At 41.5% G+C, this 131469-nt stretch overlaps 1 protein-coding gene across 1 annotated transcript; it reads left to right on the top strand.

Annotated features, from left to right (window-relative positions):
* Window positions 1–64247: 64247 nt before the first annotated feature.
* Window positions 64248–111755, top strand: MINPP1 (multiple inositol-polyphosphate phosphatase 1). The gene is made up of 5 exons (XM_082720952.1): window positions 64248–68368; window positions 71096–71293; window positions 76606–76703; window positions 86849–86982; window positions 110356–111755. Exons 1-5 carry the CDS (start codon window positions 67732–67734, stop codon window positions 110750–110752), a joined length of 1464 nt encoding a protein of 487 aa, XP_082577078.1. The 5' UTR covers window positions 64248–67731; the 3' UTR covers window positions 110753–111755.
* The last annotated feature ends 19714 nt before the right edge of the window (window positions 111756–131469 follow it).

Below are 131469 nucleotides of genomic sequence, written 5' to 3'. Positions count from 1 at the left end.
GAGCGTTAAATCAGGCGATTTGTAGAGATGCATTGAGGAACCAAATACACAGTGATTGCTCAGTGTATGTCTTCTACTACGACTTTACATAACTGGCAGATCCTGAAAAGATTTTTTTTCCTCAAAAGGTACATAAGGCTGGTGGTAGGTATTAAGGAGGGCACGTAATGCATGGAGCACTGGGTATAGTGCATCAACAATGAATTCTGTTACACTGGAAAGAAATTAAATTTTTAAAAAAGGTACATAAGGAGAAGTGATGATTCTATGAAAGCATCTATCTCAGCAAATGAGTCAAGAAACACAACTGTGAAGATGTTACGAGACTTCATGACTCTTTAAATTCCTTGTTTGTTGTTTTTTACTATCCCAGGCCTATTCCTCTTGAGTAGCTGGTAGAAAAGTCTTCACAGGAAAAGGAGCTCCTCTTACAGCAGAACAAGGAATGGGCAGCCAGAGAAACTGCGGTGAGGGGGACGGGGACAGCCAGCCGTTCCAGGGAAGCGTGGCCCAGTGAAAGAGGGGAGGACACTTGCATGGATTCAGAAGGCAGGGAGCGGGCCTAGACTGAGAAGGGCTTTGAGACCTGAAGACTGTCAGACTTAGACGGGCTGCTCTGTTGTGTGGCCTGGCTGGGTCATGAGCAGCGGTGGTGGTGTGGGTGCTGAGTGAGCATTGAGCAGGTGCTGGGGTCAAGGCCAGGCACCGTCTGTCACACTGAGCACTGACTGCAGGAGCTGTGCTATGTTCGGTCATTTAACCTACAACCATTATCGCAAGCCTGCCATGTGCCAGGCACTGGTGTAGGCTCAGGGCAGTCAGCAGTGAACGAACAAATGAACGAACAAAAAACACTTTGTCTTTTGTGGAATTATATTTTAGTGGGAGGATGCAGGCAGCAAACAATAAATATAATTTATATGTACATGATATAATATGTAAGAAGTTGATAAAGCATTGAAAATAAGACAGCTGAAGAACAGGGATGCCGAGTGCAGGTGGTGGAGGGGAAGTCTGTGATAGTCCGTGGGGTTCATGCAGGTAGACGGTGTTTGAAAAGTGATGCTGGGGCCAAGACTTAAAGGATGTAAGGGAGGAGGGTGCACAGATACAGGGAAAGTGTGGTTTAGGCAGAGGACCAGCAAATGTGAAGGCCCCAAGGTCAAGTGTGTCTGTTTTTGAGTAAAATCAGGGAGGCCAGAGGGGCTGAACATAGTGAACCCGGGAAGAACAGGAGGAAGCAAAGGTAGAGAGATTAACGGGGGGCCCTTCAGCGTAGAGCCCAGGAGGCCATCAGAATGTGGGATAGTCCTTGATCAGAGCTTCTCAGTGATGGTCTCTAAATAAGAGGGGTTTCCTTGGGCCGTGCTCAGGCTGCTCAAAGGAATGTAGGTATGAAGAATATACTTCTAATTACCACCATGCAGGTGTTCTCCACAGTTCCTTCTCCCTGGGTGGAGGAACTTGTGGGCAGTCCTGGGGAAAGAAGCAGAAGAGGAACGTGGTCCCAGACAGGCACTCCCTAAGTACTAGCTTTGGGGATCTTCGGGTCTGTTGTAAGAGTCTGGTTGCTGGGTCCTGCCCTCCTGCTCCTGAACCTTCTACCCTTTCAAGTGCATAACTGGGGACTTCCCAGTTCTCGGGAGCATATGACTCTCGCTACAGACCCCAGCGTGGAAAGAGCTTGCCGACATGGGAAGCTCTAATTCCCCAAAAGGAAACCAACACTGTGGTAGGGCATTTCCCCTAAAGGATCCCTTTAGTGATTAACAAAAGTACTTGTGAGGTGCCTGGGTGGCTCAGTCTGTTAAGCATCTACCTTTGGCTCAGGTCATGGAGCCTCATGTTGTTAGTGGGCTCCCAGCTCAGTGAGAAGCCTGCTTCTCCCTCTGCCTTTCCCCCTGTTTGTGCACACGTGCTCTCTGTCTCTCTCTCTCTCTGTCAAGTAAATAAATCACTTCATTCAATAATGAAGAGGAGGAGAGTATGATTAAGGACTATGATTATGCAGGATCTCTATCAGTTAATGTATCAATTCAACATTGCTCAAAGTACTCAAAATTCTCCAGCTTTAGAGTCAAAAGCTAAAGCATTTATTTATATTTTAAGACATTGAGGAGTGAAAACATTATCCCTTTAAGTGCTGCTTATTTTTATTTTTTTATTTTTTTAAGATTTTATTTACTTATTTGAGAGACAGAGTGAGAAGGAGGGGATGGGGCTGACTTAGTCGGTGGAGAGTCTGACTCTTATTTTTTTATTAACATATATTATTTGTTTCAGGGGTACAGGTCTGTGAATTATCAGTCTTACACAATTCACAGCACTCACCATAGCACATACCTTCCCCAAAGTCCATCACCCAGCAACCCTATCTCTCCCCCCGTCCAGCAACCCTCAGTTTGTTTCCTGAGATTAAGAGTCTCTTATGATTTGTCTCCCTCCCCGGTCCCATCTTGTTTCATTTTCCCCTCCCTTCCCACCATGAACCCCCACCCTGCCTCTCAAGTTCCGCATATCAGAAAGATCACACAATAATTGTCTTTCTCCAACTGACTTATTTCACTTAGCATAATACCGTCTAGTTGTGTCCACATCATTGCAAATGGCAAGATTTTGTGGTTTTTTGATGGCTGCATAGTATTTTGTTTTATATATATATATATATATATATATATATATATATAATCTCACATCTTCTTTATCCATTCATCTGTTGATGGACATCTAGGTTCTTTCCATAGTTTGGCTATTGTGGACATTTGCTGCTATAAACGTTCAGGTGTATGTGCCCCTTCGGATCATTACATTTGTATCTTTGGGGTAAATACCCAGTATGCAATTGCTGGGTGATAGGGCAGCTCTATTTTCAACTTTTTGAGGAGCCTCCATACTGTTTTCCAGAGTGGCTGCACCAGCTTGCATTCCCACCAACAGTGGAGGAGGGTTCCCCTTTCTCTGCATCCTTGCTAGCATCTGTCATTTCCTGACTGGTTAATTTTAGCCATTCTGACTGGCGTGAGGTGCTATCTCACTGTGGTTTTGATTTGTATTTCCCTGATGCCGAGTGATGTGGAGCACTTTTTCATGTATCTGTTGGTCATCTGGATGTCTTCTTTGCAGAAATGTTTGTTCATGTCTTCTGCCCATTTCTTGATTAGATATTTGTTCTTTGGGTGTGGAGTTTGATAAGTTCTTTATAGATTTTAGATACTAGCCCTTTATCTGATATGTTGTATGCAAATATCTTCTCCCATTCTGTCAGTTGTCTTTTGGTTTTGTTGACTGTTTCCTTTACTGTGCAAGAGCTATTTATCTTGTTGAATTCCCAATAGTTCATTTTTGCCCTTGCTTCCCTTGCCTTTGGCAATTTTTCTAGAAGAATTTGCTGTGGCTGAGGTCCGAGAGGATGCTGCCTGTGTTCTCCTCAAGGATTTTGATGGATTCCTGTCTCACTTTTTTTTTTTAAGATATTTCACCCATTTTAAGTCTATTTTTGTGTGTGGTGTAAGGAAATGGTCCGTTTTCATTCTTCTGCATGTGGCTATCCAATTTTCCCAAAACCATCTGTCTTTTTTCCACTGGATCTTCTTTCCTGCTTTGTTGAAGATTATTTGAGGGTCCACTTCTGGGTTCTCTATTCTGTTCCATTGATCTATGTTTCTATTTTTGTGCCAGTAGATACTGTCTTGATGATTACAACTCTGTAATAGAGCTTGAAGTCAGGCATTGTGATGCTACCAACTTTGGCTTTCTTTTTCAACATTCCTCTGGCTATTCAGGGTCTTTTGTGATTCCATACAAATTTTAGGATTATTTGTACCATTTCTTGGAAAAAAGTTAATGGTGTTTTGATAGGGATTGCATAAATGTGTAGATTGCTTTAGGTAGCAGACATTTTCACAGTATTTGTTCTTCCAGTCCATAAGCATGGAACATTTTCCCATTTCTTTGTATCTTCCTCCATTTCTTTCATGAGTACTTTATAGTTTCCTGAGTACAGATTCTTTGCCTTTTTGGTTAAGTTTATTCCTAGGTATCTTATTGTTTTGGATGCAATTGTAAATGGGACCGACTCCGTCCTTTCTCTTTCTTTTGTCTTGCTGTTGGTGTATAGACATGCAACTGATTTCTGTGCATTGATTTTATATCCTGATACTTTACTGAATTCCTGTACAATTTCTAGCAGTTTTGGAGTGGAGTCTTTGGGTTTTCCACATAAAGTTTCATATCCTCTGAAAAGAGTGAGAGTTTGACTTCTTCTTTGCCGATTCAGATGCCTGTAATTTCTTTTTGTTGTCTGATTGCTGAGGCTAGGACTTCTAGTACTATGTTGAATAGCAGTGGTGAGAGTGGACATCCCTGCTGTGTTCCTGACCTTAGGGAAAAAGCTCTCAGTTTTCCCCCATTGAGAATGATATTTGCGGTGGGTTTTTCATAGATGGCTTTGATGATATTGAGGCATGTGCCCTCTATCCCTACACTGTGAAGAGTTTTGATCAAGAAAGGATGCTGTACTTTTTCAGCATCTATTGAGAGTATCATATGGTTCTTGTTCTTTCTTTTAGTAATGTATTATATCACATTGATTGATTTGCAGATGTTGAACCAACCTTGCAGCTCAGGAACAAATCCCTCTTAATTGTTGGAGCCCTGTAGAAGCAAACCACCTCAGTAAAGGACACACTATTCTGGGCTTTGAGTCACGAGACAAGTTAACAGAGAAGGCGATGGTCTAGCAAATAGACTAGAAATAGAGGCTATTTTTACATTTTAGGCAATGCCCTCTGTGAGGGAGTCTCGGTTTGCCCCTGCTCTCTTCAGCAGTATTGGCGAGTTCCTTGCTGGATTAGATGGGCAGCTTCTGGCTCTCTAACCCGCAGGCACACCGCGGAGTGAGGCCACACTGCCCCCTAGAGGTCTGCTGCGGGAGCGCCCAGCAGACCTTCTGCGAGCAGAGCGCATCTGGCGAGCTCCGCGCGGGTGGGACCCTGCGGGAGGGAACAGCGCCGCCCACAGCCGGCCTCCCTCCTCCGCGGACCTGCGGGGTGGTCTTGGACTCCTGCGGGAGGCTGAAGTCGGGGAGAGTCATCAGCCCGCGGGCACACACTGTGAGGGCGGCTGCTGTTGGCCGTGTCCCCCACACAGGGGCCAGAAGGAGCCCTGCGGGACTGTCCCCTCCCGCCCCTGCCTCCCCTCCCCCGGCCTGGGCGCAGCAGAGCACAGGGGCCCCAGAGAGGCAGGGGAGCTCTCCCCGGAGGAAGCTTCCAGGCGAGGTGGCGCGGCGGGGATGCCGGGAGGAAGCAGGACCCGGGCGGGCACAGCAGAGGGGCTGCCCCGAGCACGGGGAGCTCTTCTGACCCCCCGAGGGAGCCAGGAAGAGGCTCTCTGGACCGGACTAGCTGCCTCTAAGGGGAGTGGCGTTTACGGGTGACGAGGCCCTGTGGCCGCTGCTCCGTGAGGTCAGGAGCCATCCAGTTCCCACAGAAAAGCCCGCCCAGTCACAGCCACACCGCCACTTTCTACCGACTCGATCCGTGTCCTTCCAGTCTTCTTTCTGTGCCTCTGCTGTGTAGACAAGTTCATTTCCTACTTTCTCATTGACAACAAAATCTCTTTTCCTTAGTGCTTTTGAAAAAAACAGGGCCACCGCTGGGTATTTATCCCGGGGACATAAACACTGGCGCCCACACTAAGTCCTGCACACGCGGGTGTGGCAGCGTCACTCACCAACCCAGATGCCCCCAGCGCCCATACAGCGGAATACCACTCAGCAAAGAAAAAGGAAAGAGCTCCAACACACACAGCAGTGTGGATAAACCTCAAAGGCCTGTCAAGTAAAAGAAGCCAGTCCCAAAAGATCCAAGACCAGACCCCAAGTACAGAGAACAGTCCCGGTGGCCGGCGCAGGGGGAGGGGGCTGGGGGGTACAGCGCAGAAAGACCAAGGCGGTGCTTGGGCTGATGGAAGGGTTTCCTGTCTTGGTTTGATGGTGGCTACACAAATCGATAGAGATGCCAGTACTCACAGAACTGTGTGCATAAAAAGTCAGTTTTCTTGCATGCTAATTTTTAAATAGGCCAAAATGCCTCTAAAACATAATTTAAAATAATTTTTTAATAAACATTCCAGCAAAGGGCTTGCATTATTATTTATCTACCTCTTTCCCTGCTGCAGGACTATTGGATCGTTCCTGATTCTGCATAAACGAAGCTCTACTGCAAACTTTAGGGGCATACATCTTTGCTCAGATTTAGGATTTTTTTCATTAGAATAGAGTACCGGAAGTGGGATTACTGAGACTGAGGGGCATGAATATTTTTAGAGCTCTCCTATCTGCTGCCAAATCGCTTTCTGTTCAGGCTTATGTCAGTCAACCCTCCCACCTCCCGTGTCTGGGATTCACCGGGTTGGACATTGTGAAGTATGTGAAATTAGGAGATTTATTCACGGTTGTTTGGAGAATCCTTGTGGGGAAGAAAGAGGAATAAGGGAAGCAGAAGTGGATGAACTTCTAGGACCAGAAGGGAAGGCAGACCTGCAGATCTGAAGATTCTTTGTTTCCTATTTTTGTGCTTTTCTGGTAATGCCACCCTTTCTCCTTACCTTTCTTACCTTCCCCATAGCTATCAGGAGTGATTTCTGTTTTCTAATTTCTTCTTCTCCCTTTCTTGTAGCCCTAATGCAGGAGCAAAGTTAGGTCACCCAAGCAGGAAGGCAATTTTATATAATTGACTAAGCAAACTTTTTAAAACACCAGTCTTGGGGCACCTGGGTGGCTCAGTTGGTTAAGCAACCGCCTTTGGCTCAGGTCATGGTCCCGGGGTCCCGGGATCGAGTCCCGCATCAGGCTCCCAGCTCCATGTGGAGTCTGCTTCTCCCTCTGACCTTCTCGCCTCTCATGCTCTCTCTCACTGTCTCTCAAATAAATAAATAAAAATATTAAAAACACCAGTCTTGTGAAAGGCACTATTCTAGCCACTGTGAGTCTCTGTGCAAAGTGAGAAGAATGGAGTCTGCCGGCCCCAGACATACAGCAGGACAGGGAGAGAAGAAGATAGTATCACTTCCCAGCCCAGGACCACCTTTCCCTCTTCTGTATTGCTAAAGATGGCACCAAACACGTACTGTGTAACTCTTCGAGAAAGAGCTACGGATGGCTCCAAGTGGCTTTTATCAATTTCACAAGCCATGTAAAATTAAGCTGCGGCTTGTAAGGTGGGTGTGTCCATGTCAGTGCACTCCAGGTAGGGAAAGCAGAGGTGGGAGAGGAGTATGAAAGTGAGACTCTTTCCCTCTGATGTGCTTGTATGAAATCAAACAAACAGCAATCGAAAGCCTCCTCTCCCAAGGTAAAGGGAAGCTGACTCAACAGCCCATTTGCGTGTATCAGCTTGCTGGGGAAAAGGGGGAGGCCTATTCCCTGAAGCAGGCTTCCTTTCGTACAGATAGAGATATCACGTATAATAAATTGGGTAAACTTGTGAAATGAGACATCTGTTGTACATGTTCAAGCACAAAGGCACTCTCAAGTTATGAATTTCCACTCTGTATTCTAGGTGCTTGTGATGATGGGCTGAGAATGAGTCTGGAAGGTTCATCTCTCTCCAATAAAAAAGGTTCATCATCTCTCTCCAACTTGCATAATAATTATTTTACAACGCTTTAGGTAGGAAATTGAAAGAGATCGGAGGAAAGGAATGATGACAGAAAGGAAGAGGAATTCATGGAAGAGTCAATAAAGCTAAGAAATGTTGGGAAATGAATATTAATGATGAACTGAATAATGCCTTCAGCTAATTTAACCAATTCAACAAAGCCAGTATATTCTATATATGGTTTTTATTTTGCCACAAATCTACATAGACTGAAAGGTACATTATGAAATGCAGAAACCTCCTGTTCTCAGGATCCAAGCAAATGCCCAGATGTCTGAGAAGATAAAATGTGGATATTCTGTTATTTTATGTTTTTAGAACAGGATGTTTATTTCCCCCTGTAATAAACATTTTATTCTTTCTGGTTGCCATCAATTTCCCCTATAAGGCAGCAGCTGGGTATTGGTTTTCAAGTTCACTCCTGACCTTGTAATATACAATAATAACTCATAAGTCCTGCCAGATGGCCAAGGTTTCTGCATAACAAATAATTAACAGTATGAAAAGGCAACCTATGGAATGGGAGAAAATATTTACAAACTATACATCGAATAAGGGGTTAATGTCTAACATATATAAGCAATAGCAAAAAATCAAATAAATCAAATAAAAAAACAGGCAAAGGACTAAATAGGCTTTTTTTTTTTTTCAAAGAAGATATGCAAATGACCAATAGATATATGCAAAGGTGCTCAACAACACTCCACATCAGGGAAATGTAAATCAAAACCACAATGAGATGCCACCTTACACCAGTCAGAATGGCTATTATCAAAAAGGGTAAAGATATACGTTGGCAAGGATGTGGAGGAAAGGGAGCCCTCGTGCACTGTTAGTGGGAGTGCAAATTGATATGGCTATTATGGAGGGCAGGATGGAGTTTCCTCAGAAAATAGACCGAGCTACCACAGACCAGGCAATCTCCCTTTTGGGTATACATCTAAAGGAAATTAAATTTGTATCTCAAAGAGATGTCTGCATTCCTGTGTCCACTGCAGCATTATTCCTGATGGTCAAAAAATGGAAACAACTTGAATGTTCATCAACATGCATGGATTAAGAAACTGGGTGTGTATCAACACTGGAACATTATTCAGTCTTCAAAAAGGAGATCTTGCCATTTGTGACAACATGGATGAAACTGGATGACATCATGCTAAGTGAACTAAGCCAGGCACAGACAGACAAATACTGCATGATTCTCTTACACGTGGAATCCAAAGTATTCAAACTCTCAAAAGCAGAAACTGGAATGATGGTTGCCAGGGGTGGGGAGGAGGCAGAAATGGGAAGATGTTGGTCAAGGAGAGCAAAGTCTTATTTATCCAAGATGACTAAATCAAGGAGTCCTAGTGCATCGCATGTGAATACAGTTAACAACAGTACCCTTGAATTTTGCTAAGAGGGTAGATCTTAAGTATTCTTATCTCTCTCTCTCTCTCTCTCACACACACACACAGAAAATAAATAAAATAACTATATGATGCAATGTATATGTTCATTAACTTGATGGTGATTATTTCACAATGTGTACATATACATCAAGTTCTATATCTTAAGAAAAAAAAGTCTTAAAAGTATTAGACATTCTTTTAAAAAATATTTTTAAAGTAAACTCTTCATTCAACGTGAGGCTTGAACTCACCACCCCAAGAACAAGAGTCATGTGCTCCACTGACTGGAGCCAGTCAGGCACCCCATTAGACATTGTTTTTAACTGAATAAAAATGAAAACACAACACACTAAAATATGTAGAATACAGATAAATCACGACTTAAATGGAATTTCTTTAGCTTTAAATACTTATATGTTAAAAAATGGACAAAGAATTTGATTAGAAGTCAGAAAAGCAAAAATAAAGGGCCACTAAACCAACAAAATTATATTTATAATCACAGAAATGCAAATCAATATGCCACTTATTCCAGATCAGAGAAAAAAAAGGAGGACAATCTTAAGTGTTGGTCAGGATGTTGGGATTTGGTGGCTTTTTAAATTTGCACAATGGTTCTGGAGCAGACTTCAACAAAATTGCTAAAGTTTGAAACCTACTTGTAGACAACCGCCCTGTAGAGACACTTGCACAGGTCCACAAGGAAGCCAGGATAAAATGCTTATTTCAGAAAAAAAAATGTTTATTTCAACACAGTAACAATGAAAATGGAAAACTGTTTGAATCGGGGGATTATTAATTCAAAACACATGATAAATTATATAATGTGTGTTCTATTCACAGATGGAAGATGACACTACAGCTGAGTAAGTGCATTTGAACTACATCTGTCAGAATGGATACTCCCAACACAGAATGTGAAATGAACACACACAGTAGTGATTATAGACAAATGATGCAGATGTGATGATCAGAAGCGCAGAGCAGCCAGAAAAGAGACAATGAAGATGTGAAAACATGGGTGGGAGGTTTCAGAACAACCTCCCCCAGGGAAGGAAAGCAGATGAACAGACTCTAGGAAGACCACAAAGGTAGGGGGGTGATCTCAGTTGTTTCCTCATTTCTTTTCATTGTAGTCTTTACCTTAAAACATAGGGCAAAATGTCAGCCACATGGAGCTTTATTTATATGCTTTTCTATATGTGTGAAATATTTCATAATAAAATGAATAGATACAAAACAAAATAAAACCATTAGTGGGCCTGTGAATCACCAGGAACCTTGTTAAAAAGCAGATTCTAATTCAGAGATGGGACCTGAAATTCTGCATTTCTAACAAGCTCTCAGATGATAAGGATGCTGTTGGTACCTAGGGCATGCTTGAAGTAAAAAGATTCTTAGGTGATAGTTCTTAACGTTGGCTTCCCATTAAGGAACTTTTATTTAGCAAAAACTGTTGGCTCTTAGTTGTTGAAACTAGTTCAGTATTCTCTTCTAATTCCTGTGTTGAGTCCTGGAATGGAAAGGCATTTCCAAGTGATGCTAATGGATAGCCAAGGATGAGAAGCACTGGTCTACTGCAAAGTCAAGAATTCAAAGCATCTGAATGTGGGAATTGCCTGTAAATGACATTCACAAATGAAAAAAAAATGTGGTTTTTAAAACTGTTGAAAAATAAAATTGTTACTCAGAACATATTTGATTAATGACCCAATGAGTGCTACACATAAATACTGTTTAAAGCATTCAGAGGAGAGCTCTATTAGTCTGGGATACTTAAGGAATGGAGGACCCGGATGAAGACAGGAACAAGACAGTGCCCGCCCAGAGTCCCAGGTGTGGTCTGAGCACAGGTGACAAAGGGAGGGGACCGCTGAGCTCAGGTGAGCTCTTCTATTCCTCTGGAACTGTGCTTTTTCTGGAATTGAAAGCCCCTGAAGCCTCTTGTTTATACCGCGGGCTAGATGAGGTTGCTTTGCAACTCAAGGCAATCAACACCATATTGTTACAATTTTGCCATTCTTCCCTCCTACTATAATCTCATGGCTGAGTTTGAATTCTGATTGATTGAACTGTATTACTTGGAGCTAATTCCCATTTTAAAAAGGCTAAGGTTCTTAGCCATTTTCTTATTTGAAACTGTTAAAGGTTGCTTTAGGTACGCTGTGGGATATGTGCATGATGGCGTCCTCCTCCTTGGCCTGGAATACCTTCCCTCCCTACTTAGCATTTCTTAGGCTCGCCTTTGGCAAGGGATCATGGTATTTGCTTTAATTTATATTATTTTATTTTATTTATTATCAAGATTTTATTTGTTTGACAGAGATGGGGGAGCACACGCATGAGGAAGGGAGAGGGAGCCGAGGGAAAGGGAGCTGCTGGCTGAGCAGGGAGCCTGACACCTGGCTCAGGCCTAGGACCCCAGGATCATGACGTGAACCAAAGGCTGACACTTAACAGACCGAGCCACCCAGGGGCCCCAGATCATGGTATTTTAGGAAGAACTCAGATTCTCTGCGGAACTTAGTACCTCCGACTGTGTGGTGGTTTTAAAGATATGTCCACAAATCCTTTGATACTCCTCCCTAAAGAGAAGGGGCTTAATCGGCCCTCCTGAGTGCGGGATGGACTTAGTGACTCAGCTCTAAGTGATGGACGTGACAGAAGTCATGGACTTTTGCAATTCAGTTTCTAGGAGACCGTGGCTACTGACTCGGGGTGCGTGCTCATCCTTCGGCTGGAGAATTGCTCACACTGGGGGAACCAGCCGCCATGTTGCGAGGCAGCCTGTGGAGAGGCACAGAGTGAGGAACTGAGGACTGCCAACAGCCACGGGAACAAGCTCGGAAGGAAACTCTTCCCTGGAGGGAAGCCCGCAGATGACTACAGTCATGGCTGATACCCTGACTGCAGCCTTGTGAGAGAGTCTGGGGGAGAACCAACCAGCTGAGCGGCTCCTGGACTCCTGACCAAGGAAGCCCTGAGATGATGTTTGTTTTCTTAAAGTTGCCAAGTTTGGGGTAATGTCTATACTGACGACCAGAATGGAAAGGAATGCTCAGTGTTAGCGTGAATCCGTGGATCAATGGGCCCAAGAGAAATGAAACGAGGGTGTGTGTCTAAAATATATCCCACTTCTTTGGAAGTGAAAAATGAATTTTGGAAAAAAATAACCAACCAGGTTCTTTGTTGTTATGGAAACCATTTGATAACACTTAATCACCCACCCCCCACACACACAATTTTTCTCTCTCTCTCTTTCTTACACACACACACACACACACACACACAGTCACACTCCCAAGAGAGTAGAGGATAGTAGTTTAGAAGGTAAGAGGATGGCTGGTTGAACAATTTAGACCCATGAAAGCTGCCCTGCAAGCAAGAAGTACCATAAGTTAGAGCTGTCTGGCTTTATTTTTTTTTTAAAGACTTTATTTATTTATTTAAGAGAGAGAGCACGCACGCGCATGCATGCGTGCACAAGTGGGGGAGGGGCAGAGGGAGAGGGAGAAGCAGGCTCCCGGCTGAGCAGACAGCCTGACATGGGGCTCTATCCTAGGACCCCAGGATCATGACCTGAGCTGAAGGCAGAGACTTAACCGACTGAGCCACCCAGGTGCCCTCAGCTGTCTGATATCAAAGGACAGAAACCCATTCAAGCTAATAAGCAAAAAATGTAATTTATTTATTACTATCTGGGGATAGAATGGCATCAGGACTCTTGTTTATATGGGCTCAGCAGATGTCACCTGTTCTCTGTCCCTCTTATCACCTCCGGTTCTGTCTGTTTCATGCTTGATCTTCTCCTGGGGCAAATGCTTTCTTTGGCCACCAGCAGCCCAACTTCTCATCCCAAGTTTACCTCCTTTAGGGGGAAGAGCCCATCTCTCCTGAAATCTATTCATCCAACTTTGGGAACCCCCTGATCCATCAGCTTGGGTCACAGTCCTTAATGGGAAGTGGGGTTGGGGTTGGGGGTCAGGGAATATGTTGTGATTGACAGGTCTGTCTGGATCACAGACAGATAGGGTGAGTGCCTAAGGGACCCGAGAAAGGGAGGGAGAGAGGGCTGGGCACATAAATATATAACCTCCACACTGCCCTACCATCTGGAGGCTTGTCAGAAACAAGCCCTTCTAGAATGCAGTTGCCATTCTTAAGGTGCTTCTCAGAAAATGCGATTTTCTTCTAGAAACTTCCAGAAATAGAAGTCCCTGGAGGCCATGGCAGGACTTCAGGGCATTTCCACTTACAGCTTTTCTACTTGTAAGTGTGAGAGGTTAACTGTCCTCCATTCATCAGGAGAGAAGAATTAGGTCAATTTACCCCTATATTTTGGAGAAAGCTCATTTGGAGTTTCAAAACACAGAGAGACTAAGGATGTAGGAATGTGTGGAGGTGGTAGACATCTGCTGATTTTTTTTTTTCTTAAGCAAGTTTGAGTTGGGATTCCAGCTTATGCAACCAAAAGATGCTAATAAAGCTGGTTTTTGAAAGATGCAGATTTTTCTATCAGAGATATGGTAAATGAGATATAAGTGACTTTACTAAACCTTGTACTAGAGATTAAAATATTTTGCACTGGAAGGTGAATCCAAGAGCAAATATATGCAAAAATGTGCAAGCTAAAACCTTTATATTTAGAATCATAATGTGTTAGAACCGAATGAGGCTTTAGAGATCCTAATTGACTGGTTTTCTTTTAAATAAGAACAAGTATTTTTTCATATGTTTAATGGCTGTATTTCTTCTGCGGATTGCCTTTTTAAATTCTGCTGTCTTATGGGCCACCTGGGTGGCTCAGTTGCTTGAGCATCTGCCTTCAGGTCATGATCCTGGGGTCTTGGGATCAAGCCTCACATCGGGCTCCTTGCTCAGCAGGGAGCCTGCTTCTCTCTCTCCCTCTGCCTGCCTGCCTGAAATTTCCCCTGCTTGTGCTCTGTCTCTTACTACCTCTCTCTGTGTCAAATGGATAAATAAAATCTTTAAAAAAAATTTCTGCTGTCCTTTTTTTTTTTTTTTAAAGATTTTATTTACTTATTTGACAGACATAGATCACAAGTAGGCAGGGAGAGAAGAAGGGAAGCAGGCTCCCTGCTGAGCAGAGAGCCCGATATAGGGCTCGATGCAGGGCTCAATCCCAGGACCCCGAGATCATGACTTGAGCCGAAGGCAGAGGCTTTAACCCACTGAGCCTCCCAGACACCCCCAAAACTCTGCTGTCTTAAACCATGAGAGACTCTTAACTCTAGGGAACAGACTGAGGGCTGCTGGAGGGGAGGTGAGTGGGCAGATGATGTAACTAATTGGGTGAGGGCATTAAGGAGGGCACTCGTGATGGGCACTGGGCACTGTTATACGCAAGTGAGGAATCACTAGATTCTACCAGTGAAACTAATACTACACTATATATTAACCAACTTGAATTTAAATAAAATCATGAAATAAAATAAAATTCTGCTGCCTTTTTTCTATTAGAGATTGAATTTGTTAGCAATTTGTGTTTTTATATGAAAAATATAAACATATCTGTCATATACAGTACACACTTTTCCCCCCATGTTGTTCTGCTGTTTTTTATATATATGAATAAGTTTTAGATTTTTTGTATTTAAACCGATTCATATCTCTTTTTTATAGATCATATTTTTGCACTTGTAATTAGCAAAACTTCCCAATCCTGTAATACAGTTAATATTCACTTACATTTTCTCATAGTTATTTTATGATTTACTTTATCTAATGCAAAAAAATGATCTGTAATTTAATTATATGTAATTTAATTTGTGAAGTAGGCATCTAACTTTATTTTTTCCCAAATGCTTAGCCAAATGTCCCTGTACAATTTATTAAGTAATCCATCTTTTCTGTGTTCATTTGAAATGCCATCTTAAGTTAATATTGTCTTTCATTTATGAGGTGGCAAAATGGCTCAAAAACATTCCAACACCATGAACAGTGGTTTGTTGATAATTTTGCAATCACAGAACTTGAAAAAATTTTTGACGTTGCTTTATTTCAGAGTGGAAGCTAGGTGCACTTGAGAACTTTATCCTCTCTGCATTTTCCCTCTGCCATTTGCAGATTTTCTAGAGGACTTAACATCTGGTATTGAGAAAGCCTGAGGAAGGAACTTTGCTGTCCGGAAATTTTTCTAGCAATGTTAGGATTGAAAAAGTTGGGATTGTACATTGAAGATTTGAAAAGGGATACTTATTCTTAAGATTTTAAACTCTAGGGATGTCTGGGTGGCTCAGTCACCTAAGTGTCCACCTTCAGCTCAGGTCATGGTCCTGGGGTTCTGGGATAGAGTCCCCTGGCTTCCTGCTCTTGCTCAGCAGGGAGTCTGCTTCTCCCTCTGCCCATCCCTCTGCTTATGCTTCCTCTTCCCCTCTCTCCTTCTCACTTAAATAAAAAAAAGATTTTAAACTCTATCTACATAGCCCCTATCTGGGTTGGGTTATGTACCTTACACCAAAAAAAAAAAAAAAAAAAAAAAAAACAGAGAGAGAGAGAGAAAGAGAGAGTGAGTTGCTCAAGACCTAAACCCTGGTACTTCAGAATGTGAACTTACTTGGAAACAAGATCGTTGAGGATGTAATTAGTTAAATTAAGATGGTGTTATACCATACAAAAAAATGGGAAGACAGTCTATGCTCATGGATTAGAAGAATTAATAAGAATTAATTAATTAATTAAAAGAATTAATTAAGAATTAATATATTAAGAATAACATTAATAATAACAAGTCTTTACTACTCAAAACAATCTACACATTTAATGCCATCCCTACCAAAATTTCCACGACATTTTTCATAGACGTAGAACAAACAGTCCTGGGAAGGCTGGGTGGCTCAGTCAGTTAAGCATCTGCCTTTGGCCCAGATCATGATCCCAGTATCTTGGGATTTAGTCCCATATCAGGCTCCTTGCTCAGCAGGGAGTCTGCTGTTCCCTCTCCCTGCTGCTCCCTCTGCTTGTGCTCTCTCTCTCTCTAACAAATAAATAAAATCTTCAAAAAGCAAAACAGAAAAACAAAGAGTCCCAACACTAGTTTAGAACCAAAAAAGACCCCGAATAACCATGGCAATCTTGAGAAAGAAGGAAAGCTAGAGGCATCACACTTCCTCATTTCAAACTGTATTGAAAAGCTATAGTCATCAAAACAGCAGGGTTTTGGCATAAAATCAGACACACAGATCAGTGGAACAGAATAGAGAGCCCAGAAATAAACCCGCACATGTTGGATTAATTTACAACAAGGTAGCCAAGCACATACAATGGGGAAAGGATAGTCTTTTCAATAAATGCTATTGGGAAAACAGGACAGCCACACGCAGAAGAATGAAACTGGACCTCCACCTTACACCATACACAAAAATAAACTCAAGACAGGTTAAAGACTTGGACCTAAGACTTGAAACCATAAAACACCTGGAGGAAAACATAGGCAGTAAGCTCCTTGACATCTTAATCTTGGCGACAATTTTTTTGGTTAGGACACCAAAAGCAAAGGCAATGAAAGCAAAAATAAATAATTAGAACTATATCACAATAAAAAGTTTCTGCACAGCAAAGAAGAGAAGGCAACCTACCAAACTGGAGAAAATATTTGCAAATCATATATCTGATAAGGGGTTAATTTATAAAATATATAAAGAACTCACACAACTCAATGGCAAAAAAGAAAAACAATCAAATTTAAAAATGGACAGAGGATGTGAATAAACTTTTTTTTTCCAAACAAGACGTACAGAAGGCTAACATATACATGCAAAGGAACCCGACATCACTAATCATTAGGAAAACACAAATCAAAACCACAATGATTTATCACATCTATTAGAATGGCTATAACCAAAAGGACTAGAAGTAACAAATGTTGGTGAGGAAGTGGAGAAAAGGGGAACATTTGTGCTCTGCTGGTGGGTACGTAAATTGGTGCAGCCAGTGCGGAAACCAAGAGAGAGGTTTGTCGAGAAACTAAAAATAGAAATACCGTATGATCTAGCAATTCCACTTCTGGGCATTTATGTGAAGGAAGTAAGAACACTAAGTCAAACACAGGCGCATTCATGTTCCATGCAGCATTATTTAAAGCAGCCCAAACAGAGAAGTAAACTAAGTATCCACTGATGGATGAATGGATAAGGAAAATGTGAAATGTGGAAAGGAAATGGATAAGGGAAATATATACACAAGTTTAGTATGTGAATATATGATCTCACTTACATGTGTAATCTCAAAGGCAAACAAATGAACCTGAACTAATTGATACAGAGAGCAAATTGGCAGGTTGCCAGGGGCAGTGGAATGGGAGAAGGGTCAAGTGCGTGAAGGGAATCAAAAGGTATAACTTCTAGTTATAAAATTAGTAAGTCAAGGGGATGTAAGGTACAGCATGGTGACTCTAGTCAATGACATCTTATTGTATATTTGGAATATTTGCTTATTTGTATATTTGTTCCAAAAGAGAATCTTTTTTTTTTTTTAAAGATTTATTTATTTGATAGAGAGAGACCACAAGTAGGCAGAGAGGCAGGCAGAGAGAGAGGAAGGGAAGCAGGCTCCCTGCTGAGCAGAGAGCCCGACACGGGGCCCGATCCCAGGACCCCGGGATCATGACCTGAGCCGAAGGCAGAGGCTTAACCCACTGAGCCACCCAGGTGCCCCTCCAAAAGAGAATCTTTTTTTTTTTTTTAAAGATTTTATTTATTTATTTGACAGAGAGACATCACAAGTAGGCAGAGAGGCAGGCAGAGAGAGAGAGAGAGGAGGAAGCAGGCTCACCGCTGAGCAGAGAGCCCGATGCGGGACTCGATCCCAGGACGCTGAGATCATGACCTGAGCCGAAGGCAGAGGCTTAACCCACTGAACCACCCAGGCGCCCCAAAAGAGAATCTTAAAGGTTCTCATCACAAGGAGAAAAAATTATAAGCATGTGTGGTGATGGATGTTCGCTAGATGGATGTTGTGATGACCATTCTGCAGTCTGTTCAAATATTCAATCGTGTGGTATACCCGAAAATAATATAATGTTAGATGTCAATTATACCTGAATAAAAAATGTTTTATATCAGTTATAGCTCAAGAGAAAAGATGAGGTCATCCCGGAAGTGGGTGACCTCCTAATTCAGTAGGACTGATGTCCTCCTCTGAAGATGCCACGGGGAGACGGACACACAAGGAGAACGCCACGAGGCGACAGGGGCAGAGATTGGAGTCCTGGGTTGGCTAAGGGGCCTATGTGGATTTTTGGCAAGTTTCCGGAAGCTAGGCGGAAGACAGGAAGGATTCCCCGAGAGCCTGCAGAGGGAACAGGCCTCTGCTGACGCCTCGAGTTCTGACTTCCAGCCATCCCGTTGGGGGTCTCGGCTACCGCAGCCCTGGGACACTACTATAGCCCCCATGGAATTTCATGTCCTCATGGCTTCTGACCCCAAAACGCCCAGTGACATCTTTGATCTGAATTTTGCCAACTTCTGAGCTCTCCGAGGAGATGACATGACTAAAAGACCCTTGCTAATCACCCTTGCTCGTCCAAAGGACTCTATGGAATGGAAATGAGTATTAAGTAGGCCGCTTGAGGGCAGAGCTGAAACAGGGTTCAGTGCAGCCCGTTAAACAGACACGGTGACCTTGAGCGAGTTATCTAACTGCTGGGGGCCTGGGTTTCCTCTTCTGTAAATAAAATATCTGCCCCACAGGGTTGTCGCGAGGCTGGGCTGAGGACTTCCAGGCACTGGTGCTTACAACAGCACCTGACCCCGACAAGTTGAGTCATACTGTCACTAGACCATGCTTGTTGTCAGTACCCGCAGCTGTCGCAAGGGGAGCTGACCCTGCCTGCAGGATCTGGGGATGACGGGTGATGGCTGACACTCCCTGTAGTGCTGTCAGTTTGCAATGGCAGCTTGGCCACGTGGCAAGACTGCAGCCACGGTCTCCATCCTGATCATCCTCATGCCTACCTACAGGTTTCTGGGACTGAACTGTGTCCCTCCTGCTCTCATTCATTTATTGAGGCCCTAACGTCCAACATAACTGGATCTGCGGATAGGGCTCTTAGGAGACTATTAAGGTTAAATGAGCTCCTAAGAGTGGGGCCCTAATCTGAGAGGACATTGGCCTTATAAGAGCAAGAAATGTCTCTCTTATTCTTATTCTTTCTCTCTCTCTACGTGTCTATCTTTCTAACTCTCTGTCTCTGTCTTTCTCTTTACCACAGGAGGACGCGGCAAGAAGGCAGCCATCTGCATGCCAGGAAGAAAGATCTCACCTTAATCCCAGACTTCCAGCATTTCCTGAATGATGAGAACATACACGTCTGTTATGCCACGCAGACTATGGTATTATGTTGCGGCAGCCCAAGCTAATACACACATTCAGCACTCAGAGGGTTAAATACACATCCTTCTTAGGACTTGGCCATGCGGCTTTCCCTGCCTGGCTATTTCGCCCTTGCCCACCAAAACCCCAAATCTAGAGTATTTCAGGGCCTTCCTCTCTGCCTGACCTACATCCTTTCCCTGGACCTTTGATCTCAACCAGCTCCAAGGCTTTAAACACCATGAAAACTCTGAGAACACCGAAATCCAGTCCTCCTCCCTTCCCTCTGTGGTAGGCTCGTATGTCCGACTGCCTTCTTGATGCCTCCGCTTGGATAAATAATGGGCACTTCAAATATATGAAAGTCCCAAATAAACCCCTGATCTGCCTACCCTGCCTCACCCATGGCACTCCCCACTCCAACCCTCATCCTCAACTTCCACTTCCTGATTCCCTCCGCCCGCATCCAACCCAGCAGCAAGTCTGGTCGGTCTCTCCTCCGAATTAGGCTTTTTACATTCTCTCCATCTCCTGCTTTCATTGTCCCCACCCTAAGCCAAGCTACTGTGATCTCTTGTCAGAGTCCCCTAAATGGTCTTCCTGTCTCTATTCTTTTACTCTATTTTATAATCTTTTCCCCATTCAGTAGCCAGAGATATCTTTTTTAAATTTGATATTTTACTAAAAATCACACATGCACAGAGTTTAAGCAGGCAGAGTGATTAAGAAACAATGTCACCAAAGACAAACAAACCCAAGCCCTAACCTCCTCCCCTAAACATTTTCCAGAGAAATTAGTTTTAGTGCGTCAGCTCAGAGATGTCTTATTTTTCAGGGTAGGTTTACTGAGGTATAATTTACATAGAGTAAAGCTCACCAATTCACCATTAAAAAAAAAAAAGATATATAAGTCAATGGCTTTTGACAAACATACATCGTCATGTAACCACATAGTATATTTATTTCTTCCACCCACAAAACTGTATTTTAAAACATAGACTGAATCATCTTAACCCTTTTGGTAAAAGGGCTTCCAGTGACTTTCTCTGAATTTGGATGAAATCCATACTCCTTCTCCATGCCAAGGCTCTGCAGAGCTCACTTCTGTTTATTTTTCTGAACCCTTAAAAACAAGCCCCCTCACTCAGCACAGTGAGTGAAACCTCACCTGGGTTTTCATCCTACCTCAACCTCGCCCACCCCACTGTGCCCCTTCCCTAATCCGGTCTTCCACGGATGCCCCGCCTCACTCTCTCTCCTCTTCTGATCTTGTCCCAAGTGGCTTTCCCCTCATCCCAAGTAAGTGCCAACCATCTTATCCTGTTTATTTCCTATCACAGTTGGGAAGGATTTTGTTACTTTGTCTCTTTGTTTACTCATGTCTCGTGCCACCAGAATGTAAGCAAGAAGCAGCCTGGGATTTTGTCTGTCTTACCGAACACTCTATCCCCAGCTCCCACATCTGACCTCACACACGGAACACGCTTTCTATGAGGCTGAACTTTTCGGAATTGCTAAGAATGACCATGTTTGAGCTACAAAAACAGCAGTTTTAAATCATTCAACACAACGAATATTTGCTGAATGAAGTAATACAATGAAATTTTATGTTGTTGCCACCAGGAGACCATAGATAGTTACATATGTGTGCAGGTTCCTCTTTCTGAGTTCACTTGATCACTTTTTATCTAAACAGCCTCCAAAAGAACCACTGTAGTTTCCAAATAATAATCCTCCATTATTAAAACCTTCTTCTTTACTCAGATACCACTAATAACTTGAATGCAGAACTTCAAGGTAACACTTCTTTAGGGAAATTTACTAAAATAAATGGAAATTTCTGTGGTTAGTTTGATTGAAGGCAGATGCATAATTGAATGAATTTCAGATGCATAATTGAATGAATTTTGACAAAATTGAGTTATCGCTACCATACTCATGACATAGAATTTTGCACAATGCTAAAAATGTCTTTCTTTTTAAAAATTTGTTTCCCAGGGTGACTGGGTGGCTCAGTTGTTAAGCATCTGACTTCCACTCAGGTCATGATCCCAGAGTCCTGGGATTGAGTCCCACACTGGGTTTCCTGCTCAGTGGGAAGCCTGCTTCTCCCTCTCCCTCTGCTTATGTTCCCTCTCTTGCTGTCTCTCTCTCTCTCTCACATAAATAAAATCTTAAAAACAACAACAACAAAAAACGAAAGTTGGTTCCCTTGTCCCCTCCTATCCCCAGGCAACCAGTAATCTGCTTTCTGTCATTATAATTTTACTTTTTCTAGAATTTGCCTTCTAAGGATTTACATAAATGGGATCATATGTGTCATCTTTTGTGTCTGCCTTCTTTCACTTAGCATACTATTTTAAAATACATTTTATTTAAATGCAGTTAGTTAACATTCAGGTGTATAATATAATGATTCAACACTTCTATACAACACCCAGTGCTCATTACAGCAAATCATCCCCACACCCACCTCCACGCTGGTAACCACTGGTTTGTTCTCCCTAGTTGAGACTGTTTCTTAGTTTGCCTCTCTTTACCCCTGTCCCATGGTCATTTGTTTTGTTTCTTAAATTCCATATGTGAGTGAAATCATATGGTATTTGTCTTTCTCTGACTGACTTATTTCACTTGGCATAATATACTCTAGCTCCATCCATGTTGTGCAAATGGCAAGATTTCAATTTTTTGATGGCTGAGTAATATTCCATTGTATACATTTGCCACATCTTCTTTATCTATTAATTAACTGATGGACACTGAACTGTTTTCATTAATTTGGTTATTGTAGATAATCCTGCAATAAATAGGGGTGCATGTATTCCTTTGAATTAATATATTTTTATTTTTTGAGTAAGTACTAGTAGTGCAATTGCTGGATTATAGGGTAGTTCCATTTTTAACATTTGGAGGAAAATCCACACTGTCTTCCACAATAGCTGCACCTTTGCATTCCCACCAATAGTGTAAGAGCCGCACGGTAGGTAGCTCTGCACTTACCTCCCCTCAGACTGCTCTGCCTGGAGAGGCGATGACGCTGGAGGAAACCCTGTGTCTCTCCTGTCTCGCACCAGCTCCCTCTCTCCGACCCCTCTCTGCCTCCTGAGCCGGCTTCTCTCCCCTTCTCCCACCTAAACCACAGGCTACCTCCCAGGCACAAGGCAACCCAAACCAGTGCTTGCTTTTGTGTGGATCATTCCCAAATCCAACCCTGCTGGATTTCACTCCCGTTTACTACTATTTGATAAATGTTGCACTAAAATATTAATTCCACATGTCCCAGACTGGTCTCCTCTCTTCCCCCACACTCTAGCTACTGCTCTGGCTGGCTGCCCTCCTTCTGATTTCTGAGGTGAGAAGCACTGAAAGCTGGTGTGACCCTCCTACTCCATTCAAGGAAGCAGACTGTTACCAGGTTCGCTGTCCATCCTTTTGGATTCTATCCCGAGTCCCTCTCCTCTCTCTTCTCACTCTCACTGTCATCCCGACGGCTAATACTTCCTGCGTGTCTCTCTTCCAGACACGATGCCAGGTGGACCACCTCACTTAATCCACGTGGCCATCATATGAGCGAGCCAGGGTTACGCTGTCTCACGAACAGTTAGAACTGCTGTTGACAAGCTCCCTCTCTTTCTAGGATGTCCTCTGTCCACATCGTTATGGAATGTCCCCTTCCTCTGAAGTCCTTGGGGAGTCCTCCTCCAGCTTCCCCATCTCACACGAGTCTCCTTTTTCACTGAAGGTCCATCAACTGCATACATGACCCCAACGTCAGGACAAAATTGTTCTTTGGCTGTAAAAAATATTAAAATCAGGGTGCCTGGGTGGCTCAGTGGTTTAAGCCTCTGCCTTCAGCTCAGGTTATGATCTCAGGGTCCTGGGATCGAGCCCCACATCGGGCTCTCTGCTCAGCGGGGAGCCTGCTTCCTCCTCTCTCTCTGCCTGCCTCTCTGCCTACTTGTGATCTCTCTCTGTCTATCAAATAAATAAATAAAACTCTTTAAAAATATTAAAATCATTATTCATTATTTTTCCCATTATGAGAAGGACACATCCTCATAATAGTCAATTTAAAAGACAGGAAGAAATGATTACTATCTACACTGCTCTCCATGTCGTCTTTCTGCATGCCTTTATCTGCCCATGTTCATCTTGTGTTTGAGAGTCACAATTATGAAATCTGTATCCCTCTGTTCATCATCAACATCATTTGAAATTACTGAATAATATACCACCAAGTGAACTTACACATTTCCTGTACGACTGGATTCAAGGAGTAAAATGAATTATCTGACACATAACAGGTCATAAAAAGATTATCACACAGTGTATCAGCTGATTTATGTCTTACTGAAGGCTTCAAATGGGAAGAAGTCTGTTCTTTTTATTTTCCCGATTACTTAGTGCATTACTGCACTCATACGAAATGCTCATTTTGGGGGAAATGACCTTTTTTTTTTCCCTTCTCATTATGAAGTAAGGTATGCTGACTGCAAAAAGTCCAGAAAATAAAGAGTAACATATTGAAGATGATCTCAGTCCTCAGAAGTAAGCACTTCAGGGGCACCTCAGGGTGGTTTAATTGGTTAAATGTCTACCTTTGGCTCAGGTCATGATCCCAGAGTCCTGAGATTGAGCCCCAAGTAGGGCTCCCTGCTCAGTGGGGAGTCTACTTCTCTCTCTCCCTCTCTGAAATAAATAAATGAATAATCTTTAAAAAAGAAAGGAAGGAAGGAAGGAAGGAAGAGGCACTTTAAACATTGTCATTGCCTCTTCTTTGAATCTAGATTTTCTGTTTTCTGCATGTACACAGGCACACATGCAAAGCTTAAACACATACGAAACAAATATCAGACACTCAGAATTGTCCCCCCAAGACTTCACTAAATCTTGCACAGTAGCTCCCTCCACAGAGGAAAATGCCTCCTGCTCCATCTGAAAAAAGGGGCACCATGCAATAGGGTCAGGCTCTCCAACGTATTATTAACTTGGTAAATATTCTCAATGTGAGAAAATAAAAACAGAAGACCTTCAATCCTAGCCTAGCTAGATAAACAAATTTATCCTAGAACTAGAGATTCAGCAAGCTTAAGGTGAAGAAGCAGGTAGGGGACGTGTCTTACATTTTTAACGTGTTAGAGCACTGGGTTTCTGGGCTCTGAGTGAAGTGGAACGGACTCCCCAAGGGCATGGGCGGGCTGGTCCCTTGCACACGGCGTGCAGTGTCAAGTGCAGAGGGAAGTGGGAGCCCAGGGAAGAAGCAGGTCTATTCAGTCTCTCGCCTAACTAACGACCATGAGTGACATTCCCAGACAGTTGCTATGAATAGCTGACAGAGCTTTTTACTTCATATATTACTTTCTTTTCATATAGACTTTTTCAGAAAAAGTCTCAGATAAAAGCCATATTCATTTCTTAATACTTAACAATAACTAGTTAGAGAAGCCTCTAATATGTTCTCATATTTTTGTCTCGCTCCAGTCTTGCAATTTCCCAAAATAGATATATTATTGGAAGAAAGAGTTCACGGGCAAATGTCACACTTGGCTTGATTCAGCTAATTATATTTCTGCTTTTGCTTAGGATAAGATTAATTTTCCTATTCTGTTAATAAACCATGTGACAGCAAAACGCCTTTAATATTTTTATGCTAGGAAATGCCTGTGACATTTTAAAGAATCGGGAAGCTATTTCAGATAGGCCATCATGTGCATAAAGATTAATTTATTCATGTGAAATGTTCAATAACCAGAAAAGGTTGATTTAAATAATACCGTTTTGCAGTCATTTTTTGGTTAAGGACATTGATTTCTTGTAAGGTATAAAGTACCCAGGTACATGAAGAAAGGCTCAGACAATGGTAAACACATATTGATTGCATCTATCCAAGGAAGCACCGGCTTTGGTTTTACAGATGCTGTTAACCTCTCATTAACTGTATCTAAATGCTTATGATGAAACATTGAAGTTAGACAACAGTTTTGTTCCTGAGTCCCATGAATATTTTCCAACTCCTTTTTCCTAAATTCCCTGCCTGCTAATCACCATTTTCAGGGAAGAAGAGGCCATAATACGTGATCAACCTATATTGAAACATTTTTTTTAATGTGAAAAGTTCATACACATCTTACTTCTAGTAAACCTGCAAACTGTAGAGGAAACTAGAGGCATTAATTAAAACTTTTAATAAGGAGGGGCACCTGGGTAGCTCAGTTGGCTAAGTGGCAGACTATTTCAGCTCAGGTAAGGATCTCAGGGTCCTGAGGTTGGGCTCTGTGCTGGGCCTGGAGCCTGCTTAAGATTCTCTCTCTGTCCTGGAATCAGAAAAGACCCCAAATAGCCAGAGGAATGTTGAAAAAGAAAACCAAAGCTGGTGGAATCACAATTCCAGACTTTAAGCTGTATTACAAAGCTGTCATCCTCAAGACAGCATGGTACTGGCACAAAAGCAGACACACAGATCAATGGAACAGAATCAGAGTCCAGAAATAGTCCCTCAACTCTATGGTCAACTAATCTTTGACAAAGCAGGAAAGAAGATCCAATGGAAAAAAGTCTCTTCAACAAACAGTTGGGAAAATTGGACAGCCACATGCAGAAGAATGAAACTGGACCATTTCTTTATACCATCCACAAAAATAGGCTCAAAATGGAAGAAAGACCTAAATATGAGACAGGAATCCATCAAAATCCTAGAGGAGAACACAAGCAGCACCCTCTTAGATCTCAGCCACAGTAATTTCTTGCTAGACATGTCCCAAAAGGCAAGGGAAACATTGGCAAAAATGAACTACTGGAACTTCAAGATAAAAAGCTTTTGCACAGCAAAGGAAACAGTTGACAAAAACCAAAAGACAACTGACAGAATGGGAGAAGATATTTGCAAATGACATATCAGATAAAGCTCTAGTATCCAAAATCTACAAAGAACTTATTAAACTCAACACCCTAAGAACAAATAATCCAATCAAGAAATGGCATGAACAGAGGACATGAACAGATATTTCCCCAAAGAAGACATCCAGATGGCCAATAGACACATGAAAAGGTTTCAACATCACTTAGCATCAGGGAAATACAAATCAAAACCACAGTAAGATACCACCTCACACCAGTCAGAATGGCTAAAATTAACAAGTCAGGAAATTACTCCTGTTGGTGAGGGTGTGGAGAAGGGGGAACCCTCCTACACTGTTGGTGGGAATGCAAGCTGGTGCAACCACTCCGGAAAACAGCATGGAGCTTCCTCAAAAAGTTGAAAAAGAGCTACCCTGTGACCCAGCAATCACACTACTGGATATTTACTCTAAAGATACAAATGTAGTGATCTGAAGGGACGCGTGCCCCCAAAAGTTTATAGCAGCAATGTCCTTGATAGCCAAACTATGGAAAGAGCCCAGATGTCTGCCAACAGATGAATGGACAAAGAAGATGTGCTATGTATATACAGTGGAATACTAGGCAGCCATCAAAAATGAAATCTTGCCATTTGCAGTGGATGGAATTAGAGGGTATTATGCTAAGCGAAATAAGTCAATTAGAAAAAGACAATTATCATGTGATCTCACTGATGTGAGGAATTTGAGAAATAAGACAGAGGATCATGGAGGAAGAGAGGAACAAATAAAACAAGATAAAATCAGAGAGGGAGACAAACCGTAAGAGACTCTTAATTAGAGGAAACAAACTGAGGGCTGCTGGAGGGAAGGTGGGTGGAGGGATGGGGTAACTGGGTGATGGGCATTAAGATGGGCATGTGATGTAATGAGCACTGGGTATTATATAAGACTGATGAATCACTGACCTCTACCTCTGAAACCAATACTATATTTATGGTAATTAATTGGATTTAAATAAAAAATGTTTTAAAAAATGAAAAAACAAACAGAAAGGGTGCCTGGGTGGCTCAGTGGGTTAAGCCTCTGCCTTCGGCTCAGGTCATGATGTCAGGGTCCTGAGATTGAGCCACGCATCAGGCTCTCTGCTCAGTGGGGAGCCTGCTTCCCCCCACCCACCTGCCTCTCTGCCTACTTGTGATCTCTCTCTCTGTGTCAAATAAATAAATAAAATCTTTAAAAAAAAAACAGAAACAAAAAGATTCTCTTTGTGCCCCTCCTCTGTTCACATGCACACACATTCTCTCTCTCTAATTTAAAAAAAAAAATTAACTTTTTTTTTCTTTTCTTTTCATTTCTTTCTTTCTTTCTTTCTTTTTTTTTTCCTGAGAAAGAGTGAGTGATCCAGGGGAGGAACAGAGGAAGAGGGAGAGAGAATCCTAAGGAGACTGTGTGCTGAGTGTGGAACCCAACGTGGGGCTCTATCTCATGACCTGAGCCAAAGCCAAGAGTTGGATGCTTAACCCACTGAGCCACCAGGCGCCCCTGAAAAAAAGTACCTCCAATAAGGAAATCAGTGTTAATGTATTTTGGATGTTGTTACATTTTTAAAGGACTTTCTTTCACATTACCATATAGTTGTAGTTTTTTTTTTCTGATTTCCCACAACTAAGCTAATTACTTCTGGGATTATTTCACATTTATCTTCCCAATTAGATGATAAGCCTCATGAGAGGAGGAACTGACTTATTCTTAGCACTTATCACATAGTCTGCACTAAATAAATACATACTTTATAAACTTGCCACCTGCACTACTACTTGGAGGTAAGGAGTTTCCCAAATTTACTGCTTTTTTTTTCTTTACTCAAAAATTTATTTCAAACTCCTAGGGATGCTCCTTTGTCTCATTATTCTAGGGTTTGGTGAGCAGAATGTGTGTCTCCTTGTGTCCACACTTTCAGAACTATCTAAAGTGACATCACACCCTGAGATCTCCACTTTTCTCATCAGTGAGACCCAGCGTACAGGCTGCCCACAAAGCCAGTTCGTAACACCCTCATCAGTTCTCTCGGTTGAAGGACCAACCTTCAACCTTGGTGGAAGGCCAATCCTGGTTGGCCATGACGTCCTTCTCAGGATGCCCAGGGATATGAGGAAATAAAGACAATGAAAGTAACCCCTTCACTTGGTAGCCCGAGCCGCACCCACCCCTTAGGTAACTCTCTACGACCGGAACAGAGCATGGTGGCACTGAGATTGCATAGGGCTTGGTGGGATGTCGGCTGAAGTTCTTGCAATCATCCATAATCTTTTCTCTTTCCCCTCTCCTTCAGAATGTTCTTCCACAAAAGATCCCTTGAAGAGCAGAAGGAGAGCTATTTTGAGCATGCAAATAGTCCTGCAGTTGTGCCAGGGTGGAAACCCTCAGTGAGCTCCTGCTGTGGACACCCATCGGATGCTCAGTGCTGACTCCCTGAAGCTCCATGCTCTGAACGCTGGCCCTCATTACTTCCTGCAAATCCCAGCAAGTAACCAAGGATCAAACTTTAGAACTTCCCTGTGCCTTTCTCTCCAACCTTCCCTTCTTCCCAATGTTGCTGGCCTCATAGCCTCAAGGGTCCAGCCCAGAATCCACAACATACCTTATTCATTAAAGCCCAGATAATTACAAACATGATCTCAGTTTTCACTTTGGCTTGGTGAAAATTAATAGGTACTCGGGAATTTTATAGGTCATGACTCCAAGTTTCAGTTTGTCTAATTCATCCTGACTTCTACATTTACAGTCTAACTCTAGAGCACTTTCTTCCAGCTTCCTTGAGGTAAAAGGCATCAGACCGCAAGTGTTCCACTTGGTTCTATGATGAAATGATTCTCTCTAGAGCGAGCTTCCTTACTCCAGGTTGAGAAGCTCCCTTGTTCCTGATGGAGATATTTTCTCTTGGACTTTGGTCATCTTGAAAGCAAGGTACTTCATTCATGTCTGTCTCCATCTTCTGGTTGACACATTTCCCATACTTTCAAGCATGGTTTCTCCAAAACAATTCATATTTATTTTATTATTAAACTTCCTTTTCCAAAGTTCTCCTCTGTAGCCTATAATCCTCCTTCCTGATGTCTTCAAATCCTCAAGGAGGCCTTAGACCCTAAGTATACATTTCCCTTCATCATTTCTCATTACCAAATTTAGAATGACAGAATATTTTATTTTTCACATCATAGATTCTTTTTAATCTTTTTTTTTTTTTAAAGATTCTTATTTATGTAACACACACAGAGAGATCACAAGCAGGCAGAGAGGCAGACAGAGAGAGAAGGGGAAGCAGGATCTCTGTGAGCAGAGAGCCCGATCTGGGACTCCATCCCAGGTCCCTGAGATCATGACCTGAGCTGAAGTCAGAGGCTTCATCCCCTGAGCCACCTAGGTGTCCCCATCATATATCTTTTATTTTTTTAAGGGGAGGCATTCTCAAGTGGTCACAGGTACCCAGAACTGCTCATAATATTCCTGGGAAGGGCACATAATGAGCAGATTAAGACATTGTTTGGCATTGATTTTTATTTTTCTTGACAATGCTGGTCCAATTTTTAAAAAACATGCTTATCTAATTAAAAAATAATACAATAGTAACAGATATTAATTGTATATTACTTAGAAAACTTAGCTAATATCACCATCCAGAGAGACTTGATTCCAGGACCCTGGGACCATGACCTGAGCTAAAAGGCAGATGCTTAAACGACTGAGCCACCCAGGTGCCCCCTGATTGCATTTTAAAGTACAAGTTTAAATCCATGTGTATAGAAAGGAAGATTGAAAGGAAAAATATAAGTCTCTCTGAGTGGGGAGCCTGCTTCATGCTCTCTCTCAAATAAATTAGCCCTTTTAAAAAGGTCAGTGGCATTAAGCACATTCTGATGTTGTACAATTGTCATTACTGTCTCTTTCCAGAACCTTTTCATCATCCTACATTGAAACCATGTACCTGTTAAACAACAGCTCCCCATCCTGCCCTCCCGACAGCCCCTGGTAAACTTTATTCTTCTTTCCGTCTCCATGAATGTGCCTATTCTAGGTGCATCATATATGTGGAATCACACAATATTTGACCTTTGGCGTCTGGCTTATTTCTCCTACTATAATGTGTTCAAGGATCATCCAGGCTGTAGCATATCTGAATTTCACTCCCTTCTAAGGCTGAATAATAGTCCATTTTATGTGTACATGTTTATCCATTCATCTGTTGATAAACATTTAGTTTGTTTCTACCTTTCGGGTATTCTGAATATTGCTGCAAGAACGCTGATGTCTGAGTTTCTGTTTGAGTCCCTGCTTTCAGTTCTTGTGGGTTTACCCCTGGAAATGGAATCGCTGGGTCACATGGTACCTCTATGTCGAACTTTCCAACGAACCCCAAACTTCTCTCAGTGACTTCATCATCTTACATTCCCATCAGCAATGCACGAGGGTTCCAATTTCTCCACATCCTCGCCAGCACTATTTATTTCCTAGGCTTTTTGTTTTGTTTTGTCTTAATAATAGTCATCCTAATGGGTGTGAACTGGTTAGATTTTGTTTGTAGCAAACATACATTTATTTATTTATTTATTTTAAAATATTTTATTTTTTTGAGAGAGAGAGTGAGCGAGAGAGAGAGAGAGAGGGAACACAAGTGGGGAAAGGCAGAGGGAAAGGAAGAGGGAGAAGCAGACTTCCTGCTGAGCGGGGAGCCCCGTGTGGGGCTTGGTCCCAGACTCTGGGATCATGACCTGAGTCAGAGGCTGTATCAAACTCTTAAAAAGCATGCAGTTTAAAATGTCAAATATTTTCTTATGGTTCACTAAGGAAAATATCAGCCTTAAATCCCTTCTCCTTCCCCCTAGGGCAATCATTTTTATTTCGTTTACTGGACATGTAGGTATCTATTTCTGCATCTCCAAAGAACAAGCATTGACTGGTATTTCTGGATCTGCGGTTTAGGGAATCACCCACTGACTTCCTACAATGGGCGATGACGGCCCCTACCACACTTTTACTTTTTCACCCCCATGATATGGTTGCAGCAAATTTTCTTTTGATTATATCAACAGATTGACAGTAACATGACTAAGTGAAAACTACTCACACCTGAGACAGGTAAGAAACTATGGTTGATTTTCCTTTCCTGAACAGCTTTTTACTTGCTCTGCAGCAAACTGTCTTGTTTCATCATAAGGCTAGTTTTTCAGGCTTTTAGGTACTTGTTACTAATTTACATACCAACTTTTTTTAACCAGTTCTCTAAATCCCAAGACATATTGATTTTATTTTCCCAGTAAAATATCTTTTGGATTCTTCTGACATCTCCCGTGTTGGTCATCGTGCCCGATCTACAACCGCCATCCTGGCACTGTGCCTTCACCCTCCTCGTGGCCTGGCTTTCTTTGCTCCCTGGTCTTCCGTGTCCTGGGCCCCATTTCTTGTTCTGGTGAGGCTGTAACCATCACTGTGGAGAGATTGGGCTGGGAAGTTCCATTAGGGAACCTCTGAGGTCACTGCTTTTGGTATTTTCCTCCTGGGCTGGCCAGCTAAGATTCTTGCAGTCCTCTGTCTGGAGAGTAAAGTGGCAGCTCCCAGCTCCTGGAGCTGGGGAGAACCCGTGAGGGGAGGGTGAGCAGAGATGGCTCCACATGTATACACCCTCACTGTTTCCCAGGAGATCCCCCCAACTTGGACTCTGCTGGGGGATCCCACAACCAGAAACCTGTTTTACTCTCTCAACATACCCCAATGGAAGAGGAGCAGTAGGGCAGCTTCTCAGAGGTCAAAGGGATCTGGCATTCTGATTCTTCAATAAACTTTCAATGCACCTTCCTTTTCCAGTCTTTCTCCTTCACCTCATTTCCTGAAGAATCTGAGCCTGCTAATAATTCCCGAGACCTCGCGGATTTTCAGTATAAAACAAGTTGCCCCTTGGCTTTGCCGATTCCAGCAAAGTAATTTGGTTGTGGGAGGCCTGCTAAGTCATCCACAGCCCATCCACCATCTTCCAAGTTTCCCGTTTTGTTCTTGTCATTTCTTCCCCCCATTTCTCCTATCTTAGAGGATTTAAAAATTCAGTCATTAGTTTTGGCTCCGGTGATGATCTCAGGGTTGTGAGATGGAGTCCTGTGTTCGGCTTTGTGCTGGGCGTGGACCCTACTTAAGATTCTCTCTCTCTCTCGGGGCGCCTGGGTGGTTCAGTGGGTTAGAGCCTCTGCCTTCAGCTCAGGTCATGATCCCAGGGTCCTGGGAACAAGCCCCGAATCAGGCTCTCTGCTCGGCAGGGAGCCTGCTTCCTCCTCTCTCTCTGCCTGCCTCTCTGCCTACTTATGATCTCTGTCTGTCAAATAAATAAATAAAGATCTTAAAAAAAAAAAAAAAAAGATTCTCTCTCTCTCAGGGTGCCTGTTGAGTGTCTGCCTTTGGCTCGGGTTACCATCCCAGAGTCCTGGGATTGAGCTCCGCATTGGGCTCCCTCCAACGGGAAGGCTGCTTCTCCCTCTCCAACTCTCCCTGCTTCTGTTCCCTCTCTTGCTGTGTCTCTGTCAAATAAATAAATAAAATCTTTAAAAAGAGAGAGAGAGAGAGTCTATCTCTCTGCCCCTCTACACCTCTACCCCTTAAAAATAAATAAATAAATAAATAAATAAATAAAATTTTTAAAAATTCAGTCATTTTCACTGGATTTGGGGGGACCCAAATCTTTTTTAATGTATTTCTTTTTTTTTTTTTTAAGAATTTATTTATTTATTTGACAGATTACAGGTAGGCAGAGAGGCAGGCAGAGAGAGAGGAGGAAGCAGGCTCCCTGCCGAGCAGAGAGTCTGATGCGGGGCTCAATCCCAGGACCCTGGGATCATGACCCGAGCTGAAGGCAGAGGCTTAACCCACTGAGCCACCCAGGTGCCCCGGGGGCTACCCAAATTTGATGCATGTGTTTAATTTACCCTCTGTACCTGTGAACTCCGTGGAATTTCTACCAAGCCTAACTGAGCCAGCGGACAGCAGTGGTCCTGCCGATGTGAGTGTAAGGATGACGCCCTGCAACGTGCTCGTTCACCAGCGGCTTCTTCACTGCTTGGTCTCTGGCATGTGGCTGTGGGGCAGCTGCCAACACTTTCCGCTGTGCTGACCCAAGACAGGATATAGGTCGAAGGGAATGCACGGACTTGTGCACAGTGTCTAATATCGGAAAGTGCTGGGGAAAGAGTCAGTTGAAAGAATGTGAAACTGGGAGGCTGCTGCTAAGGACCACGGGTGCACTGAGCCGTGCAGAAGACAGGAGCAGAGCTAGGACGAGCCCCACGGGTGTGAGTCAAAGGGCCCCACTGGCAGCTCTTGTGTTTATTTTTTTCAAGGTTTTTATTTATTTGAGAGTGAGAGAGAGAGCAAGAGAGAAAGCATAAACAGAGGGAGCAGCGGGCATGGGGAGAGGAGAGGGAGAAGTAGCCTCCCCGATGAGCAGGGAGCTCAACCCTGGACTCGATCCCAGGACCTGAGGTCATAACCTAAGCCGAAGGCAGATGCTTACCCCACTGAGCCACCCAGGCGCCCCTCGTGGACAGCTTTTAAAGAAACCCTCATCACTGGTGACCGGAGGGATAACGGAGCTGAAGACCAGACATGAACCTTGATTAAGACCAGCAGAACTTCAGGGAAGGTGACTTCTCAGCCCGGGCAAATCCCTTCCACAGTGTTGGAGCCTCATAGCAAAGGAGTGGAACCATGAGTCGTGCAGCACAGACACCTGTTAGACACTCAAGGGCCCTTCACCAAGGTTCCCCTGAACTCTCTAGACCTACACAGGTAAACCTCTCCCTTGTCGGGATACAAAACACCTCCCTGTTTGGAAACTATATAGAAGCTTCAAATGAGCAGATTATCTTATAATAAAACAACGCTGGCCCTGCTCAGAATTTGTCTCCACATTTCTCCGGGCCACCAGGCTGTTCTAGGATCAAATCATCCTGTGATTACAGCAGAGGAGTGCAGGGTCTGCTAAGGGAAGAGAGGACTATACGGCAAAGGCGCTACGGGATGTGGCTGACTCAAGTGTCCGCAGGACTTCAGAGAAAATCAGGCTGCAGCGAGGCCCCCCGGGACTGGATCCAGCAGGGGGAGTAGGAGTTAACATGCTGGCGAGGGCGCTGGAAGGACTCTTAGAAGTTTGGCTTTCTTCCTATTTCTGTGACATTCAGAAATTCATTTCTGACCACGTTTACTAACGGATGGTTTCTACACGTGTTTATTGGTCATTGGGTAGGTAGGAGGCAGTGGGTCTTAAGGGCTCCCCAGGACAGATGTGCCCCTCGACCTCGTGGGGCTCAGTGGGAAGGACCGGCGCCGACTAGTAAACACACAGGTAAGCACATCAGGCTGCAGCCACGTCTCGGAAGAGAACAGGGCGCTGTCACAGGGACCGGTGGAAGGAGAAGCCTGGGTCGGCCAAGATGGTCAGGGAGCGCCTCTCTGCAGAGGTGACACGAAGCTGAGAACTACAAGATGAGAAGCCAGCCACCCGAACCGCTGCCGCAAGAGCTGCCAGGCTGAAGGGAAAGGAAACACGGCTCCCGAGGTGAGAAGGAGGCCGGGTGTCTTCTGGAAACTGTAAAAGGCCAGAGCTACAGCCACACGCTCCCTGGCTGTTGTTTTGCTGCTTGGGCTTTGAAACTCGACTTGATATTTGGAGCTTTGTGGTTCTGGGAAAAATGCCTTTGACGGACGGGATAGGTACATATGTTGTAAAGTGTTTGCTATGAACTCACACATTGTTATTTTTGGATAGAAACAGTGACATTAGTCTCCATTTATTTATCCCACTAAATGCCAAGTACTTTACCAATATTTCTTATGTCATTTAACCGTCCCACCAATCCTGAAGAGAGTGAACATTACCCTATTTTACAGATGAGGAAACAGACTCAGAGAGGCTACGTAGCAGCCACAGGATTTCTTCCACCATCTGCCTCCCAAAACCCACCCCAGCAGACTCGGTTGTGGGATTCCGAATAGAAAATTGTAAGGCTTTTATTTTATTTTAATTTCAAGGTTTGGCCTGAAATGTAGCATATTACTTTAGGATAGAAAAACAAATGGGGGGTGCTTGGGTGGCTCAGTGGGTTAAAGCCTCTGCCTTCGGCTCAGGTCATGATCCCAGGGTCCTGGATCGAGTCCCGCATCGGCTTCTCTGCTCACCAGGGAGCCTGCTTCCCTTCCTCTCTCTCTCTGCCTGCCTCTCTGCCTACTTGTGATCTCTGTCTGTCAAATGAATAAATAAAAATCTTAAAAAGGAAAAACAAATGGAAGAGGGCTTCTCCTTCATAGGTACAATGAACACCAGTGTTCTGTTTTACTGGCCGGCATCTAGCAATTCTCTTCTTAAGCCCAGAGGATGCTCCTTCAACCAATCAGCCCAGGTTTGATTTGGGTTTAAACCCAGCTCGGTTAAAGTTAAATTCAGCAAATGACAGGACCAGGACCTGATCTGCAATAACGACAAACACAAAGTAAGATGATATTTGAAGAAACTTGTCAGTTTTTTATATCCCAAAGGGATGCTGCCAGAGACTTACCAGGGACGTCTGGAGAGCACCAGAAAAGAATTTACAAATTACACTCTCATTTTAAGGGTCAATCCAAAGGCTATAAATATAGTCATTAAAATCCAGGCATGTATAAACATATAAACAAGCAAACCGTATTGTTGCTAGGCCTCCAGTTTCTTAATTACAGAGTAGAAAATCAAGGTTACCATCTCGACACCCCTGGGATAATTACAAAGGACTAAAGGAAGACAGATTTTTGGCCCCGAAATATGATTATCAAGTTAGCGCAGGATCAAATTCAAAGGCTGTTGCCTACGTGCAGTGAGCACAAGTAATGAAAGGGTGCATCTGGGCCAAAGGATTCAAGTGGTGGAGGAGACGCGCTGTTTCAGCGCAACGGTGAGGAGAAGAAAGGGCAAGGGGAGTCTGTCTAGTCCAAGTGAGAAATCCATCCCAAGTCCCCAGTGACTCCTGCTCCACAGAGATGAGCTGATAGTCGCGTACGCCTGGCAAGGCCAGCCAGAGAAAGAGGTGGACGCTGGCTAAGAGGAGCCGGAGAGACACTTGCTCTCAGCTGGACTATGTACCGCCCTGTGGTCATTTTAAGGAAAAGAAAATTTCAGCCCCAGGCCTCATCCCAGACCAAATGAATCAGACGCTCTGGGAGTGGGGCCTAGGTATTAGTCTATTTGGAGAACCCATGCCTGGCTTACGCTGAACATCACCAGCTTAAAGGGACTCGGGGCTATGATGCGGAGTGGAGAGATGACAGAATGTGCACGCTGGGAATGCGTGGCTTTGAGAGGCTAAAGGAGCTGTGTCCCTTGGTGGGGTACAGGACAGGGAGAAGAGAATGAGGCACCACTCTCCACCCCCTGGCTCCCCGTGGACTTTGTATGGTTTAGGAGATAGGATTCAATCACCAGTTCAAGGAGCGCCACTCCTTCCACACTGTTGGTTTGTGACTAGCTCAGATAACCAAGTGCGATACCAAACTGCCCCTCCTTCAAGTGCATGGTACTGATACATTATTCTCCAGGGTTGTTCTTACAACGGAAGGAGAAAAGTTTCTGATGGACTCACTCTCTCTGCTGCTTGTCACCTGTCAATTACTTCAGTTTGAGCTGATGTCTGTGGACCAGCGGGGCATGGTCGCTCAGTGTTGACGGTGACTGGGCCCCTCACAGCCAGATCTGGGAGAGTTTAACAGAGCTACCTAGATGTGGTTGTTGGAAAACCATTACGGCGACTCCGTCACTGCCACTAGTGCCTATGAATAGAAATTCTAAGAAAACAGAAAGATGTTTCATCTTCAGGACTTGAGTTAAGGCAAATTTCAAGCAAGTCCAGATTAAAGAGGAGACCAAGAAGCTGAGATTTTAAGGATCTCAGGACAGCCTTTCTCCCCCAACATAAATGTCTCTATGGGTCCTGATATGTCCCATGTTAACCATTTAATGGGCTCTGTACAAGTGCAAATGTTACCTGAGCTAAATAGCAGCATTCACTCGATTTATCACATTAGCCAGTCAGCTGGCAGAACCCCAGGGAAATTGAAAAGAATCAGTAAGTTCTAATAAATAAAAAGAGAGAGCTTCAGGGGCCCCTGGGTGGCTGTCAGCTGGGCGTCTGACTCTTGATCTTAGCTCAGGTCATGATCTCAGGGTCATCGGATCAAGCCCCACATTGGGCTCATAATGGGCATGAAGCTTCCTTTTGATTCTGTCTGTCCTTCTCTCTCTGCTACTCCAACCCTCTCTCTGAAAAAAAAGAAAGAGAGGGGCGCCTGGGTGGCTCATTGGGTTAAAGCCTCTGCTTTCGGCTCAGGTCATGATCCCAGGGTCTTGGGATTGAGCCCCGCATCAGGCTCTCTGCTCAGCAGGGAGCCTGCTTCCTCAACCCTCTCTCTGCCTGCCTCTCTGCCTACTTGTGATCTCTGTCTGTCAAATAAATAAATAAAATCTTAAAAAAAAAAACTCTTATTAAAAAAAAAAAGAAAGAGACAGAGAGAGAGAGAGAGAGAGAGGGAGCTCAAGCTTCAGTTTGGGATGCTACCTTGGGCTGGTAGACTTCAAATTGGGAAGCTCCAGACTTAAGCATATCTCTTGAACTCAGTGGGTACATATGGCTGCCAAACAAAGGGAGTGTGGACAAAGGAATAAAGAACATATATTAGCTGCTTTTTATGCTTTAATCTAGAGTCTTCTTGAACATGATAAATCCTGCTCAACTAAGAGGAAAACATTGACAGAGCTAGGATGAAGTCTTTTGAGTTGTGTTCCCTGAGTTTCGTGGGAAATCTTGGGAAAATGTGCTAGATACTCACTTTGTATCAGGCTTTGAACCCCTCTCTCTAAATCATGTATTTCGTTGGAGACCTAAATAACAGAAAGGGTGATTATACTTTCCCCTTTGACAACATTTCAGTCAAATATTCAAATACTCCAAAAGCCTCTTTATGCTGGGGATGGAAGTATAGGACTACAGAACATTAAACACCAATCTTTAAGGAGTTCTAACTTCATGGGGAATAGACTGATGTGGAAGCAACATATTATCTGCCTAATATTCCATTTGTCACACATCTATCCTGCTCTTTTTGGCATGCTATAAGTTTTAAGATTCTCAAGTACACTGTATTTGCTATCTCTAATCAAATAGCTTTAAGAATGTGTTTTGTGGGGACAACTGGGTGGCTCAGTGGGTTAAAGCCTCTGCCTTCGGCTCAGGTCATGATCCCAGGGTCCTGGGATCGAGTTCCATATCAGGCTCTCTGCTCAGCAGGGAGCCTGCTTCCTCCTCTCTCTCTGCCTGGCTCTCTGCCTACTTGTGATCTCTGTCTGTCAAATAAATAAATAAAAATCTTAAAAAAAAAAAAAAAAGAAAAGAAGAATCTCAGAAAGAAAGGAAATATTCCCTTAAGTTTGCAGAAGAGCACATATTATCCCATATTGTAAAGCCAGTTCTGATCAAGTGGAGAATTCAGTCCATTCACAAAATTATTGCTCTTATTCTCAAGACTTGTATAAAAACTATAATCTTTTTCTAATCTTCTTTGGTTTAACATGAAAGTATTTTAACCATTTTATTTTTAAGAGAGAGAGAGAAAGCGAGCAAGAGTTGGGGGAGAAGGGGACAGAGGAGAGGGGGAGAGAGAATCTTAAGCAGGCTCCACCCCTAGCACAGAGGCTGAAATGGGCCTTGATCAAGATCTGAGATCTGAGATCTTGATCAAGACCTGAACGGAATTCAAGAGTTGGGCAACCAACCAACTAAGCCACCAGGCACCCCAACAGCAAAGTCTTTCAAAGACACCTAGACTTTTGAGTCTATTGCTGCATCCTGTGAAAAGAACCTCATAATTGCAAGAATTCTGTAATTCTGAATGGTTGACTTATGCAATAATTTCTTGCTTGAGGAAAAATGTTGAAATTGATCTCTCTTTTCTGAGAAGGATAAATGCGTGCAAGATTACTTCACTAAGCATGAAGAGCTTCATAATGTCCTTTTTCTCCCTTCATATACAAAAAGGTAATAAATGATATGATTTTGTTGCATTCCTTATTCAAATCAAGGGCTTGAGAGTCTTTGGGTCATGTAAATTCACATTGCTAAATGCTCTGATGGAAGTTACACTGAGTCATCACAGTCAGGGCAGGGCGCCTGGTTAAGCATCTGTCTTCAGCTCAGGTACCGAGCCCCACATTGGGCTCCCTGCTCAGTGGAGAGCCTGCTTCTCCCTCTCGCTCTGCCTGCCTCTCTGCCTACTTGTACTCTCTATCAATGGGTCAAATAAAAAAATTAAAAATTAAAAAAAAAAGAGTCATCATGGTCAAGAAGAAATAACAGTCCCTTCTGAGGACAGGGACCTGAGAAAGCTTCACCCAGGAGATGACATCTAAGATACTGTAATAGAAGAGTCGTATTTTTGCAAGCGAACGAGAGAGGAGGGTGTTGGTGAGGTAGTGTTTCTGGTGGAGGGAGTGGTGAGGCCTTGAAAACGCAAGCGCTGAAGGAGCACTGCCTGTTTCTGCATGGGGAGCAGTGGGAACTACTTTCTCAATGAAGCTGGAAGAGCTGCTTGGGTCAGATCAAAAGCTGAATGACACATTCTGGGACTTTAAGAAACATAAGCAGGCACGTGCAGTAAAATAGTTGTGAGTAGGGGTCATGTGATTTGCTATTCACTGAGAAATGTAAATAGCAGGAGGATGAAAGATGTATGGAAGAGAAGACGACCCTGGTACAGGGTCAACATTTAGGAAACAACCAGAATAGTCTCTGTGAAAGATGACAAGGTCCGTGGCCATGGAAGGAGAAGGTGAGCAGAAATTCAAAAGGTGTTCTAGAAGCGTAATTCTCTGGAAATGAGAATGAAGATGGGAGCAAGGTTGGATATATCCTGTGTGTCTACAGGATGTCTCAGAGGTGAGAGATAGGGGAGTGAACTGCATGATTGCTGGAGGTTTTCCCCTAATCCTATTATCTGTGAACCTAGGATCATCAACGCAATCTATTTCAGAGGAAGCCATCAATAACAACTGAAATATACTCTATCTTTTGTCTGTGAAACCACCGCAGCATTTCTACTCTGGAGATGCAATAACCTTGCCCTGGAATGCTCCTCTTCCTCCAGAACGACTTCCAACTTTGCTCAGAGCTCTATTTCTAGGTGAATCATTCAACCACTCTTTACACATGCAGAATGAGTTTTTACCAAGACTCAATGCTTGGACAGTATAAGATACTTCTATAGATCCCTCATCTGTTCTTTCTGAATCAGTGGCTCCCATCCTCTGAGTACTTTCTCTTTAATTTTACTATTTTTCTTTGTCTTTAAGTTTCACTCATGTCTATGGTAAACACTTTTGGTAATTTTTTTCACAAAGGATGAATTATGAAAATAAATGATACAAAGTAAGTCATTGATGTGTCATGTCATTAGGATAAATGATGTTCAGGACTTTTACAGTTCCAATTGGATGAAAAGGGGCTCACCCAAGCGATAAGTCTCAGCATTAAGGTACTCCAAGTTTTTATGTATTCAGATTTAATTTTAGAAAAGTTACGATCATGAAATATGCATTAACCAAATGAATTGATAAATTACCTTCATCTCCAGTCAACCATATTGTATCATTTTCCAAGAGATGAATTTTGAAATAATGTAGAAAAGCTCTATTCTTTGAGTTATCTGTAATACTTATTACTAGAGCCAAAGACCTTATTGGTATTTTCATTATAAATTTCAAACTACCAATAAAAATTTAAAAGTCAACACCAATTTATAAAAGAAGGAAGCAGAGAGGAAACATATATTCCTATATATTTTGGAGTAATCCAAGAAAGAAAATAATTTTCTCTGGAAAGGTGAGACTGACCTGGGTATTTTGAGTGTGTATCTTTGAGATAAGCAAAATGTTTGGTTCTAGAAGCTGAGAGGACTATTACTGAATGCTTATTTAGCCTGAGAGGTTTAACTTCAAGGAAGTCTTGAAACAAGAACATATAATTATTATTTACCTCAATCTTAGCTGAATGGGTTTTACCAAATATCATTCATGTGGACATTCACTAACTTATCAAAAATTTACACAATATCAGGACGCCTGGGTGGCTCAGTTGGTTAAGCAGCTGCCTTCAGCTCAGGTCATGATCCCAGCATCCTGGGATCGAATCCCACATCGGGCTCCTTGCTCAGTAGGGAGCCTGCTTCTCCCTCTGCCTCTGCCTGTCATTCTGTCTGCCCCCCTCTCTCTGATAAATAAATAAAATCTTAAAAAAAAACTCTTTAAAAAAATTTACACAACATCATTTATGAAGCAGGTCCAGTGTTAGAGAGAGAAGTGACCCAGATAAAAGATCCCTCATTTTGTGGAGCGTATGCCCTAGAAAAAGAGAGAGGCGTTGGGTATGTAATCCCCAATTCATTCATTTATTTATTGACAAGTATTTATGGAAACTCTCTTGTGTGTCAGGCATTGTTCTAGGTACTGGGGACACAGCAATGCACAAAACCTAAAACTCCTTGCCTTCATGGAGCTTAACTTCTACTTATGGTAAGAGATAAATGCAGGCTGCTATGGAAACCCATTCAACCCAAGCCCCACGGCTGGTCTACTCACTCAAAGGCCTCCTGAAAGGGGCTGGGAACCTGAGCCTTGCTGTGTTTCCTGTGGAGTGGGAGTGGGCTGTATGAGGCCAGAGAGCAGGAGACTGATGGAGGATGGCTTTGTTTATGCCTGTACCTGCAATTACATTTCTTTGCAAAAAAGACCCTGTACTTGCAATTACATTTTCTACAACATGCTAACCACCCGATTGATGAGGTGGTGCCCTTGGGTCAGTTGAGGGGGTCTCTGATGCTCACCTAGACTGGGCTACATGCAGGAAAACTCCAGCCTTGTATGCATGCCTGTCTGGATGGATGGATGACTCTACTTGAGGAGATTTCTCCGCTTCCTAGTCATCTGAAAGGACCTCACTAAACAGGCATTATCATCAGCATGTATCCTCTGGGAGGCAGCTGGAACCAGGAAGCTGCTCATTTTGGTTTGTTTTGGAAAGTTGCCCATGTATTTTACTTGTGTTGACATCCTTTGGTGTCCTTTAGGGGAATTAACTCTTATGGTCCAGGTGGTGTCCATGTCTGATCTTTCCTCCCATCTAAATGTGTTACTGAAATCAGTCAATCTAGCAGATGTGCAGCTTCAGGGAGATTTAACAAATTTGATACATTATCTGGATGTACTTGCAATTTTATGTTTTGGGTTTTTTTTTTTTTTTAAGATTTTATTTATTTATTTATTTGATAGAGAGATCACAAGCAGGCAGAGAGGCAGGCAGAGAGAGGGGGAAGCAGGCTTCCCACTGCGCAGAGAGCCCGATGCAGGGCTTCTTAGGACCCTGAGATCATGACCTGAGTTGAAGGCAGATGATTAACCCACTGAGTCACCCAGGCGCCCATTACTTGCAATTTTAAAGCTGATGATAAAAATCACGAGAGAACTTCTAAAAGCTTCCTAGTTTAGGCATTATACGATATGACCATACACTACAGGGGCCATGGAACAGGGTCAGCTCCAGCCCAGCTCATTTCACTATGAAGGCCACCAGAGGGTAACTGTGGACTCATCTCTGCACGGACCCGACAGCTGCCTTGACAGGATGGTTTGAGGGAAGCTGGAGAGGACTGCTTTTAACCAAAAATGTTCCATTACTTCCTGCTCAGAATCCAACTTAGGAAGTGATAAGTATCTTAGTTTGAGTTCACCCCAAAGCAGACCACTCAACGAGGACCTGCGACCAGACATTTCATTTGACCGTGATCCTAGGAATTAGAAGTGAGGGAGCGGAAGGAGTGAGACATGGAAGAAAGCGAGCTCTGGAGAAACCTGAGAACAGAACGTCCGTCCTTATCTCACCTCATGTGAGAACTCGTAGTCTATAAACCACTTGCTGCTCGTCTAAGAGAGAAAAATACCCCTACGTTATTTTTCACCGAGTATTCTGATTTAAAGGAACTTAGGCCCATTTAAGAGAACATAACAGTTTAGAGAAAGAGTACTGAGTAAACGACTAGAGCAGATGACTCACACTCATACAGAAATAATGGAACAGGCAGAAGAGCTCTTCTGCAATGTAATGAGAAGTCTCAGGGAGATGGAATCAGCACCAAGTAATTCCTGAAACTTAATACATGATTTCCACTTAAAATTCGGTAGAAAATCTGCAGAAAAAAGCAGTACCAGAAAAAAAATGACGTGGAAGAATAATGAAGGATATGTAACAGAAAGCCGAGTATAAATAAGTAAAAGTAATGAATGACAAGTCAACAAAAAAATGAAGCATAGATTCAGAAGACCTTAGGTGAATGGAATTTCATAAGATTACTGAACCTCAGATAAATAAAATATATATATATATATATTTTTTTTTTCTTTTTCCCCAAACAAAAGGTCTCACAGATTTATTACTGTGACAACCTACTGGTGCAGAAGCACTCTGTAACAGAGAAAAATCGCTTTGCTGATAAAGCATGTCTATTGCTCAGGTAGCAGTGATGTAGTTTACAGAGCATATGATGCAAGCAGGGGAACTTTGTGCAGCATAAACACGTGTGCTATGTCATGTATGATCAATCCCTCGCAGACCCGGCTTGGGTCTCCTCCAATACCTCCTCTTTGAGTTGTACATTACCTGTTTTCGTCTGAACCCACTGGGGAATGGGACGATTCTGTATTTGTTTCTTGGCCAGGAATCACTCCATCTTGAAAGTCTTGTGAGGAGACTCGGCGAGGACAGTCATACACACCGTGATGGTGGAGGAAGGGAGCCAAAATGGTCAAACTTTGATCCTGGGAAGTTCATAAGAATGGGAATATGAGCAATAATCAGAAAAACATTAATTCTGTGATGTCATCATTCTTGAAAATAAGTTTTGTTATCAAATTTGTAATTTTTGCATATTCCTCTTTTTGTTTCTTAAAGTGGATATACATTGTGTTTGTGGAATTAAATGTTTGAAAATGTTTTTTGTAACACAAAATATTTCTTAAGTTTTTACATTTTAATTACTTATATAAGTAGTATAGATCTACTGAGAGAAATGTTGATGGTTTTGTGATTTTAAAATGCTAGTTTTTAAAAAAATATTTTATTTATTTATTTGACAGACAGAGATCACAAGTAGGCAGAGAAGCAGGCAGAGAGAGAGGGGGAAGCAGGCTCCCTGCAGACCAGAGAGCCCGATGCAGGGCTCAATCCCAGGACCCTGGGATCATGACCTGAGCTGAAGGCAGAGATTTTAACCCACTGAGCCACCCAGGTGTCCCTAAAAAATGCTAGTTTTTTTATAGATATTCATATTAGTTTGCCAGGATTGCCATACAAAAGCACCACTGACTAGGTACTTCAGGTACCAGGGACACTATTTTTTTTTTTTTTTATGCTGCTTAAACAACAGAAATTTATTTTCTCACAGATGTGGAGGCTGGAAGTTCAAGATCAAGGTGTCGGCAGTGTTGGTTTCTTCTGAGGACTCTCTGTTTTGTGCATGGCAGTCTTCTCCTCGTATCCTCACAAAGCCTTCCCTCTGCGCTTTTGTCCACAAACAATCCACCTCATTATTTCTTACTCAGCATGACCCAAGGGAAAAAGAATGCCATCTTGGGCAAGCTGAAGTGGCAAATCTTGGGTTGTTGACTGGGTTGAAAGTATTCTGGAGGAGGGATTGAAAGGGGATCAGAATAGGAGACTTGTGAGCAGGGTCACATATGTGCCACTCATGGATTTTTATTACAAAGTTTCACTTATCATATCACAAGATTTTTTCCAAACCTATCTGTTGGTTTCTTATTGAGGCTCTCACAAATGACCACAAACCTCGTGTTTTAAAACAATGAAAATTTGTTCTTTGACAGTTTTAGAGTTCAGAAGTCTGAAATCACTTTCAGTGAGTTAACATCAAGGTGTTGTCAGAGCGGGTTCTCTCCAGCGGTGCTGAGCAGAGAATCCATTTCCTTGACTCTTTTTCAGCTTCTAGTGGCCTCCTGTATTCCTCTGCTTATAGCCCCTACCTTTGTCTTCAAAGCACAGTGCTCCATCTTCTGTCCAACATCCCACCACCTCCCCCTCTGACATGGACTCTGTGCATCCTACAAGGAGTGTCGTGATGACACCAGCCTACCCACATAATCCAGAATCATCTCCTGTCTTAAGGTTCTTAATCCATCTGCAAAATCCCTTTTGCCATATAAGGTAAAATTCACAGATTCGGCAGGATTAGGACATGGACCTCTTCAGAAATCATTATTCGGTTTACCACACTCTTCCTAACACATTTCATACATGTCGATTTAAATTTTAGAAAACTGAGGGTTTTTACTAGAATTGAGGTGTTCTGTAGGCTGGCTGCACCTAATTTTTATCCTTTCATAATGATATATTGACATAGTCTGTCGGTATCATTGGAAACTTATGTATGTCTTATCAATACTTCACAATAATTACAGGGTCATCTAAATCTTTTATTTCTGGAAGATGAGAAAATGAGTGTGTGCAGTTAGCTTTCTTTAGGGGGGAACTTTGACCAATTTTTCATCTTGAAGCACATCTTCAGGTACTGGACTCTCATTGAAATGGTTACTGTGTGTGACTAGAGGTGCTGATCGGCTATTACCTTCTGTCCCCCAGGGAGATCCCACTTGCTGATTAACCCTTTCTTGATATAGGGGTTTTTTTTTTGTTTTGTTTTCAGAACTGTTGGAAAAAATTCATGAACATCAGTTCCTTCTTTCTGCCCATACAAATAGAAACAGGAATGTCACTTCTTTATGAATGGATACACTTACTAAAAATAGACATATTATAATTATTAATTATATATTCTATAATAAACATTATCCTACTTACTAAAATTAACAAAAGCTTAATATAATCTATTCACCTTTTTATGTATTGCAACTATCATTTTTATGCCTTGTGTAACTTTTCCTTTTTCACATCATTATAATCTCATGGTCTTTAAAAAATTCAATGAGTTCTAATTTAACATAATTTTTATAATTTTTTGCAAGTTGGCACAACTTGGTGATAGGGAACCCCCTAAAATTGGCCTCTTCATCTTTTTAGAATTGCCTCCAAAGATTTCGAGAACACCCTGACTTCCTAGAAAAATATAGGAATTTCTGGACGCCTCCTGATTGTTTCCTGCCCCAGGACATTAAGTTAACTATCCACAGGAGCCTTGATTTCCTCCAGTAGAGAATGATGTTAGCAATTGAAATGCGGGTTCCAGACGTGTATAACAGAAGTCATGGTAATGAGTGGAAGGGCTGCTTCTGGGGCTGCTCAGGATGGCCACAATCAAGATTTCTTTTCGGGGGTTCTCACAGGGTTCACACATTCCAACTGAGCACATACTGTACCCCGCTTATTGGTATATGGCTTCATCAGTCACCAAGAGTTTCCCATGTTGATACTTGTGAACAAAACAAAACCAAAGCCAGCAGTGGGATATCGTTTTTCATCTTTCAAAAAGGAAAAGATTAGGAAGATTGATGATGCTCAGTGTTGGCCAAAGGGAAGGGAAATAAGACATTCCCTGTAAACTGGTATAACACTTGGGTGCCTGGGTGGCATGTCAGTGAAGCATCTGCCTTCGGCTCAGGTCATGACCTCAGGGGCCTGGGATCAAGTCCCACATCAGGCTCCCTGTTCCGCAGGGGGCCTGCTCTTTCCTCTGCCTCTTTTTCTTGGTATCTCATGAATAAACAAACAAACAAACAAACAAACAAACAAAAACCTGGGTATAACACTTTCAGAGAACAACTTGGCAACATCTATTGACAGCACAATATTCTTTAGCCTAAAAATTTTTACTTTTAGGAATTAACCTTACATATAAGTTCCTACACAGGATGTATGACTACCGCGGCATGGCCTGAGCTGGTGCGTAACAGGAAAACATCTAAATGCCGTCATAAGCAGACAGGTTAAATAAATCATCACGGTACAACCATATATGGTGAAACACTACGGAACCATTAAAAAGAAAGAGGCTCTACATGTTCCCATGGAAAAATACCTACAATACATTTATGGGTTAAAAAAGTAAGGTAGAGAATAATTAGTTTAGACTGATCCCATGTGTGTATTTGTGTGTGTACATATATGTACACATACATATGGTTATATATCTAGATAGATAGACACATTTGCATTCTAAGCAAATGGCTGGATGTATAAGAAAAAACGGTTTTACCTCTGGACATCTAAATGGAGGAGGCTAGAGAGTGGGAGACTTTCACTTTACAGTATTTTATAATGATAAACTATAAATACTGTCAATATGATCTCGGGGAAAACAGTTTTATTGTTGGGCTCCTCAGTTTATGTTCTTAAAAAACAAAATTCAACTGAGTAACCTTCAAAGACCTTTCGGCTGCATTCAGTGATTCACGGATTGGGCACCATCCCATGGAGCGGAGAGGAAAGTGCTCCCGGAGGAGCTGTACAAAATCCAAAGCTTCTATAGGCAGAAGGGAGCGGTGACAAGACAGCGACACTAGCAGGAAGTAGACTGCTTTAGGGGATGGCAGGGATCCATCGCGCAGATTTCTTCACTAGGGCTGATCAGGTGATTCCTGATGAACTGGTGTGAGATTCCATTTCTGGGAGAGATCAAAACTTGGTTTAATCAAGTCTTGGTTTGGTGACCCAGGGCTTAGCGTAAGTGACTCCATTTCGGTTCTGTTGTCTTGTTTTTAACAATATGGACTAAGGGTTAAATTTAACTTTTATTTCAGGTTTTCCCTACTACTGACTGAGAATTCCTTCTTCCAGTAGTTCCTCTGTTTTCAATAGCATCATTCTCTACCCTGAGTCACTGCTGAGGGTTTTGTTTCCCCTAATTATAGCGTCAGTACCTGGTAAGAAGGTAAACGCCCTTCCCAAGGAATCTGATTGCATTAAAGGCTGCAGTGTTCTCATTTGACTGGAGTAAAACCGAGGCTGCATGGCCCACCAATGACAGGTTCTTAAGGGGGAAAGGTAAATTTTATTAAACAATGAAAACCTTTTACAGACTGCTTTCATTTTGCTGCTCTAATGACTATTTTCTCTAGCAAAAGTGGTTAAAATGAACTGATTAAAAGAATTCAAGGGTGAATCAAATTCTTAGAGATTTTCAAAGAATGATACTATTTCCCTCAAAATCACGCATATGTTGTGTATCAAATAAATTTTCTCCTCCTCTTCAGAGGAGACTATAGAAATATGAGATCAGAGAAATCAAGACTACTTTTAAGTTTTATTTCTTTAGATATTTCCTCTCTGCCATTTCTTGTTCACACACCTCATTTTTATCCAACCAAGTAATTCATCAAACACCATACTTATCAAAATAAATACCATGACCAGGACTGGACTAAGATTTGGAACCATATATGTTAAAAAAAAAAAAAAAAAGTAGTGTTTACATTTACAAATGTGTGAAACAAAAAGAAAAAAATAGAGGGACAATCTATAGCTTAAAAAAAAGGTTTGAAAGACTATAATAAACTAAGTTCAAGATGTGAACCTTGTTTCTATCCTGAGTCCAGAAAGCATATATTAAAAATGATGAAAAAATTAGAAACTTAAATTCTGCCTGGATATTTGATGATATTAAAGATGTTTAATTCATTTCTAGATGTGATAGAGGCATTGTGGTTGTTATAAAAAGGACTACTTTTAGAAACACATACTGAAATACTTGCAAATAAAATCATACAATGTCTGAGACTTCCTTCAAGACAATATAAAGCTGTGGGGAATGGGTAGGGGCGTGGTAGGGACAGGACTGTCCACGGTTCGTGGTGACTGGGACTAGGAGATGGTACATGAGGACTTATTATTTTATTCTGTGTCTTTCATATACTTTCAAAAAATTTAAAAATCTGCCCTTCTTCCCTTCCTTGGAAAAAAAAAGATACAAATTTAATCCCCACCTTCCTGGAGTTTTCAGTCTTAAGTCAAAAAGCAACATTCACTGAGTAAATAAAAATGAAGTGTGTAAAAAGGAGAGTGCGGGTGCCTGTGTGGCTCAGTTAAGTGTCTGACTTGATTTTGGCTCAAGCATGATCCCAGGATCCTGGAATCGAGCCCCAGGTCATCAGACTCCCTGCTCGGCGGGAGCCGAGCCCATGACCAACCCCCAACCCCAGCTCTTGCTCTCTCTCAAATAAATAAAATCTTAAAAAAGAGAGAGAGAGAGAGAGAGAGTGCAGGGTGACAGCAGACCTTGCAACTGAGCAAGATCCCTGAAGATTGAGGGATGAATTAGTTGAAAGTTTCTTTAGTGAAGTTTAGTTGAAACAAATATTGAAAGCTGGTGTGGAGTTGTGGGAGGGGAAAGATAGAGGTCTTCGCCAGGCAGGAAACAGCATGTTCAAAGGCCTGGAGAAGTGGATATATATGTATGTATCGTACAGTCTGTACAAGTTAAAATAGAACGTAAAGTTAAAAAGTCGGCTAAATATTTTGTTTGTATATGTCACAAGGTTTATCTGAAGTTGAAACAGGTATATACACATTAATCTTTTATACCGTGTCACCTCCAATCCCTGCGACTAAATTCAGCCAGCTGTGTTCTCACGATCATGGATGTAAAGTCACATGATGTATGGCTGTTTCCTATAAGAACCTCACAGTCTAATGACAGTGACAGACGTATCGATATCTGTGTATCTTCTCATAATGAAAAAAAATTTTTTTTACAGCAACAAACAGAGAACAGTTTATTTCACAACATTAGCAACCCCACATCCAGTACCAGAACAATCCAGGAGCTGGTGACGTCACACAGCTCCAGTCCACAGGTAATGTGTAACACTGCCAACGGTCTCGAATGACACAGACTCTGCTCCTAGTAACATGTCCCTAACGGTCCTCCACGACTGGTCTTCAGCCTCAGTGGTGTCCAGAAGGAAGTGATCCAGAAGCACAGACTAGGCGAGGTTTCAAATACCCTGTACATTGCTTTGTAGCTTGAGATAGGACACACAGTCTTAAATATTTCCTGACAAGATCTCTACTAACAGAATACAGGGAAGATTGTAGGGATACAGAGGAGGAGTGGTTCCTTCTGCCTTTGAGAACAGCGAAAGGCTCAGAGAAGCATGGTGCTAGAGCAAGGTTTTAAAAGCTAAGTAGAACTTGGTGACTCAAAAGCAGGGAAGATAGGGCATTTGGAAATGAGGAGACAGTGTGAGCACCCACTCAGAAGCATGAAAGTATATATGATGTCTGGGGATTCACAGGTAAATGATGTAGTTAGAACACAAAATTAAAATAAAATGTAAAATAACTCTTTAGTGCTTTGATGAGAAGTTGCATGGATGCCTGTGTTTTTCAAGATCTTCACAGATAAATGAACATTCGCTAGCTTCAGTCACAGGCATTTCAGGAAAGGAAATGCCTCAGTGGAGACACACACAGAGAAAGTACGGAGGAGCAGTGGATAAAGACAGAAGCTGAATCAGGATGTCTCCATTTTTTTTTTTTTTTCCATCTAAGAAACTGCTGACAGGTACAACTGAGGTAACGCCAAAGCATCAAACCAAGCTTTTGGTAAATGAATTTGGTGATTTTCATGATGCCAGAGCTTCCTTGCTGGTTCTTCTCCTTTGGTCTACCTCTGGGTTTGGTAGTTTTTCTGGGCTTTGTCCTGAATCTTCTTTAAAAAATCATGTTAGTTTCTTTTTCCATGGTCTCAAATAAACACTTCCGATTGTATTTATCAACAACTTAAACGTCTCTTCTGAATCCCCAGTTGGATATATGGCATATCCAAGTGCTTTCATGCCACCGTGACTTGAATGTCCCACAAATATAAGATCCACAAAGCTCTCCTCTTGTTCTTCCACTCAATCCTGCCTGACCTCTAGACTTCCACATCTTCATTAATCACACCACCCTGGTCTCTCCTCCCTCTTCTTTCCCTACACATCAAAACTCTCACTAAGACCTTTTAGTTCTCCCCCAAATCTTGAATCTCTTCATATCTGTCCTTTACTGCTGTCGTTTGCACAAAAACCACCATCCACCAGCTGACACGTTGCCCCAACCATGCACTCTCCAACTGAGAATGACAAGATTGGGTCATTCCTCTGATTAGATCCTGTTAACGGCTCCTCTTTGCTCTTTGACAAAAATGCAAAATCCTCAATAAAGATGAGAGCTTTCTGCAAGACCCCATCCCTGCCTATCTCTCCCATCTCATTTCTAATTATTTGCTAGGTTGCTGTTGCATCAGCTTTTAGGTTCTTGAATGTGGGTTAAGAACTTTCCCAGTTTATAACCTTCACACTTGCTCTTCTCTGCCTGGGAAGTTCTTCTCCACTCTCTTGGCTGGTTATTTCTTTTAGACTCAGCTTTAGCTGGGGTTTAGATGGTGAAAATCAGCTCCATCTCTGACCAGGCTGGAATACTAAATATGGGTTAAACAGCCACAAAGTTTACAGGAAACTACTTCTCCCAAGAACATGCTATTTCAACCTTTTCGTTGAGTGATTCCTGTTGAAAATCTTTGTTCCCTAAAACCACAGACTATCATAAACTTTGTTGTTTGAAACTATACATTAAGAATAAAATATCTCACTCTCACCTGGAGATTCTAAGACAATTTGACACAGAGACTCAGCCTTGATTTCCAACCCAAGTAAGATAAGGGGGTTCTGGATATAACACTCTGCATCTATCTTAACTTTATAGTTTCTAAGGAAACAGGACACCAGACCCTTCTTGGACCTGATGCTAACCTCTGATTTGATTTAAGTCTATCCAAACACTGCTTCATTTCTATTTCAACAAAACTGCACTCTAACCCCAAATCCTATAATAACTTTATCTTTTCTTGGTTTGGTCAGATGCCTTACAAATGTGTGTGATCTCCCTCACTGCAATGGGTCAGTAAAGCTGATGAGTACAGGGTGGTCCCTTGTAGGCTAATTGTGCTAGGACAAATGACACTTCTGATGTTTCATCCCAGGATAAAGTAGTCTTCCCAATACACTCCATGATAAGCACATTCTGCTTTTATTTCTTGGTTTATTATATCCTTCAACACCCCTAAAGCAATGCAATGATTTAGTTAAAATATCTAGTTAGAAATATTAACTAGTTATTTTGTTCTTCTCTACTGGTAACTGTAGAAAGTTAAGAGCAACCTACATGTTCACTCTTAATGTCTGAAGCAATTTAAAAACATTCATTGCCTCCTACCCCACCTCTGGGTGGTACATAAAAGTTGTAAAAATCTGTAGCACGTGGAAACATTGTTTTGACCAATTTGGGAGAAAAATTTTTCTAAACAAATTAAGTAACATCGCCAACTAAGCAAAGCAGGCCTGACAAACTGCAAATGAAATCAGAAAGAAAAACACTGAAATAAGGAAAAATTCTAATTTTTCTTGTTGTTTTTTTTTTTTTTTTACATAGATTTTGTTGGTTTTTTTCTTACTCTGAAAGCAAGGCATATAATTACAAAAAAATAAAAAAGGACAAAAAGAACATAAAGGACACCGACCGTAATTCTAGCCCACCCGCAGGTAACAGAATTTACCACTTGGGTGCTGTTTCCTTCCTGAACGCACATTCTCGCTCTTCCTTTGAACACAACTACCTTTCATCCTCAACAAGCAGCAACGCTGTCCCTGGAAACTTTTGGTAACTGGTTTCCAAACTCCAAAGCCCGAGCAGGGAGCGGGAAGGCTGAAGGCTTGAGGACAAGCAGGGCCGTGAGACTGAAATACACCCTCTGTGTTGCAGTTTTTGCCTTGAGATCATTCTGAGACCTAAAGCCAACCAAGCAGCCACTGAGGAACTGTCTCACAAGCCAATGACCAACAGATTTGTCAATAAACAAAATTGGTTTAACACATGTCTATGTGATGGTCGATTGTTTCTAAGCATGCCATTTCCACCCTCGGGATTAAAAAAAAAAACATCACAGTGTTTTCAACTCTTGACATGGGCTAGGGTGGGCACAAGTTATCTCCTGCCTGCCCCTCTACTATCCACATCCACCAGCCCCGGCTAACTAGCACCTATCATTCCACATTTTCTCACCACCCCTAGGCGGTGACATGAGATATTTTGTTTATTCCTACTTGGTAACTGCTCCGGTCAAAAACTGATACCTTATCACTGGGATTTGACCTGAGGGCAGAAACTCCACTGTATTCAGCAGTCCAAACATTAAGAGCCTTTTCTTTTAAGGAAAAAAATATATATATTTATATAGATAGATAGATATATACCAGCCATCTCTCATCTACATTCCAAATGAAATGTTTTTATTCACTCTTTACAAATTTTGAATTTCTTAAGAAATGGTTTATTGTGTTTATAGGTAAAAGAGAATAAATGTAAGTGGCCCAGTATTAAGCACCACTGCTACTTACTTCAAAGAATGCCTTCTAGATTTGCTATTGTTTGCCAAACAAATATATGACATATATTAAATATTCGTTATGAACAACAATTATGCAAATCTTCAACAAACGGTACTTGTGCCTAATGTATCATGTAACAATATTCTTTATGAAGTAGTTTTAATCTAGAGAATATTCCTTTTTCCAGAAATTGTAAGAAAATGGATCTCTTTCGGGAACATCGAAGATGTGTGAATATTTGCCCAAAGCAGAAATGGCCAGGTGCTTCCATGCTTCCTGCTTTCCTAAACTCGCCACGTGAATGAGAGCCACGCTATCCTGAACTAAACTTTCCTGAAGACACAGAAGTACGCGTCCCAAATCTCTATCTTCTTTCTTCTCTCTCAGACTTCCACTCTCTTACCGGTAACAACTGCCTTTAATCTGTCACAAGAAACCGAAAGAGCTCAGCTCCTGGCTATTCTCCTTCAGCACACGCCCAATCATGCCACTACTGCAGGACCTTAAAGAAATTAACCTCATAGAGCCTGTTTCCTCATCTATAAAAGGAGATTACAGTACCTACTCGAAAAAGTGGTAAGGATTTTTGAAATAAAGTATGCAAAGCTTTTAGCACAATGCTTTGCTGGAGAATGCCTTGTAAGTGGTGGTATTATCTGCATTACTCTCTTCAGCAAGGAGAACAATCCTTCTCAAACCTATAATCTTAAGTGAGTGATATAAAAATAGTGCTTGTGATAAAACTGTTTCTCAAAAAAGTTATAACGACTTTGGAAGTAAAATTTGTCATTGCATTAACTGGGTTGCTGCTGTAACAATTTATGATGCCAAACTTTGTGACTTAAGTAACACACGTTTCTTATCATAAAGTCTGGAGATGGGAACATTAACATGGGGTCCACAGGACAGCTTTCCTTGTGGAGGCTCTGTAGAGAGAACCCATTTCCTTGCCTGTTCTGGCCACCGGCTCCGAAAGACCATCCACACTCCTTGGTGAGTGGCCCAGCATCACTCTGACCTCTCTGCCTCTCATCTCTTCACCTCCTCTCCCAAAGCAGCATGCTCTCTCTCTTTACTCTGACCCTCTCACCTTCCCTTAGAGGGACCCTGGTGATGACTTGCTTACACCACGTACTCTACCCGTCTCAAGATTCTAAACCACATCTGCAAAGTCCTTTTTTATCATGTAAGGTCACATATGCACAGGCCCCAAGGATTTGGATGTGAACAACACTGGGGCCATTATTTAGCCTACCAGAGTCATTTAAACTGATCAGGCCATTTAACCTTCTGGAAACTGTCCTGAAATTTCACCAGAATCTACAGGAAAGTTTCTATCTTCTCATTTTTTCACTAATAAAATCTGCTTTTCTTTAGGTGTAACCAGTTGATAAAAATAATGCCATTTCGGATTCAATATGTTTTCCTAATTTGGTTAATTATCAATGTTTTGATAGAGTAGTATACTACAAGGTCATGGCAAATGTGTATTCTGTGTACAAACTGAGATGCAAACAACCATTATGATATTTATCCTCTGGGTGAATTATCTCATAGTCCCAAACAATGTGCTCACCAACTTGCAAGACAAACTATTTTTTTATTGTGATAAAATATACATAAAGTTTGCCATTTTAACCACTGTTAAGTGTACAATCTAGTGTTGTTAATTATACTCACCATGCTGTGCGACTATCACCGCCATTTCCAAAACTCTCATCACCCCAAACAGAAACCTGTACCCACTGAGCAATAACTCATTCCCTCCCCCTCCCAGCCCCTGCAAACCTCAAATCTACTTTCTATATAAATGAATTTGTGTATTTTAGATTATTTCATTTAAGTGGCATATTATATTTGTCCTTTTATCTCTGGTTTATTTTACCAGAGAATATTTTTTAAGGTTCAACCATGTTGTAGCATGTACTAGTACTTCTTTTTTTTTTTTTTTTTTTAAGATTTACTTATTTTTTATGAGTGGGAGAGAGCGTTTATGCAAGTGGTGGAGGAAGCAGAGAGAGAGGGAGAGAGAGAATCTCAAGTGGACTCCATGCTGAGCAGGGAGCCCAATGCAGGGCTCCATCTCGTGACCCTGAGATTAGGACCTGAGCCAAAATCAGGAGTCCGACTGAGCCCCAGTACTTTCTTTTTATTACAGAATAATAGTCCATTGCACATGAAATACCACATTTTGCTTACCCACTGATCTGTTGATGACACTTGGGTTGTTTCCACCTCCTAGCTGTTATGTCTCATGCTGCTGTGAATATTGCTGTGTGCATTTCAGTCTGAGCCCATGTTTGGGTTCTACACTGGGAGTGGAATTGCTGGATGATAAAGTATTCTACGTGTGACTTTTTGGGGAATTGACAAACTGTTTGCCATGGTGGCTGTTCCATTTTACATTCCCACAAGCAATATACTAGAGTTCTACTTTCGCCACATTTTAAGCATCCTAATAGGTGTGATGTGGTATTTCCTGTGGTTTTGATTTGCATCTTTTCATGTGCTCACTGACCATCTGTGTATCTTCTGGCGGGAAATGTCTGTTTCAAGTCCTTTGCCCATTTAAAAAATTGGGTTTGTGTTCTTGTGGTTGAGTTATAGGATTCTCTATATGTTTTGGATATCTGTCTCGTATCAGGTATATGATTTGCTAACATTTTCTCTCATTCCATGGGTTGCCTTTTTACTCTTTACTCTTATTGTTTCTTTTTGCCACTTGTGCTTTTGATGTCATATTTAAGAAAATATTACCACACCTAAGTTTATGAATATTTTTTCCTATTTTTTTAAAAGATTTTATTTATTTATTTGACAGAGAGAGATCACAAGTAGGCAGAGAGGCAGGCAGAGAGAGAGGAGGAAGCAGGCTCCCTGCTGAGCAGAGAGCCGGATACGGGACTCTATCCCAGGATCCTGAGATCATGACCTGAGCCGAAGGCAGCGGCTTAACCCACTGAGCCACCCAGACGCCCTACTTTTTCCTATTTTTTCCCAAGTTTTATAGTGTTTAACTTTTATAGCTTTTAAATTTAGGTCTTTGATCCATTTTGAGTTAATATTTGTATATGGTGTAAAATAAGAGTCCAACTTCATACTTTTAAATGTGCATATCCCAGCACCATTTGTTAAAAGACTGTCCTTTCCTCACTGAATGATTCTTGGCAACTTTGTTGAAAATCAAGTGATCATAGACAGATGTGAAGGTTATTTCTGAGTTCCCAATTCTCTGAAGTCTCTGGAGTAGTTTGTAGGTCTTCTTTAAGTCAGTCCCACACTGTTTGGAGTATTGTAGCTTTGTAGTAAGCTTTAATGTCAGGAAATGCAAGTCTTATAACTTTGTTCTTTTTCATAATGTTTTGGTTATTCTGGGTCCCTTGAAATTTCACATGAATTTTAAGATGAGCTTTTCCATTTTTGAAAAAATACTGTTGGGACTTTGATAGTGATTATACTGAATTTGCAAATCACTCTGGTAAAATTGTCATCTTAACAATATTAAGTCTTTCAACCCATTAACACAGGATGCTTTTCCATTTATTTAGATTTTCTCTAATTCTTTTAGCAGTATTTTGTAGTTTTCAGTGTAAAGGTTTTGTGCCTCATTGGTTAAATTTATTCCTAAGTGTTTTATTCTTTTGGAAGCTGTTGCAAATGGGTTCATCTTATTTCCTTTTCAGATTTTTCCCTGCTAGTGTATTAAAATTCAACCAATTTTTGATTTTGTATCCTGCAGCTTTGCTAAGTTCATTAATTCACTCTAAAAAGAGTGTAGGGGGTATGTACGCATATTTGCATGTATTCTTTATGTTTTTTACATTTATATAATCTATGATATAGACAGTTTTACTTCTTCCTTTCCAATTTGGCTGCACTTTGTTTCCTTTTTTCTTGTCTAATTGCTCTGGAACTGCAATACTATGTTGAATAGAAGTAGCAAAACAAGCCATCCTTGTCTTGTTCCTGGTAATAGGGGAAAAGCTTTCTCTCCTTCCCCACTGAGTATGATGTTAGCTGTGGGTTTTTTATATATAGCCTTTATTATGCTGAAAAGGTTCCTTCTGTTCTAAGTTTACTGAGTGTGAAGTAATATTTGTGTGGTATATTACATTGACTAACTTTGTATGCTGAACCACGATTACATTTCTGGGGTAAATCCCCCTTGGTCATGGTGTATTATCCTTCTACATGCTGCTGAATTCTATTTGTTAGCACCTGTTGAGGATCTTTTGGTCTACATTCAGAAAGGATATAGGTCTGTAGTTTTCTTCTGGGGTCTTCTTGGCTTTGCTATCAGGGTAATGCTGACTTCATAAAATGAGTTGAGTATTTTCTTCCCCGCTATTTATTTAATAAAAGGCTTTTCTTCATTGGGAGATTTTATTTTTCAGTGTTCCAAAATTCATCGTTTATGCACCACACCCCGTGCTCCATGCAATACGTGCCTCCATTATACCCACCACCAGGCCCACCCAATCTCCCCTGGCCCCCCAAAACCCTCAGTTTGTTTCTCAGAGTCCACAGTCTGTTGGGAGATTATTTTTAAATGCATGTGTTATTTTTTTCATAAATAGAAACCACATCACTTTATTTGTTGCAGTGAGTAAGGCAAGGCAATAATTCAAGAGGGCTGCAGAAAGCTTTTTCATCCACGTAATAGAAACAATAAGCACCTTCATCATCCATCCTTTTAGTTTTCCCGTTTGATCTCTGTTCCCCACCCACATTACTATGTTACTTCCAGAATGAAACTCTGCCCTCAGATCTTATACTAGCTGGGAGGCCAGTCTATCACTTTGCCTTAATAAGCATGGAATTTGTTGGGAGATTTTTCATTGCTGATCCAGTCTGCTTACTTGTTAAGGATCTATTCAGATTTTCATTTTCTTTTTGAGTCAGTTTGGGTAGCTGGAGTGTTTTTACGGATTGTCTGTTCCCTCCAGGATATCCAATTTGTTTGGCATACAAATATTCATACTATTCTCTTATAATTCTTTTTATTCCTTTTATCAGTAGTAACACCCTCTCTTTAGCTTCTGATTTTATGGTTTAAGTATTCTCTTTTTTTCTTTTTCTTTTTTTTAAAGATTTATTTATTTATTTGACAGACAGAGATCACAAGTCGGCAGAGAGGCAGGCAGAGAGAGGAGGAAGCTCCTCTCGATGCGGGGCTCGATCCCAGGACCCTGGGATCATGACCTGAGCTGAAGGCAGAGGCTTTAACCCACTGAGCCACCCAGGCGCCTCTCTTTTTTCTTAATCTAACTAAAGTTTTGTCATTTTGTCGATGTTTCCAAAGAAATAGTGTTTGGTTTCACCGATTCTATTATTTTTGTATTCTCTATATATTTTTGTTCTAATCCTTATTATCCTTATCACTTCCCTCTTCTTTATGGCTTCAAACTCAATTTAATTTATTCCTGAATTACTTTTTTTCCTCAAATACCCAAAATGTAGAAATAAATAAGTACCTCTGTGCCATCAGACAAAGAATAGCCTATTCATTAGATTTACTGTTTAAATCCAGATGAACAGCTCTCATGTATTTAACAGAATATTACTATGTCTTTATGAAGACCTTCAGAAGAGGCCTAAGGTCATGGGAGAGAGCTACCCCAGACTGCATGTTAAGGGCATCCTCTAGTCTTCAGGACTGTGTCAGCCTGAGAGAGAGCAATACCACGAGCCTCTTGGCACTTACATGAAAAACTGAAATCAAGTCTCTCATTTTAAGACTATGGTGTCATCAGGGAACACATCAAAACTTGGGCTGTTTCTGTGGAAAATAAGTATGACAAGAATCCTCTGATAGCCTATAGACAACGATTCCTCCTCTTGAGAGAAAACCATGGATCTAAGTGACACCATTTTACTATAATGCGATTCTGTAACTCTCCCCAGAGATGTGCTCCTATGTTCCTAAGACTAGCTTTCTAAGGGTGTGCTGGGAAGAGTTGCCTTCTCTCTCATTCCTATTTGCATTTCTTACTTAGTGTTCACACTTCACCTTGTCTGACCCAGATCACCATGACCAGGTATCTCATTCTACCCACCTCCCTCCTACTCTTCTCTGACTTGCATGCTTCATAAACCATGCTCGTACTGAGTGAGACACCCAAGGTCAGGTCTAAGGAGATGGGATCAGGTGGCTTCAGCAAAATCAAGAAAGGCATGACAGGTTTAACCGAAGGGGTTAACTGGGGTCAATAATTACTTACATCAATTAGGAGACATTCTATGGAAAACAGTGAAACACTAGTTCAGACAATAAAGATGGTCATTTCCTTTGATGACAGGAAGGCCACAGGTGATATACTCCAGGTTTACTTCATCAGCTCAACGGCATCAGGAAGGACTGAGGTTCTTTCCATAATTGGCTTTGTTTTCAAGCTGGGTCCTCAAATGGTTGTAAGAGGGCTGGAGCAAGTCTAATCTTTGCCTTTGGACATGCTAGTGCCCAGAGAAGTCGCCTCTTTCTCAAGTGTATCATTCTCTTGCATTGTAAGAATGAAGTTTTGTGGTTTTTTTTAAGATTATGTTTAAAATTATTGGCATCTCTGTGCTTTCAATCTGTCTCATCTTTCCAAACCAGGAATCGCATCAATTAAAAACAAAATGTTGGTATAAAATAAAATTTTAGAAATAAGCATTGTAGAACAGAGGCTGAGTGAGCTGGGTATTTTTTTTTTAAAGATTTTATTTATTTATTTGACAGAGAGAGATCACAGTAGGCAGAGAGGCAGGCAGAGAGAGGGGAAGGGAAGCAGGCTCCTGCTGAACAGAGAGCCTGATGCGGGACTCGATCTCAGGACCCTGAGATCGGCTTAACCCACTGAGCCACCCAGGCGCCCCAAGCTGGGTATTTTAAAGAGTTGGATAGAGGGAGAGGTGCATAGACTAGTAGAAGGTGGGGATCTAGTGGGGTTAAATCCTGCTGGAATAGAAGTTTAGAACCAGGAGCAAAAGTTTTGAGCCAGGACTTCTTGGCCTCTCCATTTTTTGTTTGTTTGTATCTTCTTAATTCTAAAAGATTTGTATTCTATAACTTGTCTTAGCTAAATTTTCTTAACCTTATGTTTTAAACTGTCTTGCTGAATCACTAACAAGTACTCTACCATCTCTGAAATACCCATTTTAGGCATTTCATTCATTGAATACCATCTCCTTCCCTTCCAGGACATTTAATGTGCCAACTGTAATACTCCTTTGAGTCATTAGGACCTCTGATCCACTCATCCTATAAAGTGTTATGTATTTATCACCCTATCATGTCTTTTTTAGAACCAAACAAACTTTCTCAAAAACTACTAAGTAGACTATCCCTTCTATCTCAGTGACTGGAATTGAGTTACATGCTCTTTCCTAAACCAAAACTGGCAAGAAAAACATAGTTACCAGGATTGGTTTAAAACAATCAGGACTTTTTCTTTAAGTGGGGACATGTGGACCTTTCTGAAAGGTGAATATGTACACATTGATTCCAAGAAAAAGGGGAGAATAAATGTTGAGTGGTTAGCTAATATAACTGCTACAGTTATATAACTATATATACATATTTATAACTATATATATTTATATATTATATAACTATATTATATACAAATATATATAATCTATATCTATATATATATGACTTGCAGTTATAACTGCAAGATTTATCCTTTTAGCCCCATCTACAAATGACGCTTTTTGAGATCACTATTCATTTGTCAGGAATAGGTAGGTATCATGAAAAGAAAAACAAAGATAGCTCTCTGTCCACTAATCATATTCTAGAACTGGTTCTACTATGTACTTGTTAGATGAGATGACTTTTGGCAAGACATCTAACCTCTCTTTATTTTGATTTCCACATCTACAACATGGTCTAAATGCTGTTCTTCAGAGGTCATGGGATAACTGGGAAGGTAAAATAATTATGTTGCATAAATAAAAAGCAATATTATTTTATTTATTTATTTATTTATTATTTTATCTTCCCACACTGTTTTCTATCTCATTTATTTATTCATACATACACCCTTTTAACAAATAACTGCTGACAGTCTACTTGATGTATGGGATGGATATTTGAGTATCAAAAACTTTCCCCCCGGGGGCGCCTGGGTGGCTCAGAGGGTTGGGCCGCTGCCTTCAGCTCAGGTCATGATCTCAGGGTCCTGGGATTGAGTCCCACATCGGGCTCTCTGCTCAGCAGGGGGCCTGCTTCCCTTCCTCTCTCTCTGTGATCTCTTCCCTTCCTCTCTCCTACTGTGATCTCTCTGTCAAATAAATAAATAAAATCTTAAAAAAAAAAAAAAAAACTTTCCCCCCGGCTCTTGCATCTAAGGTAATAACTAAGAATGAGTTAGCAGCAATTGCTTTATCTCTTGGAGTGCAGAATCAGATAACGTAGTGCTAGATATAAGACAGGAAAGGTGGGGTAATGAAGGGTGTCGTTTATGGAACCATAATGGTTGCTTCCATTGGAGTGTGGACTGTCCTGTTTACTAAAATTGCTGCAAAGAAGTGTGTAAGTCCACAGATGCCAACATTGTTTTTCTAGCTTAGGGTAATGTTGGATTTTAATACTTATAGGCAAAGCAACTCAACCCAAGAAAGATGGTTTTATGTTACAAGAAAATAGTGAACAGGGGCACCTGGGTGGCTTAGTTAAGTGTCTGCCTTTGGCCCAAGTCATGATTCAGGGCTCTGGGATCAAGCCCCATGTCGGGCTCTCTGCTCAGCAGGGAGACTGCTTCTCCCTCTCCCTCTGCCTGCAGCTCCCCAGGCTTGTGCTCTCTTTCTCCCTCTCTCTCTGTGTGAAAGAAAGAAAGAAAGAAAGAAAGAAAGAAAGAAAGAAAGAAAGAAAGAAAGAAAGAAAGAAAGAAAGAAAGAAAAAACAAAAACTGAAAGGTTCATGTATGGGCTAGGGAGACAATATGAAATTGACATTAATATACTAAGTAAAAAACATTTTTTTCTGATAAAGAGCTTAATGAATAACTTTTCTCTGAAAGTTTTCTCTGTACTCAGGAATAAGGAAACACCGATGGCTTTACAGTCAGCTCATCCATGGTCTTAAAGGTCACATTCTTCAAAGAGATTTTCCAATTTTGGAAAACTAACATTTCAGAAAAATGTAAGATGTTTCAACAATCACTATTGTCTATGCTTGTTCTTGAAAACTACAGGGAAGAAGAGATTTTTTTCCCCCCAAGATTTATAACACATCAGTCATCTTTGTGATGGGGTAACAAGATATTTTGGAGGGCACTTCTGGAGGAAATTATGCCTCTGAGCAACAGTACTGGCATGTACAGAAAAACCAGTACAGAACAAGACTAAAAAGTGAATAGCTACAGTTTCCTCCTATTAAAAGGAAGTAGCAAAGCACAGAAAGAATGCTGGCAATTTAAATATTGTATCTGATTTCTAAAATATAGCTCAATGGATTTCGAACCAACATTTAATGGGAGAAAAGAATTCACATCAAAGTCCTACAATGTGTCAAGACACTGGAAGAGAACCTCTGTCATTATAAAATAACTCCCTTAGCAAGGCATAATAGAGAGCGTAAAAAAGCAAGTCACCTCCATCATTGTTCACGGTTCAGTGAAGTTCTACTCATCAACTGAAATACAATGTTAAACAATTCAGCTTGGCTTTTGCATGCTGGGGAACCATGTGGTGCTAAGCTACCAGATTCTTTTGAACAGATACTGTTCTTTTGAACAAAGGTATCTTATCCATGGAGTCTGGTGATCTATGCAACCTCCACATTCAAGCACAGTTGAGGGACTGCTGTTGAAGCATGGATCACTCCAGCCCTGGCTATACAGGCGGACCCTTCTTCTGTTGGCTGTTTCTAAACTGCAATAAAAAACAAAGAAGCACTAAATTGATAACCAGGAAAGGAAAGAGGAAATATCAGGGTAGTAAGATACTAGAGTTAAAATGGTCTTGGAATAGGCACAAAGTTAGTTGCTTAATGTAGTTGTAAGATAACAAATATCTATAACAAACTGGCCATTGTCCATTTGCTTGATTAGAGCAAAAGCGGTAGCAAGAAACATTTTAATTATGTTCAGTAAAATTTACAAATTGATTTGCGGCCAGAACTATATAAAGTCTTTATGTAAATTGCCTCATTTAATCCTATCAACAACCACATAACATAGATATCATGCCCAATTTATAGAAGAAAACAAATTGAAGCAACAGTTTAACTTGCTCAAGACCTCATAGATATCAAGCGAAAGCTAGAATTTGAGAACCAGAGTCTGGTTTCAGAAACTATGTTTTTAATCAGTAGTTTCTATGCTTACATAGATAGCCTGCCCTATCCCCCAAAGCATTTAGCCTTTTCCCTTCTTTTTTGTTTCTTCACCAGAAAGCCTCTTCTTTAGTAACCTTTAAAAAAAAAGTCACAGATGTCTGTAATTTAAAATGTTGTATTTGACACCATACACTCTTTAGAATGGAAAAACTATTTCAGAAATCCTATGAATAAATAATCTGCAAAAACACCATATTCTGTAATATAGTAGATTAGAAAAGTTCTACTTAAGACCAATTAGAATAATATAGAACAATAGAATTCAACTTTTTTCTTTTCCACTAAGAAGGACACAGCAGATAATGTTCACTTCTGGATAAATTTGTACAACCACTGGCAATTCAAGTCTTTCATTCTCTGTTGGATATCCAGGGCTGACCAAACAACGTTTTTATTTTTTTAAAAGATTTTTATTTATTTATTTGACAGAGAGAGAGAGAGAGAGAGATCGATCACAAGTAGGCAGAGAGGCAGGCAGAGAGAGGGAAGCAGGCTCCCTGCTGAGTAGAGAGCTTGATGTGGGACTCGATCCCAGCACCCTGGGATCATGACCTGAGCTGAAGGCAGAGGCTTAACCTCTGAGCCACCCAGGGGCCCCACCAACCAACTTTTTACTTGCTTCCCATTCTTCTTAGTTGCAAGTTCTTTCCCATTTTTCTCAGTTCTAAATCCAATCCATCTCTACACTCCTAAGTCCTATTCTCCCATCTCTTCAGACTATCTTGCCTCCTACATCATTGAGGAACCTGAGGCCATCAAGCTTGAAATCCATCTCAGAAAAACAAGGTCTCCTCTTGTTCTGGTCCAAATCAAATTCTCTGTGCTCTTAGTTCTATGCTCTCATCTCTTCAAGGAATCTGAACCATTAGTTTTCCATTCTACCTCTTATTTTGTGGCAGATTTGTCAAATACATTGCTATCATGCTCGCAGCCTCCCATGAGAGTAAGTGATCCATCCAAGGTCTTTATCAAGGGGCAATCATGTTTTATACATGCAAACTCCTGGGTACTAGCTGCTTGGACAAGGTGGGCAACTATCTCAAAAGGCCCCCAATTTACAGACTGGCCAGAGAATGAAGACTTGGCCTGGAAACGAAAAGATAAGCAGGGCCTGCTGCCTACTTAAAACTTCTCAAAGGTAGTCACTACTTTAAGAGTGAGAAACCCATTTTAAGGAAGATGAGTAGATTTTTATTATTAGAAAAGTTATGAAATGACCTTTGATGCATATCTTGCTTGTGAAAGTTAATGTTCAATGGAAGTTTATACAGAGTTATACAGTATTTGCATTCAGTGGAATATAAATATTGGAATTGTAGTATATATTGGAAATAAAAAGTGTAATATATAAATATTTTAATGTTCAGTGGAAGTTTATACAGTGTTATACAGTATTTATACAGTAGTTGCTAGAGAGCTATGTATCTTAGCATAGAAATCACCTATAATGTTACTGGAAATTACTGACAATAATACGAATTTTAAAGCAGCCTATTATACGAATTTTAAATGTCATCTGATTCTTACAATAATTCCACAATGTAGGTTCTAATATTCATAATTTTCAAATAAGGAAACTAAGCCTCAGAGAACTTGTTACTTCTGAAGGTCACTCAGTTAATGACTGGCAGAGTTTGCGTCTGGATCCAAGGCTTATACTTTGATACTACCTCTGGCTTTTTCCTAGTGAAAAACATGAAGGCATTGCCTGCTTTATCATCTGTCATCTTGGCCATAACAACAAAATGATTGGAGCTGACTTAATAAACATCTAAAAAGCGTAACAGTAACAGATGAGGAATGAAAGGAAGGAAAAAAAATCAAGGTGAGGGCAAATTTAGTGTACAGCAATGCGTGCCATTGATATTGTAAGTAGGTAGACAGGGTGTCTAAAGATTACTTCATTAGGAAGGATAGTGCCTTTGGGAAGACTTGGTAGCTCCTGAGGATACAAAAGATCAAGCATGAGAGGTGATCATTATTAGGCACATATATTAAGCAAAATACAATGACACACGACTGGCACACATGCTTGCTTAATGCACTTAGAAAATTTATCAGGCATTTCAGCCGATAAAAAGTGGGGGGTAGGGGGGTGCCTGGGTGGCTCAGTGAGTTAAAGCCTCTGCCTTCAGCTCAGGTCATGGTATTAGGGTCCTGGGATCGAGCCCCACATCGGGCTCTCTGCTCAGCAGGGAGCCTGCTTCCTCCTCTCTCTCTGCCTGCCTCTCTACTTGTGATCTCTCTCTGTCAAATAAATAAATAAAATCTTTAAAAAAAAAAAAAAAGTAGGGGTTAGGAAGTCCATAAAGAAAAGGTACATGTTTACCAAATATTAATTTGAGCGAAGTTCTGTGAAAATATCACTGACCCGTGAATATTCAGACATTCTATAAAGTGGAATATCAAAAAAAGAACATGTCAATGGGAAAACGGCTTCCTGCTACAGACTTAAAATCTGCAGTGGCCAAGTTGGAATCTATTCCTGATTTTACACCATTTTGTTCATCGTTTAACATTTAGAAGTACACCTCTCTGAACCGGAGGCACCTCAACAAGGAGAAAAGTAGTTAAGCCAAAGATTGGCTTACCAAGAGCAATTTAGTGGTGTCTTTGAAGGAAAAAACCCCATTACAAAGACAGGATCCACACTGCCTTGAATTTGGATCACCACATGACTTCTTTAATCTTGATTCTTTTCCCAACAAGCATACAAAATTGTGCTCAAGCGGAGAAACCAAGGCATTGTTCAGATTTGTGATACTTTTTTCCTTGGATCAAAGAGTCTGAGCATCCATCTATGAAAACACGTAGCTGTTGATCTGAGTCTGTAATTACACGGGAGCAGTTTCAGCTTGGAGGGATGGTAAGCAGAGAGCAGGTTTGCTCCACAGAGCAGATTGGCTCACATTTAATAATGCACCGATCACGGGCTATGAGTCAACATGCCAAGGGATCAGGGCTGTGCTGTCCCTACTCTGAAAGCCCCTGATGCCAACACGCACAGTCCTCCTGCGGTGCTGTGTCGCTGCGCGCAGCTCCACTGGCCCAGGCCCAGACACTACCAAAGGCTCGGGAACCGGATTTCCTGGAGAACAGAGCCTTTCTCCGGTTGTGGCCGGCCCGGCTGGACGCTCTGTTCAAACTCCAACCAGAGAACAGGTTTGGACCTCGGGAGGCAGGCTGGGGCAGAGGCCGGGGATCTGCTCTGTGAACAACAGCCTCAGGCGCCCGCAGGGTGGTTCAGAGAGCACGTTTTCCGCCCCGCAGGTGGAAAGGGCGTTACAGAGTGTCCTGTGTGGCCCGCCTCGGACACGCGGGCTCAGTCCCGCCCCAGGGCATTTCAAAGATCGGGGCAGTGGCTGAGTCAGTCCCGGAGGCGCCCGCCGCAAGGAAGCTCGCCCATTCGAGAGACCCAGCCGACGCCAGCTCCGCTTCAGCCGCAGGTCTCCGAAGCTCCCCGGCGTTCTGCGCCGGTGCCACCGGAGCCGCAGGCAGGAGTCCCCGCGCGCCCCAGCGTTCCCGGTACGAACACCCGCATCTCGCCCGCATCTCGCCGCGCCGCGCAGCGAATCCTGGGGGCCCAGACCCAGCCGGAAGCACAGTCCGGGCCCGCCTCCTGCCCGCCGGAACCGGAAATCGCTGTCCCGGCGGGTACGTCGCCCTCCGCGGGCCGCGCCGCACCATGCTCCGCGGGCCGCAGCGCTTCATCAAGGTCTCGGTGGCGCCGGTCGCTGCCCTGGCTGTGGCGCTGCTCTCGTCGCTCTCGCGCTGCTCCCTCCTGGAGCCGGAGGACCCCGCGGTTTCGGCGCTCAGCCACTACTTCGGTACCAAGACCCGCTACGAGGATGCCAACCCCGGGCTGCTGCCGGACCCCGAGGCGCCGCGGAGGGACCCCGAACTGCTGGAGGACACCTGCACCCCCGTGCAGCTGGTGGCCCTCATCCGCCACGGCACCCGCTACCCTACGGCCAAGCAGATCCGCAAGCTGCGGCAGCTGCACGGGCTGCTGCAGGCCCGCGGGCCGGGCGACGGGCGCGCTGGCTCCGCGGGCGGCCGCGACCTGGGCGCCGCGCTGGCCGACTGGCCGCTGTGGTACGCGGACTGGATGGACGGGCAGCTGGTGGAGAAGGGGCGGCAGGACATGCGACAGCTGGCGCTGCGCCTAGCCTCCCTCTTCCCGGCTCTGTTTAGCCTCGAGAACTACGGCCGCCTGCAGCTGGTCACCAGCTCCAAGCACCGCTGCGTGGACAGCGGCGCCGCCTTCCTGCAGGGGCTGTGGCAGCACTACCACCCCGGCCTGCCGCCGCCCGACGTCGCAGGTGACAGCCTGGGGCCGCCGGGGGCAGGGTGCGCTGGCTCGGTGTCCCCTCGCTCCCTCCGTCCCCATGCCCCGGGTGCCCATCTCGTGTCGCGTGTTCAGGGCTGGGTTGTCTGTCTCCCTTGTCCCCACGCATATTCATCTGTCCGTTCATCAGGGATGCGTGCACAACTTTCTGGGGCTGGACGCGCTAGCGGGCGTCGGCGGACGGGACCGGAGAGGAGACGGCCGGGCGCGGTTCTTCGTGTCCCGTTCCCAGACAGAATTGCCCCTTCTCCGAGCACCAGCCCTGCCTTTCCTCCCTTCCTGGCAGCTAGTGCCAGCACTTTCCTTCCTCGAGCTTTGTTTCTGAAAACTATTTGGGTTTTTTTCGTTACCGATTCTTTTCTTTTCTTTCTTTCTTTTTTTAATTACATTGGTTCTGGACCCACATCCCATATTAGGAAGCGACTCTCAAGCTCTCTTGACTGCTGTGCTTTTTTCCCTCTGTTTTGATCTTGTATATACTGTAGACTTACCCTCCCTGTCGCTGTGGTTCAGGGTCATTGTCAGTACTTGTCTGATTTATCCCATTACTTTTGCGGAACTGGAGAGATCATCTCGTGGGGCCCTGGTATTCCCTGGTATTCCACAGGTGAAGAAGCTGAGCCCAAGAATGCCTTGTTCATTGTCCTTGGTTCATCTGAGGACCAGAGTCAGGCCTGGAATCCGTGCCAGCCCTCCCCAAAAAAGTTTAGTTGTCACAGATACTAATAATAACCGATACTTAAGGCCTGCTTTATGGCTTTGTGCCAGGCATGCCTGGCATTTATTTCACTAATCCTTACAAAAGCCCTCTATTTTCCCTCTACCTAACAGATGAGGGAATTGAGCCACAGAAACACTAGTCTGCCTGTTTTTGCATGCCTAGGTATGGACCCAGGAAATCTGATTTGGAGCTTGGTCTCTTAACCCGTATACACTATAGTCCATTCGTCCTGTAACTAGGAGTAAGGATGAAAGCATATAACATGTTTGTGCTGGAGGGATGAGCAAGGGTTAGTATTTTGTTGGCCAGTTTTTAGGTCAGAGATGACATGAGACTGTTTAGCTTTAAACCCAAGTGAAAAATAAATTAGACTAGTTTGTCATTTTTCCAGTAGCATTTTCTTTTAACACAGTTCAGCCATCTCCAAGAAGTCATTCTTCTGATGGTGTGTTATGTTGCTGCTATGTGGGTAGTTGTCTTGGCTGACTTGTTTACTCAGTTGTTGAATTGTGCTTTTTAGTGATTAATATAGTAGAAATTCCCCCCACAAATCTGTTAAATTCAGTAAACATGCAAAGCAGAATATATTTCGCTCTGGCACAGTGTATATAGTGTATACCGAAAAGGGGCTACTGGCCCTCCTGGAATGAAGTCTTAGAGATTGAACCCCTTGCCTAGCTACTTCATTATGATCTCTGTAGTGTGTGTGTGTGTGTGTGTGTGTGTGTGTATATATATATATATATATATATATATATATATGGAGAAGGAGAGAGAGTAAGTTGCCTGTTGTGTACATCTGGGTTTTCAGGGGAGTCCACTGAATTAGATTTTGTATTATAGCAATAGGACAATACCTTTGTTTCTGTTTAAAGAACAGCAGGAATGAGTTAATAGCAAGGACAAAGAATCCAGATCCACTTGGGAAGTTGTATTTTGAGGCCACAGAAAAATAGGACAAAGGTCACTTATTTTCCAAGTCAGGATGTTTTACCAACTATAATCCAGTTGGCAGTGACATCGGGTAGAATTATCCATTTCAGGAGATCCTGAATTAAACATGCAACGTACACATAAATATGTTTTTTCAGACTCACATCCAGAGCAAAACGGTATGACTGATTTGATTTTCTCATTTTGTGGAGAGTAGTGGTATTCTTTGTGTTCTTTTCATAGTAAATTATTGGAGAAATGATGATTGAAATCGATGTGCTTTGAATTATGACAAAAAACAGGCACCCCCCCCCAGTAGTTGAGGCATGATTGCAGATGCTTTTATAACACATATTTGCTGCCAAATTGGGAAAATAATGGAACTTAGGGATTCTAAACGGAAAACATCTGGGAGTTTTAGTTATAAAATAAACCAAAAGCACCAAGCACGATGAAATACAGAGGACCTGAAAGGATGTTTTGTGCTGTTGTCAGTAGTTTTTGTCCAAAGCACTCTTTTGTGAAGTAACACGGTGTTGGGAAAGTTCATACAGAAAATACACTATGTAGGCTTTGGCTTAGAGGAGAAAAACAGATTTGATCTGCTGAATTAGTCTCTCAACATTGTAGTTAGGAACATTGCTAGTTTTCAGTTTGCTTTCTCCAAGTTTTCTGTGCCTGACAGAAGTAGTACTTACAAACGCATTTCTGCACTTATTAGGCTTTTCCTGTCTGATTATTTTTGTTTTCTTTCAGAAAATATTTATTTCAGCCACCTTTTTTTTTTTCACCGTATAGTAATGCAGTAACATTTTATCTCTGATTCCCTGTTTCTTTAGTCTTTTCTAGGATATACTTTCTTGAATTACCGCCATTACAAATGGGGAATAATTTTGCCCTGTCTCTCTTGATCGTTGTGCGCTAAAGACATGCCAATAAATAAACAGGTTTTTAGTGTTTTTTCACACTTGAAACAAAATTTTTAGTAATTTGAGATTATCATTTATGTTGGTATATGTATAAACAAAATTTTTTTTTCTGTTTCAGACATGGAGTGTGGACCTCCAAGAATTAATGATAAATTAATGAGATTCTTTGATCATTGTGAGAAGTTTTTAACTGAAGTGGAAAAGAATACTACAGCTCTTTATCATGTAGAAGCCTTCAAAACTGGACCAGAAATGCAGAACATTTTAAAAAAGGTTGCAGCTACTTTGCAGGTGCCAGTTAGCAATTTAAATGCAGGTAATGTGCCCATTATCTTTCATTTGAACTCTGAAATAATTTTAAATGGTTCTCAAACTCCGAAAATGAAAAAATATGGAAGCATAACATAATTCCTTTTAAAGGCCCACGATTGATTTTACATTAAGAAAATAATACACTCTTGTCAAGAAAATGGTACATATCATGTTTACTGTTTTGAGATTCATATACTTCTTTGAGCTTTATGTAAATGAATGTACACAATTTTTGCTATATCCTGGAATTTTGGGGGGACAGAGGTATATAAAGCTTTGACTTAAGCATTATTTATATAAATTACATTTTAAAAAATTATTTCCTTGAAATGATAAAAGTGGAAAATTATATAAAATTCTTTAGCTGTTGAAGCTGTTCAGAAGTGTGTATGTGTTTATGTTTTGAGGAGGGATATTAGAAAGTAAAAAAGGCAAAGTAGTGTGGCATTTTCTTTGAGGCCTTTAAGCCTAAAGATGCTAAAAAGAATGCACATTTGTGTCTGTCAAAAGGTGTTGCAGTAGATAGTCTGCCTGTTGCAATTTGTCATGCAGCCTTGTACACCGAGGGGTGCAGGGGGGCACTGTTAATAATTATGCTGGAGAAAGCAATGTCTACAATAGCCAAACTATGGAAAGAACCTAGATGTCCATCAACAGATGAATGGATAAAGAAGACGTGGTGTATATATATAATGGAATACTATGCAGCCATCTAAAGAAATGAAATCTTGGGGTGCCTGGGTGGCTCAGTGGGTTAAGCCTCTGCCTTCGGCTCAGGTCATGATCTCAGAGTCCTGGGATCGAGCCCCGCATCAGTCTCTGCTCAGCGGGGAGCCTGCTCCCCCCCCCCCCCCCGCCTGCCTCTCTGTTTACTTGTGATCGCTGTCAAATAAAATAAATAAAATATTTTTAAAAAATGAAATCTTGCCATTTGCAAGGACGTGGATGGAACTAGAGAGTATTATGCTGGCGAAGTAAGTCAATCAGAGAAAGACAGTTATATGATCTCTCTGATATGAGGAATTTGAGAGGCGGCAGGGGATTGTGGGGGGCAGGGAAGGGAAAAATGAAACAAGGTGGGATCAGGAGGGAGACAAACTGTAAGAGACTCTTAATCTCACAAAACAAACTGAGGGTTGTTGAGGGGAGGGAGGGCAGGGAGAGGGTGGTTGGGTTATGGACATTGGGAGGTTATGTGCTATGGTGAGTGCTGTGAAATGTGTAAGACTGATGAGTCACAGACCTGTACCCTTGGGGCAAATAATACATTATATGTTAATAAAAATAAATTTAAAAAATTATGTTGGGGAAGTAGGTGGAAAGCCAGGGGACATGTGCACCTGCCAATAGGAAACAAAGAAAAAATAATGGGATTTTTCTCTGATTTCTAAGAATTCATAATTCATATAGCAAATGTCGACAGCATACAAAGATTGGGGATTTCTTATATTGTGAATAAACTTCCAAAAGGCTAGAAGTTGGGAAAATAATAGACTAGAATCACGGAGCCTGAATGCTTTATAAGCATCAAAAAAATGAAGATGCCTGTACTAGCATTTAAAATTGAATTTTTTTCTTTCCCCAAAGTGGCTAAATATTGTGGTCACCTCCAGAGCTTTAAAATTTATTTATTTTAGGGGCACCTGGCTAGCTCAATTGATAGGATATGTGACTCTTGATCTCAGTGCTATGAGTCCACGTTGGATGTGGAGATTATGTAAAAATAAAAATTTAAAAAATGATTTTAGAGGCAAGTAATTTAAGCCTATAGATGATAATAAAGGCTGATACAATGAATGAATGTCGATATACCCACAACTCAGTTTTATCAAATTTCAGCATGCTGCAGTTAGTTTCTTTAGGGAATTGAAGTCCATCAGTCCCTCTCTGGAAGTTTATTTCTCTTCTTTTCTTCCCAGCGGTAGTCATCATGAATTGAGCATTTAAATCACCCCATGCCAGTTTTTATGTTTCTGTACATAAATGGTACTTTTTTTGCAGGTTTTAAAACTTACATGAATGGTATTGAACTATGATTTCAGTCTGAAATTTGATTTTAATTCAACTTATTTTCTATTCTTAAAATTACTTTAAAAGATTTTATTTATTTATTTATTTGAGAGAGACCGAGACAAAGAGAGACAGCGCATGAGCAGGAGGAAGGGCAGAGGGAGCAGCGCAGTCCCTGTGGAGTGGGGAGCTCAGCATCGGGCTCGATCCTAGGACCCTGAGATCATGACCTGAGCCGAAGGCAGACGCTTAACCAGCTGAGCCACCCAGGCGTCCCTCAACTTTTTATTCTTTATTTAATGTGTGTGTGTGATTTTAGTCTTACATTTTAACTTTATGTACTGAATTCGTTTATGTAACTATACCAGTATCTAGCTATGCCTTCGGTTAGTAGGGGGTTAGACTGTTGGAGATTTTTTAAAAAATAGTTTTTAGTCTCAGATTATTTGTGTTTTACTGATGATGTGACTGAGAGCAACTTCTTTTTGGAGGCAACATTAGCATAGTGGTTAAAACCATGGGTTCTGGAATTGGACTGTTGTATTGGAATTTTGACTCTGTTTTACTGTCAACTCACTCTGTGGTCTTTACAAGTTCATTATTAGCTCTAGACCATAGTTTCTTTTTCTGTAAGGTGGGTATAGGAACTGTACCTTTCCTTTAGGATTATTCAAGGATTATGTGAAATTAATTAATGCGGAGCAATAGTACAGTGCCTAGCAGAGTAATGGCTCAAAACTACTGTAGCTATTTAAATCCTTTTGTTTTTAACATACAGGGGTGATAACATATGTATTTACTGTAACTCCTTTTTACTTAGCAGTGTATCTGTCTTATGTAGATCTCTCTCGTTTTTTCAAATTCTGTGTGATTTCATAGGATATATGATTCAGATTCTAGGTCAATGATAGTTAAAAACTTATTTAACCCATCAGATTTTACTGGTGAAGGGGACTGGACCTAATACAGTGCACTTTTTTTTGTAGGAAATCATTTTCCTATTGAGATTTTTCTTAGTTTTTCACCCTTTCAAATGATGCTGCAGTAAACATTTTTATAATCTGGTTTTTGCCCTAGAGAATTTATAAAGTGAATAACTGGAGGTGGAATTGTTGGGTTTAGGACAATGAATATTTTATTTTTATTTTATTTTTTTTTAAGATTTTTATTTATTTATTTGACAGACAGAGATCACAAGTAGGCAGAGAGGCAGGCAGAGAGAAAGAGAGGAGGAAGCAGGCTCCCTGCTGAGCAGAGAGCCCGATGCGGGGCTCGATCCCAGGACCCTGAGATCATGACCCGAGCCGAAGGCAGAGGCTTATCCCACTGAGCCACCCAGGCGCCCAGGACAATGAATATTTTACACCTTGACACATACTTCCAGATTGCTCTCTGAAAGTGTAGAAATTATGTCAACAATATATGAGATCTCCCCCTTATCCAACAGTAGCTGTTGTTAATCGTTTTGATTTTTGCCAGTTTGATTAATGAAAAATGGTATCTGGCTTTAATTTGTATTTCTTTGATCACTTGTGAAGATGAGCATGTCTTCCTGGGTCTGCTAGCTACTTGCATTCCTTCTGGGGTTTGCCTCTTCCTTATCTTGTCCATTTCTATCAGATTATTTTTGTTTTTCTTGTTCTTAGAGACCCTTTATGTGTTACAGATTTATTAATTATATATCCTTTAATTTTGCTTGACTAAAGGATAAATCCTTTGCCTATTATATGTTCTCTATGTATGTATGAACCTGTATGTAACAGGTTCTCTTCACTTATTGCTCACTTTTTAAGTTTATGGTGCCTTTGACTGAACCCTTTTTGTCTGTTACATAGCCATGTCTCTGTCTTTCCATCGTGGCTGTTCGATGTTGTATTTTGCCTAAGAATACTCTCTTACCCCAAGATTACTATATTTTCCTATGCCTTCCTTTATTTTACTTTAGTTTTTAATGTTTAAATCTCCGATCTATCTGAAATACCTTTGAGGTTCCAAAAGACCGGCCAGGAAGTCAGCATGGTCTTTGTAACACCTCGTGAAGAATTCACACCTATTTTGCAGGTGGGATGATTGAGACTGAGAGACTGGAACCCCTTGCTCAGGATGATTAGTGGCAGAGTTAGGTCTCATAGCCTGTTGTTTTCTCAAGTGTTTTTTTGGTGAAATTTTTCCGATAACTTTCTTCCAGTTAAAGAACAGACCATTAGGATCGACTTTCATAGTCTCAGAACTAGAACTTTGTAAGACAGGTTCTTTTCATCAAACATCGATGGCCCTTAGAAGTTACTACATTATATTAGGTATTAGGATTATTAACCCTTTTGTCTATTCAATCAAAGTTTGTAAATGCCTTTTGCGTGTGTTCTCAATTAGATATTCTTTTTGTACTATATACTGCCTTAGGGGAAGTTCTTTAAACTCAAACCTGGTTCCTTGGGAACGAGGAGAGACACTGAAGTTAAAAAGCAAAGCGCAGGGCAGCCCCACAGTGGCTCCCGTTCGCTATGTAGCATCGAGCAGCGGCCCCGTGCCTGTGACCAGACAGCACAGCCACCTCTTATAGCCAGGGACTTGGTGCCCCACCCTTCCCTTCAAAACCCAGGGCTATTTAACGGTCATATAATCTGTTCATTCTCAGTGTAAAAATCCAGGTAACTTAACCTGACATCTGCCACCTCACTGAGCAACGAAAACTGAAAGACGGGTGCCATTAGCATGCTCTCTCTCTCCCGTGTGCGACTTTCCCCTCTTCGACTCTTTCCTTCTTGACCCTTGGTTTTCCCTCCCTCCTGACCTCCCATTTACTCTGCCCTCTCTCCACCTTTTGCAGTCCTCGTCCATTTTTGCATCATCCTCTCTGTACTCCTGCCTCACAGAACGTTAAGCGTTGTGTCCTTAAGAGTGCGGTTCAGCAGAGGTAGTTTGTTATTCCTCATTTTCAAGATGGGTTAAACTCTGTTGGATTTGGTAGGCAAACATGCTCTTAACAAACACATTACTTTAAAACCAGAAAAAATGGTAACTTGTAGATACCAGGTAAATGTTTTAGTTTCATTGGACTGAAATTTCTACCTCCTCGTGGTTTCTTCCTGACAGTTCTAGTTCTGCCTGTTTGGGTGGTACAGAGTGGGTCTTCATTCTTCGATAATCTGATAATCAGGAAAAGGCCGAATCATCTTTTTCTCTATGCTGAACCTACCCAGGTCCTTGTACTGTGCCGCATGTGGCATTCTGTAGCTATTTAGCCTCTGGAAGATTATGGAGAAGAGTGACTCACAGATTCTACCTTTCTTTTTTTCCCCCCAGATTTAATTCAGGTAGCTTTTTTTACCTGTTCATTTGACCTGGCAATTAAAGGTGTTAAATCTCCTTGGTGTGATGTTTTTGACATAGATGATGCAAAGGTAAGTATTATTTTTGCGGTTTCTTTGCTATTTATTTATTTATTTATTTATTTATTTATTGCATTATTTTTGTTGTTGTTGTTACTTGAAACAGCTTTTCAAAAAATAAGTGGAACAGGGAGCATGAACTGTCTTTGACAGACTTACAATTTTCCTTACTTAGGGAATGAATTGTTCAAATGGGGTCTACATGCTTACAGTTTGGATTCAGAAAACTTTGGAAAACATTCTTCCGTGGTGATTTGATTTCCAGATCCACCCAATTAAAACCCTATTTTAGGGCGCCTGGGTGGCTCAGTGGGTTAAGCTTCTGCCTTCGACTCAGGTCATGATCTCAGGGTCCTGGGATCGAGTTCCGCATCGGGCTCTCTGCTCAGCAGGGAGCCTGCTTCCTCCTCTCTCTCTCTCTCTGCCTGCCTCTCTGCCTACTTGTGATCTCTCTCTGTCAAATAAATAAATAAAATCTTTAAAAAATAAGTAAATAAAATAAAACCCTATTTTACCCTTCATGAGATTTTATTGCTAGCAGGGATTGTAGAGCTGTTAAAATCCAAATTCTTTTTAAAGGAAGCCAGAGCTCAGAGAGGATGAATGGTTTTTCAAATACCTAACTTTTCTTTTTTAATAGTTTTTGTGATAAATTGAGCTCCATGTTCCACCCGGTAATGGCAATAAGCCCTCCACAGTTTCTCTCTGCCTGCTTTGTATGTTCTTTCTTCCCTCTTACTCATACTGCTTCTTTCAGACTCTAGATAGAGAAGGCCAGACAGGCCTCAGCTGACTCTAAGTGAGGCAAATTCTGGTCATTTCTGGGATGTTGGGAGCCAGGAGGTAGGGTAGGAGAGTGTTAATTGTTTTTGTGAGCATTGAGGATGTCAGCATTGGATAGGATTCTGGTGTCTGTGTGGATCGTTCAGGCATGTGGACTTGTGAAACTTCAGTCACCTCTCGCATACATATAAAATGTTCAGTATGCCCAGGGAAAATCAATTATTAAGTTTAAAACTTAACATCAGGTTTTGAAAAGAAGTGTACTGTTTGCCAGATACTAGCAGGTTTTTAAGCCAAGAAAGAGCTAATGTACATTTGAGGATAAACAAGTGCTTTATTTTGTTACTCAAAGACCAGAGTGACCACAACAGATTAAAGGTGGTTTTACGTGTTACCAGGCTCACATGGGACTGGGGCTTACCATGTGATTGGAAGCAGAGGAGAGGACCCTCAGTGAATGACTCCTCTCAGACACTGAGCACCAGTGGTAATGGGTGTGATCTGTTTTCCTCTCTGTCTGCTTTCCTCCTCTAACTGTCCAGAACTCATCTCTTAGAAATTTCCTGACCATAAAATTAATAATTATGCCAGTATTAGTATAAACTGAAATTTAGGGTCACCATTCACATGGGTCAAAATACTGCCCTCCCTTTTTTCCTTCCCTACCCAATTTGCTCGAGGGAAAAAAGTTGATAAACAGAAATAACTGAATACTGTATAAATGTTTGGTGGGCATTGGCCCAGGGAAATTTACCTTTTAACAGAAGAGCAATTTCATTTGCCCTGGTTACTGCCCATGGTGGGATGTTTGGCACGTGCTCACCAGGCCCTGCTCTCTGCGCGGTTCCTTTTGTGAGAGCAGTATCCCTGGGGTCTCTTCCATGTACTGGCCGCTTCGGGTTTAAGTGCCAGCTGCTTTTCCATGCCGCGGACGCACACCTCCCATCGCAGCCAGCCACTACCTGTCCTGTTTGTCCTTGCAACACCTGCCACTCTCCCTTCCTTTTCCTTATTTGGATCCTTCTCCTTGGAAACATTTTGCTCTTGCTTTTTGTGCATCTGTCTCTTCGGGAGGTAATTTAACGCATTCCAAAACCCTGGAAATCATGATCTACTTCCTTTGCCTTGATTCCCACATGTGTTAGAAGATGGAACTATAGGGTTATGCAGGTACACCCCCTGAAGTTCTAGGATTCTGGACTACTCGACTTTCTCTTTCTCTCTCTTTCCCCTCCCCTTTTTTAGTGTTATCCTTTTGTCTCTTTATTATTGCCTGTGAAGAGTTTTTTTTTTCCTGCAACTTATTTTGAAAATTTTCAACTGACAGAAATCTTAAGAATGATAACAGTAAACACTCACATTTGTGAGTTGTTTACTTTTCTTTGCCACGTTTGTTTTTCGTCACAGATAGGAGTTTCCTGTTGCTGCCATCATGAATTACCACAGACTTAGTGGCCTAAAACAATACAGATTTATTATCTTACAGTTCTGGAAGTCAGGCATTCAGAATGAATCTTACAGTGCTAAAATCAAGATGCAAGTAGTGTGTTCTTTGTGGAGCACACAAGAGGAAAATCTCCTTGCCTTTTCCAGTCTCTAGAAGCCCCCTGCATTTTTTTATTTAAAAAAAAAAACAAACCTCTGCTTCTATGGTTATATCTCCTACTCTGTCCTTCCTAACTACTCCTTATAGGGATCTTTGTGATTACATTGGCACATGTACGTAGCCCAGAATAATTTTCTCATTTTAAGATCCTTCATCACACCTGCAAATTCCCTTTTATCATGAAAAAGAATACAGTCTTAGGTTCTAGGGATTAGGATGTGGACATCTTTGGGGAGCATTTATTCTGTCTGCCACATATATATGATCTTTTTTCTTTGCAGACTTCAAAGCACTTCTTGAAATACTTGAGTATGTATCTAAAAAACAAGAACATTCTGCTACATAAACAAAGTATAATTGTTTTATGTATATATGTAATAGTGCAGTATTCTCTAGTACATACAATATTGAACTTTTCACATTTGTCTTAATAAAGGTCTATATTTAGACTTTTTCCCCCCCTTAAACTCAGGGTCTAATGAAGGGTCACTCATTGCATTGACTTGTCATGTCTTTTTAGTTTTCTTTAGAGAAGTACTGCAGCCTTTTGTCTTTTGGACATTGGCATTTTGCAGGCGTCTGGGCTTTTTTTTTTTTTTTTTTTTTTTTTTGACAGAATGTGTTTGTGTCCCATTTCCAACTTTTGATTAGGTAACGTAGACTAAGGTTTAAACGTTTTTGACAAGAATACTGTGTAAGTGATGTGTCTGCACTGAGGAATGCGTATCTTTTTGTCACATTATTGATTACGACATGTCTGATCATTTGGTTAAAGTGATTCCTGGCAGACTTCTCCATTGCAGAGGTGCTTTTTTAACCTTTGTAAATAACTTCTTTATTTAATTGGCCATGATCTGAAGATTTGAAATACATGTTTATTAAGTTAATTGAATAACAGTTTCCTTTTTATATATTAAAGAGCAAGTAAGTTTCTTCATTTAAAAATATCAAGTTCTCTTTTGATTTGTTTCCTGTGATTATTTTCTTTTTTAATGATTGGATAGAAAATAACTTCTGTCTCTGCTTAGAACTTTCCACTGTGAAATAGGTTTATATACTGAAGTATTTAGAGATGAAATAACTTTACTTTAGATTTAAATTTACTTTAGAATAATCCATTGGTGGGGTGCCTGGGTGGCTCAGTCGTTAAGCGTCTGACTTTGGCTCAGGTCATGATTCCAGCATCCTGGGATCAAGCCCCATATCTAGCTCCCTGCTCAGCAGGGAGACTTCTTCTCCCTCTCCAGCTCCCCTGGGCTTGTGTACCCTCTCTCACCTCTCTCGCTGTCATAAATAAATAAAATCTTTTAAAAAAAAAAAAGAATAATCCAGTAGATGATGGTGGGAGATAACTAAAACAGGATTAGCCAAATGATGATTGTTACTGAAATTGGATGATGGATACACAGGGGTTCATTATATTACAGTTCCCTATTTTTCACATTTGAAATTGTTTATTAAAATATTTTTGAAGGGGCGTCTGGGTGGCTCAGTGGGTTAAAGCCTCTGCCTTCAGCTCAGGTCACGATCCCAGGGTCCAGGGATCAAGCCCCACATTGGGCTTTCTGCTCAGCAGGGATCCTGCTTCCCTTCCTTTCTCTCTCTTCCTGCCTCTCTGCCTACTTGTGATCTGTATCTGTCAATTAAATAAATAAAATCTTAAAAAAAAAATTTTTTTAAATTAAAAGTGAGTAGACATTTATTAAATTCTGAGAATCACAGAGATTATTGGATATCCAGAACCTTGTGAAGTGCTGGACCATGGGTGCCTTCATAAAGCAGATCTTGTTTGGGTGCCTGCTCTCTGCTAGGCACATGGTTGGAATGGAAGATTCTAACATAACATAGGCATTGTCCCCTTTAAGGAGTGAAAGACACAAAGCATTGGAAGGCAATAGGATGGCTGTAATTAGGTATAGGGATACATAAAGGAGAAAGTTGGTGTAATGGCAGTCGATCTTTATAGAAGAAATGACGCATGAACTAGGTACTTTTTTTTAATCTTGTTTTTATTGTTTTTATGCTAAGATTTTATTCTAGTGGCGAGAGAGAGTGAGCTGTGGAGGAGGGGCAGAGAGAGAAGCAAACTCCCTGCTGAGCAGGTAGCCCTGGGCGGGAGGGGTGGGGGGTGCTTCCCAGGACCTTGAGATCGTGAACTGAGGTGAAGGCAGGTGCTTCACTGACTGAGCCACCCAGATGCCTCTATTCAGCATTATTAAAGATTTACCTATGATGATGCTATAGTTCACTTATTTTCATTGCTAGATGGTATTCCATTATATGAATTAATCACTTTTACCTACCCCCCCCCCAAGTCCATTGTCTTATTGGTAGACGTTGGGGCTATTAAGAACATTATCGTGTAGGTCCGTTGGGGTGTATGCAGACATATTTCTGAAGGTCTGGGTCTGTGGTAGAATTGCTGGATCACAGGTTATGTAGAACTTCAAATTTACTAGATAATAATGCCAAACTGTTTTTGATGTCCCAGCTTATGTTTCTGTCTTCTTTTCATATCTTTTTTTTTTAATGCTTTTGACTTTATTCTTTTAAATCTTTGGAATTCGTGTTAGTACGTTCATTTACTCAGCAGTTTTCATTCGGCTGACTGTTTCAGGTATATAGCAGTTTTCTTTTTCTTTTGTGTGTTTGTATAGATGCTGTGCTGGTTCCCCTTTTTAATTGTTACTCATCTTTGCAGCAAGTTCAGCTTTTCTTCCTCCCTAGCCGGCCAGTGTGGATGAACAGCTATTCAGAAAGGAGTAGTGTTCCTTCCGCTTCAGAGTTGCTTTCCTCTGAGATCCTCTGCAGGTGCTTCCTGCTGACCTTGACCACCAGTCTGTCTCCTGGGAGCAGTATTACAGACTGTGCAGGGAGGCTCCCCTCAGGCTTCATTCTGTGGCCTCCTGGTTTCATGCTAAGAGGTGTTGATTGTGCTCCTCCTAGTGTTCCCTGTGCTTTTGAGGATCTGTCTCTCTGGTTTTGTGAGATGTTTTGATTTTCAGTGCACTTGGGAGCCCTCCCTTGTTTATGACTGTGGTCAGGGGGATAAAGGTCTCCTGATATCTATGACGAAGGCATTTGCATTTCTGTTTTTCATGCATTTTCTTTAGGGTGATTTTGAGAGAACAGAGAAGTATATCCTTATTCCATCATATTAAAACCCAAGGTTTTTTTATTTTCCAGTGAAGAACACTTGCAATTCTTTGTCATAAAATGTGATGTGTGTTTGGAGTAGTCTCATAGTTACTGATATAGTTTTCGAATGTTGGTGTGTTGGTAGGGTGAGGTCTGGAACAGACGGCTAAGAAAGAATTCTTGAGACATCTTTGGTGCAAAAAGGTGGTTTTATTAAAGCACGGGTCCATGGGCAGAAAAAGCTGCTGCCCCGTGATTGTGAGAAGCAACTGATTGTATACTTTGGGCTTGGGGGAAGTAAAGATGAGGGAGGCTTTGGAAGGATTTTCACATGCTGAAGAGGACTCAGGAGAAACTGGAGGCCTTGCTGTTGTCAAACCGAGGTGATTGTTCCCTCTAGCAAGGAATTAACTTGCTAGAGGGGAGCTTCCTAGAGGAATGTTAATACTCTGCCCTATCCCGAGTATTTGTCAGTGGGCTGCAGGTTATAAGGACATTTAATTTTGTTTCCCACATCAGTTATCATTACCAATTAAGGAAATTCATTTCTTGCTTACTGAAGCCTTCTATTTATTGTTTTTAAAATCAGGGATGTGTTGAATTTTTGTCACCCAGGAAGATGATTGTGGTTTTTATTTATTTATTTTTTAATCTCCCAACATAGTAAACGGTTGGTACATTTTCTAGTATTGAATCATCCTTGCATTCCTTCTTTCTTAAGATAAATTCTCTTACAGACTGCTTTTTCTCCTAGTTAGAGCTCACATTTCTTGTTTCTTCATGTATTTCTAGCAATTTTTTATTTACTGGACATTGTGAATATTACATTGTTGAATGCCTACATTTTGTTGCCTTCCTTTATAGAGTTCTGAATTTTATTTTATTTTGCTGTTAGGTTACTTGTGGGTCACCTTGATCCCTTTGATGGTTTATTTCTGAGTTTCATGCTCTGGATCTGACCTACAAAACTCAGAAACAAATCTTTATTTGTAAACATACCTTTACTGTTAAGTGTGACCCTTCTGGGGTCTATGTTGGATGTCCAGGTGTCTAGTGAAATTCTCCTATTTAGGCTGCTTGGAACTTGAATATCTCCCAGCCTTGTGATAGCTCTGGAATTCAGCTTATAATTCTCACAACACTGAGCAACAGAGTCAAGAGGACCCCCAGATTTCTGGAGCGGTTTTTTGTGTAGCTTCTTCCTTTCTGATACTCTGTCCTGCTAATTCCAGCCCCTTAAGACTGCGTTCTGACTCCTCTCCTCAGCAGGACTGCATGATTCTGCCTGACATCCCTTCCCCTCACTACCCCTCCAATCTCCGCAGGCCACAGTTTCAAAGTGCCTCCAGGCAGAAACCTGGGCGTTTGTAGGGTTTGCTTTGTTTTTCTCCTCTCCGTGATCACAGTTCAGTGCTTAATACTCAATGACTGAAAACATTCGTTTTACATATTTTGTCCTGTTTTCTACTTGTGTATGTCCAGCGGGCATGCCTGGTGTTACTCCATCATGACAGATGATACCTTCTTTCAGTAGACTGCTGTATTTTTTTTGGCAATTTCATTAAATTGTTTAAATGAATTAAGCATTCATTAAATTGTGTTTGTAGTGAGGTTGTTTATGGCCATGGCTCTCATCTGTGAGTGGTACTGCTGGCCCGGCCCTATTCCTTTTCCTGGCTGGGGGGTTAGAACATAAGGCGGGGATTTCTTTGTACACCAGTGACTAAGAGCCATAGTTGAGAGCACAGGAATTGCAATGCAGCGGGCTGAAGTTTTCCTGGCCCTTTTCTCTGTGCTTTCTTTGTTCAGTTTTGGGTACAGGCTTCCATTGTGCTCCTAAAATGAGTTGAGAAGCTTTCTGACATAAGAAAAATGTTAAGGTTTGAAGTCGGCAGTCAAGAAAGTATTCTTGTGACGTCTTTGGTGCAAAAAGGTGATGTTATTAAAGCACGGGGACAGGACCTGTGGGCAAAAAGAGCTGTACTGGGGTCATGAGGAGTGGCCTATTACATACTTTCAAGTTGGAAGGGAGTTAGGGATGACGTGAATCTCTAAGAAATTTTGGAAGCAAGGTTTCCAAGACCTCGAGGGGGCTAGCTGTTGTTGCGAAAAGGTCATTTATTACCGTCTAATAAAACCTGAGTCACGAGACCCTTCAGATGTGTATCGGTCGGCACTATGCTTGGGGGTGGGTGATTGCCAACATGTATCTTGGGGGGTTTCGAGATAAAGAAAATTTCCGAAGGAATTTTTATGTTAAAGTAGACTTACAAGATCCTGGAGGTCAGGTTAATATTGCCTGTTGCTCTCAGCAAAGTGTCAACATCCAGGCAGCTGAGTCTCTAGAGGAAGGTCACTCTGCCTGTTTCAAGGACTTGTCTGTGGGCTCTAAGTAGTGAGGAAATTTAATCATTTTTTTCTGCCTGTGTTTCCCACATCACTTCCCATCCTTTCCTGTACCCTGGAATAACTTAATTATTAGGAACTAACTCTTCTTGAAGGTTTGGTAGAACTCCTACTTTAAACCAAATATGCCTGGTCTCTTTCAGATAGACTTTTATCTCTAGTTATTTTGTATAGTCAGATTTTTCTGTGTCAATTTGGCTAATATATATTTTCCTAGAAAAACTGCTTATTCCATTTACATTTTCTGATCTTTTTGAGATAACATTTCAATAGCATGCATATGTGATTTTTAAAAAATCTTCAGGCATATCTCCTTTTTCATTTCTGATACTGTTTTATTTCTTGGATTTGGCAGAACTTTAATTCTTTTAATTTTAATTCTTTCATTTAAAAATATTTTACTTTGTCCCTTTTGCTAACTTCTTGATTTAGTTGCTTCTTTAATGTATGGTTAGTTTTGTTTTTGGTATATGGCCCTTTGCTCTTAAATTTACTATGGCTTGCACTTAGTTTCTCTAGGGGCTTTTTTGGGGAAAAATAACAATTACTGCAGTCTTCTCTTGTACCCATTAAAAAAAAAAAAGATTTTATTTATTTATTTGACAGAGAGAGGGACAAGTAGGCAGAGAGAAGTGGGGGTGGGGAGCAGGCTCCCTGCTGAGCAGAGAGCCTGAGGTGGGGCATGATCCCAGGACCCTGAGATCCTGACCTGAGCCAAAGGCAGAGGTTTAACCCACTGAGCCACCCAGCCGCCCCGTACCTATTTTTATTTTTAGGTAAGCTCTACACCCAGTGTGGGGCTTGAACTCTCCCCTCCCCTCCCCCAAGATCAATAGTCACAGCCAGTAGCCCAACTTGTATCTTTTTCCAGGGTATGTTTTAGTCCCCTGGTTTTGGTGTTTATCTGATCATATGATACATGAATACAAAGTTTAACATTCAGAGAAAGTCTGCCTTAATCACCAGTTGTAATTCAAGAGATTCCACAGAGATCAGTCCCTGCTGTCTGTTCAGTGTGTACCTTTTAACCCTTTTCAGTGCTGCTATTTATAATCTGTATCACTCTTTTTTTTTCTTTAAGATTTTATTTATTTATTTGACAAAGAGATCACAAGTAAGCAAAGAGGCAGGCGGGCGGTAGGGGTAGCAGGCTCCCTGCTGAGCAGAGAGCCCAATGCGGGGCTCGATCCCAGGACCCTGAGATCATGACCTGAGCCAAAGGCAGAGTCTTAACCCACCGAGCCACCCAGGCACCCCAATCTATATCACTCTTAAAACAGTAAACAGTATAGTGTGTGTTTGTAGGTATGCATGTCTTGGTAATAAATGGTATTATACTGTAATTATTCTTAACCTGCCCTTCTCATTCAGTGTGTCTTGGAAAGATCTATCCATATCAGTACATAGAGGCCTACAACATACAAGTTTTAAATAACTGCCTAGTATTCCATAGTATGTGTATACCATTGTTTAGTCAACCAACTGCCTATTAATGAAATTTTGGGTATTTTCAGGAATCTTTCTCCTGCCTTATAAGCAGTGCTGCTGTAAGACGTTCTTAGATGTGCTGTCTTGTGTTCATCTGTGACTATGACTTCATAAGAAATGAAATTAAATGGGCCATAGAAATATATGCTTTCATGGATTTTGCCAATTTGCACTTTAGAATGTCTGTACCAGTATATATTCCTTTCCTATATCCTTCATCTACTTTTATTACCATTTTTGCAAAAGTGATACACGAACCAAAGTAACTTGTTTTCTATCTGGTTTCTAGCTTTATAAAATTCTTAAAAGTTCCTGCTCCATTGTTCACATCTTCCTGTGGTACAATGAAGATTCTTCTGTTTTTCTCTTTTTTCCTGTACATATTTTTGCTATCACTTGAAAGTAATTTTAGCAGCAAGGGGAATTGAGCGCCTGTCTTTAGCCCTCTGTCTAGAGCGTCCGTGGATGCTGGGTTATTGGCCATGAGTACTAACTCACTTTTGCATGCCGGCCCCCACGTCCCCACAATTCGAGTTCTTGTTTCATCGTAAATCTCTGCATGGCATGGACTTTTGGGGCAACTCTTAAAAGCTGAAAATGCAAATATAAACTCAGTGAATGCTAAGATTCTACTATACTTTGTGGAGAATGGTAATTAAACAATGTCACCTTTTCGGAGAGTCATTAAATCAGGGAATCTGTTAACATTAATGATTTTTGGAATTTTTATTTTTAGGTATTAGAATATTTAAATGATCTGAAGCAATATTGGAAAAGAGGATATGGGTATACTATTAATAGTCGATCCAGCTGCACCCTGTTTCAGGATATCTTCCAGCACCTGGACAAAGCAATTGAACAGAAACAAAGGTAAAAACTTAAAATAACTTTTCTTGATATGTATTCTCTTTAGTGCCCAATTAAGCTTCTTAAAAATGTTTTAGAATGGATGAATTTTTAAAAATAGGTTTTGCTTGTGTTTTTTTAAAAAAATATTTAACATAATAGCTAGGCTTATGAAAAAATTAGATGACATAATGTGAGTTATAAAACGTTTAAATCCTTCGTTCAACCCAACAGCTATAGAGCATTACTTATGATTAGCATGGGGGGTGGTTCCCTTTTCCTGCTGCCTCTTGCCCCCTCTACTCCTTATCCCCTGTGACTGCTCCTCTCAGGTTGGTGGATATCATTGCTTTGCCTGTTTAAAAATAGTCTTTATTATAAATGTGTGTGTGTAAACAGTATGTTGTTTTGTCCAGAGTTATATGCTCATTGTCTTCTGGGACTTGTTTTTTTTTCCCCCCTTCAGCATTACATTTACAAAGTCAAAAACTAAACATTTTTACTATAGTGTAATATTCAGTAATGTCTGATATTCAGTAATATCTGATACTCAGTAAAGAAGTACCACAGTTTATAGCATCTTTTCTTATCAGTGGACATTTGGATAGTTTCTGTTTTTGCTGTTATAAATCGTGTAATTGCACATGGCTTCTGGTAGAAATACGAAATGTTTTTATTTTGAATGAGAGTTTCTAATGGAAAAGCCTTTGTTAGCATTCATACTTTTCAACTTTTAAAGGTTTAAAAAAAAACTTTTCATAATTTAAACCTGTAATAGAACCTAACTAACTAACTCCATTTTATTTGATAATATGCTTCTCTGAGAGCTTATACATTAATAATTAGAGGCAAAAATGCTATAAAGACGAGACAGAAAGACTGAAGATTGTGTATTTGTGTCTGCAGTGCCAAGTTTTATACACACATGTAGAGAGAGAGGGGTGTGTGTGTGTGGATATGACTCTAGTTTAGGAAATTTTCTTGGGCTGGATGGGAGTTAGGGAAGAAAACTGGATTGAGTATTTAGTTTCTGCTACCAGACACTTTTCGTGGGGTGGTTAGTCAAAGCAGGTCCGTCTTTGATGTAGGCATTAACTTCTTTCCTACTTAGTTTTATGTGTTTATAAAAGTGGTTTATAACCTGTTAAGAGTGGTTTATAACCTGTTAAGAATTTTTTAAATTCTTAAAATTGTGTCAGAAAGATTCGTAAATAATTTTTGCAGGATTTGCTATGTAATTTGATATCAGATTTAAAGTTTGAGAAGTTACTGTTGTTTCAAAATTTTTGTATCCTGAAAACTGTGAAACATTAGGGAAATTACAGATGGCCCAAATAAATGGAGAGATATGCTATTGGTATGGATTGGAAGCCAGATTGATCATCTATAGGCTGAATGTGGTTCCTACCAATTTCAGTAGGTCCCTTTGTAGAAGTTGAGAGGCTTACTCTAAAATTTGTACAGAAATGCAAAAGAACCTTGAAGAGATAAAACAATTTTGAAAAAGAACAGCAGCAACAAAAACTTTTAATTATCTCATTTCAAAGCTTATTATAAAACTGTAGCCATGGACAGGTAGATCAATGAATAGAATCAAGTCGATAATAGACTGTTATGTGGTCAGTTTTTGGCAAAGATGCTAAGGGAGTATACTGAAGTAAAAAGGATAGTCTTCAGCAGATGGTGCTGGAACAGTTGGATGCCCGTATGTTAAAAATGACATTTAGACCTGTAGTTCATACTGTACACAAAAATGGGTCATAGATTTAAGTGTAAAGTTGGGAATCTTTTTGAAGAAAATGTGGGATCAGCAACCTAAATGTAAGAGATGAAACTATGAAACTCTTAGGAGTAAATCTTCACAAACTTGGATTAGACCAAGATTTCATACTAAAACACTCAAAAGCTTGATCCATCAAAAAATTGATAAAATGGACATCATCAAAATTAAAAAATTTTGTGCTTCTAAAAATACTATTTGGAAAATGAGAAGATAAATTGTAGACCTAGAGAAAGTATTTGTAAAATATACATATATGATTAAGGATTTGAATCCAGAATCCATAGGATGTTACATCTCAATAAGGAGACAACCCAGTTTTTAAAAAGCAGGAGATTTTAACAGATAGTTAAGATGGCAAATAAGCGTGTGAAAGGATGCTCACCATCATTGAACAGTGAGGGGCGCCTGGGTGGCTCAGTCGTTAAGCGTCTGCCTTCAGCTCAGGTCATGATCCCAGGGTCCTGGGATCAAGCCCTGCATTAGGCTTCCCTGTTCGGCAGGAAGTCTGCTTCTCCATCTTCCACTCCCCCTGCTTGTATTCCCTCTCTCATTGTCAAATAAATAAATAAAATATTTTAAAAAACAAAGAAAAAAAACACAGTGAAATACCATCAGTATACCCCCAAACTGGCTGTGAAATAATAGAAAAAATATATATTGGTCTCTGCCCCAGGTTCTTGACATAGGGTTCCTGAAACCATGTGGTTTCCAAGCCATTAGTAGAAGCTTAGAATTTTCAGCCCTGAGCCCCATTGTCTTGAGAAGGGAAAAAGGCTGGAAATGGCAATAATGATCAGTCATGGCTATATGATAAAAGCCCTAAAATGTTTGAGGTTTATGGAGCTTCTGGGTTGGTAGGTAAATAGGTAGCAGTGTTGAGAGAGTGACTTGCCTGAAGAGGGTGTGGAAGCCCTGTGTACCGGCCCTTCCCATCCCCCATGTGGACATTCATCTCTATCCTTCATCCTATCCTTCTATAATAAACTGGTAAATGTGCTTCCCTGAGTTTTGAGAGCTGCCCTAGCAAGTTAGTAAACCCAAGGAAGGGGTTGTGGAAACCTTTGATTTGTAGCCAAGGTGAACAGAAGTTGTGGGTAGCCTGAGATCTACTTGTCATTGGTACCAGAGGGGGCAGGAGAGGCAGTCTCATGGGCCTGAGCTCTTCGTGGACTCAGGTGCTGTCTCCAGGGACACAGTGTCAGAATTGAGGTAAATTGCTGAATAACTAGCTGGAATGCAGAGATCTGCTTAGTGTGGGGAAAATGCCCCACGTGTTTGGTGACCAGAAGTGTCCAGAGTGGTAGGAGTGTGGTGTGAGAGTAAAGCAGAAACACAGGACGAAAAGACTGGGTGTTTTCTTTATTTACTGGCTAAAATATAAATTAAAAAATAAAGATTGTCCTGAATGTTGGCAAGTTGTCTAGAAAGTGGAAACTCTGTACTTTGCTTGTGGGAATGTAAAATTAATACAGCCACTTTGGAAAAGTTTATCAGCTTCTTTGAAAGTTAAACGGATATCTACCATATGATGTAGGAAATTTAGTCCTAAGTACCCTATAGAAAAGAAACTACATGTCTACACAGACTTCTGTGTGACTGTTTACAGTTTTTAGCGATAATGAATAGTGCTACAGTCAACAGTTCAGACGCCCACCAGCAGCCGGATGGGTGAACACAAGGTGGTGTGTCAATGGGACGGAGTACTACTCGGTAAGAGAGTATGAACTGCTGGCGCACGCGACAAAACCAAAGACTTCAAAAACATCATAGTGCTAACAAAGAAGCTGGTTGCATAAAACTGTACATTGCATCATTATGTTTATTTGAAATTTCTAGGAAAGGCCAAACCTTAGAGGTGGAAGTCCATCATCAGTGGCTTCCTGGATCTGGACGTGGGAGCCAAGATTGGCTGTGGGTGGGTACAGGAAAGTCTTTAGGGCCATGGAAGTGTCCCAAACTGGATTGTGAAGTTTGCACACGCAGATGTTTTATTCACTAAAATTCATCTAAGTAGGGGCGCCTAGATGGCTCAGATGGTTAAGTGTCTGCCTTCTGCTCAGGTTATGATCTCAGGGTCCTGGGATGGAGCCCTAAGTCTAGCTCTTTGCTCAGTGTGGCGCCTGCTTCTCCCTCTCCCTCTGCCTTCTCTGCCCCGCTCATGCTCTCTCTTGCTATCTCTCTCTCTCTTTCTCAAATAAATAAATCTTTAAAAAAAAAGGATTCATCTAACTCAACAGTTAAGACCAGGTGGATTTTATGGTACTTCCATTATACTTCAATAAAAATTGTAAAACAGTATGGGTATTTAGTAGAAGGGAAAAGGGGGGGAAAGAATAAAATAATCTTTTGGTAAAAGTGGGAATAATTTTTGAAGAATTTACTTATTTACTAAATGCAACTAATTGGTTACTTCGTCGTGTTATCTCTGTAAGATGCTGCTGAAGTTGATTTTCATGCATGGCTTATGGAATCAGATGTAGAGGCAGCATGAGGTTTTGGGCAGATGCTTGGATTTAGTTGGAGTCCTGCTTCTTGATTGAGGCTGCAGGTTCCTCATTTCTGACGGGGGGGGGGGGGGTGTCTCCCAACTCACGAGGTTGTTGTGATAATCAAATGAGATAATGTTTTTAGAGCCCCAGTGTAATGGGATGTTTTCATTGTCAGGATGAGGAAAGACTACGCCCTTTGCATGATTACTCCTTTGTGAATTGAAGAGAAGATTCATTCAACAATATTTTAAAACACCTGCTGGTGTGTGTTAGGTAGTGTTATAGGACCTGGAAACAGTGAGGTGTATGATAGACTCATTGCACTTGTGACTCTTACTATCTAGAGAAAATAGAAATGTATGTTAAAGCCCTGGGTAGTGGTGTACTCATTCACGCGAGATTGTGAAACATTTGATCGAGTCCCGCATCGGGCTCTGTCAGCAGGGAGCCTGCTTCCTCCTCTCTCTGCCTGCCTTTCTGCCTACTTGTGATCTGTCAAATAAATAAATAAAAGTCTTAAAAAAAAAAAAGTTAAAGAAAGGAGAGATTGACCTTGTATGATGAGAAGTCATCTCCTTTTTGACCCGAGGAAGGAAAGTCAGCAGTAATTCTGAAGAAACTGGAAGGTACTTTTCAGGGACTGGTTATCTCTGTCCAAAAAGACTGAATTGGGGTTTTAAAAAAAAATTTATGTAGCTGAATCAAGATTAAATTGTCTTAAATAGATTAAGGGAAGCAAGTGTATTTAGAGACTTTTGTCAGATTTCTATCCAAACCCAGATGGGTACTGACTGGTTTTATACACAGTTAGGGTAAGCAGTTAGCCAAGAGTACTTCTAAAGAAAACTGACATAAACTCAGAATAACAGGCTTAAAAAATTAATAGACTTTGTTTTTCAGGACAATTTTAAGTTTACACCAAAATTTGGGATGGAAGTTATAGTTCCCATATACCATCCCCTCTTCCACATACACAGCCTCCCTCAGCATTCATAGCACACGCAAGTGTTGTAGAGAAAGATTGTAAGAGAGTTTTCTGTCTTTGTACTTATTCTGATCTATTCCATCAAAACAGTAATATATATATTTTTTTTTTTTTGTCAGAGAGAGAGAGAGGGAGAGAGAGCGAACACAGGCAGACAGAATGGCAGACAGAGGCAGAGGGAGAAGCAGACTCCCTGCCGAGCAAGGAGCCCGATGTGGGACTCGATCCCAGGACGCTGGGATCATGACCTGAGCGAGCCAAAGGCAGCTGCTTAACCAACTGAGCCACCCAGGCGTCCCAATCTTTTTTTCTTCTGACTCTTAAATTTTTTCTTGTGTTTGGATTAGATTCTGTAAATGAGTATGTTTACATACGAGTAATATTTTGTCGTTAGCTCTTGTCTGAGGGAAATGTCTCTCACTTACTTCTACAGTCCCCAGGCTACCCTTGCTTTCCCTGTTCCCTCCTCCATTCCACACTGTGATGGTACCGTGTGCACAGGTAGTTTACGTTTTTATAATAATATTAAATCAGAGATGGTCTTCAGTGTTTCTATTTCTTCAACGTAATTTTAAGAGCATGGTTTTACTTTCACGGAGAAACTGAAGGTTGCAAATAATGTTAATTAGCAAATGTCAACCTTTTGGCTGATTATTGGGACCTGGAATTCTATTTTCTTTCTTGGACTGTCATATCAGTGATGGGATTAAAGTTTAGACCAGTGCATCTATTATTTAAGCAAATTTAAACTGCTTTTGCTGTTTAAGCAACTGTGATTAGAAAAGCAGATTGGGGGATGCTTGGGTGGCTCCCTTGGTTAAGCATGTGACTTTGGCTCAGGTCATGATCTCAGTGACCTGAGTCACTGGTGATGGGGCCCCACATCAGGCTCCCTGCTTAGCAGGGAGTCTGCTTCTCCCTCTCCCTCTGTCCCTCCCCCCCACTCCGGCTTTCTTTCTAAGAAATAAAATCTTGAAAAGAAGCAGATTGGATTTACAGAAGAGATGAAACCTATTGGATTTTATTCTACTCTTCCCTTCCCCATTACTTCTGTTGATGTATTTTTATCTTTCTGGGTTGGGGAATTCAATAAGGAATTCAATAAGCAGGAAGTGTCCTACTTTTTTAAAGTACGGTTTAGGGGCTCCTGGGTGGCTCAGTTGGTTAAGCATCTGCCTTCAGCTCACTTCATGATCTTAGGGTCCTGGGTTTGAGCTCCATATGGGGCTCCCTGCTCGGTGGGGAGTCTGCCTTTCCCTCTCTCTCTCTCTCCTCCTGCTTGTGCGTGCACTCTTTCTCTCTCTCAAATAATTAAAATATTTTAAAAATTAAGTGAGGTTTACATTCTGAACTGAAATTGCTGGCCTTGTGAGAGCTTCCTCCACTTCATCATGTGTATTCTCCGACACCAAAATTAACTGCAGTAAATATTCATTACTGTCATTAAAGTCTCATTAACTTTTGTCTACCTATTCATTGACTCAAATCTTTTTGATATTTTCAGTTCACTGTTGAGTAAGGATATGGCTTTTTAATGTTGTGTAGTTCCGTGTTTTAACATAAGGTGGCAGCACTGAAATACATGTGTAGTGGCAACAATTTTTTTTCTTTTTTTTTTTTTAAGATTTTATTTATTTATTTGACAGAGAGAGATTGCAGGTAGGCAGAGAGAGAGAGAGGAGGAAGCAGGCTCCCCGCGGAGCAGAGAGCCAGATGCGGGGCTCCGATCCCAGGACCCTGGGATCATGACCTGAGCCAAAGGCAGAGGCTTTAACCCACTGAGCCACCCAGGTGCCCCAACAAGTAATTTTTCAAACAGCTGCTTTGGTCAATTATGTAGCCCAGGGGGATTTTTGTCTTTTCACGTTCTTAGCAATGTGTGCAGTTCTAAGTCCTCAACTCCTTGTTTTGCTCTCTTTGTGAAGTCACGGTTCCCTGGAATCTAAGTAGGTATAGCAGGAAACTCTGTTAGCACTTGTTGAAAGAAACTGACTAACTAAAGGTTAAAAATATAATGAGCCTGGCTGGACTCTGAGTTCAGTTTCCAGTGTCCAGCTGGCTCCTGGGAAGACTCTGACTCTCGGTGGACTGCTGACCTGTTATGTCTGGAACTCTCTTTCAGTGTTCACTCTTCGGTGCCTAGAGCAAGCCTGCAGTTCAGGTGGGGGTCAGTACGCATTAAAGGAATATCTGACATCCTCCCAGGCGTCCAAGCCGCAAACTGCTTTATGCTTGACTCTGCCTCCCTCACCTTCTTCATCTGTTCAACCTGGTTGTGTTGTGGTCTTGTTGGTTTGTTTTATTCCAGTTTTACATCTGTTCCTCCCACTTTTCTTGACGCTTAGTGCAACAATTTCAATTCGGGCTAATATCTTTCTCCTAGATTTTAGCACATTTTCCGAAGTGCTGGTTTTGGTGTTACTCGGACTCTACTCCAGTGGTTTATGCAGGCAGTAGAGGGTAAACATTTAAATTACCATCTCAGGGAACCCATGTTCTAGTTTGGAGGATATTTATGTAATAACACTAAAAAACACATTTTGTTTTTTTAAAGTGCTAAAGGAGAATTAATTTGATCTGTGGTTTGGTAAATGGCTTTTTGGGAGTAGAAGTCTTTGAGGTTGGTCACTTAAGACTTCTTTCCATAACCTTAGCATATCCACTCTTAATACTTGTTTTAATTTCCTAAAAACAGTTTTATTGATGTAAAGTAAATGGCACATATTTAAAGTGTACAATTTGATGAGTTTTTGCAGGCATATGTATGCATGAAGCCATCACCACAACCAAGATAACGAAATATCCGTCACATGCAAAGATTTCCTTGTGGCTCTTCCCACCCTCCATCCGCACACCTCATCTGCTTTCTGTTACCATAGATGATTTTTTTCTGGACTGTTATATAATGGAACCATATGCTTGTGTACATTTTTTGGTTTGTCTTCTTTCACTCAATGTAGTGGGTGTGAGGTCCATCCACGTTGTATCTGTAGTTCACTCCTTGTTAGGACTGAATAGTATTCCTCAGTACAGATACACCACAGTTAGCTAATACATTCTCCTTATGACCAAGATTTAGCTGTTTCCAATTTGAGGCTATAACAAACGAAGCCACTGTGAAATTTGGTTGTCTCAGTATGGACATTGCTTTTCGTTTCTCTTGGGTAAGACCTAAAGATGGACTAGCTGAGTCATATGGAAGGGAATGTTTACATTCTGAAAACACTGCCAGGCTCTTCCCGTCAAAGCTCAGCTATTGCACAATGCTGGCGGAAGCTTGATGAGGGAGGGCTTTTTAATTTTAGCAATTCTAGTAGGTGTGTCGTAGCTTCTCAAGGTAGTTTTAGTTTGCATTTCCGTAAACACTATTACTTTTGACCGTCTTTCCATGTAGTCATTTACTGTCTCTCTGTTTACTTTGGTGAAGGGTCTATTTACACCTTTGTCATTTTGTAATTGGGCTGTTTATCATCTTTTATTGTTAGAAGAGTTCTTTGCATATATTCTAGGTATAAGTCCTTTCTCAGATTTATGTCTTACAGATAGATACTCCTGGTCTGTGGTTTGCCTTTTTGTTTCTGTAATACTGTCTTTTGGGGGCTGACTTTGGCCCACTGTGGAGGCAGTTCCTCTAGAGCATCTGTTTGGTACGCTGTACATTTTAAGGTTTTCCTAGTCTGGCTTATGGAAGCAGACTCTTCCTGGCTCTGTGCTACCTCTGGGAAGTTTTTTCACTTGTTCTTTTCCAGTGATTTCCCTGAATTTGGATAGTTCTCGCATGTGCATGCTGATCGGTACCAGCTGAAAGCTTGAGGGCAGTCCCTGTACATCTCTGTTCTCTGGAACTCTGCCCTGTGGCCTCCCTAAGTTCTCAGTCCTGTCTCACATTCTCAGGAAGATTGTCGTGCTCGCTGTGGGCTCCCCTTCCCTGTGCTGTTCCCTGGAAACTAGGCCGTGAACTGTGAGGGCCTTAGGGTTTACCTTGCCTCACTCGGGCTCTGCCTAGTGCAGTGTCTCAGAACTGCTGTCTCATTTATTGTTTCTGGCTTTAGAGGAGTTGAAGGCAGGAAGGTAAACCCAGTCCTTGTGGCTGGAAGCAGAAGTTATTTCTTTTGTATTTTTGCTTGAGAAAAAACGATGCTAAAGTGATTTTAGTTTTAGTTATACATTTGTGCTAAGCTGTCCAACTGATGCTTCTCCAAATGCCTCATTGGAGCTGATGTTTCAATCAAATATATTAGAAGACTTAAAAAATATATTTGTTTTTCCTGGTAATTTTCTTCCCAGAGCATCTCTTGTCTCTGGCACTTCGTGTTTTTATGTGTGCTTATATAAGTATGGGAATTGTCTGAGTTGTCTAAAGCTTGATTTGATATTCTTGGGTCATGTTTAAAAATACACTTTGTGTAATACTAGTTGAGTGTGAAACATAGATTAAGAGCTTAGAAAGATCTAAGCTGAGGACATTGAGAGGAAAAACATTCAATTATTAGTTTTTCTGGTTGAGCTTTTTGAATGACTTTTAAGTACCTTCTTTGAGGTATTTTACCTAAATTGAACACATACATAGTCCTCAATCCTCATTTAACAACATAATTTTAGACTTCAAATTAAATTTAGTTTTTTATTGAAGATTTAATAAGATCTCCTTACAGACTTATCTAAGTAAAAGGGGAGGGGAGCTGTTCAGAGACCTGCATTCTTACCCCACTAGGTAGCATCCATAATGCACTTGTCTTTTTCTTACTTTAAAATGAGAGGGCTTGACCACATCTCAACCCTCAGACCTTTAGGATCCCAACTTTGTATTTCTATATGTATTAGTACAGATTACTCATTTGTTTTCTTATATTTGCATTAATAGTTTACATTTACTGTTTGTTTTTTTTTTTTTTTAAGCCAAAATGGCGTATCTTTTACAGTGGTTTTTGTAACGTTTTGGGAAGTGTGACATCCCAAGCTTAATGCCTTTTTATCAGAAGAAAGTAAGTTAAAGGTGTCCTATTTCATGTCTTTGTATTCCTTGTTCTTTGGGAGACCGTTCTGGTAAGAGTTGTAGAGAAAGAATAGTCACTACAAGTAGGGATAGAAGTTAATTTGAGAAATGTGACTAGTAGAAATCTGTGTTAGTTAATGGATCAGAATATAGAAAGCAGGGGTGCCTGGGTGGCTCAGTCGCTAAGTGTCTGCCTTCAGCTCGGGTCATGATCCCAGGGTTCTGGGAGCGAGCCCCTCATCAGGCTCCCTGCTCCTTGGGAAGCTTGCTTCTCCCTCTCCCACTCTCCCTGCTTGTGTTCCCTCTCTTGCTATGTCTCTCTGTCAAATAAATAAATAATATCTCAAAAAAAAAAAAAAAAAGAATATGGAAAGCACAGGAATAGAAAGATGCAAGAAAAATAAGCTCAAAGCAAATTATAGGAAATCTGAATTATTAACTTGAAATTAAGTATGCAAATGTTAAATGTTAATTAATCTCTTAAGACATTTTAAATATAAGACTCACTAGGGTAAAATCATTAGACTTCCCTAGGATACATGTGATTGATGCAGGAGATAGAGACAAGTGTGGGACAGAAGTTTAGTGGACTGTTCTCAGGATGTCAAACAAAAACAGTTCTGAGAGGAATTCTGGGGACGTTAGAGAGTCTGAGCTCCCACAGCTGGATTCATATATTTGTGGGCATGTGCATTTCTCTAGGAGGAAGTCCCATTCCTTTGGGCAGATGCTCAGTGGTTTTATGTCCCCCAAAGGTAAAAACTACAGGTACAGTAGGTATTGAACGTGCCTTACTACTGATTGCCATGGCAGTTCCTCCTCTAAAAAACATTTACATCTTCTCACCAAAAGATTGCATTCTTTTGTTAAAATCTTGGTCCTTTCTTTCATGGCGTCTTGAACCTCCCAACTTTGTTTATGGAATGGTCATGATAGAGAAAGCTACATGGGATCATAGAGTGGAATGTAGTAGCAATCTTCCGAAAACAATTATGTGGGGTGGTTTTAAATTAGGAATTGAGTAAACTGAGAAGTGATTTTTCCCCCCAACATTCTTTCCCTTTTTATTCTCCCGGACATGATATTCTCTCTTATTCTGGCCCTCCATGCCAACATACACACTTGCTCCCTTATTCCTTCATTCAGACACATACGTTCCTGCCCATTTTCAGTTGCCAGTATTTTAGGCTTAATCATAGAGCAGCTTTGCTTTGAAGAAGCTTGGCAATGAAAACCAGAAAAGTTCTTATGCCATTCTTAGGACTTATATGTGTTCAAGGGGAAGCTGGGGATTTGGTTATTTTAAATACCCATGGGGCCTGTACTAACGAGTTACTCAATTCCTAGCAGATGGCCTAGAACACTTGTAAGACTTACTCTCTGTTATAAGACAGCAAAGAGCAGTGTGTTTTTGAAATGAAACCAACTTTAGAGAAATTACTGATTTCCTGTATAGAACCTGGCATGTACCTTTAATGGCTTCTGATGAAAGTTGGACCTTAAATACTCTTATGTATTTACTTTGACGTCTTTAGAGTTACAAAAAGAAACAAAAAACCCTTATTGTGGGATGCCTGGGTGGCTCAGTCAGTTAAGCATCTTCCTTCGACTCAGGTCATGATCTTGGGGTCCTCGGATCAAGTCCCACATCAGGTTCCCTGATCACTGGGAGTCTACTTCTCCCTCTCCACCTGCTTGTGCCCCCCACCCCCGTCAAATAAATAAATAAAATCTTAAAAACACAAAAACCCTTACCATGTGTGTGTACACACAGACTCCACAGTTCTGTAGCTGTCCACTTATTGAGGAATCCAAGTCCCCACTTTTAATGTGTAGATATAATTTAAGATGGAAATACAATATGTTTTTCCATTTAACATTAATGCTACTTAATTCTGTCAAAGAAAATTGAAATGTGAGTAAGTCTTAAAAGGTGGCAATCAGGTATAAGCTTGAGCAGCTGTTTAAGAGGGATTATATTAACTCTTTGGAGGGGGAGTATACTCTTTTTGGTCACATATATTCCCATAGCAATAGTTGGTTCTTTGCTGTTTTTTTTTTTTTTAATTAATGAGCTTTATTTTTTAGATCAGTGTTAGGTTCACAGCAAAACCGAGCAGAAAGTCCAGAGTTCCCACACACTCCCTCTGCCGCCCCAGCACAGCCTCCCTTGCTGTTGACAGCCTCCCACAGTGGTCCCTTCCTTGTAACTGATGACTCTCCCCTGGCACATAATTATCACCAGAGTCTGTGGTTCGCATTGGGCTTCACTCTTGGTGTGACACATTCTCTGGCTTTGGACAGATGTATACTGTCTTCATAGTTCTGCCTTTTCCAGAATGTCATATTGTTGGAATCATACAATATATAGCCTTTTCAGATCAGCTTCTTTTTACTTAGTAATATGCATTTATGTTTCCTCCACATCTTTTGATGGCCTGATAGTGCTTTTTTTTTTAAAGCATGGATTAATACTTCATTGTCTGGATGGACCATAGTTTATTTACCCATTTACCTACTAAAGGGCATCTTGGTGGCATCTTGGTTGCTTCCAGGTTTTGACAGTTATGAATAAAGCTAGTATAAACATCCATGTTCAGGTTTTTGTGTGGATGTAAGTTTTTAATTCATTTGCATAAATACCAAGGAGCACAGTTGCTGGATTATATGGTAAGAATAGGTCTAATTTTGTAAGAAACCTCTAAAGTGACTGTATCCACAGTGGCTGTACATTTTGCCCCCCCCCCCCCCCGGCATTAATGAGGGTTTCTGTTGTTGGAAGTTGGTATTGTCAGTGTTCGAGATTTTTACTCCTCTAATAGGCGTGTAGTGGTATCTCATTGTTTTAATTTGCAATACGTAGTGATGTATGTTGTTGAACACCTTTCAGTATGTTTACTTGCCATCTGTGTATCTTTTTTCGTGAATTGTCTGTTCAGGCTTTTTACTCATTTATTAATTTAGGGTTGGTTTGTTATTTTTGAGTCTTACGAGTGTTTTGTATATTTCAGATAACAGTCCTTTTATCATGTATGTCTTTTGCAAATATTTTCTCATAGTCTGTGACTTGTCTTTTTAATCTTTTGACATTGTCATTCATTGACAAAGTTTTTAATTTTAAATGTTTTTTGTTGTTGTTAACATTGACATTGAGAGACATTGAGAGACAGTGGAAGCTAGAGAGCACAAGTGGGGAAGGAGAAGTAGGCTCCCCACAGAGGAGGGAGCCGGATGCTGGCCTCAGTTGCAGGACCCTGGGATCATGACCTGAGCAGAAGGCAGAGGCCCAACCAACTAAGCCACCCAGGCACCCCAGAAGTTTTTAATTTTAATGAAGTCCAGCTTAAATTAATTATTTGGCCATGCCCTTGGTGTTGCATCTAAAAAATCCTTGCTATACCAGCGGTCATCTAGGTTTTCTCCTATGTTTTAGGAGTTTTACATTTAGGTCTGTGATCCTTAATTTTTGTGAAGGGTGTAAGGTCTCTGTCTAGATGCATTTTTTCTTCCATGTGGATGTCCAATGCTCCAGCTCCGTGTTTTGAAAAGATGGCTCCATTGTTTTGCCTTCGCTTTGTCAAAGATGAGTGAACTATATGTATGGGATTCTGTTTCTGGGTTCTCTGTTCTGTTCTGTTGATCTGTCTACTTCTGCTGGACCACACTGTCCTGATTACTGTAGCTTTACAGTAAGTCTTGAAAAGTTGTAGTGTCAGTCCTACAACTTTGTTCTTCTCCTTCAATATTATGTTGGCTTATCTGAGTCTCTTGCTTCTTCGTATAAACTTTAGAATCAGTTTGTTGTTATATACAGAATCACTTGTTGGGATTTTTATTTGGATTGTATTGAATCTGTAGATGGAGTTGGGAAGAACTGACATTTTGACAGTACTGAGTCCTCCTGTCCATGAACAGGGAATATCTGCATTAATTCAGTTCTTTGATTTCTTTTGTAAGAGTGATACAGTTTTCTTGTATGGATCTTGTACATACTTTATTTTATACCTCAGTGTTTCATTTTGGGGATACTAATATAAAACATAACGTTTTTAATTTCAAATTTCAACTTGTTTATTGTTATGGAAAAGCATTTGGCTTTTATGTATTAATCTTGTATTCTACAACCTTGCTATACATGCTTATTAGTTCCAGAAGGTTTTTTGGTGATTATTTGGATTTTCCACATAGATGATAATGTCATCTGCAAAGCCAGAGTTTTGTTTCTTCCTTCCTGATAGGTATACCTTTTGTGGGGGCAGGGGTGGGGTTCTTATTGTGTTAGCTAGGACTTCAGTATGATGTTGAAAACCAGTGGTTAGAGGAGACATTCTTGACTTGTACCCAATCTTAACAGGAAGTCTGCATTTTTTTACCATTAAGTATGATGTTAACTATAGCTTTTTGTATATAACCTTTATCCAGTGGAGGAAGTTCCTCTATTCCTAGTTTGCTGAGAATTTTTATCATGAATGAATGTTGAATTTTGTCAAACACTTTTTTTGAATCTATTGATAATGGGATTTTTGTTTTTTAGCCTGTTGATGTGATTGTTTACATTAATTGGCTTTTGATTGTTGAGCCAGCCTTGACACCTGATACAAATCCTACTTGGTTGTGGTGTATAATTCTTTTTATACATTGTTGGATTCAATTTGTTAACATTTTGTTTAGGATTGTTGTGCTCATCTATCTTAGTGTATATTGGTTGTGTGTATATATAGTTTTTAATTGACTGGCTTTGGTATTAGGGTCATACTGGTTAGGAGTATTCCCTTTGCTTCTGTTTTCTGCAAGAGTTTGGTAGAATTTCTTCCTTAAAGGTTTGGTAGAGTTCACTGGTGAATCCTTTGGGGGTCAGTGCTGTTTTGGAAGGTTTTTAATTACTGATTTAATTTCTTAATAGATACATGCTTATTTAGATTATTTTTTTCTTGTGTTAATTTTGGCAGATTATGTCTTTCAAGAAATTGGTTCATTTCATCTAGGGTATCAAACTTGTGGCCATAGGGTTGTTTATAATATTCCTTTATTACACTTCTAATGTTCATAGGATCTGTGGTGATCTTTTTTCTTTTCTGATTGGAGTAGTTTGTGCCTTCCCTCCTTTTTCTTAACCTGGCTAGAGACTTATTGATTTTATTGATCTTTTCAAAGAACTAGTTTTTAATATTATTGATTTTTCTCTGTTGCTGTTTTAAGTTTCATGGATTTCTGCTTTTATTTTTAATTTGATTTTCTTCTGCTTACTTTGGATTTGACTTGTTTTTTTCTTTCTATATTTCAAAAATGGAAGCTTAGATAGTTGATTTTAGGTCTTTCTTCTTTTCTAATGTATATATTTGAGACTATAAAATTCCCTATAAGCACTGATTTCACTGTATACCATAAATTTTGATGAGTTGTGTTTTCATTTTCATTTAGTTCAAAATGTTTTTAAATTTCTTTTGAGATTCCTTCTTTGACCTAATATGTTATTTAGAAGTGTGTTGTATAATCTCCAAGTATTTGAGGATTTTCTGATTATCTTTCTGTTAGTGATCTAGTTTCATCAACTGAGCAGATGTTGCATGATTGCCTTTCTTTTAAATCTTTCTTAAGATATAATTTATGTCACAGAATGTGGTCTCTTGGTAGATGTTCCATATGAGGTTGAGAAGAACGTGTAGTCTGCTATTGTTGGATGAAGTCATCTATAGATGTTGGTTGGATCCAGTTGATGGATGATCTTGTAGAGTTTACCTGATCCTTACCAATTTTTGGCCTGCTGGATATGACCAATTCTGAGGGAGAGTTATTAAAGTCTCCAGCTAACAATAGAGAGTTTATCTGTTTATTCTTGGACTTGTATCAGTTTGCCTCATGCATTTTGTGCTCTGTGAGGCATATATATACATACTAAGGAGTATTATTTATTCTTGGGGTATTGACCCCTTTGTCGATATGTAGTACCCCTCTTCATCCTTAGTAACTTTTCTTGCTCTGTAGCCGGCTCTGTCTGAAATTTATTTAGTTATTCCTGCTTTCTTTTGATAAGTGTTAATTAGCATGTTCTTTCTCCATGACTTTACTTTTAATTGGTATGTGTCTTTACATTGAAAGTGGGTTTCTCATAGGCAAAATATAATTGGGGTCTTGTTTTTGATCCACTCTGACAATCTCTTTTTTAATTTTAGTATATTTTGTCTATTGACTTTGACATAGTTATTGATTATTGATATAGTTGAATTAATATCTACCATGTTTGGTACTATTACCTGTTTGTTGCCCTTGTTCTTGGTTCCTGGTTTTTTGTTGTTGTTGTTGTTGTTGTTGTTTTGGTTGTTTTTTTTTGTTTTTGTTTTTGTTTTTTGTCTTTCACACTTGAAAAAGTGTTGCCTTTTGTGGTTTCAGTTGAACATTTTGTATCATTCAATTTCCTCTCATTCCTTAGCATATCAGCTGTCTGTCTGTCTGCCTTCCTTTCTTTCTTTTCTTTTCTTTTCTTTTTTTTTTTTTTATTGGTGGTTGCTCTACAGTTTGCAGTATGCCTTTACAACTAATCTAAGTCTGCTTTCAAATAACACTGTACCATTTCATGGTTAGTGCAAGTACCTTGTAATAACAAAATATTTCTAATTCTCCCTTCCTGTCTCTTGTGTCATTGCTGTTGTTCATTTTACTTACACATACACATACATAGTATATGTGTGCACAACACGTACATGCATACATAATCAAATGCATTTTTGGTATTATTATTTTGAACAAATTGTTATCTGTTAGGTCAGTTAAGATTAAAAAATGTAGGGCGCCTGGGTGGCTCAGTGGGTTAAGCCGCTGCCTTCGGCTCAGGTCATGATCTCAGGGTCCTGGGATCAAGTCCCACATCGGGCTCTCTGCTCAGCAGGGAGCCTGCTTCCTCCTCTCTCTGCCTGCTTCTCTGCCTACTTGTGATCTCTCTCTGTCAAATAAATAAATAAAATCTTTAAAAAGATTTATAAAAAAAAATGTAAATAAAGGCTTTTGTTTTATCTTACTCCTCTCCAGTGTTCTTTCTTTCTTTCTTTCTTTCTTTCTTTCTTTCTTTTTTTTTTTTAAGATTTTTATTTATTTATTTGACAGACAGAGATCACAAGTAGGCAGAGAGAGACAGAGGAAGCAGGCTCCCGCCGAGCAGAGAGCCCAGTGCAGGGCTCGATTCCAGGACCCTGGGATCATGATCTGAGCCAAAGGCAGAGGCTTTAAACCCAGTGAGCCACCCAGGCATCCCTCCAGTGTTCTTTCTTTATGTAGCTCTGAGTTTCTGACCTATAACATTTTCCTTCTCTCTGAAAAACTTTTTTTTTTAACATTTCTTGTGAGGTATGTCCATTGGCAACAGATTTCCATAATTTCTGTTTGTCACTTCTGAAGGATAATTTTGCATGGCACAAAATTCTTGGTTGGTGGGCTTTTTCTCTCAACATATAATTATTTCACTTCACCACCTTACTTGCATGCCTCCTTCAAGATTTTTTTCTTTGTTTTTGATTTTATGAAGTTTGAATATGGTATGAGCTTCCTGGATCTGTTTTAGGATCTAACATTAATTTGGTGACACTTCCCTGAGGCCACAGTGGGCAGCTTTTCTGCCGTAAGACTTCCTGGGAATGTATTTGTCACCCTGCTCAGACCCACCTCCTCGCAGCTCTTCCCAGGACAGGAGGGCATGCTCTCCTGCTCACCCACCCGGTTCCCCTACCCCTCACACAAATGCTGGTCTGTAAGAGCCAGGAATAGCTTTCTTTTGTTTATGGTCTTTCACCTCACCGTCCTTCTAGAAACAGAACAAAAATCAGCACGGTACCTGGCACTTGGCAGGGAATGATTCAACCTATGGCATCTAAATAAGAAAGCCAAATGGATTTTTACTCCTCTTTTGTTCTGTTTTGGAGAACTGGGTGCAGCTGTTATGTGCAAGGCCTTGTGGTGTGAACACGGACAGCACCAGCCAGCTGCTTCCTCCAAAGTTGTAACAGCACCTGCTGGGTGTGCAAGGCACAGAGGGAAAAGTAGACAAATAGAAGTGATCACAGTGAAGCTGTGTATTTGATATTACCTCATAAACATAAAAATATTTTTATCTGATTCTTGTAAAAAATCCAACCTATGTATAATTGTAAGTTTGTTATTTTCTACAGGCACTTTTGGATTTCTAAGCAAATTAGTGTTTTTAGTTTTTAAGACTGTTTTGGGGAAGGCTGCATCAGTTTTCACTCTATAATCTGTAGTTATCCTTGTCTTAAGTTATTATTATTGTATTGATGAATTTAATGAGAACTTTAAAAACAAAATTTTTTGTGTTGCCAGCTTCCATAATAAAGATTGATCTGTATGGGAAGATAGTAGTCTTGGCATTTATTTAAAAATTAAACTTTTTCTTACTATTTGCCTAGAATTCTAAAATTAAAAATTATTTATTGAAGTGTAATTAACATGCAATGTTGTTAGTTTCAGGTGCGCAACATAATCCACAATATTATATGTTACTTAGTGCTCACCATGATAAGTGTAATCACCACCCGTCACTAAACAACATTATTACTGTCATACTGACTGTGTTCCTAATAGTGTACTTTTTATCACCCCATGGCTTACTTATTTTGTAACTGGAAGTTTGTACCTCCTGATCCACTTTTATCTATCACATCTATAATCCCAGCCACCTCTCCTTTGGCAACTAACTACCAGTTTGTTTCCTGTATTCAGGAGTCTGTATTTTAATCTCTTTTTTTGTGTTTGTTTATTTTTTTCTTAAATTTCACCTATGAGTGAAATATAGTTCCTGTCTTTTTCTGTCTGATTTATTTTAAACTCTGGGTCCATCCATATTGCCACAAATGGCCAGATCTCGTCCTTTTTTATGGTTGAATAATATTCCATTGTGTGTTTATATCACTTGTATATAACACATCTCTATCCATTCATCTGTCGATGGACACTTGGGCGGCTTCCGTATCTTGGCTATTGTAAATAATGCTGTGATAAACATGAAATAAAATTTTTAAAATTTAGATGTATCAAATGACAGAAGACAAATATTTTTGTTGATATAGCTGTCTATGAATTAATATATAAACTTATTTGATTTCCCATAAAACTCCTATTAAGCATTTTTAAAGCATAGTTTTGCTCAAGTTTCTTCTCAAAAGTAGCTGATTTTAACAATAAAGCAATTCAGAAGAGGAAATGTATTGCTTTTTATATATAAACCTAAAGCTTTGGGTTTAAAACTTAAATTGGGAGGGGGGCACCTGGGTGGCTCAGTTGTTAAGCATCTGCCTTCGGTTCAGGCCCTGATCCGAGGGTCCCGGGATCAAGCCCCTCATCAGGCTCCCTGCTCAGCAGGAAGCCTGCTTCTCCCTCTCCCTCTACCCTCCCCCAGCTTGTGTTCCTTCTCTCGCTTTGTCTTTCTCTGTCAAATAAATAAATAAAATCTTTAATAAATAAATTAATTTTAAAAACTTAAATTTGGGTTACAACCCAATTTAATTTTCTTCTGTAGCTCGGATGTAATTACTAGAACTTCTCTCATGATTTGTACATAGCCTTATTGTTTTTTTCCCCTTCCCCAGTGCACACTTTTTGATGTGTGTTTGTTATTTGTCTTGTATCTTTTTTCTCTCTTTCTGTATTTGATTGAGTGCCGCCAAGTCTAAGAACGTGCGGCCGTGTACCCTATCCCGTACCAGCGATAGTACTACCAGCCCCGTGTGCATTATTCAGCACTTGGAAAGGGGGCTGGTCTGAATGGAGATGTGCTCTAAGTGTAAAGTATGCACTACATTTTGAAGACTTGACAGAAAAAAAGAATGTCAAGTAGTTCATTGATCATTTTGATGTAACTTGTTGAAACTAGACTATTTTACATTATATATGGTCTTTCATCCTGCTCCCAGTTTGTTGGAGTTCCTCTGTCAGTCAGGTCTTTCTGTGAGACCACAGAGGTGTTGCTGTGTCCTTCCTGACCTCTTGTCCATCCTGTTGGATCTCCTAGACCACAGTAGTGGGCATTAGGCCAAGGGTTGTGCTTCGCTTTGAGCTTGCTTCCTTCTGGTGGGAGGGCTTAAAATGTAAGCCAGAACAACACAAGTTTTAACTGTGGGTTCACATACATGTGCATTTTTTTAAAATAAATTCACAGTGCTGTGTATATATTTCCTCTTATGATGTTTTAAAATAACATTTTATTTTCTCTTTATTATAAGAATTCAGTATATAAAACTACAAACTATGTGTCAGTCAACTGTTTATGTTAATCAGTAAGGCTTCCGGTCAACAGCAGACTATCAATAGTTAGGTTTGTGGGGAGGCAGAATGTTATATATGGGGGTGCCTGGCTGGCCTAGTCCACAGACTGTGTGACTCTTGATCTCAGGGTTGTGAGTTCGAGCCCAGCTTTGGGCGTGGGGCCTACTTTTTATACACAGATTTTTGCCTGCTCAGAGGGTTGGCATCCCTAACCCCCACATTGTTCAAGGGTCAACTAACTGTATATTTACATTACTTACTTTCTTTAATTTGTATTACTATTAAATTCCATTATATTTACACTGTGACAGTGCTGTCGTTAGCTTTGACTTGCGTATGCTCAAATACATAAAGGCAAGGCAAGTAACGAACCCATCCTTGGTTAGACAGTGTGCCGTATGTTCTCTTCTGGAGTAACCTGATTCCTGTTCAGCTGATTATTGCCTTATGGGAGTATATATTGTCAGATCTTTCAGGGTTTCAAGAGGAGCGAAATATTTGGATTGTGAAGAATCTGAAATCACCCTATCTTTATATACTGACAAATAATGCAAAATTTAAAAATAGTTATGCAGGTCAAAGCAAATAAAATTGTGTTCTGAATGATACTGCTTTGTAACTTTAGGCCTAAAGGGATGCTTCTTGAAAATAAATACAGGTTTTAGATATTTTAAATGACCTAATTAGGAGATACCAGTTAAGAAAAGGGGCTTACAGTCACCTGTTGATGAATGGCTTTAAAATTTCCCTTTTAGAATATTTTAGATATTAATATTAATAGTTAATATTTAGAATATTTTAGAATATTAATCTCAGACTAGTGGATGATTTTGTAATAGTATGTTACAGCTTCTATGTATTTTTTGAGTATGTATTTCTAGTACTCTATATTTTTATTATTATTTTTTTATTTTTATTTTATTTTTTTTTTTAAGATTTTTTTTATTTATTTATTTGACAGACAGAGATCACAAGCAGGCAGAGAGGCAGGCAGAGAGAGAGAAGAGGAAGCAGGCTCCCTGCTGAGCAGAGAGCCCGATGCGGGACTCGATCCCAGGACCCTGAGATTATGACCTGAGCCGAAGGCAGAGGCTTAACCCACTGAGCCACCCAGGCGCCCCTATTTTTATTTTTTTTAAAGATTTTATTTATTTATTTGTCAGAGAGAGAGGGAGAGACAGCGAGCGAGCACAGGCAGGCAGAGTGGCAGGCAGAGGCAGAGAGAGAAGCAGGCTCCCTGCCGAGTAAGGAGCCCGATGTGGGACTCCATCCCAGGACACTGGGATCATGACCTGAGCCGAAGGCAGAGGCTTTAACCCACTGAGCCACCCAGGCGTCCCTATTTTTATTTTTTATAGGGGTTTTCTCTGCTCCCTATTCTTCTGTTTACTTTCCTTTTGCTCATTTTAATGTGAACTTGGTTTCCCTGAACAATTAGAAAAGACCTCATGTCAGATTGCTTTCCTAACCTCATGGAGCTCCCTTTCCGGTATTGTGTGTGTGTGCTGTTCAGAAGTCTGCTGGGTGCCTTTCTGAGATTTTCTGGCTCTGGTCCCCTCCCCTGACTTGTATCCCAACCTGCTTTTCCCTTGGTCTTTGCTGTCCCTCTCTGGCTCAGTGTAGAGCCCGCTCCCAGGAGTTTCTCGTGTCTGTGGCCTCAGTCTTGGAATGGGGCCTTGGAGTGGCTGTTGCGGGAGCTCACAGAGACTAGATTTCCACAGTCCCAGGAGAGGCCTGTGCTAGTCCTCTCTTGTACTCACCAGATAAATACTAGATCTGTCCGCATGCTGTGTGGCTTCCCGCTGCACTCTTCCTTACAGACACCGATAATAATATTCAGGTCTTCAGGCTGTTTGTGATTCACTGAGAAAACTTTTCCCTATGGTTATTTGTAAATGTTTCTGTGGGTTTTGGACCTACTCTCTAATTCCATCTGTATTTTGTGGGGATTCTGATGCAGATTCTGCTGGCCTCCCAGAAAACCCAGCGCTAAGTTTGTAGTCTCATGTGTGGGGTGGCAGCAAGAAGTCAGATGGTTACTTGTATTTGAATAGATTTACAAATTATGTTCAAGAAAAAAGTCATATTCTTCCTATTAAAGAATAGGGGAAAGATAAGCAGTCATTTGCTGCTGCTTAGTTTTAAAAAGGCTTTACCCAACAACAACAGCAAAAAACAAACAAAAAAACAACCAGAAAACTTGGATTAAATGTGACTTAGCTTGCAGTGTTGAAAAAGCTGTTGTACTCCTCACATTGCATAAACTCTGCTCCCAGCCACAGACCCAGTCAACCAGTGAGAATAGGTTGCATCTCTACCCTTTCATGGCTGTCTTACAAATTCAGTGCCCAAGTCAGGTCTCGTAAAACATTGAAGGATTACATGAGTTACCATTCACTGTTCAGACTTGGTTCCAACCAGGAAATTTATTGAATATTGTTTGTCTTTATTTCCTAGAGGCAAATAAAATAGCATTTGAAGTTCATTCAGAAGACCTCCCTGGAATAATTTATATCGACTAAGGGCCAGTTTGCTCAGTTTCATTCATGGAAAAGCAATACAATTTTGAAATACATATCTGCTTCAGGTTCCTTAATCTCCTAATTAAAAACTTTCTTCTGTCTGTGAACTTAGAGAATAGCGAGTGTGCAGTGTTTTAGATGGATTTGCAGTACCACAGGGATCCTGAATTCGGAACTGAACTGAGTATAAACAGTTTAGTTCATGGCCACACAGAATTTTAACCATATTGTTGACTTGTGTATATAAAGATTAGAAAAACAAGGACATTGTACACTGCTTCTCATTACTGTAGATGCTATCTTCCATGACATGAGTCTATATATATATACTTTCTCTCCATTTGTTTTTTAAGGTCTCAGCCAATTTCCTCTCCAGTCATCCTTCAGTTTGGTCATGCAGAGACCCTTCTGCCACTGCTCTCTCTGATGGGCTACTTCAAAGACAAGGAGCCCCTAACAGCTTACAATTACAAGGAACAGTTGCATCGTAAATTCCGGAGTGGCCATATTGTGCCCTACGCCTCGAACCTAATATTCGTGCTTTACCACTGTAAAAATGCTAAGACTCCTAAGGAGGAATTCCGAGTGCAGATGCTGTTGAATGAGAAGGTATTACCGTTGGCTTATTCACAGGAAACTGCCTCCTTGTACGAGGATCTGAAGGACCACTACAAGGACATCCTTCAGAGCTGCCATGCCAGTGAAGAGTGTGAATTACCAAAGGTGAACAACACATCTGACGAGCTATGAGTACCTGGAGAACAGTTCTCATTCATCGGGGACTGATCCAGAGGGAGTGATTACATGCTTGGAATAGGTGGGCAACCCACGGTTACAGAAAGCTTTCACAGTACTTCAGTATTTCTGTCTTTTCACAGAAAAATATTGAGTTTCTTTTTGACTCTGGAACATGCATGTGTAAGAAACTATTCTTCACTGGAGCAGCTCTCTTAGGAGAAAAAAATTGATTCAAAGAACTAGCTGGCCCTGCAAACATTTATAGAAATTAGATCCTTCCTGTTTATATGAGAAATCTCACACTGAGATGGAGTATGATTTCAAAGTGATACTTGAAAGTGCTGGACTCACAACGTATGTCATTTGGATGATCTCTTACTTGACTGAGTGCAGGAACTTTCCAGTTGTGATGCCTTCTCTGTCTCTCCCTCAGGTAGCTCAGCTTTGGCATCCTTGGTCTTCAGCAGACGTAGTGTGGTGCTGGGACTGTCGCTTTGGAAGAAAGCTGACACCTCTCTAGTTAAGATTTGAAACCATATTAAGAAACAGAGTGTGATTTTCAAAGGACAGCTTCACTTGAAGACAAAAAGCATAATAAAATAGATATTTTTGATAATAGTATTTATAAAGTATTTGAACGCTTTTTCAATAATTCCTTTTAACCTCGTAGTAAGTCTTGCAAGGCCTTTCTTTAGTATCTTAGCTGTTTTACATTTATAACAATGGAGGACAAAGAGGACCATTAGCAACAAGGAAGACTGATAGAATCAGTTTCTTAAATCCATTGCTTTACAGTTTTTTTCATTCTGTCACTTTGCTTCTATTTTTATATTTTGCTATTATGTGAAGTGTATCTTGTTTATCACTTTTCCATTATTTTTTTCCCCCCTAAATAAAGACTTTATCCTGGCTGGATTAGTTTCACAGATGTGAATGCATTTCAACGAGATACTGAGTTTTGTCAAATGCCGTGAAGGTGTTTGCTATAAAAATAAACAGAATTCTTGTGACTTTACTTTCAGGTCTTTTTGCTGTGTCAATATGCAATCAGTAATTGATGGTAAAACGTTGGAACTTCAAGCAGCTTTGACAAAATCAGGCAATATAAGGCAATTTTCTTCTATTAAAAATTTCCTCAAGTAAATTGCCACTTCTTTTTTGGAAATATATTTTATTAAAAACTAAATAAGAAATATCACAACTACATATTGAAAATTATAAAAGATGCATGGATCATCTGTTGATCATTGATCTTCAGATGAATTACATCCATAAAATAGGTCATTAGCTGATGCACCGGTACACTGCTGATTGTTCCCGCAAGGGGCTGCTGCTGTCTAATTTTTTTCTTTTTAATTTTTAAATGGGTGGATAAGAAGAGAATAATCTAGCAAGCATTCCTGTGCACCATCCTATTCCATCAGAATAACATTGTAACATATGACTTAGGTCCAAGTAAGAACAACTGAGGTCTTTTTTGTGTTCTGAGCCTCGAGGTTACCACCAGCATAAAATTCAGTACTCACCATTCCATTGCATGCTTGACTCTGGAAACTTACAGTATTGTGGGGATTTTAAAATTTTCTAGAAAACAACCATTCTTGAATATCATGTTAGTCTTGAATGGGTTTTTTATTTTAACTGCTGTGTTTTCTTTTCAGGACTTTCTTTATCCAGATTATTTATCACAAATTGTCACAAATTAATATTGTCAGCTTGTCAATACTTGCTCAGTACTTTTTGTGAACAAACACTAGACTCAGGCTATAGGTGTATAAAATTGAATGAACCTAGTTCTTTCAAGGGGGTTATCTCAAAAGACCTTAAAACAAATTTACTTGGTGTCTGACATATTGACTAGATAATTTTTTTTTAAAAGATTTTTATTTATTCATTTGACAGACAGAGATCACAAGTAGGCAGAGAAGCAGGCAGAGAAAGAGGGGGAAGCAGGCTCCCCGCCGAGCAGAGAGCCCAGCACGGGGCTTGATTCCAAAACCCTGGGATCACAATCTGAGCCGGAGGCAGAGGCTTTAACCTACTAAGCCACCCAGGTGCCCCAACTAGATAATTTGATTCACAAACTTCTCCTAGGCTATGAAAGTTTTATAGGAGGTATTTAATTTTGTTATTAAAACAGGACCATATAATCAGCTTGATAGTATTTTAGGGCAAGTGGGGTCCATTTTTGCTTAATACTACAGAGATTGTGTTATTGTTTCTGGTGCTATTATTCCCATTTAGGATATGCCTGAAACTGAAGAATTTCATCATGAAAACTGAAAGCTCTTTAGGATAGGCTATATAGAAAGTTGAACATTGAAAAGTCATCTTTGGCTAACATAGGGCTCATTCAGAATAGGTGACCAAATCACTCAGTTAAGCCATATTTAAATGACTATTGGTTCTGACATTTTCATCAATTAATAAACAGCTATTGACATTAGCCATTTTCCTGTCTAATCTACAAAATGCACAGTGCATTTTACTCCCTTTTCTGTAGTCATGTTTTGTTTTAAAGCTTCTGCTCTCAAATACATAATTATTCACTTGATACTAATTGGGTATATAGTTTTGATTGTAACTTTTAACACTGAAAGCAAAACTCCACTTGAAAAAAGAGCTGTTTTTTTTCCCCCCAGGCCTAATAACTTTTATATGTTCATTAGATTCCTTTTGTAAACCACAGAACTGGTGCATGCCCTTAAATACTTGGGAGTCACGTACAACCAAACCAGAACATATTTCCTCTAAGATGGATATTTCATGTGGTGTTCATTAATGATTCTTGCAATTTGGCCTGTCTTCTGCCAAATGGAAGCTGAAAATAAATATTTGCATTACCATATCATGTGCCTCTATCTAGCCATCATAAACTTACTTCTCAGATCATTGCATTCTCCCCAGGCCATTCTTTGTCTCTTGCTCCCTTAGCATTTCCTTCCACTCACCTCACAGTCCAGTCCACTCTTAAGCACCTTCACATCCATCTGTTAAGCTGCTTTTATTGTGTGTAAGTGGTATTTTTGAGAAAATTCCACAGCACTCCCCCCCCCCCGCCACGCCCCAGCCCCAAAAGATGTCATGTTCTTCCAGTTAAAAGACTTGTAGTTTGTACTGCCTATCTGGAACTTGGCAGGAGGTTAACCTTTAGAGCTTTAGCAGTGGGAGGTGCCTGGCTGGCTCAGCCCATCTCGAATGTGTGGCTTCTGGTCTCGGGATCGTGAGTTCTAGTCCCATATTGGGCATAGAGTTTAGCTAAAAAACAAACAAACAAACAAAACCATCATTACTGAAGTAATACATCTTAGGGTAGAAGGATTCTTCATTGTCTTCTACAACTAGTCTCAATTCAGCATCTTCCATGTACTGTTCCCAGATTTTAAACCATTGTTTACACCTAAGCCATTCGTATACACACTCTTGTTTGATGAACTGGGAGAAGAAATATTTGTTCATTAAAATGATGGCCTTCTAAAATAATACTCCTAGTATAAAGAGAAAATGCCATTAGAATATTGCACATGATTTCTGAAATAGCTAATATGGAAAATTATGGTGGGATGAAAATCTATAGATTATCTCTGCTTTTTTCATTGGAGTTTATCCTGCCAAACTTGGTTCTGATTGTCTTTTGACTAAACATGAACAATACGGATGCTTTGGTAAACTTTTTCAACAAATATTCTAAAAACAAAAGTCCAGGTTCAATATAAATTATGCCAATATGTATTGGTGAAACATGTCTTTGGATACATCCAGATGAGAAAGTTCTATTTAATCGCTAAGAAGTATTCTTACATGGAGATAGGAAGGACACTAGTTTTGCTCTCTCCCTGAGAAACCAGCGTTAGTCTCTTTTCTTTAAAATTTCTGTCCTTGCTCTTGTCTTCCCCAGGAGGTGTGACCACTGGTCTCGGTGTGGGACAAGAGTGTTTTTCCTGTCTGCAGTGTTGCTCCCTGAAACTTGCTGCCGCTCTTTGTGTTGGGGAGATCAGGAGGAGAGCCTAGAGTTCTAGCTTGACTATGTTAGTTTTATAGTCTTCTTAACCCACCCCGAATTCTGTCCACGGTGGGGAAAAAAGCAGTTGGGTTTCACAGTTTTTCTTGCCACTTTACTGCTGGTGGCTGAAAAGAGGCTCAGGAGAGATTAGAGTTTGAGGGGAGACAATGGAAGGAAGGAATGAGAAACTATCCCCTGCCTTTTCCTTGTTGAGTGGGAACCAGTCCACGGAACTCCCAGGCACAGACAGGGAACCAGAAGGAGCTGGGATTCTGCTTGAGCCTGCTTGCAGGTCTTCAGGCCTTTCTCATACTGGAAATGGAAGGGAGCAGCCAGCGCTTCAGAACTCTTTCAAACAGGTGCTGCTGATTTTTGTCTCCGTCACCTGCCAGAGGGAGGTTAAGTGATACTTGCTTTTCAAGTCTAGCTGTTCTCATTCTTGCTCTTGAAAACATAGAAGCCCAGCTGGAAGACTTCCTTGCAAGCCAAGGGCGCATTATAAATGTCAGAGAACTATTTTTTTAACAGCTCTAAGAACTCTGGTTATGGGGCACCTGGGTGGCTCAGCCGGTTAAGCGTTTGCTTTTGGCTCAGGTCATGTTCTTGGGGTCCTGGAATCGAGTCCCATGTTAGGCTCCCTGCTCAGCGGGGAGTCTGCTTCTCTCTGCCCCTCCCCTTGCTCATTCTCTCTCTTAAAGTCCTTGAAAAGTGAAAGTTATTAAAGATGTTACAAGCACCACCACCGACAGGGGGGCATGCATTTGTTAGTATTTGTCACATCTCATCTTTGGAGAAACATCACCTCCTGTTACAAAGTCATATTATAACAAGTTATTTGATAATTATCAGTGTACCTGGTGTTAACGAGGTCCCCCATAAGATCTTGTGTAGAATTCTAGTTAGCACTGGGTAAGGGAATGGCCTGAGCCTACCATGTACTAGAGAAGGTGTTTCACTGACTCCACTTAATCTCCATTACGGATTACCAAGTCTGCCGTGTGAAACCCATTTTGCAGATAAAGAAACGAGGTTGAGAATGAAAGTGCTTTAAAAAAAAAACACTTGACGCTCTACTCCATGTGTTTGTTCTATCAGTGATAAAGTGGAATTTTGACCTGGTTCATATGGGGCACTCTGGTGTGCAGATTGTTTGAGTAAGGCGCTGTAATGATAAACTCCATAAATCTCTCGACTCTGCTCACCGGTGCAATAAAAATGCTGCCGTTCTTTATCCTTTTCCGTAGCTACTGGCTTTAACAGCTGAGCTCAGGAAGATGCACCCTTAGCAGGAACGAAAGGGGACAAAAGCGTCACCCAAGTCTTTCACACGACCTTTTCCAAGACAGATTGCTTCCTTCTGTCCCCCCAGGCTGAGCCAAGTGCACTGGGCACCTGGTGTGGAAGGCTTTCCAAGTCAGCCGGGAGGGGCAGGTTCATTGCCTGCGGTATTACACACCATCCCTTAGAATTGAATTTGTAGTATTTCACAGCAAAGCACAGTTCAGCTTTGCTGGAGCATCTAGATGGTTTCAGTTCCAAATTAATGGGAACAGTAGATACATTGTGTGTTTATTTTCCCTTCCCTTCACTCAGTAAAGCAGCCACTTCTGGAAGCCTCACTCCCATAATACACCTGTTGAGTCCTTAAAGCCAGGCTCCTTGAGCACACAGCAGGGGCAGCTGGCAGATCCCCCACCAGATAGCCATGAGGAAGATTCTAAGGGGGAGTGAAAAAGCAAGAATTTACTGCAAGTGGAGTATGTTATGCCACACCAGTGATCTCTGCCCCACGCCGTCACATAAATGTGCCTCTCTAATCCCCATTTCGATGACAGTGTGGCTTACAGCAAACACATGGCTACTCAGTTTCCTTAATGCTGGTAGAGTCCCACTGCATATGGGCATTGCTAGAAAGTGTTTCCCAGTCTGAGGACCCGAACACAAAACTTGATCTTCTGTTAATGGCCACTTGACGGGCAGCCTGCAGACCAGCTGCATTCGGCATCATCTGGGCGCTTGGGCGTTGACAAGTGGGATGTTTCCTAACCATGTGCGGCTCATTCATTTTCCTGAACCTTGGCTATGGTGGCGGGGGACACAGGGGGAGGAGTTGGTCAGATGAGCTGTCCCCTGCCCTTTGTGAGCTGTCCTGATTCGGTTCCAGGCCCCATTTTCGTCTGGGCCTTCTCCTTCCTTTCCCATTTCCGTTCCTGTCCTGCTTGGTATGGATTTTTATTCCCAGGAGGTTGTCCTCAACGTGGGGCCATGTCCTAGAAGGGGGTGTCAGCAGGGGAGGTTTGTGGGGTCCCAGGGCCCCTGCTCAGCCCCTTTCAGAGCTGAAGTTGACCCAGCCGCAGTCTGGCTGCTGTGCTCTCAATGAGTAATCGTGGGTGACTCCGGGGTCCTCCCTTCCATCAGCTGCTCCATTGCTCCACACAGAGGAGACGCTCGTGTGGAATGGGCCATGGGGGTTTGTCCCAATGTCTCAGTTTGGGGGACCCTTGGGGGATACCTCACCAGCTTGTGTTGTAGATGTTGTCGTGGGGTGTTTGGTTTTTTTTTTTTTTTTTTTTTTTTTTTTTAAAGATTTTATTCATTCATCTGACAGAGAGAGATCACAAGTAGGCAGAGAGGCAGGCAGAGAGAGAGAGAGAGAGAGAGGAGGAAGCAGGCTCCCCGCCGAGCAGAGAGCCCGATGCGGGACTCGACCCCAGGACCCCGAGATCATGACCCGAGCCGAAGGCAGCGGCCCAACCACTGAGCCACCCAGGCGCCCGGGGTGTTTGGTTTTATCATTTTTGCTGCTCTGTGTTGATGGGAGGCAGTGGGTTGGAGAAAGTTAAAAAGTTGTGCCATCATTTGCCATCTTCTCCGATTCTTTCCAAGTCTTTTGAGAGAGTCACCACCATTCCCCTCTCTTCTTTTTTGAAGTACGTCTTCACATACTTGGACCAAAATTGGGTTGTCTTCCATTTACTGAGATGTATGCGGTTCTTGACATATTCTGGATACAGGTTCTTTATCAGAGGAATGTTTTGCAGATATTTTCTTCTAGTCTGTGGCTTCTTTCGACCAACACTCTGGCGTGAGGTTTATTGGTGTGGTTTCATGAGTCGTGGTTCATTCACTCTCATTGTATTACATCGTTCACGAATATACCACAACTTACCCCTTCATTTCTTGATGGACATTAGGATAGTTTCAAGTTTCTGGTTACTAGCATGGTGCTTTTATTAGTGTTCTCATGCCTCCTTTGGTGAGCATCTATATGCATTTCCAAATCTGTGTGCAATTCCATTAGGAGCAGAACTGCTAGGTCATAGGGTATGCACACATAAGGTTTTGGTACTCACGGCTAAACATTTTCCCCAAGAAGTTGTGCCAGTTCACCTTCCTGATGATGGTATGTGGAAGTACCATTTGGCTGACATTCTATTTGGTCTTACCTGTCTTTTTACTTTAACCATTTTTGTAGTGTGTTGTTTCATCATGGTTTTCATTTGAATTTCTTTTTCTTTTTTTAAAATTTATTTATTTAACAGAGAGAGAGAGAGAGAGAGATCACAAGTAGGCAGAGAGGCAGGCAGAGAGAGAGGAGGAAGCAGGCTCTCCACTGAGCAGAGAGCCCAATGTGGGGCTTGATCCCAGGACCCTGAGATCATGACCTGAGCTGAAGGCAGAGGCTTAACCCACTGAGCCACCCAGGCACCCCTCCATTTGAATTTCTTAGATAATTAATGAAATTGAGCGCCCTTTCAAACGGCCGTGACAGCTTCCTTCGTGACATGTGTGTTTGAATCTTCTCCACCTTTTCCTGCTGGATTGTCTGCCCTTTTCTTGTGTTGAGCCGTAGGCTCTGGTAGAATTTTTTTCCTCTCTATCCCTGATATTCTGAAGGCTAAGTGTGAAATTGTCTTTGTTCTGTATGAGAGGGTGGGCCTCAAAGCCCATGTCATTTCCCAGCTCTGGAAAGTCTTGATTTGTCTTTCCTTAAGTAGTATTTCTCTGCCATTTCCTCCCGTGATTGGTTCCCAAGCCTCTTCACTGCTTTCTGTATTTTTTTTTTAACCCTTTGTCTCTCGATACTGCTTTTTTATTCATTTATTTTTTAGAGAGGGAAAGAGGGGAGGAGACACAGGGAGAAGGGGAGGCAGAATCATAGGGAGGCTCCACGTGGGCCCAGCAGAACTGAGGTGAGGCTCGATCCCATGACCCTGAGATCATGACCTGAGCTGAAATCAAGAGTCTGATGCTTAACCTACTGAGCCACTCAGGTGTCCCTCTTAATACTGCTTTCTGAGAATTGTTCTTAGTACTCCAATCTGGTGCGGTGGAGTTTTTTGTTTTTTGTTTTTTAATTCATGACTACTCTTTAAAAACTTTAATAATTATATAAATATAATTTCTAGTACTTGTAATTGGTTCTTTTTCACATCCATCTGCTTTGTTTCTGTGTTATATCTTTTTTTGTTCTCTTAAATTGAAGGTTAATCTTCAGTTTATCTCTTTGATCATTCTGAACATTTATTTTAAGTCTTTGTCAGCCTGTAGCGTAAAATTAATTTTCATTTCATCCTGAAAGAACTCGTTTGCTTTGTTGATTTTACTTATTTTTTTTTCTTTGCCTAGCATTAGATTTCTTTCTGGAAATGTGTCTGGCACACTTGTTTGGCAGAGAAGTTGTGTGTGTTTCCGCCTGCTTTCTCTCCTTCTTGTCTTTCAGTCTGCCCTCGCCTCGAATTGCTGCAGCAGAGATTCCCGGTCAATGCTCGGGGGTGTGCTGTGTCACTGAGCCACTCCTGGTCCTCAGCATTGTCCTGCCGATTCCCGAGGCACAGTGCCCCCAACCCGCTGTCGGCTACTTCCTCTTAGGCCATGTCTCCTGAGAGTGCATATGCCCCGGTTTCATTTCATCCTTTGAAACCCCAGACCCTGGTTTCAAGCAGCAGATCATTAATCTCTCATCCCATTTGGAACATTTTTAGTCCCCATTAAATCCTGGAGGTTGTGAGCCCCATGACCTCTGCTGCTTCCTGGTCGGGAGCAGCAGCCCCTCTCACGGCTCCGTGCTGCTTATCTGTTCCGGTTCATGGGCTCTGTGGCCTGTGTGTGAGGCCTTCCCATCTGGTCTCTTTTTAATACCATATTATTATTTGAGCAGGAGAGGTATGTCAACGTAAGGACCAGAAATCCAATTACTGTGTGAGTTTTCAGTATTGGTGGCTACTTCGAAATGTGGAGGACATTTTTATGAAACTTCTCCGGACCCTGGCTTATTCAGCTGCAAAACAAGGCTTTTGCACTGAGGTCCTCAAAGTCCATTCTACTTCTGAATTCTGTAGTTTATAGGACCTAAAGCCTATGCTTGTGTCCATGTTCACTCAGGCCATTTATAGTAGGGGGGTTGGAACCCTCGGCTTCTGCTTTCTGGCTCAAGAATTGCAGCTGCCGTAACTGCAAACAGAAGGCCGGACAAGGTTCCCAAAGTAGAACTTCTCTGATCCCAAAGTTGATCTTTATACAAAGACCAAAAGGCAGCCACTGAAAAAGAAGCTTTTTAGTGTGGTCGTTACAGTCTCAGAAACCCAGGAGCAGTAGTCAGGGTGAGCGCCTTGTCCGGAGCAGAGATGGAAAAGATTCTGCTTGGGGAATGGATGCCTCTTGGGTCGTGAAAACAGTTAGAGCTATCAAGGAAGTAGGGCCCGGCCAAAAGTACCGGTGGCTTTTCACCTATCCGCTAGACGAAGCCACAAGAATGTGAAACTTTCAGAAAACTTATAATGTTTTTTTTTTTTCTGCCAATTCAAGAAACCCAGGCTCTTGTTCCACCACGCTAGCGGCTAGTTTGCGGAGTGAGTAGCTGAAGCCCAGGCCTGTGGATGGTGCGAAGGCTGTATTGTGTTTGGGGACAAAACAAAAACACTAAAGGTCAGCCCCTGGGGTCTCCCGTGATCTCTGCCACGAACTAGCAATGGGACTCGATACCTTCGTGTCTCACCTGCTTGTCCTCCTCTGGAAAACGAAGAGAGAATGTTAGTGATAGACCAAGCAAGAAAACACCTGTACAGGGAGACCTGTTGGTGGCAGGGCAGGGTGGGGGACCTTCTTCCTCCGTGATTTCTGTCCTTTGTTTCTTAAGCACAAAGGGTCCTGATCAGCTGAATTAGTTGAATTTTCAAAACCCCAAAAGTCAAAAATATAAGATGTTAATAGAAGTTGATTTAATTTTCAAAGGTGGTGAGGGTAAGTGAGTGGGAATTTAGAGGAACAGCTGGAAAAATCCAGCCCCGCTCTGACTTTGAGGAGCCGGTGCTGAGCCCTCTGTCCGCCACACCTGCAGCTCCATTTTGGGAGCTACGCTGGCATGACCCAGGGTGTGGATTGGCCTGGAAAGGAAGCATCTGGTGGGGCATCTTTTTATTGTCTCTCGCACTGGACCTCAGCTCAGCTCACCATGCCTGAGTGGATCATGACCGCCCACGGCTAATCCAATGATCAATTCTTCCTGCTTTTCGTGATTTAAAGCAAGCACATTAATTCCCAAAGCAAACAAGTACAGGCTTTCCCCAGTCCAGACCAAATGCAAATTTTCTCCCTTTAGCCAAACAGAAGCCCAGTGACAGTGAAGTGAGGCCTGCAGTGACTTGGGACCGAGGGGGAAGAACTGAGGCTTTTGTGCCTTCCGCAAGGAAAGAGGCTTTGTGAGGGCAGTCCCCCAGGGGGCAGCAGGACCCCCGCATCCTGAGTTCAGAAAATGAAACCAGAGGAAACAACCCAAAATGTCTGTCTCTTGATGCCTTCTGTGACTTGCTAGTTCTGGAAGCTTAAGCCTCCCTTCTGCCCACTCTCATCCCCTCTCTCACCCCCTGTCCTCGGCCCAGGGCAGGGTAGAGGGCAAAGCCATTGACAAGGGAAGGAGTCAAGTTCTGAGAGTAGAGGGCAGGTTTGGAGGGCATCGGGTCAAGGGCCTGCGTCTGTCCTCTTTGTCCGTGTAACTAATTGACTTCTAAACTGGGGGGTGGGGTGGCAAGGGGGCTGAGGGGAGGGAAGGGGATGAGAGAGGCCTTGGAAGCCCGGTCTCTTCCTTCTTTCCCCATGTAAATGTGACCTGGAGGGGGCTGTGGGCTGAAGCCGACACACCACCCAGGTGCACGCCAGCTTCCCGGTTCCTCTGATCTCAGGCATGCCGGCGGGCAAACAAGAGCCAGAGGGACCGACCCGCCGGGGACAAAGTCTCTCCCCTACAGTCTCGCCCTTGCGGTAGCGCGGGAGGGAGATACTCTTGTTATGGGTATTTCTCAGAGAGAGGTGCCCTGTCCAGGTCAGGGAGACAGAGCCCAGCAGTCGGACACCCTAGCCAGTGCCCTCGCCCATGGTGTGTGCTACCCTCCCTCCCCCCGACACACAGCTGCCAACAGTGTGCCCGCCGTGGCCCAGCCTCGCCCATGCACAACAACACACTGGTCACACCGCAGGCTTGATGTTTGCCACTCCACCAGGCGACACCCTTCCTCGTGACGGACAGCTGTGTCCCGGACTCTGAGTGACACACCACACCGCGTCGGTCATTTCCCGGGAGAGAAGGTGTTTGTTCTTTCTCTGAGTGGGTCGGTCCTGCATTCCCGCTTCTGCCAAAGCTCAACTGCCACAGGTCTGTTTGTCTTCACAGAAATTCGTCAAAATCTGTTTGTCGGTCATTCCTCAAATGCCAGCTAGTTTAAACAGCTCCTTTTTGTAGCATTTACGTGTCATTTTGGGAAGGGAATGGGCCCATGATTATTCTTTTCTGGAATGTTTCAGGACAAGAGCTGCCGAAGTACGGTTGGACAGCTGAAGGCCGGGGATGGGGGTGTTTCTGTTCTCAGTGAAATAGGGCTTTAGTGACGCTGATGTGAAGTCAGTTCAGGATGATGAGGAGGTCAGCCAGGGGACAAGAAGACCATATTTCTTCTCAGGAGTCTGATTGGGTGTCCTTGGCAATCACTAGGTCTGCCCAGAGGAGGAAGGACATAGAGGAACTCAATATGCACTAGAATTACCATCCACTTTTAGGTGATTAAAAAAAAAAGTCTCGAATGTATTCAAGGAACTACTTCAAGGAATAACACCTTTCCCTGCCAAACACAAGCATCTTTAGCACATAAAATGACTTCCTTTTTCATGTAAAATTGACTTTTCTAAATGACCGGCTTGAACTTTGCTGAGCTAGAAAGGTGAGGCTCAGATTCTCTTCTCCCTCCTTCCTGTCCACATATTAATGGATATTAACTGAGGCTGATTCATTCTTAGTTGTGCAATAACAACTCACACAAGTGTCAAAGGTCACAGTGAAATGGGACCATGAAAAGAAATGTAATGGATAGAATTGTTCCCAAGTTCAATGGTAAGACATTATGGCTTCCTTGCCGTTGTTTCGAGTGTTGTCATTCTCTGATGAGCTTTTCAAAGAGAGCCAGGAGACCCATTGTTTCCCAGTCGGCCATCCCATACACGCTAGCAGAGTTCATCTGAATCTGATGCCCAGGGGCACCTGGGGGGCTCCATCAGTTGGGCGTCCAGCTCTTGGTTTCAGCTCAGGTCATGATCTCGGGATTGCAAGATGGAGCCCTGCCTGAGGCTCCACGCTCAGCAGGGAGTCTGCTTGAGATTCTCTCCCTCTTCCTTTGCTCCTCCCCCCTGAGCATGCTCTATCTGTAAAATAAATAAATCTTTTAAAAAAGAAAAAAAATCAGATGCCCAGAAGGTATGCTTCCTACATCTGGCACGCCTGAGCGTTTCCTGAAGCTTCCTCCCCATGCACGCCCCAGAGAAATGACACAGCCCCTACCTCAGAGCTCCCGGTCTCCTGAGGGAGACAGACCCTGGAGATGGCCCCTGTTACACAAGCGCTAAAAGGGAGGCCCAGAGCTCTCCGCTGTCCCTGGGATGGGGGGGGGTGGGGAGAAGCCTCCTGGAGAACACGACCCCCGGGTGGGCCGCGAGGGTCCAGCCGCCACCACCTTGTGAGAAAGCTCAGCAGAGCAACTCTGAGGGAACAGCAAGAACATGTCTGTTAATCTCACAATTAGAAAACTCGAATACTCTTTTTTTTTTTTTTTAAGATTTTATTTGACAGAGAGAGACACAGCCAGAGAAGGAACAGAAGGAAGGAGGTGGCAGGCAGAGGGAGAAGCAGGCTTCCCGCTGAGCAGGGAGCCCAATGTGGGACTCGATCCCAGAATCCCAGGATCATGACCCCAGCTGAAGGCAGACGTTTAATGACTGAGCCACTTGGATGCCCCAAACCTCAAATACTCTAGATGTAGGTCTAAACAAAACAGTTGTAGCAACTGCTGGTTTTCCTGAAAAGCATGAACACCAGGCCTTTGTGTTGAGGCAGATCTAGCTTCACGTCCTGATTCTACCATGTACGGACCGTAATCTGGAGGCTCTAGCGTCCTATCTCTCTCGGAGCCTCAGTTTCCTTATTTGTAAGATTAGCATCATACTTACTTTGTGGGTAGGTTTTAGCGGTTACAAGAGATGGCATATGTACAGATCTGTGACGAGTAGGATTGCTGGATTGGGCAAATAAAAATACAGGAACCCAGTTAAATTGGAATTTCATAAAACGACAAATAATTGTGGAGCATAAGTATGTCCCAAACATTTCATGGGACATACTTACACTCCACAATTATTTGTTGTTTATCTGAAATTCAAACTTAACTGGGCATCCTATGTTATTTTGTCTAATATAATAAATTCTCATCATAAATGAACTGTAACTCAGTAAGTTATTGGCATAATGAGTATTTTTCTTTTTTTAATTCTGGGAAGTACTGACTTGGAGTAAGCAGGAATTTGGGGCACTACCTGATATGTGGGTATGGATGTACATACATGTGGATGTTTACATGTTGGGGTGGGAAAGCTGTTAGTTAATGTAAGGAATTCAAAAGCTTCTTCAGGATTTACAAACATATAAAGAATTTTTTTTCAAGTTGGTTACCACCAGCAACAACAGTAAGAAAATCAAGAGATTCCTAAGAACCATTTCAAGTCTAAAGTCCAGTCTAATGTTCCCCCGCCCGCCCCCCCAGATCTGACTTTTGGCACTTCATAACCTTGAACTTCTTAGGAAATTGAAATGCTATAGCTGTTGACCTTTTCTCAAGGCATAAAGATAGCTGCTGGGCCCTTGCTGGGTCAGATTCTATGTTTATGGCCTCTCTCCTAATCGCACTGCTGGGTCCTGGCATCCTTGCCAAATGAGAGGACGGCACCCGGCAGCCCAGCCAGAGGAGCAGAGTCTAGAACTTCACAGCACATAGCTTACGCCCTCTGGGGAGGGGAGGGGTTCAGAAGGGAATAAGATAAGTCCCCTGCTCTCTAAGAGTTTATAATGATGCTATTGGGTCTGGGGAAGGAAAGAAGGATCATCGTTACATGGAGTCACTTCCTGCAACGTCTGCTGTGCCCGGGCGAGGTCAGCTTCAGTCTCCCCAGAGCCCCCCAGTTCCTGACACACAGTACCGGCCTCCTGAACATTTCCTGGGTGAATGAATCGGTGTGGGCCGGATTCCCGCAGGAAGGACTCAGGGAATCGTTGAGTCAGAAATGGGCCTTACAGAGAGAACCCTTGCTGAGCAAAAAATCGTCCTCATCGTCATCGTAGAGCTGCCCTGTGCCATGAACCAGCCACGGGGCGAAGTAATTTACGTAAACTCTGCTCAGATGTTTCCAGTACCCTTTACAAGGTTAGGTCCACATGACCCAAAAGCCCATTTTTCTTACGCAAATCAGCTTGTGTTTGGACTCTTCAGGGAGATCTTCCCTGACCGCACTATCAAAGAGCATGCCTTCTTGCTCTCTCCTCAGGCCCTATTGCTTCATGGCTTTTATGACCACTGAATATGAATTTATTCATTCTCTTTTGCCTCTCTGCAGTTCCTGAGGGCACAAGATGTGTCTGTGTCATCACTGCTGCATTCCCAGCACCCACCAGCCATCTCATTTCCTGGCACTTAGTAGACCCTCAGTAAATATTTATTGAGCAAGTACATCATCTGCACAGAATCATCTCCTCAGCCAAAAAACCAACCAAACAAACAAAAAACACAACACCTAAAAACAAAACAAAACAAAAACCCCATAGCTGACAAGGACTAGCTTCAGAGTTCCCAGATCCAAACATCCAGTGGTGAGCCTGGGCATCTTTTTCTTTTCTTTCTTTCTTTCTTTTCGTTTTTTGTTTTTTTTTGTTTTTTTTAATTCTGTGTGTGACTTGAATGTGTAGCTGAAGATGAGGGTCTCCTGGCGGGCATGCCACTGTAAGGAAAGTGTGCGGACCCATGCTAAAATCTCACAGGTGAAATGTCCTCTCTGCAGTTTTCCACATAAAGCTTTCTAGAACCTTCTCTACTCTAAGAAACACGATGCCCAGGACCTTTACTCAGTGTAAGCTTGTTTTTGTGGAGAGTTTCTAATCACCCATCAGAATGTTGAAAATGTTATTTTATTTTAATTCCAGTAGAGTTAACATACAGTGTTTTACTACTTTCAGGTGTACAGTGTAGGGACTCAGCAATTTTCTCCATTCCTTAGTGTTCATCAGGACAAGCGCGCTCTTCATCCCCAGCACCTGTGTCCCCCACCCCCACCTCCTTTGCTCTCATGGCCATCCGTGTCTTCTCTGTAGTTGAGAGTCTGTTTCTTGGTTGACCTCCCTGGCTCTTTTTTTTTTCCTTTGCTCTTGTTCTTTCCTACTTTAAAAAGTGAGACCACACCACCATAAGCAACATGTATATTTGAAAAAAAATTTATTTTCCATGACCTTTACACATGAAAAGATGCTCAACCTCATTCAAAGTAAGAGACAGGGAAGTGATAACTACTGATATCACTTCTCATCTGTCAGGTGGTGAAAATGCAGAAGTTTGACAATGCATCTTATTGGCAAGGCAGCAGGGAAGCAGCCACTCGGTCACATTCCTGGTGGAAGGCAGCCTGTGGCGTGCACACATAATGGTCTACTCAGCCATTAAGAAAAGTGGGGAAGCCATCTCAAGTACTGGTATGAAGTCATCGCCATGTATTTTAAGTATTTTAAGCAAATGTAGTATTTTAAGCAAAAAAAAAAAAAAAAGCACAGTGAGGGGCAGATCTTTATAGTATGATACTTGTTGTGTAAATAGGAGAGGGAAATATTAGTATCTATAGACATTTGTTCATGTTTTTAAAATAATGGAAAGATAGGGGACGCCTGGATGGCTCAGTCGGTTAAGCGTCTGTCTTCGGCTCAGGCCATGATCCCAGGATACTGGGATTGGTCCCACATCAGCTCCCTGCTCAGCAGGGAGTCTGCTTCTCCCTCTCTCGGCCCCTCCCCCTGTCCATGCTCTATCTCTGTCTGTCTCAAATGAATAAAATCTTAAAAAAAAAAAAAAAGGAAAGATAAACCTAAAACTAATATAAATAATTAGCTATGAAGAAGGGAAACTAGGCTTTTCTCAATATATATATACTTCATTTAAAATTTTTATTTGTGACATATTTACACTGAGAAGAAATATTTCACACTAATTTAGAATATAGTATTTTGGGTCAGCTGGCTGGCTCAGTCAGTAGAGTGTGCGACACTTATCTCAGGTTGTGAGTTCAAGTCCCATGTTGGGTATAGAGCTTATGTTAAAAAGAAAAGAAAAGGAAAGGAAAAAACCCATAACATCTTAGGAAATATTTTAAGGGCAAAAATAATTTTAAAGAAACTTAATGTATAGCCTGTAGTCTTATTGTTAGTGGTTATGTTTGGTTTTTAAATGTTTGATATTAATATTTATTTATATGATTTATCATGTTGTTAGAAATCAAATCTTTTAGCCTAACAAAGCTGCAAATATAAAATAAAAGATAGTAAGTAAAATCTTTGCAGTATTAAATTTGCATTGAAACTATTAGCATGACCTTGATTACCTTTCCTCAAAACACACAGTTAATAGTTCTGTCCACTGAGGCCTAAGAACAGTGGCAGTCGAGTAACAAAGACCAGTTTCTGTTCTCCAAATGCCATTTCCCACCAGAAGGAACCAGGGCACATTGGAGGAGTGACTGGTTCCCGGTCTGGAGCAGGAGCCTACGAGAGGAGCCTGGGGAATCTTTGGGGCCCATGGCAAGTCTCAGGCATCTCAGACTGATGGGGTCCTGTCAAAGCACCAGAGCCAACCTGGAGGAGCCCCTAACTGGCCAGAGATGAGACCATTAGAGCATCAAAAACAATAGCTGCCATCAACTAAAACACACTGAATATAGAAAACGCTGAGTTCATAATGATACTTAAAACAAGAAATCCAAACGTATGACATAAACCATTCCCTGCTGAAGGCAGCTAGCACATTAATTCCTTACTTTGAAAACTAGTCATTAAAAGAAAAGAATTAAAATGTACCTTGCCTCGTACTCCTCTTCTTTGCAGAGTGACGACACATGCCTAGAACTGCCTGGTTGTGGAATTTCTTTAGAAGATTCATTTATTTATTTTTAAAGATTTTATTTATTTTCGAGAAACAGAGAGCACAAGCAGTGAGGGGAGGGGCAGAGAGAGAAAGAGAAGCAGGCGTCCCACTGAGCAGGGAGCCTGACATGGGACTCGATCCCAGGATCCTGGGATTATGACTGGAGCCAAAGGCAGATACTTAATTAACTGAGCCACCCAGACACCCCAGAGATGTGGAACCTGACGCGGGGCCTGATCCCACAACCCTGAGCAAACCAAGAGTCGGATACCCAACTGACTGAGCCACCCAGGTGCCCCCTGGAATGTTTATACACCCAAGAGAAACCCTCATGTGTTTAACTCCCTTTGTTGGGATCTCTGTCGTGTACAACCAAACTTAATTGTAGCTAGGAATCTCTGTTGTGTACGACCAAACTTAATTGTAACTGAGGCAATGTGTATAAACAAAACACTACATTTTCTTGGCTAGTGAAGTTGCTTTCTCCCCCCATGGCTGGAACTCCTTCAGTCTTTGTTCAATGTACAGTTTTCTCCGCCGGTACTGCGTTGAGATAATAATGATCATCAGGGGTGCATAATTTCAGCTCTGAAGAGGAGCGGGACAGACTCTTGATTCACAACAATAAAACAGATATGGTGACTGTGGCTGCCTTTCCACGCTGAAGCTGTCCAGAGGAGAATGAAAAATATTTTAAGGATGATGGGGAGGAGAAGAGGAAGATGGTAGTGGAAATTTTGTGAAAGAGTGACTTTTGAGCAGAAGCAGATGAAAGCACCTGGGGTTTCTGCACCAAGCCCTGGGCTAGCTAGAGGTGTTCACTGCATTCCCTGATTCAATCACCGCTAATGTAACCTCGGGTCTCCATTTTCACCGTGTGATTCCCCTTCCTTCCAAACTGTTATGTTGGCATTTTCCCATTTTATCACCGCTCCTCTCTGGAGGTGCCAGTGAAAAAAAGTTAAGGGCCCCAGAAGCACAACCATGGAGGCCGTTGCCATAGGCAGAACAATGGAACCACAAAGACGGCTGGGTTCTCATCACACACCTGCCAGACTGCATGGCAGAGAGGAACGAAGGTAGCAGACAGCATTAAGGTTGCTAATCAGCTGACCTCAAGAGAGAGGGAGCAGGCCCAGTGTAATCACAAGAGCGCTTCAATCCGGGAGAGGGAGGCAGGAGAGAAGGTCAGGGTAATGCTGTGTGTAAGGACTCGGCCAGATGTTGCTAGCTCCAGATGTGGATGGGGGCCAAGTTCCAAGGGCTGTGGGTGGACTCTGGGAGCTGGCAAGGGAAGGAGAAGAGACCCGCCCCTTGAGACCCCAGAAGGGAGTGCAGACCTGGGGACTCCACACCTGTAGTCCCATGAGACCCATTTCAGACTTCTGGTCTCCAGAGCTGGGAAGTCATAAATCTGAGTTGTTTAAGCCACCAAGTTCATGCTTTCTTGTTGGAGCAGCAGTGACGGGTGGATACTCTTATCTACGGCCACAGACCGAACCTCCAATGTGAAGATGAACTGCCAGTAGCATTGGTGGGAAGCCCTTCTTTCCAGAGCCCAAAGGAAGGGTGAATCAGTCAAAGGAGTCCAAGAAGTTACTGAGGATAATTGGGTGTAACTTGAGCCCTAGTGTTAGCACGTACTTTCGCGAGGAATCCCTGCCGTCCGCCCAACTTGGACCTCTTGTTCTTTCTATAGACCACCTTCCTGTCGGGGCCTCAATCTCTGTGTGAGAGGTAAGGACCACATTTCACTTCAGGACTACATTTTCTGCCTGTATGTGGAACACCCCTAAAAAAATTTTTGAAAAGAAAAAAAAAAAACGGGTTATGTCTAGGTGTTAAACTTTTTCTTATTTTCTTTTCATTTGTGGGTCACAGGATGGGATCTTGGATACCCTGTAACGTGGCCTGTTTTCTTATCAGTAAAGTTTTCTCTTCTTATTAATTCCCTGCTTACGTTTAATCCTGGCTTGTGTTTTTGGAGAGCGGTTACCTTCTTGTTGGATCTCCAGTCTCTGCTCTACATACTTGTCACATTTTCACCTCTCGCTTTTCCCCTTCTTTCTCCCCTCTGAGTTGAGCGTCCACTCCACTCCCACGCCCATACACACTCACGTCCAGCGCGCGGCCCCCTGGGTCCCTGGAGCCACAGACTGAAGAGAACACATGATCCAGGGGACCACTGGGTCATTCTGAAGGTTTCAACACAGAGTTCACGCTTGGACCTGGTGAGGAAAGCCAATGCCGGGGGGGAGCTTGGTTAATGAAAGAGCACACTGAGCGTGGATTCCAAATTCCCAGATGGTAGGAAATGTTTGAGACTGTAATCAATGAAAAAATGAGCAGATGAAAAACACACAGAAGAAAATAGGATATCTGTTTTTTGTCATACTTTCCTCTTCTCAGGCTTAGTCTCCAAATCACTGCTCCGGTTCCCTTTTCTGTTGATGTGTGACCAAGTGTGTGACTTATTTCTAACGTTTTATTTTATTTATTATTATTATTATTTTTTAACCGTGGTCCCATTATCTCATACAGCTTTTGATTTCTGATTCCCTCTCAACTAACTCCTTTTTCATCCCTTTGTTGTCTTATCCATATATGGTCTTCTAGTTCAGAGATTCGTATCTTCCTCGATCTTATGGAGAGTTCAAACCTGATGTGTTCTAAAACGAGTTAGGTTTCCTGTAGAAATATTTTTTAAACACACGTTCTTCTGAAAACAGCAAGTGCCAGATTCTCTATTCTGTAGGTTCGTAGGTTCCCCACATCACTTTTTCAGTATTATCCTTAAAAAGGAGATCTGTATTCAGCTCTAGCCAATGCCCGTAATCATGGGGAGATGGTCAGTGTCAGAACCCTTTCTTTTGCACCTGAGACCGGAGGACGGATATGCACACCCCGGAACCCGTCTTTCTGTTAGCTTGTAACTTATTTTCATTCCAAATCTGCTCACTCTAAGGGCTAGGTCTCTGAACCTTCCAGGAAAGAGCTTCCGGTCTTCAACGTTGATCCTTCCCACAACCCAGAGGAGAATAAACTCTGGCAGTTCTGCCCGCGTTTACGCCTCCCACCTAACCCCACTCAGAGCCCCTCTGTCTGTCTCTGGGCTTCTCCCTCCGGGCTTTGGTACGTAAACATCTGGCAGATAACCAAGCAGCATTTCCAGTTTCAAATGCTGCTGTAACTTCTTTATCTGCTCTCTTTGGTTCATGAGCATTTTCATGAAA

Source organism: Mustela nivalis (assembly GCF_964662115.1).
Source record: "Mustela nivalis genome assembly, chromosome: 2".
Classification (NCBI taxonomy): Eukaryota; Metazoa; Chordata; class Mammalia; order Carnivora; family Mustelidae; genus Mustela; species Mustela nivalis.
This window is presented reverse-complemented; position numbering and strand designations above follow the sequence as displayed.

Coding starts and splice junctions, on each gene's coding strand:
- MINPP1 (XM_082720952.1), top strand. CDS start 67,732: ATGCTCCGCGGGCCGCAGCGCTTCATCAAGGTCTCGGTGGCGCCGGTC. Junction 68,369..71,095: donor GCCGCCGCCCGACGTCGCAG/GTGACAGCCTGG, acceptor TTTCTGTTTCAG/ACATGGAGTGTGGACCTCCA. Junction 76,704..86,848: donor TTGACATAGATGATGCAAAG/GTAAGTATTATT, acceptor TTTTATTTTTAG/GTATTAGAATATTTAAATGA.